The sequence below is a fragment of the Bos javanicus genome, chromosome 28 (assembly GCF_032452875.1).
Source record: "Bos javanicus breed banteng chromosome 28, ARS-OSU_banteng_1.0, whole genome shotgun sequence".
In the NCBI taxonomy this organism is placed as follows: domain Eukaryota; kingdom Metazoa; phylum Chordata; class Mammalia; order Artiodactyla; family Bovidae; genus Bos; species Bos javanicus.
The window spans coordinates 35649447-35793625 of NC_083895.1; the positions used below are offsets into that span (position 1 = coordinate 35649447).

General features: G+C 46.9%; 1 pseudogene; it reads right to left on the reverse strand.

The window, feature by feature from the left end:
- Positions 1–54576: 54576 nt before the first annotated feature.
- On the reverse strand, positions 54577–89663 carry LOC133240261 (small ribosomal subunit protein uS2B-like; annotated as a pseudogene).
- Positions 89664–144179: the final 54516 nt, after the last annotated feature.

The window sequence follows — 144179 nt, forward strand, 5'->3', positions numbered from 1 at the left end:
AATAATCTTTTCCCACCCCCATTGCTTCATTATAAAAGAAAACAATGCAAGCTTATCATATATTGCTGAGAAACTATGAAAAGATACAAGAAAAAATAAAACATGCATTGAAATCCCATCACCTAATGATAATCCCCACTAGTGGCTGAATGGCTTTCCTCTGAGTCTTGTCAATATATAGACGTATATAACTGGCAACAATATTCCACAATATTTAATTCCTTATTAAATATTATTTGACATCACCATTTTTTAGGGTATGTGTTCTAATATATGGATAAAGTTTTGCTTCTTGAGATAATCTATAGATGAAGATTTAGGTTCCATCTAACTACTACTATATATAACACTTTAAGAAACATCTTTCCACCTACATATTTACCTGAGTTTCTGATTATTTTCTTTCAGTTCAGTTCAGTTCAGTCACCCAATCATGTCGTACTCTTTGTGACCCCATGGACTGCAGCACGCCAGGCCTCCCTGTTCATTACCAACTCCTGGAGTTTACCCAAACTCATGACCATTGAGTTGGTGATGCCATCCAACCATCTCATCCTCTGTCTTCCCCTTCTCTTCCTGCCTTCAATCTTTCCCAGCATCAGGGTCTTTTCAAATGAGTCAGCTCTTCGCATCAGGTGGCCAAAGTGTTGGAGTTTCAGCTTCAACATCAGTCCCTCCAATGAACACCCAGGACTGATCTCCTTTAGAATGGACTGGTTGAATCTCCTTGCAGTCCAAGGGACTCTCAAGAGTCTTCTCCAACATCACAGTTCAAAAGCACCAATTCTTTGGCACTTAGCTTTCTTTATAGTCCAACTCTCACATCCATACGTAACTACTGGAAAAACCATAGCCTTGACTAGACGGACCTTTGTTGGCAAAGTAACATCTCTGCTTTTGAGTATGCTGTCTAGGTTGGTCATAACTTTCCTTCCAAGGAGTAAGCGTCTTTTAATTTCATGGCTGGGGTCACCATCTGCAGTGATTTTGGAGCCCCCCAAAATAAAGTCAGCCACTGTTTCCAATGTTTCCACATCTATTTGCCATGAAGTGATGGGACTGGATGCCATGATCTTCGTTTTCTGAATGTTGAGTTTTAAGCCAGCTTTTTCACTCTCCTCTTTCACTTTCATCAAGAGGCACTTTAGTTCTTCTTCACTTTCTGCCATAAGGGTGGTGTCATCTGCATATCTGAGGTGATTGATTTTTCTCCCGGCAATCTTGATTCCAGTTTGTGCTTCAGTCAGCCCAGTGTTTCTCATGATGTACTTTGCATATAAGTTAAATACGCAGGGTGACAATACACAGCCTTGACGTACTCCTTTTCCTATTTGGAACCAGTCTGTTGTTCCATGTCCAGTTCTAACTGTTTCTTCCTGACCTGCATATAGGTTTCTCAAGAGGCAGATCAGGTGGTCTGGTATTCCCACCTCTTTCAAAATTTTCCACAGTTTATTGTGATCCACACAGTCACAGGCTTTGGCATAGTCAATAAAGCAGAAATAGATGTTTTTCTGGCACTCTGTTGCTTTTTTGATGATCCAGTGGATGTTGGCAATTTGATCTCTGCCTTTTCTAAAACGAGCTTGAACATTTGGAAGTTCATCATTCATGTATTGCTGAAGCCTGGCTTGGAGAATTTTGAGCATTACTTTATTAGCGTGTGCTGCTGCTGCTGCTAAGTCACTTCAGTTGTGTCCGACTCTGTGCGACCCCATAGACAGCAGCCCACCAGGCTGCCCCGTCCCTGGGATTCTCTAGGCAAGAACACTGGAGTGGGTTGCCATTTCCTTCTCCAATGCATGAAAGTGAAGACTGAAAGTGAAGTCGCTCAGTCATGTCCAAGTCTTAGCAACCCCATGGACTGCAGCCTACCAGGCTCCTGCATCCATGGGCTTTTCCAGGCAAGGGTACTGGAGTGGGGTGCCATTGGCTTTGTGTGAGATGAATACAATTGTGCGGTAGTTTGAGCATTCTTTGGCATTGACTTTCTTTGGGATTGGAATGAAAACTGACCTTTTCCAGTCCTGTGACCACTGCTGAGTTTTCCAAATTTGCTGGCATATTGAGTGCAGCACTTTCACACCACCATCTTTCAGGATTTGAAAGAGCTCCACTGGAATTCCATCACCTCCACAAGCTTTATTCATAGTGATGCTTCCTAAGGCCCACTTGACTTTGCATTCCAGGATGTCTGGCTCTAGGTGAGTGATCACACCATTGTGATTATGTGGGTCATGGAGATCTTTTTTGTACAGTTCTTCTGCGTATTCTTGCTGCCTCTTCTTAATATCTTCTGCTTCTGTTAGGTCCATACCATTTCTGTCCTTTATTGAGGTCATGGTTGCATGAAATGTTCCCTTGGTATCTCTAATTTTCTTGAAGAGATCTCTAGTCTTTCCCATTCTATTGTTTTCCTCTATTTCTCTGCATTGATTACTGAGGAAGGCTTTCTTATCTCTCCTTGCTATTCTTTGGAACTCTACATTCAAATGGGCATATTGTTCCTTTTCTCCTTTGCTTTTTGCTTCTTTTCACAGCTATTTGTAAGGCCTCCTCAGACAGCCATTTTGCTTTTTTGCATTTCTTTTTCTTGGGGATGGTCTTGATCCCTGTCTCCTGTACAATGTCACGAACCTCCGTCCATAGTTCATCAGGCACTTTATCAGATCTAGCCTCTGAAATCTATTTCTCACTTCCACTGTATAATTGTTAAGGGATTTGATTTAGGTCATGCGTGAATAGTCTAGTGGTTTTCCCTGCCTTTCTTCAATTTAAATCTGAATTTGGTAATCTTTAGGTATATTTAAATAAGAAGACTGACTGAGTCAAAGGCCTTGAATGCATATATAGGAGACAATATACAGTAAAGAAGTAAATACATAGATGAATAAATATATTTGTCTATCTCCAAATCGCCCCCAAGAAGACTGTACAATCGACTTCTGGTGTAGTGCAGACTCAGCTGCTGATCACGAGGCATCATCTGACAGCTGGTAGTCTTTGTCGTTTGTAAGTTCCCATAAGTGGAAGACAAGTCTAATTATCTCCTTTTTCTCAGGAAGAAACAGGCTCAAAGAGGTTGAGCAACTTGCCCAAGACCTTAAACTGAATCTAACTTCACTCCTGGCTCCCCATACTAATCATAGCATCAGCACCCAGGATCTAGCTTGGATCCCCCTGGAACCACCTGTCCAGTGTGGCAGCCACTAGCTATATATATGGATATTTACATTTTCTAAAATAAAGCAATCAGCACCTCAGTCACTTCATTTCAAGTGCTTCAGATCTGTGGGTATTTATCATATTGGACATCAGGGCCTAGAGCATTTCTACCACAACAGAAAGTTCTACTGGACAATGTTGCTCAAGAGTGCCGGTATCCCCACCTCTGGGGTGGACCTCCCCACTCCCCATTCCCACAGCTCTTGCTCATCCTGTACACAGAGGTTGAATCAAATCTCCTGGAGACTCAAATTTATCACATTAGTCTAAAACCTTTCCTGATTCTCTCTTACCTATTATCTGCTACATAAAGAATAAGCAGAAATCTAAAACCATGTTTTCTCTTTATCTGCATCCAATTTCTCCTCAATTATTACATGACATCTCTGTCTGGATTGAGGCCCTATAGATATGGAGGTGAGCAAACTTTACCCTTAGTGAGTCTATGGTTTGATGGGTTAAATAATACACAGTCCCTGCCCACCTGTCCTGCTTTTATTTTCTTTATGGTACTGACCACGACCAGTATTTCATTGTTATAAACAGTTACCTTTACTAGAATGTAAGCCTCACAAGAGCAGTGGCTTTCTTTGTCTTGTTGACTTCTGTATCCACAAAAGACTGCCATCCCTTAGCAGTTGAATAACAAATATTTATGGTTGAATGTAGTTATTTAACTCTATTCTGTTATATTGTACTTCCAGTTCTTTCTGATGAGCTAGAAAAATTAAAAACGAAGCAATCCTTAACCACAGCTAAGGTTGAAAGAAATGAAATAAGCAATTTTCTGCAACTCTTCTGTGGTATTGATTTTTGGAAAGTTTTTAATAACCGTGAGCCTTTTGTTTAAGTTGTCAGAGTTCTTTCCTGGTTCCTTGTTCACTTTTGACACTGGTAGCAGCAGTAGGGCGAGGAACTAGTGAAGAAATGGTACTGGCACAGTTAGCGATGGGTTTTTAGGTCCCTGAATGTGCCATGGAAAATCCCCTCACCTTTGTCCTGTTTTTCTTCATTTTTACCTTTATCCAAAATCTTCCCAGCATATAGAAAGCTTTTTCATTTCTTGTTTAAAAAAACAACTGGAGGTCCCTATCTTTTAACAGAAAGATTTTGTCCATTCACGCTTAGTACAGCAACATTCTTACATAATTTTATTCCTTCAGTTGGCTTTTATATTTACCACTTATTTTGTTTCTTCTTTTTCTTAAGTTTTTTTTTCAGTTTCCATTATTCTTCATTCTTCTTATCCCTTTGCAATTTTCCCTCAATTTTTATGTCCTACTAATGGTTTCCTTTTGTTTCCTCACACTCAAAATTAAATACTCACTTCTCTATTCTATGAAAACAAAATGACAAATATTTCCCCTGCTGCTTTTCTCTTCACTCCAATACTTTATGGCCTTTAAGACTCTGTTAATTCCCTACTCTTCCTACAGATGAGAGCTTCAGAACTCTTTTCCTTGTACCTTCTTTTCCTTTGCCTCCCTCAGGTCCTAGTTTTTCCCAAGATAGTTTCATTATAATTGGTTCCAGATCATTATTAGGTTTTCCTCTAATATTGTGTCATTTGTGTTTCAAGGTCTCTATTTAGCACGTTCATTACACATTCCACAAAACTCTATAATTATCCATTTAAATTTAACTATGTATAGGTTAATTACTCACTGCTGTTTCTCTCTCTCTCTCTCTTGCAGTCTTCCACAATCTCTGTTTTGATTCATTTTTACGGTCTGACTCGTTCCCTAATTGTTGCCCTTAGATGATGTGGTAGTTTTAAAATAAATCCATGAGGCGGAGCTTCGTTGCCTCCCTTTGTGTAGGGCTGGACTTCCTTCTAATGAGAAGAATGTAAGAAGCGACACTGTGTGGCTTCTGAGACTAGGTCATGAAAAGCACTGTGGCTTCCTTCTTGCTGTCTCTTTTGGATTACTAGCTTGGAAGAACCCAGATGCCATATTTTGAGGACTCTCAAGCAGTCCTATGGAGACACTGCATGGTGAGAAATGGAGTTGTCTTGCCATAAGCCATGGGAGTGAGTCATATTGGAAGCATGCCCCCCATCAGCCCAGTAAAGTCTTCAGATGACTGCAGCTGCCAAGTTGCAGACTGCATGTAGAGGCACCCAGGGGAATTGTCTTCATTTTCTCATTATCTCCTTAGCCACAGAAATGGTGAGGTCCCAGCCCACCTGTTCAGCCCACCTATTCAGGTGGCCGGGAAGACCAGCAGATATTCTCAGAAACACTAGAGCTAGCTTAAGACATTCTGACATCTCCAAAGCTTGGGGTTTCCCCAGGACCTTCTATTGCTCTGATCTCCTCCTCAGTGCTCTTAGCTGCTGAGACCCAAACTGTTGCCTGGACCAGAGAGGAAATGAAATTCTACGCTCATTGTTAGACCTTGGGAATGTGCTCCCAGTGTGCAGATCCTGCTGCTTCCTGACTCCAGCAGTCACTACCTCTGGAGAAGGAGTTGTGGTTGGATTAGGTGGGAAGGGAAGCCACTTCCTTCTCAGAATACCATCTGCCTTTTGACTTAGCTCCTTGATCCCTGGTGAGAGATGACTCCCTACCCTCCAAATGCTCTTTGTCTCTGGCTGCAGCCTACCTTGGCATGGATTATCTGGGCCTTGGGAAGCCTCCTGCACCACACTGTATTCTCCACAGCGCCAAGAATAGCATAAATCTTCCTTGGAGACTTGAGAAATAGAGCTCATCCTTTCTTACTGGTGTTTTGAGTAAAACAGGCCTTCCTCTTTCACAGAGAATGTATTTGTGTGCTAAACTTGGATCCTGAAGGATCCTTTGCACTTGGAGTAAACGGAAGTTGAGATGGAGTTGTACCTAAACATCTCTACTCTCTTGCCTGGATTCCCCTCAAGTTAGAGTATTTGTTTCAGAGATTTGCAAAAGGTATAAGTGTGATCCGCTGGGCTGGAGAAGAGGGGTAGAGTCTTTGTCTTGTGTAATCCACGTTGATTCTGATCCACTTCTAGGAGTCTGGAGACCATCTCAGTAGGCCTCAGTCTGCTTGGACTCTAGGCCTCCCACAGAAGGCCTCCAAGGCCTCCCCTGTTGGAGCTGGTGAGCAACAGTCTGGGTCAGCATTTTCCCAATGCTGTTCTGGTGAGCACTGTTACCACGAACTACTTGGTGCAAAGAAAACACCAAAGCTCAAATATGTTTAGACAACTTGCCCAACTCTGTCAGTGTTCATTCAGATGCTGCATAAAAAAACACAAAGCAGAAAGCCAGCAAAGAAACCTTTTTAAATCTATTGAACCTAAATTTCTCAGACATACTTGACTATGGGTCTCATGCCCCCTTTTACCATATAATATTGATCGGCAACCTGTGGGAGAACTTCCTGTGAATAACACTTCAGAAAGGACTAGGATCCGGGAGCTGCCAGTGACCTTGGGGCTCTCATGGAATTCAGTTTCCCTTGGATTCTAAAGCAGCACAGCCTAAAGCAGCAGCTCTCAGAGTGTGGCCCCCAGACCAGCATCATCTGGGAATTTTTTGGAATCACAAGTTCTCAGTTCCTACATAGCCCTGTGAGGTTGGCATTCAACACTGTATTTCAACAACCCCCTTCCCCAGGTGATTCTAATGCACAAGTGTGTTTGAGAACCACTGACCTGTTGGGTAAGAAACAAACTCAAGCCATAGTCCCTGGATTTAAATTCCACCTCTGCTACTTGACACCTTGGTGGCCTTGATGTGTTTCATACTCTCTCTGTGAAATAGTACCTATTTCACAAGGCTGTCATAAGCGTTAAGTGAATTTTTTTAAATTTATTTTTTAATTGGAGGAAAATCGCTTTACAGTGTTATGTTGGTTTCTGCCATACAACTAGGTGAATCAGTCATAATTATATATATATTCCCTCCATCTTGAGCCTCCCTCCCTTCCCCCTATCCCATCTCTCTAGGTCATCACGGAGTGCCACGCTGGGCTCCCTGTGTTATATAATGACTTCCCACTGTCTGTCTGCTTTACACATGATAGTGTGTATATGTTAATGCTACTTTCTCAATTCATCCCACCCTCTCCCTCCCCCCACATTAAGTGAATTTGAATATATAAAGCTCTTGGAACAGTAACACAATGTGTTAGTTGTCAGTGAGAGTTTGCTATTATTACCATTGCTGAGTAGTTTCTCTGAATTTCCACTGAAAGGGCAAAGTAGGATCACACAGTTGGCAGGGGTGGGTATGAGTTGGTGTCACAAAATTTTGCCATCTGATCATGACCTTATAGAACACAAGACGTTCCCGTGGGAGGAGATGTTTTGCACTGTGTCATTCCCGGAAACATCATTTCATTACTGTTCATAGTGATTAATTAAGAACCACCAGTCTTGTGAAGTGAGCAGCTCAGAGGAAGTAGAATCATTCCAGCTGGATTTTTCTGCATTGACTTTAGGTAGTGGATGAAATCTCAGCTTCATCCTCAGCAAATGCCCTCTAATTCTACAGACCGGGCCCTCCTCTGACCCTGGCAGCAATAATCTCGTTCTGTTTGTGTCACAACAATGACATAGGAGCCTCAGCAAGTTGCCAAGTTGCCCTGTGGCAGACTTGGGATTCGAACCCAAAGGCTAGTCCTCCTAGCACATCATTAGCATGTGTTCCATTTGGAGGGCCTTTAGAGAGCATCAAGCCCAACCCCCTCAATTTACAGAAAGGGAGACTGCCGTCCTGGGACCCTGTGGCTGACTTAAGATTGCCCAGCATTGGCGTGACTGAGCTATAGCCGGAGGCTGGGTCTCCTCTAAGTTCAGTGCTCCTTCCTTCAAGATGAGGCTGGCCTCCAGCCTGTCTCTTTCTGGTGCTAGATGTAGCACCGGGGTCAGATCTCAAGGGTCTTTCTCTGTTCTTTCCTGAGCATAATGCCGCCATGAGCCAGGCAGACCCATCATCCGTGGTGTGGTGGGTGGCTGTGCTGCCAGACATGTCCCGTCCTACCCAGAGGTCCCATCTGAGGCTCTGGGAAAGCCAAACAAAGGTAACTAGAATGTGTCTCAGGGGGCCCATTAGCTTCCTGGAGCCTCCCGGAGCATTCCCAGAAGGAATCTTTGCTGGGAGTGTGTGATCAGCAGCAGACACCGTCACAGGCAGCTGCTGGCATATTAATATTCCAGACAAATGGCTTTTGGCTCAGGCAAAAGATCCTGCTTGGGAGCAGGTTTCTCTTTGAAGCTCCTAAGAGGGGCAGCTTGCAGAAAAAGACAGTTTTGCAACATGATTCCATTGGAAACCCTCTGCTCCAATCCGTCTTGGTTTATTTTGTTGTGCTATCTCTTCCACTTCATAGCAGGCTCAGCTGTTCTTGTCCTCAGGGAGAAACTATCCATGATTAGCTGGGACACCAAAGCAGCCGTGCTGGCTCAAGGCAGGAGGAGCAGCCCATCACTGCTCTGGGTGCGAATCTTAGCTCTGCCACTTCCCAGCTGTGTCACCTTGGATAGATCACTTCACCTTGCTGAGCCTCAGTTTTCTGGGCTATAAAATGGGAGTATACTACCTTTCCCACATGGTGGTTGAGGATTAAATACAACCACGTGTATAAAGTGCTTAACACCGTGCCTGAGGACAGTTGAAGACAGATGCCACTAGTATTGAGTGGGAGGCTCAGAACAAGCAGAGACGCTGAAGAGTCCTGAGCAGTGCCGGCAACATTAATGTCTCCCAGCAACCCCTCCTTTTCAGGCTAGGGGAATGGGGAATATGTCCAGATATTTCCACCTTAAAGAAACTCTAGCCTATGGCCCTTCAAAACCAAATTTTATAGGTGGGAAAACTGAGGCTCAGAGAGGGGAAGGAACTTGTTGAACTTTACACAGCAGATTAGATGCTGGAGTGGAGCAAAGCCTTCTTTTCTCCCCCGTCTTCCTGAGCACCTAAGATGCATTCCCATGAGCCACACCACTCAGGGCCTTGCTATCTTTGCCTCAAGTGCTTTGCTTCAGAAGGAGCATGTCTGGCATTGCATGTCCACCCCCAGTGGACCAAGCCAGGTTCGACTGGCAGAGGGGCTGTGTGGTGTTACCTGGTGGGTAGGTCTACATGGGGGTCTAGGCATTTGAGTGGCTCCCAGGCTCCCCTGTATGTTCTATAAGTGAACAGGCTGGAGGCCTCCTGACCTAGGGGACTGCACCCCTGGAAGGAGCATTGATTGTTGACCCCTGGGTGACCTTCTCTGAGTCTCAGTTTTCTCATCTGCGTAATGGAGAACAACTCTCCTCTTTTCAGGGATTAGGGTTAGGATACTAGGGGCCAAGCTGAAAATACAGCAGTATGCCTACCCCATCCCTCACTGTAAGGACTGCTCGGAAGTCTCAGTGCAACCCCCAGACCAGTGTGGCTGGGTACAGGCTCACCCAGGGAAGGACATCGCCGCATCACCCGTGGAGACCAGAGACCAGCCTGACGTGCACATCCAGGCTGTGGTTGGGAGCCGCGGGCAGGCAGTGGCCTGAGGGCCACACCCACCATCATGCTGCGGTGCAACAACCAGTCCCAGTCACTCTGCGGGCTCCCACCTGCAGCGGAGGAGGGACGGGCTGCCTGGCTGATTGAGAGGATGCCTCCCAATGTGGAGGCTGGCTTCTGGGCCACGGGCTCACTCAAGGCTTGGTGCCAGTCCAGGGTTTGAGTCAGGAAGTCTCACACCCTCCCAGCCATAACTGTCTTCTTGACCAGGAGAGGATTATGTTCACAAGTCCTTCAGGAGGATGTGAACTTGTCAGGCCTTGGGAAATGCCAAAGCCATTTTCAGTGGTAAGAAAGATCATGATGGTGATACAGGAAGAGAGGAGGAGAGAGCCACATTGCCCCAAGTTCAAGAAAATGAGCATTGTAAACCCCCAACCCTGAACTCTTCTACAAGCGCGACCAGTCCATTCCCTAACAATACCTCTCCTCCCTTATCTTCCCCACTTACCCTCAAACACATGCACGGTCCAGCCACTGTCCTTCAGTCCGGGGCCAGTCCAGTGCCTCATGCATTGTGGCACCACCGCTCCCTGGCCATCAGGGGCCACGATGTAGCCGAAGGACCTCTCCCTGTTTTCTGGGTGCAGCTCAAATGGCATGTCCTGGCTCCTGGGTGCAGAAGGTTGATGCCTTGTTTCTGTGAGGCCTGCAGGAAATATTAAGGGGCTGGAGTATTAACCACAGTCTAAGCCTCCTGGAATTGTCAGGGAGGATGGAGCCTCCAAAGGACCAAAGTGAGGTCAGGCGAGAGCAAGTGCTATGCCATCTTTCGTGGTTCCATTCATGAGGTCATATTCCTCTGCTGCTGAGTTTGCTAAACCTCCTTCAATTCTGAGAGTGTGTGATCCTCAGGCATTCTGTCTCCACATCTATCCCATGCTCACCATCATCTGGAGCATCCTTGGGAAGCAGACATGAGCCCTATTTGCGCACATTTTATGAGGGAAGACCACTATCTCTCATGTCCGCTATCCCCTCTCCCCACGGCTCTGACCTTGTTAGAAAGTGTTCCTCATGTGAACTACAAACTCAGCCTCCCTGGGGTTGCACCCACTCTCCTCGCCTCATAGACCCATTTAAAGGACCCCTTGGAGGTGAAGGGTTTCTTGCTGTCCGAGTCCTTGTGAGAAACACGAGGACAGCTGGCTTGAGATATGCTATCTTCCTCACACATCCCTGGGGTCCATAAAGCAAGCTGCTGTTTACTCTTTTCCATGGGAATTTCCCATCTCTTGGGGAAGGAAGGAAGGTCTGGTGCTATTGATTAAAAGTACAGAGTGGAGAACTGACTGTCAAAAACCCACATGAGTGACTAGTTGAGGAGGCTGAGCTGAGATGTGAGTGATCACCCTCTGGTCCAAGGCTCTCTGATGCTGTGTAGGGCTCAAGGGTCAGATGTAGGGGGTTCTGGGATGATCCACGTCCCAACATGGAACTTGGCCCCATCCCACCTTTTCCAAACAGCACTCAGCCTCCACCCTGTGTGACCTTTGGATGAGGGGACATTTTATTTCTCAGAATAGGGCCAGACAGGCTGCTGGCTTTCCTCCAGCAAGTCTTGGGGCTGCTTCAAGAAGAAACGTCTGGAAATGTGTGGAGTTCGTGAGCAAATGGCTTCATGGAAGCGCCTATTAAAATTTCCTCTGCTGAGGCTGAAGTAGACAGCATGAAAACCAGCGGGCCTCCCACCTCCCCCACACCCCTCCTGGGTCTCATTCTCCCGCCACTCCCACCCAGCCCTGGAAAACACATACCCTTGTCTAAACACCAGCACCAAGCAGACCCATGCCGAGGCCATATGTGTTAGATTATATTATTGTTTAAAATATTCACTGGTCTTTTCCATGGAAGATTATCCCTCCTTACCCCATTAGGCTTGGCCATTTGATTTGATTTAGCTGATGGAATGTGAACAGAAGTGGATTGTGCCACTTCTGAACAGAAGTGTATTGAGTTCTACTCTGTACTCCCCTAGACCTGAGGTTAACAATACCCTGGGCACGGGCTGCTCTCTTAGCCTGGTACTAGAAGGAAAATGGCATAGAACTTAGCTGCAACTGATCTTAAAGGACATATAATGTGAGTGAGAAGCAAACCTTTGTTGCTGTAGGCCACTGAGAGCTGGGGGATATTTGTTGTTGCAGCGTAACTTAGCCTACGCTGACTAATACACCAGGCATGGCAGGAGATGGTATGTTGCTTTGAGATCAAATATCCCAGGATATATGGGAAAAGAGAGAAAGTACCTGCAGGTAAATCCAGAGATGGGGCGCTTTATTCCCCCGTCTTCCCTCTGCAGTCTTAACTGACTTAAAGAGGGAAGGTAAAGTCAGAATTTGCCTCAAATTCTCCATATCTCCCCCAGCCATAAGTTTAGAGTCTCTTATAGGGATGGTATAAGGCCTAATTTTTACTCAAATGTGGATTTTCAGCCTCAGGAGAAAATAATTTGTGCTGTTTAAATAGGAAAGGGAAACAGCTTTGGAAATGATTGCTTTGTGATTTAATCACCTTTTGTTCAGACTCTTCAAAGCTAACTCAAGGAGTATCTATGTATTGGCTCATATACTAAATTTCCAGCAATATCTGAAGACAGAAGAGACATAGCTTTATTGCCACTCCCCCGTCCCATCTTTGGAGAAGCATGAGACAGAGCTGCTTCTGGACCACAACACCTTCCACATGACCCCAGACAATAGAGTGGGAAGATCACTGATGCCAACCCATGCCTATGAATATGTGAGGAAAACTGATGCTCAGAAAAAGCACATACAAAAAATATCTTGAAGTGCTGGAGCACTTTATGTTTTATAAAGCATGCTCATATCTTTTATTTTAATGAATTTCCTCACCCACATAAAGAAAACAGTCATCATCCGGCTGGAGGTCAGGAGAGTGGCGTCTGAGTACTCCTGCCACCATCAAATTGTAGAGATGTCTTGTACAAGCCATGTCGTGTCTTGGAGTCTCAGCTTTGCTGTCAGAAGGCCAGTTTCAACTACTCATTCTTTCTTTCATTCAGTAACAGCTTATTAAATACCTACCACACAGTAGCCACAGTATGTAGATGAACAATGCTAATGAAAGGAAAATAAAGTATGCTACTGCTGCTAAGTCATTTCAGTCTGACTCTGTGTGACCCCAGAGATGGCAGCCCACCAGGCTCCCCCGTCCCTGGGATTCTCCAGGTAAGAACACTGGAGTGGCTTGCCATTTCCTTCTCCAATGCATGAAAGTGAAAAGTGAAAGTGAAGTTGCTCAGTCATGCCTGACTCTTCGCGACCCCATGGACTGCAGCACACCAGGCTCCTCCGTCCATGGGATTTTCCAGGCAAGAGTACTGGAGTGGGGTGCCATTGTCTTCTCCAAAAATAAAGTATAGGAGACTGGAAAAATGACCACAGATTCTTTCCATCTCTGAGTAGATTTCCTTTACATCAAGAAGTCCAGTGTTTCTATGTTTGGTCATGTGACTTTGGCCAATGGGATAGTAATAACTATGACATAAGCATTGACTTGTAGAGCACTTGCACATTGGGACTTTTACTGTCTTTCTATGATTGGATCCCTGACACCAGCATGTGTATAAGCTCAGCATATCATGCTGCAGGGTGAGATTCATGTGGCCCAGTTACCCCTCCAATCCACACTGACAGCCTGTCAATCACCAATATGTGTGGACCATCCAGCCATCAACCAAGCCATCAACTGACCAGAGTTACATGATAAAGCCCAGAGGAGATGAGCTGTGTCAAACCAGAAAAAGTACCCAGCGGACCCATCTAATCATGAGCTACATAAAATAATTGTTATAGTAAGCCATTAATTTGGGGGATGATTTGTTACACAGCAAAAGCTAACCAATGCAGAAAAGAAGACATTCATTGAGCCTCTATGAAAGGTATGACACAAGACCTTCTGTGTAGATTTCCTTATTACATTATTACTCCATTATTACATGACTCCATGAGGTCGATGATATGCTTCCCCACTTTACTGTGGAGGAAACTGAGGCTCGGAGTAGTTCATCCACTGGCACTTCGGAGAAGTAGTGGAGTCAGGAATCGAATCTGAAGCTAAGATGGATCTAACCTGCTAAGAGGGTGTAAAAGTCGCTCAGTCATGTCTGACTCTTTGCAACCCCATGGACTATACAGTCCATGGAATTATCCAGGCCAGAATACAGGAGTGGGTAGCCTTTCTCTTCTCTAGGGGGTCTTCCCAACCCAGGGATCAAACCCAGGTCTCCCGCATTGTGGGCAGATTCTTTACCAACTGAGCCACCAGGAAAACCAAGAATTCTGGAGTGGGTAGCCTATCCTTTCTCCAGTGGATCTTCCTGACCCAGGAATTTAACCAGGGTCTCGTGCATTGCAGATGGATTCTTTACCAGCTGAGCTACCAGGGAAGCCCTAAGCTAAGAGGGTACCTGCCAAGAAAAGGGTTGGTAGAGCATGAGTGAATTCTGTCCTTTGAAGGCTCAATATTTTTGGTCTGTAGGCTGCACAACCCACCTCGATGCTTCGCTTCTGGGAGCCCTAGTGAACTGTGTACCACATGGGGAAAGGAGTGTGCTGAGTCCAGAAAGCCTTAAAGAAGATGGGGTCATGATGAAAGGTATGAGAAGAAGGGGTCAAGGCAGTGCCTTCCAACTGAAACGCCTCAGAAGACCAGCTTCTGGGAGCCCGCTTCTAAATGATCAATTCCAATCTCATTATGACCGCAGCTGCCATTAACTCAGGAGCTAATTGCTATTAGCTTATAGAAACTCAAGAGGGTTTAGCTTCAAAAATTCCACGACACGGGGCCATCTCACTGCTTAAATGGCCACATTGCTGTTATTAATTCCTTTTGACTATTAGCTTATTACTGTTAAGTTATTATAACTTTGTATGAAGTCCTTGAACCAGATGCATGTCCTCCACACACATTTCATCACAGGGAGCAGAGTGCACCCAGAGGTTCAATATTTTAATTTCCATTTTTCTTTAAGGTATAGGCTTATTAAGAGACATCAGGAAGCTCCTTGATTTTGAAGACAGGTTCCGTAGCAAAGGCTGTAACAAAAACCGGACTGTTCCACATTTTTATGCAGTTAAGGTCTTGGCAAATGTAGAGCGAATCTGGGTAACAGCAAAGCTTCGCCCTGGAAGGGCCTTGGAGACTTGAGTTCATTCTCATGTTACGTTGGGGGAAACTGAGGATAGGAGATGGGTTCAGGACTCAGGTAAGGTAAAATGCCAGGTCTGCACTGGCCAAATGACAGCATCTGAAATAGCCAGGTCTTTGTTTCAGAGAAGTTAAAAGTCTGCTGAGGATGCCAAATTTGCAAGATTACCAATACTAGACAATTACAGCAGGGTCCCTCATATTCCCTGCGAAAGATACCTACGTGCTAAGAAATGGGCCAAGACGCAATCCTTTACTCCTTTTTAGCAGAGAGCCAGCTGGCTGGAGAGCTACATGACAGTGTGTGAAATTAGACATATTTAACGGGTGACGACAAGGTTCTTTCTGTCTATGTTCAGAAGCCTCCCTTAACGAGATCCAGTCGGTCTGTTAAGAAAATAAGAGTGTGTGCAATTACCAAGTTCATCGTTTGTTTTTGTTTAACTTTGTAGCTTCTTCCCAGGATGCCTTGAGGCATGTCTGGAAAAATGTCAGCACTTGTTGCTAAGCAGATTCTGGTCCTGGGAGATGTTCTCTTTAATGCTCTCTGGGGTCCCTCTGTGGCCAGGTCCAGGGGGGAGGTTGATGGGCGTGGTGCTTGGGGAGCCAGGGTTCTGACGCTAGCTCTGTCTCTAACTGCCTACGTGACTTGGAGTGTCGTGGTCTCTCTCGGAGCCTCAGTTTTCTCCTCAATACAGCTGAGGAAGAGAAGGTGGGACGCCGTTGCTCCTCCAGATGTCAATTCTAAATCTCTTTTATTGGATTTTTTGCTCTTAAAGGCGTGGAAGAGGGAGGTGATAAGATGGAGCACTCTGCAGATTGAGTGCAGGGTTTTCTCCGAGGTCAGGGTTTCTGAAAGGATCCTAATTAAAGCCAAGTGAGCTCTTTTGAGTGAGAATCTCCGCAGAGTTGCTTGTTGACCTTGGGAGGACTGCTGAATGAGAGAGAAGTGAAAAAAAGAGACGAGAGAGAAAAGAGGAGAAAGAAGAGTCAGAAAAGGGTGCAAAAGCCACAAAGAAAAAGGGAGAGGAAGGAAAGGAGATGGAGTGGGGGCGGTGAGGAGGAGGAGACAGGCAGACCCAGGACAAGAAGAGAGATTTCAAGCAAAGAAGACAAATTGGTAGAAATTAGAAGGGAGGAAGGGTGAGCAAGAGAGAATAAAAGTAAGGAGCGACATCAAAGAAGATGGGATAATGGATGTGCATGCATCTATTGGTTAATTTCTAGAGCATACAGAGTAGAAATTAGCTTCCCTTGCAGCATGGATGGGAGAGTGAAATGTTAAAGCAGAAAAAATATGTACAAGCAGGAAGCGCTTTATTTTTTTGATGTCGACACCTGGACAAGGTTCTGATACACCGCACACGCAGTAGCAGGCAATTTTTGTCTGGGCATTGTGACATTGTGAACCCTGGCGTGGGATCTCCCGCTCACAGTGGTCGGTGGTCAGCACTTCCTCAAACTTGTGCCTGTTTCCACCCTCAGATTGTAACTGACATCATAAGTCACTAGCTTTATGGAATCCCTGTAAATCCCTTCCCTCTTCCTGCCACCCTGAAGAGACACAGTCGTGTTTTACCTCGAAACAAAGCAGCCGTGCCCCCAGGGTAGGCTTGTGAGGAGAGAGCTGGGAGATAATCTCTCTCTGAGCCCTTTTGCTGGTGACCCACCTCCCAGCTGGAGCACAGCCTGCAGCTCTCGGTGGCTTAACTGGCGCAGGGTTCCCCTCTGTCTCCGATGCAGGAGGACCGGAGCTCTGGGAGGCTGGGGGAGGCAATTTGACACTGCAGCTTTATCCCTTCCAGTTCTCTTGCTTCTGGGTCAGGTAATTTGGCCCCAAACACCACACAAAGATGAAACATGTTGTTCTCTCACTGCTCAGTGGCTCATCCCCCAGGCTCCAGAGGTCTCTAAGCTATGAAAACAAAGCAAAACAGAGCCCATCTCCGGGCTTTCAACCTCTTAGTTTGCCTTGATTTTGTCAGTTCCACCCAGAGGACAGCAACCAGAGGTGATTGTCCAAGTTGGAAAGGCTCGACGTAGTCTGTTTCTGAAGAAAAAGGCTGGGAGCTGAGATGAAAGCCAGAGTTGGTGAAGTTCTGGAGGGATTTGAACGGAGAACCCCAGCTTGTCAGTAAGTCCTGTGTGTTCTGCAGTGCATCCATCTTTCATCCCCAGCACCTGGGAGATACGGATAAATAGGGACCCCGAGGAAGAAAGCTCTGCATGTGTTGTTCACCAGCTTCCACGGTGTAAATCCTCCCACTGTGGCCTTTTCGGGGTGTCAGTGGTAATGTCCCCGGAGGAGCTGGTGAGAGATGTTCAGCTCTGTCAGCTCTGATAGGAAAGGGCTGCAGACACCACTGAGGAGCGTTTCCTTGGACCTCTCTTCCCTTGCTCTTAACCCTTCTCTGTTCCTGAGAGTTCTGAAATACAGGAATGACTATAGTGCTTTCCTGGTTATAAACCATCAGCGGCTCCCCACTGTTTATAAAATTCAAAGTCTGTGGTGCAGCATTCAAGGCCTTTTAAATTTGGCCTCGCTCTATTTGTTTCAATCAGATGCATGACCCATAGAATATAATTCATGCCTCCACCTGACCATCCGTCTCTGCTGGTCTCCCCTCACTGGGCTGCAAGTTCCTTATAGAGGGCGAGTCTGTGCGCCTTGTCTTTGCACCACCATACATGCTATTCACACATGGAAGGAAGAAGGAGTGGACCGACACTGGACCTTCTGCCTTTCCCAACAGGTCATCTCACCACTTCTTCTGTGGTTTCTTGCTCTTGCCCTCCTAACACTTTCTCCACCTGTCAAACTTCAGACCCATTTCTCCTTGATGCAGAGTCGGCTGTGTGTGGGATCTCTTCGCGTTTCCACCCAACAGCAGACGTTAGCTGAGTTCCTACTATCTCCATATACTGTTCCGTGTGCTGAGGATACAGCTTTGGAAAAGACAGGCAGCATCCCATTCCTCCTGCATCTGATGTCTGGTGGAAAGCAATCATCAAATGAATATAAGTGCAAATGCTATAGAGCAAAAGTGGGAAAAACTAAAGCACAGAGGTGGTGATAGCGGTTAAGTGTTAGTCACTCAGTCATGTCTGACTCCTTGAGATCTCATGAACTGTAGCCTGTTAAGCTCCTCTGTCCATGGGATTCTCCAGGCCAGAACACTAGAGTTGCTATTTCTTACTCTAGGGGATCTTCCCTACCCAGGGATCAAGTCTGTATCTCTTATGTCTTCTGCATTGGCAGGCGGGGTTTTTACCACTCATGCCACCTGGGAAGCCTTGGTGATAGGCTTTCCAGCTTGATAAGTATGGCCAGGCAGGCATATCCAGGGAGGTGCTCTGAGAGGGGGAGGTACCCATTTTTTTTTTCCTCCTGTGGAGTCTGGCCTCTCCTATCTCCTCCACACTTTGTCTTGTTGATTATCTGTCTGTCCTACATATAATCAACCTGTCCCTTATGTGGGCTTCTTCCTGTTAACCCAATGGACATGCCAATCAACAACCCTGTTCTGAGAAAAACAGCCCCTCCTTGACTTCATGCCCCTCTTCAGGTACTCTCTTTTCAGCCTCCCCACAATGGTGAGGAAGTACTTGCAATGTGGCTCTCTACTTACCTGCCTTCTGTATCTGCTGTCTTCCCTGCTCTGACACCTGCTCCCAACCTCCAGTAAATCTATTTTTGGCCTCAATCCAGGGACTCTGTGGTGCCGAGTCCAGGGGACACGTCCTGGTCCTTACCTTGCAGGATCTCTGCAGAATCAGCCTGCTGCCGTCCTCTCCTCATCTCTCTCCTCCAGTCTAGCCCTCTTCCTGGGTTCTTTTTTTACATACTTCCTCTTAAAAGCTCACCTTCCTCAGGGTCTTCCCTTTCCTCTGGCTCCTCTTGTTGTTCAGCAACACACCCAAGACCACAGCCTCTGTCTACAAGCTAGTGAACCCACAGTCCACACCTACAACCAACTCCTGTCCCCAGAACCAGTGCCCCCAGACATCTCCAACCTTGGGCGGCTCCAGACCTCCAGGGTCAGTGAGTCTGAAACTCACCACCTTATTGTCCAGATCAGCAGCTCTCCTTGGGTCCCAGCTCACAAATGTTCTACCAGGACCCCCAGCAAGGAAGCTGGACACCATCCTAGAGTTGTCTCCTTCCCTGGCTTTCCTTCCTTAATCCAGCAGTTCCTGCTCACCTTCACCTCCTCACTAACTTCCAAGCTCACTCCTCATTTCCATCACTGCACCCAGATTCCCCTCCTCTGTCAGGTCTCCCAGATCCAGGATGGTCTCTGATCCACACAGAACTGCCAGAATAATCCCTTGGAGATGCAACTTGGACCACATCGCTCTCTACTTTAAACCTTTGTTTCATCCCTTTTTGCCTGCAGCGCGTAGTGGACACCCTCAGACTGTGCTACAGCCCCTCCATCACCAGCGCCCGCCTGCATCTCCATCCACTCCACCCTCCGTCTCTGCCTGGCACTCAGTATTCAGGGCATACCTAGCTCCTTGTCATTCTGTGCACTCAGCAGGCTGTTTAATGGCTCAGTTCCTTTGCTTACTCAGGGCCCTCTGCCTGGAATATCCTAACTTTGTCTGCCAAGCCTATCACCCAGCTCATCTCTCCTGGTTCTTCTTCTCTCAAATCAGGATTAGCAGCTCCAGGCACCTCCTCCCACTGCTGCATGCGACCCACTAATGTGGAGACAGCGCTCCCTCTTCTGTGCTCACCCCCTCATGCCCACCCTTCCCCCCATATATCCTACACAGGATTGTAATATCCATTCGTGCCTATCCCCTTCTCTGTCAGGGGAATATGCAGCCATGTCATGTTCATTTTCGCATCCTCTGTACTTGACCCAGACTGTGAACATGAAAAATGGTTTATGCTCAAAAGGACAGTGCTAGGCACCTGGTTAAGAGGAAAGCAAGAAATGTATATTGAGAAGGGAGGCAAGATAGCATTATGGTTCCTTCCTTGCTACTTAAGGGCTGCACATGCTCGGACAAGTCCCGGACCTCTCTGTGCCTCTGTTTCATCACCTGTAAAATGGGGTGTTAGCAAAGCACCTCGTCAGAGGGTCACTGGAGGATTAACTGGGATAGTGTGTGCAGAGTGCTTCCAGGGTCAGCTGGTTTGTAACTCGCGCACACAGTAGGACCTGTCCATTTACATACATTATTCCATTTACTTGTCATAACACTCTTGAGAAGTAGGTGTTATTTTCCTGTTGTTCCCTGTTAAGGACACTGTTGAAAGAAGCTGAGTGGTCTCCCCAGGGGCACCCAGACAGTCAGAGATGGAGCCATGCTGCTCAGGGCGTGTCTCTGCTGCTCCTCGACTGACCTGACTCCAGGGAGCTCACTCGCTTCCTAGAGAGCAAGGGAGGACCTTCATGGAGTCTGAAAGAGACAGCTTCTAGCAAACCAGAGAAAACCCTGTGGAGGGAGCAGGCTGGGGAAGGACCAGCACTCACTGTCCCATGGGCAAATTTTCTTGTGTTTGCAGAGCAGATGGGGGACTTTGCTGGGTCATAATGGGTCAGAAAGGAAAGCTGTAGTGGATGTATATGGGGGATCTTTTCTCCCTATGGGGGTGATGTCTGAGCTGGTGACCTAGCCAGTGCCTCTGGAACAGACCCGCTTCTTCCCATCAGAAGGTCTCCTGGGTGGGCAGGGGGTGGGAAGAGGGTGGGGTTGTCTGAGTGGGTTCACCTAGGGTTCTAACCTGCTTCTGTCTTATCCTTGCCTGCATTTCTGCTCCCTAGGCTTCTCGTCTGTGAAATGCTCACTATTTGCCGAGCTCGTGTGCAGTGAAGAAAGTCCTTCTCTTTGAGATTTAGAGGCACGTAGTGGAGATTCAACTCCTGTGAGGAGTTGTGAGGAGCTCCTATCCTTCCAGGAGCTTTTCCCATTGGAAACTCTGGCCTCCACAATACTGGCCTCCTAGCTTGCTAGTCTAGGCACAGCCTGAACCCTAGAACCTATTCCTAGACTCTGGATCTGGGGAACCCAAAGACTTTCAGGAAATCCACCAACTGGGGAAACACTCCTTCACAAACAGTCAAGGACCAATGAGCATGTGTTTCTGATTTGGGAGGAGTGAGCACATGAAGTGGGGGAGGGGGGAGATCAAAGGGTCAGGGATGTGGGAGGAAGCCTTTTGACAGGAGGCGGAGATGAAGATCTTTTTCATTCCCTAAGCAATGGGGACAAGATATTTTCTAAGGGTGGCTCTGCTGCCAGCTGGGGCACAGTAGTTGGTGCCAAGGAAAGAGTTCCGGACCAAGGTCCTGGTAACATATTTCCAGCTCTGCCGTCATTCATTCCATGGCCTTAGGCCCATATTATTCCTTGCCATGAAGCTCTGTTCCTCTCATCAGTATAGGGGGGGAGACAATACCCAATTCATCCATTCGTTGTTTATGTGTGTCCTTGGGTCAAGCCAGGAGCCAGGTGCTGGAGATGCAGAAAGGAAGGTCTCTGCCTGCAGGACAGCTCACAGCTGCCTGGGAACTAAGCCACAAACACATACCCAAGTGAGGTGAAAGCCTGGTAGGAGTCTTGCTCAGGTATGAGGGGAGTGCAGAGGAAGGGACCTATAGAGGAAGGGACCTATAATGGGTTGAACGTGCCCTTGCTCAGCTGCTGAGTCATGTCTGACTCTTTGAGACCCCATGGACTGTAGTCTGCCAGGCTCCTCTGTCCATGGGATTTCCCAGGCAAGATTACTGGAGTTGATTGCCATTTCCTTCTCCAGGGGATCTTCCTGACCCAGGGATTGAACTTATGTTTTCTGCATTGGCAGGCAGATTCTTTACCACTGAACCACCAGGGAAGCCCAGTGAGTTGAATAGGGGCCCCCAAAAGACATGAGCAGATCCTAACCCCTGTACTATAAATGTGATCTTATTTGAAAAGAGGGTGTTTGCAAATGTAATTAACTTCAAAGCCTTGAGATTAGAGCACCCTGGATTATCTGGGTACACCCTAAATCTCATGACACATGTCATGAAGGAAGACACAGGCACAGAGAAGGAGGCCATGTGATGACAGAGGCAGAGACTGGAGTGATGAGCCTACAAGTCGAGGAATGCCACGGATTGCTGGCAGCCACTAGAAGAGACTAGAAGAGAGGCAAGGGACAGATGCTTCTTCAGAGCCTCCAGCAGGATCCAGTCCTGTCCATACTTTGATACTGAGCTTCTGGCCTCCTGGAGTGTGAAAGAAGACATTTCTGTTGTGTTAAGCCACCTGGTTTGTGGCACTTTGTTACAGCAGCCCCAGGAAACTAACACAGGCACGTGACCATCTGCAGGAAGGTTATCTGAGAAGACTTCCAAAGGGGGTGGTTTGGAAATGAGTCCTGAAGTCTGAGTAGAAGGTGGCTAGCTGGGGAGGAGGAGAGAAGAGAGACATTCAGGATGAAGGCCTAACACAGCACAGGCACAGAGGTGAGAAGAGGTGAGGCAGGGTCAGAGATCCCAAATGATCCAGAAGGCCAGGAGCTGAAGAACCAGCAAGAGCCCTTGCCAGAGGTGGGTCTGCTCGTCAGAAGTTTGCTTGGACTCACCTCAAGAGCTTGGACGTTGTCCTGTGGGTCACAAGGGTTCATCTAAGGATTTTAGCAGGGGAGTGACCTGGTCAGTACTTTGAAAAGACCACCTAGGGACCCAAAAGGAAGGGCCAACCAGGAGCTGAGCATCCAAGCCAGGGGGCCTGTGTGGCAGCAATGCCAGCCTGGCGTGGTGGGAGCTGGACCAGGGCAGAGGCAGGGCAGGTGTGGAGCCCAGAAATGGGAAGACCCATTGGGAGGAGGCATCATCTCCAAAGCCTGGGCTGCCTAGGTAGGAGGACACCCTGTTAGGGGTCTTGGTGATGCTGTCATTCTGAGAGATGGAGTAAGACTGGCCTCCGGAGGCTGTGATGTTTGGATTGGAGACATGTTGCAACCCTGCAGGGTTGCTCAGAGGATCGATTGAGTGTAACACATGTAGAGCACCCAGTGCAGTGCCTGGCTGGGCGAAGACTGGAGACAGGGCCCCCAGGGAAGGAAACTGAGGCCATTTTCCTTACATCCCTGGCATCATGTGCTGAGCTGGGCACAGTAGGTGTTCAGTGAGTGCTCGTCGAGAAGAACTGTGGGCTGGACCCCAGTCACCGGGTTCGCGGACATCGCAAACGCAGCACGCTTCACAGCACGGGGTTCATCCTGCAGACCTCATCAACCATGCAGTCATGGGGAGATCAATTGGTCCGGCTCCAGCTGTTGAAACTAGCAGCAGAGAGGAACCATGGACAAATAGTCCTCAGCTCAGCACTTTCTCCATCTGGGAAGAAAACCAGGTGTGGGGGGAGAGCACCAGGCCATCAGGAGGTTATGAGGCCATAAATAAGAGATTTGTGGTAAATAAGCTGGCAAACATATCCGCTCGCTGCTCTTTTTTATCACTCACCTAGAGAGCAAAATTCCCCCGCATCTTTTCTGCAGGCCAATAAATATCTTTCAAGGAGCCGGTATTTACATAGAGAGTAAGGGGGGCTCCACGGCTCCCCAGGCCCCGTGTCAAGAAGGAACAATGTATAGCCCTAAAGAGAATGGCTGTGCAGAGAATCGATGCAAATGCAGTTTCTTTTCCCAGGATGATGCTCCCGAGCAGGGTTCAGCCCGAGTTCAAGGATTGTGCTCTGGCGGTGGTGCGGGCCCTTCTCTAAGCCACGGGGGATGACTCTTTCCCCTAGGCTGGGGGTCACATGGCCCTTCCTGCTCTAGGGCCCTGTGCATGAAACTCTCTCTCCCAAATGAAGCAGACCCTAAGGAGATAATAAGGGACCTCTAGATCAACCACTTTCCCTGGTGGCTCAGTGGTAAAGAATCTACCTGCAATGCAGATGAAACGGCCTCGATCATCTGTAGTATAGGGAGGATCCCCTGGAGGAGGAAATGACATCCCACTCCAGTATTCTTGCCTGGAGAATCCCATAGACAGAGGAGCCTGGCAGCTACAGTCCACGGGGTTGCGAAGAGCTGGACATGACTTACCAACTAAACAGCAGTAACAGATCAACCACCAGGTGTCATTCCATGAAAGGTTGCATGAGGACCAGTGGGTATGTGCCAGGCATGATGGGGACGTGGAGGCAGGCAGGACAGACGCTGCTCCTCTCCCACTGGTGTGCAAACTCTGGAGTCAGCTGCTCTCCAAGTAGAGGAGAAGGCCTGATATATAAGCTGCCAGAAGAGGAATGGCCAGCACGAAGAGCCCAAAATGCAGGCACAGAGAAGCATGGCACCAGAAGAGGTCCTCATGGGACACTGGTGAGCAAAACCCTGGCTCAAGGCAGAAGTGAGAGAGGAAGCAGGTGGCTTCCTGGAACTGGTTCCTGTCTCCATCTCTAGTCCTTGGGCAGTGGGAAGCCACTTCAGGATCTTAGGCAGAAGAATGACATTCCCAGAGAGACTTTATTTCTGGAAAAAGAAACAAGTAACTTTTCTCATGACCATGATTCTTGGATGATGTCCCCTTCATCTTAGAGTAATGCCCACTGAAAATAAGTGCTTGATAAGTGCTTGTTGAACCACTGAAGCAAGGTATGGAATCTCCCACTGATGAGTAGACCTTTGGAATATGATGTCCTTGGAATGACCTGGAAAGCCAGTACTGTGGACAGACAGCATTTTGCTTTTTACTTTGGAAATGAAGGAGAATCTAATGGTGGCCAGTACTTGTCCAGGGTCACCCAGCTGCTTGATGGCTGAGCTGAGACTGAAATCTTTGTTGAAAGATTACTTGAACATTTCATTACTTGAAATCAAGTAATCTTTGTTGAAAGATTTCATGTAATGCAGCTTGGGAAGACAGGCAGAGACAATATGGAGACCAAGATGGGAAAGGGAGGAGGGGAAAAGAAGAGAGAAAGGAGAAAAAGCGAAGTGCTGGGTGGGGAGTGCAAGTCCTCTTCCACCCTTTACTGCTTTGGACTTTGTTAATGGTCCTGAGTGTAATCGTATAGGACGTAACATCTTTTCCACTTTTATGGAACCAACAGCATAAGCTTTTAAACACACACAAATTCACCTCTGACCACAGTATATAGTTTTACTTTATAAAGAACGAGGAAAACTTCTTTCTGAACATCTGGCTGTTATTTCTCCAAACCCAGATGTGATAAACAAGAAGGACAAGTCAATAGGCTGTACCTGCCAGGAACAATTGACCAGAACTTTATAACCTTCGTGCTCCATATTCCTTTGGACTCGGCTAATGATACTAGCTCCTGCCCCAGGAAGCCTTAGGTTCTCTCGATAACTGGTAGGTTCCGTCCATGTTTAATTGTATGTACTCTGGTGTCTCAGCTGTTGGAGAGGGGAACTTCTGCATTCACTTTCTCCTTCAAGAGTCTCACGGGTGGTGAGGGAGGCGGAATGATGATGGATGGGAGGGTTGTTCTGACCACTGGCTACAGTCCGCAACTGGCACTGGGTTGTTTCCTAATGGGAAGGGTCATGTGTATTAGCAGTTTGCGCCTTGTGGGGAATGCCATCTTTTTCTCTCTTGCCCCACAGAGTAGCTACTTTGCTCACTGACACGGTGTCAGCACAGAGCAGTCCCAGTACCTAGCCTTATTCTCTGTTCTTGCTTTCCAGCCCATGGCTGGATGCCAGGAGGTCAGATGGGATGATGAGCTGCAGATGTATCCATCTTTGGTTCGGGGGGAAGGAGGTGGGATGCCTCACGCTGGCCCTCTGGTCTAAGCAGCATAGTCCAGCCAAGTTGTTAGAGAAAAGTAGCACGGAAGGTGGCTAGCGGAGTGGGGCAGGCTTGCCTGGCCACATAAAGACTTCCCCCCAGGCCTGCTGCTGTCCCTCCTATATCCTACATATGTAGCCTGTCGGAGCCCCTAGGAAGGGGAGTGGGAGGAAGGATGGTAAGATAAGGCATATATCATATCAGAAAGCAGGAAGCCTCATTACCAGCTTCTGTCCTCTCTCCTGGTGATCACAGGTAGTTAGTTACATTCCAAAGTAAACGCTTGCTGGATAAAGGGGCGGGCAGGAAGGCAACTGGCCAAATCCAAATGTGACCAGCAGGGGATTCCAGGGAAGACCTGGCTATTTGGCTATTTGCACCCTGACTATCTGTGACTTGCCCCAGTGGGAATTAGAATCCCTACACTGCTGCCTTCCCAAGGTAATTGTGCAGCTCCATAAAGATCACACAGGTAATATTTGAAACACTAGGAAGCACACTGTACTTGTGTATGAAAGATAACTGGGGTGATATTAGACAGTTGGCAGACTCTGACTTGTGCAAGAAGTCTGCAAACCTTTTCTGTCAGAGATAGACCTCCCAAAGGGGACAGCATCAGTCAGCACCCGCCCCTCTCCCCACCAAGCCCAACCCAGGCTCTAGGTGGGGCAGGGAGTCTGAGCAAGGCAAGACGGCACAGGACCACTCACTGGTGCTAGGAGATGTGAGGGGCGCTCATCTCCGGTGGTCCTCAGCACTTCCAGGACCTGGAAGGCAGGGCCAGGCTGGACACAATCACCCTCATCCCTCCACACATCCCCTGGAACTGTCCTGTTGCAGCTTGACTCTCAACGTCATTTATCACTGGAGAGACTTCCAGTAGAAAGACAATTTGCAAAAGAAGTCCTGGATGTTCAAGTTCTATTATTTCTTCCAGTTACTATGTGACTTTCAACATGTCACTTCTCTTTCTGCACTGCTGTTTTCTCATCCTGTTGGTATTAAAACCCATGCTCTGATTAACACACAGGTTGCCTTCAGAAACAAAAGAGAGCATGGATAGGAAAATGGCTTGTAGGCTTGAAATCTCCTAACACATATAAGGGATGGTAATATAATGTTTAGCCCTAACCCATCAGAGTTCTTTAAATACGGATCTGGGCCAAAACATTAGAGGTGGTTTAACTTGGTTCCCAGACCCAACACATGCCTTGTTAAATATCAGCCAAGGTGGTATGTAATAAAAAATTTCACGCTGAACCCAATATAGGTTGATAGATAAACATTGACCCTCCAACCCAAAGCTGAGTTCCCGTTCCTCCAGACGCTGATGCCAAAATCAATCTGCTCAGGTTCGTAAAGAAACCAACAGCCTCTCAGCAGGGCAGAGACCTCTGTAGGTGGCCATACAAGTTTGCTCTGGCTTTTCCAAATTGAGGTTGGGATTTTTTAATAGGCACAGAGGTCTGAGTAGTCCTCCATCCGCTGGCCCATTCATTCTGTAAGACAAGTGCGTCCCAGCCTGCTCCATGGTTTCTCTTCTCTGGAGGATATTCCCAGGTTCTTTCAGTGGGCTACACTGAAGCGGTCTTCAGCCGCTCATGGTGAAAAGGGATGTCTCCTGTGAGGGGAGTCGTGTCATAACACTGTCACTGGGTGGTTGGCCCAATCACACCTCCCTGGTAGGGCTGATCGTTGTATATGCATTTGAGATTTGCTGCAGCAGCGCTGTTTGTGAGGAGAAAGGGTGTTAATGAGGCTGTCACAAAATCTCCCTCTGGTAACATGCAGGCAGTTGGAAAACGCAAACTATCCCCCTTGGGAACCTGCGTCTCCTTGCGTAGTCCTTCTTCAGGGTCCTGGGTTCCGGGTCCAGGGCTTGATGCTCTAGGGTAACAGAGCACATGGGGGGCTGTGTGAGCAGCGGGCTGAGGGCTTTGGTCCTACTGCTGCTTCTCCCCGTGGCCTTGGACAAGTTGCTTCCGTTTAGGTGACCCGGCTTCAGTATCACACAGATGTCATTCTCACAAACTGAGATGACGATAACAAAGTTAACGGATGGGAAAGTCCTGCGAGACTCTGCATCAGCGGGGGTCATGATGAACGCTGCTGCTGGAGTCTGTGCAGGACGTGGCCCTGAGCACTAGCCTGGGCTGATGAATGCCATCCTTAGGAGAGCTCCTCAAGGGGGTCGTCCTGTGTCCCTGTGTCCTAGATGAAGAACCGACTCTAACAGAACAGCATGGTCCTCCTCGATCAGCAATGCAGGGTGTGCCATGGGACTCTGTGCCGGGATACCCCCTTAGATCTAATGTGAGGGGGTTGCAACGGATGAGAAAGACGCCATCTGTCTGAGAAAGGGGAGGGCGCATGGTGGAAGCAGCATCACATTCAAAGGCACAGAGTGGCAGGGTGGGTGAGTGCAAAGTTGGAGCCCAGGAGGGGTGGGTGTGTGTCCACGTTGGGGAGGAGGGCAGTAGGGAGGCCAGAAGGGCATTCTGCACCTGCATATGGGCACTTTGTTTTGGGAGCCAGTATCCTTAGTGTTCTACAAAGGATCCAAAGCAGTTTTATTGTACTGTCTCATGTTGGTTGGAAAGAGTGGCAGGAAATGTACACCACATCCGGGCTGCTCTTCACTTTTGGTTGCTCGGAGCCCTACATCCACATGAGAGGTAGCAGTTTTCTCATCAGGAAAATCCACCCAGGACCTGGAGGCAGCCTCATCCCTTTCTCTGGTGAGGATATCAGGAATCACTGCTGAGTAATATTCCACGGTGTAAATATACATACATATACACATACACACACATATATATACACATACGCACACTATATATGAATATACACTCATATATGTGTGTATATGTGTGTATGTGTGTGTGTGTGTCTATACACACACATATATATGGCTTCCCTGGTGGCTCAGACAGTAAAGAATCCACCTACAATTCAGGAGACTTGGATTCCACCGCTGGGTTAGGAAGATTCCCTGGAGAAAGGAAAGGAAACCCACTCCAGTATTCTTGCCTGAAGAATTCCATGGACAGAGAAGCCTGGTGGACTACAGTCCATGGAGTTGAAAGAGCTGGACATGACTTAGTAACTGAACAACAACAACAATATATGTACCACATACAGTGGAATATAACTCAGCGACATAAAAGAACAAAATAATGCCATTTGCAGCAACACGGATGGCCATAGAGATTGTCACACTGCTTGAAGTAAGTCAGACAGAGAAGGACAAATATTATATGGTGTCACTTATATGTAGAAAGTAAAAAATGATACAAATGAACTTATTTACAAAACAGAAATAGAGTCACAGATGTATAAAACAGTCTTATGGTTACCAGGGGGGAAGGGGGGTGAGGAAAAACTGGAAGATTGGGAATTACATATACACACTACTGTATATAAAATAGATGACTAATAAGGACCTACTGTATCCACAGGGAACTCTACTCAACACTTCGTAATGACCTGTATGGGAAGACAATCTAGAAAAGAGTGGATATATGTATGTGTATAACTGATTCCTTTTGTTACACAGCAGAAAGTAACATAACATTATAAATCAACTATAATCCAAACAAATTTAAAAAGAGGAAAAAGAAGTCACTGCTGCTAGAAAGGCCCTGGTGACCCTAGGGCGTGGCTCTCGGGGCCGAGGCCCTTGACCATGAGGTATAGTCTTGCTCCGAAAGAGGCTTTGCCTTGCTTCCTGGTGCCAGCAGCTGGTGAGAACCGCCCATCACTGCTTCCTGAGAACGCAGGTGCATCATGTGCCTGACCTGACTCCCTGAGAAGTGGTAGAAGAAGGCGTCTAAACTACTTCCCTATTTAGACCTAAACTATTTGGATTGTCCTTCAATCAACAATAGAAGCTATCCACACTCCAGCCTCTTGCCAAGATCAGCCAGGAGCCAACTCCTGGCTCTGAGCCCAGCTGAAACAATGGAGAACAATAGCCTGCACTTCTAATTGCTGTGGGGCTGAAAGGCTGTTTTCACACATGGTATCTCCAGGGCAGTCTCTCACCCACTCTTCTAAGTGATTCTTGTCTCTACTTCATAGATGCCTAGAGGGTTAATAGAGAGATCTAGCAGATCTGTGAACCAGCCCGCAGCTGGGTACAGGTACTTTTTGCTAGTGAGAGAGCCTTAGTTGTGTGTGTGTGTGTGTTTTTTTAATCATATTCTTTAAGAGGTATAAGAGTCTAAGAATGCTTAATTTTGATTCTTGTGTGAAGATGGCCAAAGAAGCTGCCTCCCAACCTTACTTATTTAGGTCTTGTTCCAACATATACTTTAATATTGTGGTTCAGCTGTCAGCCAAGGTCAGATAAAGGACATTTCTGTATCCTTTGGTCAACTGTGATGGAAGTCTTGATCTATTAGAGTGCTTGGCAGCCCTTAACCCAAGACCTATTCAATACATCCTCTTTAAAAATCGGTACTAGGAAAGAGCTAATATTCACTGAAGATGAAGTGTGGGTCTCTCCTCTTCTCAGTAAGTGGGAATTATGTGACTCAGGATGTTTGCCTCCTTGCTCTGGCTGCCAGGAAGTTCTGAGTCACATGTGATGTTCATGTATTCCTTGGTTTTGATTCAGCACCTGTATTTTAACCATGCTGGGGATAGAGACTGAGCCAGACAGATGTGGTTCCTGCTATAACAAAACGGCTTTATGACCCCCAGGTGTGCCTGTGTGTTAATTTTTTTTTTATTATTCTACTGCAGATTTTAAGCAGTGATGATAGCAAACACATATACATGGGTGATAAGTCATTTCAATGATGTCTGACTCTTTGCAACCCTATGAACCGTAGCCTGCCAGGCCCCTCTGTCCATGGGATTCTCCAGGCAAGAATACTGAGGTGGGTTGCCATGCCCTCCTCCAGGGGATCTTCCTGACCCAAGGATTGAACCCACATCTCTTGCATCTCCTGCATCGGCAGGTGGATTCTTTACCACTAGTGCCACCTGGGAAGCCCCAAACACTTACATAGAGCTTGCCATGTCTAGGCATCATCTACCTGGCTTAGGTATTTCACTGATTTAATGGCCCTCATAAACTTAAGAGCTGGTACTATTATTATCTCAGTCTATATATGAAAAAAATGAGTGAAATAACTGGCTCAAGGTCAAAGTGCCAACAAGGGACAGAGTTAACAGCCAAAGCTCAGCCCTCTGACTCCAGGTGCCGTGCTGAAACCTGGACCCACACTGCTCGCCTCTGGGTGGAACAATACCTTATGTTTATATGGCATGTTCTACTCTATGGAGTACTTTACACCCATTGCTGCCATCACCTTGGTTAGTAAATACTCTTATTCCCATTACTGAGATGACAACACTGATCCTCAGAAAGGCGATGGGATTCTGTGCATCAGCAGCCAAGCTGGTGCCCAACTCAAGTCATCTGAGCCCAAATCTTAAAGGGCATCTTCCCTTATGACCTGACTCCTTCCTTCCCTCTTAGCACATGTTTGCCTGTCATTGTAAATGGCTCCAGGCCTGAGAGGGGAGTGGACAGAATCAGTACTTGGTATCTTTCATTTGATGACTAACTGGCCAAATGTCCAATTGACCTTTTTTGGATATGTAAGTGGAGATCCTCTAGGGCTGGTTAAATATAAGATCAGACCTTGTTAATGCTGGGAAGAACCTTGAAGATTGTTGATCCAGGAATTTCTGACAGTTTGAGGGGAGGCATCAGAATCTCTTCCGAGAATATGATGTGTGTTATGGACACTGTCTTCCAAACCCAGGTCACTCTGATCCCCAGCCTTGTTCTTATCTGACCACCAAGCCATTTTTATGATAATTTCTCATTGTTTCCAGAAGGGGCTCTCAAAAAGAGGCTCATTGCTTGCTTTCTGCAGATCTAAATACCTTTCTCCTAGTTGTTGAATTGAGGGACATTTTTTATTTTCATATATATTTTTTTCTGCAACGGAGAAGAAAGGGAAGTGTTATTTTCAACTCTGAGCATAACATGCCTTTGATTAATGTATATTGTAGTCATCACAGAATCCATGGCTGACTATTAGTGATGGAACCAAATGAGTTGAATAGATTATCAAAGACCAGCAGCCCCAGTCCCACTCTGAGATACACGCTTGTCTTTAGAACATTAATCTCGTTACAGGTTAGAGTATGATTCCAATTTCCCTGATGGTAGGTGGGAGGGGAGGAAGACTCATCAAATCCGCCAGGGGCGAGGACTGCTCAGATCTCAACGGGACTAAAGAAAGCAGTGTGGTTTTCTTAAAATGATTATTCTGACGGGATGGGGAAGGCAGAAAAGGCGTGCGAGGTATTTTGAGAGGGAGAAGCAGGTTCCCAGGGTGAGCAGGCAAGGGAACTGGAAAGCGGTTTCCAGGCTAAGCAGAGGGGCTGTGTGTCTGCAGGGGTGAGGTTCTCTGTGGGAGCTGCTGACAGGAGATGTCAGGCTGATAGGAAGTGGGTGAAGGATGTGGGGGAATGTAGCAAAGTAACCAGAGCCTGACCTTTGAGGCTCATTGAGCCCCCAAAGGCGCTGACCTGCAGGGGGGAATGGAGCTCTGAACTTGAATTAGTGGTGACTCAATCCCACCCCAAGAGAACCCTCAGGCCCTGCCTTGTAGCTGGCCCAGGCCTCTGGCGATCTCAGACCTGGGGGAAATTCTTACCCTAATCCCCTTGAGAGTGAGCCTGAGGACTTTGGACTCTTGGTCCCATTGAGCGAATTTTCACCCAAGCCACGCCGGCAGAAGAACCCCCTGGACTCCTCTGTGCAGCCCACTGCTCCCTTTCCACACAGTACCCCACCTAGTTCTTCAGACAGTCAGACTCTCTTTACTGCCCCAGCAACCTCCCCACCGTGTGCTCAGATACCCCCACGTATACACAGCCACTGCCGAGTGTAAATTTTAAAGGAGGACATCGCACAGTCCTTTATCTAATTCATCAGCTCCTCCTTCATCTCTCTTCACCTCCTCCCCTAAACAGCCCATCTTTCAGTGAAGCCTGCCTCCTCTCTGTTCCTCCAGGTCGACACAAAGCTTTCATGTCCACACCCTTTGGCGTGTGTTGGTCCCTACCTGCGACTGTTTCTACTTATCTGAAAACCTCCCCCTTAAAGTTCAACCTCCAGCTCAGCAGTCATTCGGCGGGGGAATGGCCTCAATCAAGCCTTCTTATGACAATTCACCCCCTTTTCCAGCAGGACCCCACCCTCTCCCTCTCTGCCGGCTACGTACACATCTTGAAGCCCCCATTACGTAGGGTGAGAGCGACGTTCTGCCCACCTGCCTGCCCTTCTTGGGGACCCCTTGGAGGATGAAGACTCTGGCTTCCTAATATTTGGCCCACCAAGGCCGGTCACAGCTCCTGGCTCCTGTCAAAGGTCATATGCCAAAGGTCATATGCCACAGTAAAACCTTTCTAAGTCCCCCTCTCACACAGGGCGTGTTCACTCACTTGTCCTCCCTGGGAAGGGAAGATAAGTTTATATGCCATTGAACAGAGAGAGAGCCAAGCTCAGAAGGATAATCATTCTGTCCAAACCCCAGAGTTCCAGCAGAGTTTTGAGCTTGGTCTTCCTGAACCCAGACTCTCCCACAGTCCTGCAGCTCTTAGGAGTGAGTCCAAGTTCATGGACTAGAGGGTAGAAATTTCGAGCTTTGTCTTAGACAACAGACCCGGGACTAGAGGGAGGTGGGAGAGGCTCAAAATTTAATCAGGCACTTATTCTCAGGTACTGCACTGATCCCCAAAGATGAGAGACTCCCTAAGTTTTGTGCCCTCGGCAGGCACCTTGCTCACCTCCCCCTGCTCTCTGCCCTGCCCAGGACTCCCGTCAGCTGTATCAGATTTCAGGATTGGCTGTGGGTTTGCTGATTTGTGCAATGAGGCTCTCTGAGCGCCAGCTCTGTGCCAGGCACTGGAGGCAGAGGGGAGGAGGGAGCTGCAGAGAAACGGACATGAAGTCTGCTCCTGATGGGGAGGTCGGTCGGGAGGAGGGAGGGGGCTCCTGACATAGGAACTAGCTTCCTAGATGGGAAGGCACAACAGCCAGACTGCAAGGGCTGTTCTGGGAGCCCGGTTCTGGTGAGATGGCTGGAAACAGATCAGAAGGTAGCCTGGCACCTGCAGTGTGGCCAGGCCCACGCATCGGCATTGCATCCAGAGGACACAGTTGGTACCTCTGAAGCCACGAGGCTGGATGTCCCGGATGGAGGGCTCTGGCTAAGGGCAGACGGTGCCAGCAAGTCATGTCTCAAGCACCAGCTATTTTCAAAACCGTCACCCTCACCTTAGTCGGGCTCCGTCCTTCAGAGTGAGAAGCGGCCTTGGAGGGCCTGTGCTCATCCCCTCTAGTTTTTTAAACAAGTTCAGTCAGCCATGTACCTTGTTCTCCTGCTGAGATTCCGTGGAACATGCCAGGAGGTGGCAGAGGTTCCTGCCCAGCACTACTGCTTGTACTGGAGCAGGGCACGATCGGGCTTTGTAAGGCCACGGCTGGAAAAACCATCACGATGGGGTCAGGGGGGACAGGTTTGGCTGAGATTTCCCCCTTCACATACTTCTGCTCCATCCTCTGCTGTGACCCATAAATTCATCGAGATGAAGTCATTCCCCAGTTGTGGCTGTAAAAAGTCAGCCTCATAGCTAGAGAGTTTGCAGCCGAGTTAGATTATAAAATAAAACCAGGGATTCTGGAGGAGGAGGGTCAAACCCACAGGGCCCTGGGGGAAGGGAGAATGCTGTTCTGTTCTTTTTAACAAGGACCAGCAGGTTTTCAACTTTGAAAGATTCCTCGCCCCACTGCCCCATGTGCCCCCAACTCCGTTTTGTACGGGGTCATTCCTGCAACCGTCACGGTGCTTCCAAATGAAACTGAAATAAAGAATTTAAAAACCAGCCTGAAAGTTCTCTCTGGCCTGCTGCATTTGAAACAGGCCTCGTTGCTCTCAAGTCGTCTGAAATGTGACCAGAATCTGAGGTCTAAGAGATGCCCTAGACCCAGCCATCAGCTAGGGAGAGTCAGAGCAGAATTTGAACCCAGATCTATGTTAATCCAAAGACAGGTTTCTCACTTGCATCCAAGTTCTGAAGTTTCTGTAGCACTGTGGAATATAGAGGTAGAAGGAACTTAGAGAGACCTCGTTGCCTGCAGCCCATGTCCCAAGCTGTCTTCATCAAGTTGAAAAGATTATTTTGAGTTCCCTTGGAATTCTTAGAACGATAAGCTCAAAGGGTTGACTTCAGTGGTGTGCTGGTATATGTTTAACATTGCTTTCAAAAGAAAACAAGAAAAAAACAGCAGTCAAACAAACAATCCCTCCCGCCCCACCAGCAATGTCTTGATTTGTAGCATTTGCTGATTTCTGTCGGAGAAGGCAATGGTGTCATCCTCTAACCATAGCTGATTTCAGGTTATTGTGAAAGCAGAGTTAGACAGTCTTTCTCCTGTACAGAATCAACAGATGTTATAGCGTTATATAGCATTTCTGCCCTATAGATAAAATAGGTGCTGAACAATCATGTTTTCCCACCATATGGATACAGTAAATGTTGTAGAGTTACACAGTATTTCTGCCTTACAGACATAAGGGTGAAGACATAGCCTTGCCTTTCAGGCGCCCTGCCTTTGCACACAGTGGGAGCTCTGTGGGCGCTTCCTTACTGATCGGCCACAGTTCTCACGGGGTGTCCACAGATGTCTTAGAAATAAGCTCAGTTTTAGACTTGCTTCAGACAGCCTTTGTGTCAGAGCTGTAAGGAGCTTGCATTTAGGTACCCACTGCTGTGTCATAAATTATCCCAAACTGAGTGGCTTAAAACAATAAACTAGGCTGTCCCACAGCTTCTGTGGGTTTGGAATCCAGACATGGCTTCACCGTGTCCTCTACTCAGGGCTCCTCACCGGAGGCTAGGGTCTCCACCATCTCAAGGCTTGATTGAGGAGGCCCCACTGGAAACACTCCCGTGGTTGTTGGCAAGGTCCATCTCCTTGGGGATTGTTGGGTGGGAGGGCTCAGTATCTTCACTGGCCCTGGGCTCAAGGCTGCCCTCAACGTCTTGCTGCATGGGCTTCGCCACAGAGAGGCCCTTCAGAGGGAGTGAGTGAGAGAGCAAGAAAAGATGTGCGAGATGGAAAATGTAGTCTTTATAACCTTGTCTTGGGTGTGACATCCCTTTACTTCTGCTGTCTTCTCTCCATTAAGAAAAATTTGTGAAATCCAGCCCATACTCAAGGGGCTAGCATTACATAAGGGTGTGAACACCAAGAGGTGAGAATCACTGGGGTCCATTTTAGAGGCTCCCTACCACAGAAGCTAAGTGAGAATAAATACAACTACTATGGGATTTCCCTGGTGGCCCAGTGCTTAGGACTTTGTGCAGGGGCGCTGGTTTAATCCCTGGTTGGGGAACTAAGATCCCTGCAAGCCACTTGGCATGGCCAAAAAAGTAAATGCTAAAAATAATAATAACTACTAATATTTTTTGAGCTTTTATTGTGCTCTGGGGACTGTCTTGCATCCTTTCCATAAAAGTCTTATTTGATCTACAGACAACTCAGGAGGTTCGTTCTATGCACCCCATCTTACAGATGAAAAAACTGAGCCCTAATTCCCCCAAACCACCCAGCTAGGAGCCGGGAGACCTATGGACCTGGCAGTCTGCCTCCCTAAAGCTCACACTTGGTGATCTGGACCATCTTTCCCAAAAGACTTTTCAGGGATCCGGGCACACTTCCCTTTTTGTAGATGAAAAGCCTGAGATCCAAAGAGTTTTAATGACCCACTAAGGTCCCTCAGCAAATTAGGAGCAGGGTTAAAATTCAAGTCTTGCTGTCTCTTGAGTGTCCTGGTTGCTGAAGAAAGACAAGATGTGGGCGAAGGTAATGTTAAACAGTCTTCTCTCCCTTCTGGATCCCTAGAAGGTGCCTGACACAGGCTCGACTGAGTATCAGCTGGCAGTCAAGCTCCCCTGCACCCCAGGTTCTGACATGAAGGTGATGGCCCTCACTTGTAGCTATGGTTAATCGGTGTCCCTTTTCTCGCTTTGGCTGGGGAAAAATACCAACCAGACCCGTCCCAGACGTCAGAGTAATGGACTGGTTTTAAGTTCTCCTGGAGGTTTAATAAAAGGTGGTGGTTTGGGTAGCGTTTCTGTGATTGGCCCTTCTGTTAATACTTATCTAGCTAATGTATCTTCCAAATGGCCCCAGCACAGCGTTCAGGGCATTACAGAGCTTTCGTGATGTTGTTCTACATGTGGTATTTCTGCACCGGATTTTTTTTTCCCCTTTCTACTTGCATAAATTATTTTACGATGAAGGTGGTGATGCTGAGGGAATAGAGGTGGGAGGAAAGGTTAAGATTTCACAGGACCCAGCCTGAGGCATTTTTGAAGCCCAGAGGGAGCCAGGCCTCACATTCTTGAGCATGGAGTGGGGAGGAGGGGAGAGGGGAGGGTTGAAGTTGAGTGAGACCAAGAGGCCTGTGGCTGACAAACACCAGCTGTGCTGAGTACATATCACATCCTGGCAGACGTCTTCTCCTTCAAAACGACACAGGCCATTAGCAGACTTGCCCCCAGAAGGATACACCCGGAGTGGCACGTGAAGTTCCTGCCGATATCCAGGAATCCCCGGATTGAAGCAGTCCTCCCCACCCTTATCAGAAGAGCCGAGATAACTGTACTCAGGGTGGAATCTGAACACCAGGATGGAGTTCTGCCTTACAAATACCGGGAACCAGATCCAGGCCCTGTGTTTTATGAATTTCCTCATTCCGCCCAGCTGAATGCTTACTCTGTGCCAGGAATAGTGCTAGGTGCTGTAGACACAGGGTGAATAAAATACAGTTGGTACTGTTGAGGGAACTCCCAGCCTAATGGAAGATGCAGATGGCACCTGTGTCTGACTCTTTTCAACCCCAGGACTATAGCTTGCCAGGTTCCTCTGTCCATGGAATTCTCCAGGCAAGAATACTGGAGTGGGTTGCCATTCTTTTTTCCAGGGGATCTTCCCAACCCAGGGATCAAACCCAGGTCTCCCAGTGGGAAATTCTTTGCCATCTGAGCCACCAGGGAAGCCCACATTGCAAATATACAGTGTGGTGAGCATGTAGACAGAAAGCAGCCAAGAGTGGGGTGGAATCATGGGGGAAAGGAGCAGGAGCCATCATGGTAGTGGAGAAAGCTTTGAGGGGATCAGGCTTGAGCTGCATCTTACGATTAGTGAGAGGAAGGCAAGCAGGGAGGGGTGACATGTGACGTTGCAGGACATGTTTCTTTGTGGACATGTATGTGGCTTTCTCTGAGATCTATACCCAGGAGCAGGATCGCAGGATCACAGGGTGTAAATACCTGAATTTTGCTCAGTATATCTATATTACTCTCCAAACAGCAAAATTCCTACAGCTGTGCACAAGGGTATACGTTCCTCTACATTTGCACAGAACTTTCTCATGTTTTCCAACTTTCTCGTGTTTGCCAGGTATAAAGTGGTACCTCACTCCAGTGGACATTTCTGTGCTTTCTTGGCATTTTCAGCATCTCTCCATAAATTCATTAGCCTTTTGGGTTTCTCTGGTGAATCCCCTATTCATAGCCTTTGCTCATTTTCTAGTTTATTTTCCTTTCTTTTTCTGGCTAATTTACAGGAATTACTTGAACAATCTACTTATTAATCATTTGCTGGTTTTAGATTTTGCCAAAGTCTTTCGCCCCAAATTGTTATGCATCTGCTAAGGATCTTAATGGTACACTTTGATGAACACAATCCTGATATAAATCCATTTGTTTCTCCCCTTATGGTTTGGGCTTCTGGGGTCTTACTTAAGAAATAATTTATGATGCCAAAGTAAAACAAAAATGAAAACAAAAACCTACCTTTCTTTCTATTAGTTTTTAGCCTGAATTTTCACACTTAGGTCTTTAAACCACTGGAATTTATTTTTACAGAAAGATGAAGTAAGAACTCTATTTTTTTTTTCTGCACAGGAAGTTACTATTCCTAACATAATTTGCTAAATAATTTGTCCTGTTCTCCAATAATTTGTAATCCTGACTACCATAAACTGTTGGTAGATAGTTCTTCATGTGGCTCTTGCGGTTCTTCATATCTTGTTATCAGAGGCTATGATGATTTTGTTTGCAATTATCTTTTTGAGGATATCTGAATAGCATTCATCAGAAATCAAGATGGTAACTCAATGCAGAGCAAAGAATAGATTTGTTTTATACACACACACACACATGTGTGTGTGTGTGTGTGTGTGTGTTTGCTTAGTCACTCAGTCATGTCTGACTCTTTTCTACCCCATGGACTGCAGCCCACCAGGCTCCTCTCTGCATGGGGATTCTCCAGGCAAGAATACTAGAGTGGGTTGCCATGCCTTCCTCTAGGGGATCTTCCCAACCCGGGGATCGAACCCAAGTCTCCCACATTGCAGGCAGATTCTTTACCATCTGAGCCACCAGGGAAGCTCATATATATATATATACTACCCAGTATAATAAAGATATCTCCCTCTGGGGCAAAGGACAGTAGGCTTATTGACCATTATGAAGCTCTGGGTTTCTTAAGCTAGGAGTTCCTCTCTTGTCCCTTAACTCACTGTGTGTGTGCAGGCGTAACCCAGATTTCTACATGTCAGCCTATAGGAATTGGGACCCAGGAAACCAGCACAGATGCGGATTATCTGGCTATTGCTATCAGTACGAGCAATCAAGTGTGCTTTATCTCTGACCAGGGATCTCAAGTTCTGCCAGCAACTCTGCAGCTGTGGAAGGCTAACTGTGAACTTGCAAGTAGCCTAAAACCTCAGACTTTTTTTAACAGTTCTCAACAATACCAGGTTCTCATGCATTTGGAACTCTGTACTTATAAAACTAGTGTATTTGTCTTTTTTTCCTTTTTATATCAGTAGCAACTATTTTAACTACCGTGACTTTGTAGTGAGTCTTGATGTCTGGTAAGCCAAGCCACTTACTTAATCATAATGTATTTTTTAATCCATATACCATTACATTCAGTTTCCTAAAAATATATTTAGGAGATTTGCATCCATTTGGACCACTGTGCAGGTTTTGGTGTTTACTCTGAGTGAGATGAAGAATCACCATAGGTTTTTCAGTGGAGGAATGACAAGATCTGATTAATGTTTTTAGAAGGGTCATTCTGTCTGCAGTTTTGAAACTTAAGGATAACGCACAAGGATGGAAGCAGGGAGAAAGTTAACTAGCCTATTGTTTTTTCGAATCTGAATACGAAATGATGGTTTGGAGAAGGTGGCAACACCTCAGGAGTCCAGGAGGTTGGGTGCTGGGTCTGTTTTAGAGGTCAGACCTTTACACAGGATGTTCTGCTAGACTGAGCATTACATCTGAGAGGAGTAAAAGGAGTCAGTTTGTTGACCTGAACAACTCAAAGGACAGAGTCGCCATTAAATGAGGTGGAGAACAAGGCACGCAGAAGGTGGGGTGAAGAGGAGCGGGGGGTGGTGTGCTCTGTGCTCTGTGGCTCAGTCATGTCTGACTTCTGTAGCCCACCAGGCTCCTCTGTCCATGGGGATTCTCCAGGCAAGAATACTATAGTGCGTTGCCATTCTCTTTTCCAGGGCATCTTCCCAACCCAGGGATCGAACTCAGGTCTCCCGCATTGCAGGCGGATTCTTTACCATCTGAGCCACCAGGGAAGCCCAAGAATACTGCAGTGGGTAGCCTCTCCTTTCTCCAGGTAGCCTATCTCTTAGCATACTGGGGAGCTAATGGACTTATTGTAAGGACTTGAGGACCTGTCTCGAGAGGTTAAGCTTCTATAAACACTGTCTGAAACCTGACTCCAGAAATGGTCTGATGAGGGAGGGACCTGCCATGCCACTGCTGCCGCATCATCACTATATCCTAGCTATGACAGGATTTCCTATTTGCTACTTGCTATTTGCTGTTTCCTATCACAGTTGCTATCAGCTCCATGCCACTTCCTTATCCAAGTGCAACTGTGTAGTCAGTGCTGCTGAGACCTCTTAGCCTCCACCCTCACCAGCAAACACAGATTCTGTGCTGAGTTCCTTTCCTCCAGTTGCTCACCTCTAAATCCAACTCTCCAGCAGGTGTCTCTGATTGGAGGGGTCAGACAGTTGTGCTAGCTGCTAAAGAGGCTGGGTAAACAAGTATTCAGGGGTTTCCCCTGTGGATCAGTGGTAAAGAATCCGCCTACAATGCAGGGGACACAGGTTCAATTCCTGGGTTGGGAAGATCCCCTAGAGGAGGGCATGGCCACCCACTCCAATATTCTTGCCTGGAGAATCCCATGGACAGAGAAGCCTGGCAGGCTATAGTCCAGAGGATTGCATAGAGTACCACACAACTAAAGCAGCCTAGCACACACACACAAGCGAGTATTCTGACTTCTCCCTTGAGAAGACAGAACTCATAACGCAGTATACTTATGAGACATAGCAAGGGTATTCAGAAGCTTCTGAGTGGCTAGAAAACACAACAAGTAGCTGTTAGAACTTTTCAATCACCTTTATTTCTCAGTTTTGCTGCTTTCATCTCTTCCTTTTGGTTTCATTTACTCAAATGATGGGTTTCTTAAATTCATCCATATTTTGTATGTATCTGTGGATTAATTTTTATTGGTGAGCATAATTTCATTATATGAATATACCATAATTGTTTTGGGGTTTGTTTGGGGGTTTTTGTTTGTTTTTTCTAGGCTGATGGGCCCTGGGTTTTTCCAGTTTGAGGACAATGATGAATAAAACTGCTTTGAACATCCTTGTACAAAGATTTGTACAAACATGTTTTTATTTCTCTTAGGTAAACGTCTAAGAGTGGAAATACTGGGTTATGGGACAGGGGTGTGTTTGGTTTTATAAGAAACTGCCAGATCTTTTTTCCGAGCTGGCTGGACCGTTTTATATGAGAGTCCCAGTTGCACTGCCTCTCACAAACACTTGATATTCCCAGGATTCAAACCCGAGTCTGTTCCATTCCAGAACACATCTGCCTGGAGCTCTTCCCTGCCCTTTGGCAGCAGGTCTGTGTGCCCTTTACCGTCAGAACACCTGTTTCTTTCCAAATGAGAGGAAGTTTACCGTAATACTTATTCTTGGACTGACCTCGGTCAAGTCCCTTCCCTTCCCTGGACTTCAGTTTCCTTTTAATGACTAGAAGCTTTGGAGAAGGTGATTGTTTATCTTCCTTCCAGTGGTGACATTTTCCTGTGAACGTTTCCAATGTCTGTTCTTTCTTGGTTTCCTTTTCCATCTGTCACTTGACACCGTACGATTGATTACGTTTCTTTAACTGCCTTTGAAAACAGCTTGTTTTTTTTTTTTAAAGGCTTTAAATAAAATAAAGCTTCATTTTGCTAACAAATTTGAGAAGAAAAGTGGAAGGAAATGTGACAGTTTGTGAACACCTACCCTGAATCACACCCTTATGGAGCCAGTCACTCGTGTAGCTGTTGAGAACATCCTGGCGCGCAGCTCTTCTGAATGACGTTCTGACCTAAGCCCTGTGTTCCCATCCAACTGGACCATTCTTAGCTCAGCCAGCCCTGTGGCTGTCTCCCTTGCCTCAGTCCTGTCTTACTTTGTCACTACCTTCCCAGGGATGCCCAGCCCAGCCTATTTAAAGCAGAAACTCCTCCTCCTCCCCCCACTCATGGTTCTCTTTGGCATCCTCTCCTGCCTCGCTTTTTCCCCATATTATCACCATCTAAATACCATCAATGTTTCTAAGACGTTTTTCCATCCCTCCCCCACTCCCAACTGGAGTTTAAGCTCCATGTGATCAGGAATTTTTGTCCCTTTTGGTCACTGCTGTAGCTCCTCTCTTAGACACATAGTAAGTAATCAATCCATATCGAGTGCATGAATGAATGAATGAGAAGAAGAAAACAGAACTTCTGAGAGGGATTACCTTGTCCAAGGTGACCTTGGTGGTTAAGCCACAGGCCTGGGGACACAAGGGTGAATAAGGCCTGATCACTGGCCGTCTAAGCTGACAGAACAAGGCGAGGGCAAGGCGATGCCCAGCTGTGATGACATCTGAAGGCTTCTGGTCTCTCTGTCTGACTCAAGCCATGCCAGCACCTGGATTACTTCAGTACCCAGGGGAATTCACACGCACACAATTTCTGTTGAAAGTACGAGTCACAGCATGCTACCCTTAAGATGTTTCGAGGGGTGCAGTGTAGTGAGGTGCCGTTGCTGGACTCAGAGACCCCAGTGACCAGCCCTTCCCCCAATGACCAGCCTGACTCACTCTCCCAGGCACTCGCAGTGCAGCCCCAGGGGGCAGGATGAGCCTCAACACTACGTTGGAGACTCAGCTGAAGGGCTCAGAAAGGGCCACCTGACCCAGCCACTAAGCCCACAGCCCCATTCACTGCCCCGCTGCCTCCCCCTTCAGTCCCTGCTATGTGACGAGCAAGAAGATGCTTTGTGGGCCTGGAAAAGCCTTTTCTCTGACCTCCTCCTGCCCCTAGCAGCTTCTTCCCATCTCTGGACCTCAGTTTTCCCATCTGTAGAATTAAGGACTGCACTGTTTCTTTGATTCCCTAAAGGATTTGTGCTTTAGGAGAGAGACCCGTGATTTCCGAGCCCTATACAGTTGTTCTTGAATTTTCTTTCTTTCTCTCTGGCTATAGCATCATGGGTAAGTTATTTTCATTTTCTCTCGGTTTCACGTTGCCCATTCATAAAATCAGAGGTGAATGCCAAGTAATCCTACCTCAGCACCTAGGTGGGCTGCCCTGGGAACACAGGGTGACGCACGTGAAGGACACAGAGGTGAGAGCAGCCTGCAGACCTGAGGTGTTTGTTGCGGGCAAGGCTCAGTCCACAGGAACTCCATCTGCTGGGCAGCTGCACAGAGCCCAGTCTGCACATCTGCCTGGGGTGTGTACTGGCCCTGTGATTCTAGAAGCAGAGCTGATTGTGTGGGTCTGGGGTCTGCGGCAGGGTCCCCACGGCTGGCCTCCCTAAACCTAAAGACTGCACTCCACTGCTCCACTCCTGTCTCTAGCTGCCAGGGTCCATCGTGGTCACTGCAGGACCAGAGACTGATGGCATGGCCAAGACAGCAGAAAGGAGGGGGAGAAGATCCCAGAGACGCGAGCTTACTGTCAATTAAGGCACATCCCTGCCACAGGGACCAGCCCACCCAAGAGGGACGTGCCTTGTGTTCCTGGTACGGGAAGTGAGCCGCCCGGGGCCATCTGGGATGTGTTTTCAAGGAAATCTTGAAAACAGCAGCTCCAGCCAGAGGTAAACAGGATTTCATTAAATCACGCCTGGCCCGAGGGACAGGGAGCGGGTGTCTGATTTCGCAAAAGCAGCCGTGTCCCTGTGCGATGCTCCTGGCAGCCATTTTGGTCAAAGACGTGCCTCCTCGGAGAAAATAAACAGACACAGCCCGTGTGCCTCCCACCTCCGGACACCCACCATTTGTCCAGGTGGCATTTCCCAAAGCCTTCTGGCCAGTTGCACTTTCACCAGCTGGTTGGGAGTTAATCTCAGAATGTCTCTTGGGTGGATATTAACACACCCTTGTTTGTTCTTTTGAAAATCAGGAAACCCAAACCGTGGGCGATTCAGCGTGTTGCCTAGTGTGGTGCAGCTGGGAGGCGGCCAGGGTGAGGTGCGCACCCAGGTCTTGTCACCTGCTGTCTAGTCCCTGAGTCAGCCCCTTAGGACCTGAATCTTCTGGTTGTTCCCCCAATTCTCTCATTCTGCCCGTTTGAAATGAAGGTTCATGACATGACGGCTTGGCTCTCATGATGGCCCTGGGAGATCCCCAGAACCGGGATCGCACCCATCTCAGATGGAGAAACAGGGGTCAGCAAAGCTGGTTACTAGCCCGGGTCACTTTGCCAGTTTGGGACCCATCTGGTTGCTGATCTGAGAACTTTTTCTGGTCCTGGACAGTGTCAGGCAAAGAGAGCCACACATTTGCCAGGGAAAAGCTCCAACTAATTTTCTAGACACTGGTTCCTGGGTAAAGCTTTCATGAACAGATTTGTTGGCAAACCCTTGGAACGAGTTTTCTCTTTCAGCCCTTCCTTTTGTAGCTGGGCCTGTGTGCCCTCTAGGTGGGGTTCAGATAAGTTTCCTGTGGCTCCTCTGGTCCATGGAGCTATGAACTTGGATCAGAGCACCTGAACTGTGAGCATTGTTATTCCTCACTAGCCACCCGATAGTAAGTGATTCTCCGTACTGCCTGAGGGCAGCGCCCGCACCAGGCATTTCTGCAGGGTTCTGCCTGCTTGCAGCGTTGCTACCTGGGTGAAGCACGCCCAGGCTAGCCTCAAAGCCCACAGAAACCCAAAGCCTGTAGAATGGGCAACGCTTCCTATCCAGAAAGGGAAGCACCCTCTGTGTGGTCCTTTGGGCTTGGCACATCATGTGACATGCACTGCCTTGCTCACCCTCAAATAACCACAGGACGAAGATGCTAGTTTCGCTATTTCAGAGACAGAAGCTGTACTTAAGTGACTTGGTCAGGGTCAGGTGACTTGGAAGGGGCACAGATGGATGTTGAACTCAGGGCATGGTATCAGTATCCACCAGTGCTCCCCTGCTCCAGTGGCCATTGGAGAGAAGTGATCCGGCTTTCTATTCTGTAAACACAGAGCCAGGGGAGGGGCCCAGGAGCCATGTCTTCAGCCCTAGGAACTCCGTGCTGGGAGGCTTGGGTGTGGTTGTTGAGTTCCAATGTCTTCTCTAGGGGATGGGAGAACTGAAGCCAAGTACTGGGGAAGGACTGTTCGATATCACAGCCAAGTTGGCTCTCTAAGGGCCCACACGCCCTCTATAAGCACTTTGGAAGTTGAGTCCTCTCCAAGGCACAGCTGGGGCAGTCTGTGGACAGCAGGAAGCCTGTGCCCTGCCCTCCAGGGCCCCAAAGAAGCTGATCCACAGGAGAACAGGGGTGGGTCTGTGCCTGGGGCCATTCGCTCCCACGCCTGTGCAGTTCCCCCGCCCGACCTTGCCTGTGGGTCCTCATCTTGCAGCTGTGTGTCAAAGCTCCCTGAACCATTCCTCCCTGTCTTTCCAGTGATATATGGTCGATCCTCACTCTCTCTTCTTTACATGCCATAAAGAGAGAAGTGGTTTAAGAAGTCCCAGGGGAGACAAGTTAGCTGATGATTGAAAGAGGCATCTCACTAAAACACTGAGAGCTCGGCCTCAGCTCTGCCACTTAAGTGCTGGTGGGTCTTTCCCAGCCAACCCATCCCCACTCCAGGCCCCTTCCTTGTCCACCCCAGTCCTCATTCAGGGATTCAGTTCAAATAGGAACATTGACCTCCAGAAAGAGCTTCATGTGCTTGCATGTCTGAGCATTTGGAGAGTCCTCAAAGCATAGAATTCTCCTGCTAAATACCAGCAAGACTCCTCTAGCACTAGGATAAAGCACTGGGACCCCCCAAGCACATTTCCAGTCTCTTTCTCCACTGATTTCTTCCCACCACCTTGGGAAGCTCAGAGACTCACCCTGGGCATCATGTGAGTCTATGATGAAAAGGTCAATCAAAAGCATTGTGAGCAATGGCTGCTTCTAAGGGATGTGTGTGTGTATGAGCCTGAGTACAAATGTGATATCTTGAAACTAGTTGGGGATAATAACCAGAGGTATTTTGGTAGTTACCCAGGAGCACTGGTAGCATACAGGAAAAGCTGCCTTCTCTGGCAGGGAGTGGGGAAGGGAGTCATTCATTCATTCAGTAACATCTTCACTGACTTCCTGCCATGTTCCAGTCTGTGCTAGGGGCTGGAATAAATGATGAGCAAAGGAGAAACATCCTTGCTCTCTCAACTCTTAAAGCCTGATTAGTAGGCAGACATCTACATACGTGACTATATAAGAATAAGATGAGAAAATACTAGAAAGGACAATACAGGCTGATGTGAGACAAATGTGAAGAAACAAAACTGAACTAACCTGGAGAAGAGGACGCCATGAGAAAGTGAACTCTGAACCAAGCCCTAGAGGATGAGAGATAAATAGGAGAAGAGGAGACAGAGGAAGAAATGCCTTTGGCAGAGGATGTGGCTTGTCCAAAGGCGCTGTGGCAGGGAGAAGCATAGCACAGTGGGCAGGCCGAAGAAGACCCAGGTCACTGAAGCTCAGAGTGGGGGGACGAGCGCTCAGAGCATGGAGGGGATGGGGGACACCGTAGGGCGGGCTAGGGCTGGTTCTTCCTCGTAAAAGGAATGCAAAGCCACCAGATAATGTGAAGCTGAGCACGCTCCGCAGACGTGTATTTAGGAAGGTCCTTCGGACAGCTTTGGTGGATGAGGGGTAGGGAACAGGGACAGGCAGATAAGAAAAAACAACTGTTTAAGAGGAGTTCCGGTTATCCATACAGATGGGATACAGATTAATATTATCATGTTAAGAGAAGTATGTATGGATACTTCACCACTGAAGAGCCTCCTGGTTGTCTCAGCAAGCCCCGAACTCACAGCACCCTGGGAGTCCCCAACACTGGGTCCCAGAAAACCCCATTCCCTGAGCCCCACCGCTCCGTGGTCCACATGGACCTCATTCCCAGCCCAAGATCCACACAGACTGGAGCCCTGGGCATGCGTGATCCCCGCTTGGAGTGTTGGTTTGGTCCTAGCACCTCCTCTCTCTAAACTTTAGTTCCCAGACTAGAGACATCATGACTTTTGCCTAGAGAAATAGCAAAGGTCCTCTCCAGCTCTAAAATTCTGTGCCTCTATTGGGAAAATGACCAGAAAAATAGCACAGGACATCTCATTCCAAATAAATCAAGGACGCTATGGACGCTCTCTAACTCCTAACCATACCTTTTCAACAAATTCCTTGTTCCCTCGGAACAATAGTTCAATGAAAATGTCCCGGGGATGGAAACTTTCATCTGTTTGGGTTCCTCCTCTATCTGCAGTGCCCCGGCCACTGCCTGACACGTCGTTCAATAAATTTACTGGCCAACTGGATTCAGTAGTTTATTAAGGATGCTTAATAACAAAGGACAACAAACTAGCTGGCTTTGAAATCATAAGAAGTCACTCTGACAGTTCTGGAGGGGAGACATCTGAAATCCAGATGCCGACAGGACCGTGCTCCTTCTGACACCTGCAGGGGAGAATCCTTCCTTGCTTCTTGCTAACTTCCAGGGATGGTGGCCGTCAATCCTTGGAGTTCCTTGGATCATAGATGCATCACTTCAGTTTCCACCTCTGCCCTCAAGTGGTCATCTCCCTCCTGTGTCTCTGTCTTTCCTTCCTATAAGGACACCAACCACACTGGACTTGGGCCCACCCCAATAACCTTAACTTGATTCCCTCTGCAAAGACCCTTTTTCCAAATAAGATTCTAGGAGTTGGTTCTCCATTACATCTTTTGGGGGACGTGATTCTGCTGTAACACTGAATAGATACTCAAACACGTCCTGGGATGTTCCATTCCTGACTTCTGTTTCGGAAGGGCTCCTGCTGGAGTGGGCTCCTTGCCACTTCCCGGCGGAGCCAGTGTTTCCTTTTCAGGAGCCAACACAGCCTGGTGGTGGTGATGGTGGGGGTTGGGGCATCTTCTATTTCTAGATCCCTAAGGCTGGAAGGAATTTGGGGCCCATCTGGGCTTCCCCGTCATGTTCCAGCAGAGGAAAACTGAACCAAGGAAGGGACACAGGGCTGGCTCTGGGTCCCAGAGGAGGTAGGTTAAGCCTGCCCCATTTCTCCTTGGTCACTGTTTACAATCTGCCTGCATTCTAGAAGGGACTTACAGGAGGCTAATAGGGAGCTTGTATGGTTGCCTCAATTTGAAGCCCTGAACCATCTGGGGTGGGCTTGTGAAGGAGGAGTTAGAATGCATTTGCTCAAATTAAATAATTCTTGGGCTCTGTGAGGGTTCCTTTGTGGCTGATTATGGGACGCATCTGCCAGCTCCTGCTGCCCCTGCCCTTTTGCCGGGGACAAGGCTGCTGAACCAGGAGATGAAACATACAGAAGAGACAGCAGACATTCCAGAGGGGCCCCAGGTTGACTCCAGAGTGGGGGTTCAGTCATGTCTGGGTGTGTTGGAAGGGCCCGCTGGGAGTTTATTTGCATGATGACTGCAGCTGTTTTCTATCGCTGTCATAAAAACAATTGCAAGCTTAGGGGCTCAAAAACAACTTGAGTTTATCAGTTCATAGTTCTGTGTGTCAGAAGTCTGGGTGAGCTGGGCAGGTTTCTCCAATCCAGGTCTCACAAAGCCAAGGTCAGTGGGTGGGCCAGGACTCTTCTCTGGAGGTGCTGGGGGAGACTCTGGTCCCAGCCTCACCCAGTTCTGTCCTTTGTGATTTCCCCACTGAGCTTCTGTTCCCTCCTGGGTGTTGTGGGAGATCTCCGTCAGCCTGGTAAGACCCCCTACTTTCCTCACCCCATTGCCTGCTCTGTCTTCAAAGCCAGCAATGACACAGCAAATTCTTTTCATGATCCGATCTCTTCGGCTTCTTCTGCCTCAGTTCTTCTGTCTCCACTTGAGAAAGTTCTCTGCTTTTTAAGCTCACACGATTAGAGCAGGCCCACCCAACTAATTCAGATACTCTCCATGTTTTAAGCCCATAACCTTAATTATGCCTGCTAAGTCACAAAGAGTCAGACACAACTGAGCGACTGAACTGAACTGAAGTCATTTTTGCCGTGTAACATAACCCATTCTAAGGTTCCAGTGATTAGGGTATGCATGCCTTTGGGAGATCCTCTGTTTCCTGGGACCCCAGTGATCCTAAAGGAAGAGGAAGCCTCAGGGGTTGGAGGGAGATCTGAGCCTGAGTTACAATTTGGCATCTTCCACTCATCTCAGCCCAGCGTCTTGGGGCAGAGAATGAAAAAAATGGGGGTAAGGGCTCAGCTGTTACTGGAAGTAAAAATGAATGAGCTGTTTCTACAAAAATGTTCATAAGTTGGGAGCACTTTGCAACGTCTTTGTGAAGGTGTGATGCAGCAAATGGGACAGATCTCTTTTTCCCTTTAGTGCAAAGTATAGTTTCTCCTGCTGCCCAGGGCTTAGAAGGGGCATCTCCCAGTGCAGCACCTCAGCACTGGCAGACTTGCCTGATGGCTGGGTGCTTGGCGGTGCTGGTGGCAGTGCTGAGGGCCGGAGGTAGTGCCAGACTCTGGGCCAGCCTAGGAAGACCACCTCCTGGGAAGCTTTGCTAGGTGGGCCTTGGGAGCAGTGGCTGTGCTGAGAGGTCTTCATGGAACCTTTGGAACAAGGAGTCCACTGGAAGCAGACCTTCTTGGGAGGGCTGGATAAAAATGGAGCTAACGTGACCATCACAGGCTGGTGGGGAATACTGCTGGGATTGTATGTGCATGTGTGAATATAGTTATACGAGTATAGATTTATGTAATCACCATCACAATTAAGATAGAGAGCAGTTCCATCACTCATCCCCCCACAGAATTCCTTGTGTGCTGCTTTTTGTCACCCCCGTACCTGTATCCCATGCAACCACTGATCTATTCTCCTTCTCCATAGTTTGCCTTTTCCAGAATGTCATAGAAGTGCAATCAGACCACATGTAAACTTATGAGGTAGCTTTTTGCTCGGCCTAATGCCTTTGAGATGAGCTCATGTTGCGACGTGCATTAAAACCCCTTCTTTGTTATTGCTGAGTACTTAGTATTCCAGTGTTTAAATGGATCACAGTGTGTTTATCCATTCACCCACGGAAGGACATTTAGGCTGTTTCCATTTGGGGCAATTATAAATGGAGTGCTATTTGCATGAACACGTTTTTATTTCTCTTGAGTAAATGCCCAGTAATGAATCACTAGGTCATGTGGTATGTGTATGTTTAACTTTAAAAGAAACTACTGAACTGTTTTCCAGAACGGCTGTTCATTTTTGCATTCTCTCCAGCAATATATAGCGTTCCAGTTGCTCCATATATTCACCAGCATTTGTGGGATTTTGTTTGTTTTTTGTTTTTGCCATTCTGATAGATTCTGATGGTATCTTGGATGTTCATTTTATTTTGAATTTCATGAACTTATTGGCCATCTGTGTGTCTTCTTTGGGGAAATGTCTCAATTGCTTGCCCAATTTTTTTATTGGGTCGTTTATGTTCCTTCTGTTGAGCTTTGAGAGTTATTTGTGTATTCTGGATACAAGTCCTTTGTCAGGTATGTGGTTTACAAATATTGTCTCTCAGTCTGTAGTTCATCTTTTCATTTTCTTAACAGTGTCTTTCATGGGAAAAAAGCTTTAATGAAGGCCCATTCATCAACTCGTTTCTTTAATGAATGATGCTTTTAATGTCACTTCTAAGAACTCTGCCTGACTCAAGGTCATGAAGATGTTCCCTGATGTTTTCTTCTAAAGGTTTAATCATTTTAATTTAGATCTATAATCCGTTTTGTGTAAAGAATGTGTGAACTTGTTTTCTTTTTTTGTTTCATTTTGTATTTTGCAATGGATATTGAATTGTTCCATTGCTACTTCTTACAGAGATAATCTCATCTCTATTGAATTTATCAAAAATCAGTTGGTCATATTTGTATCTATTTCTGGGTTATTTATTATGTTTTATCAATTTACTTGTTACCAAGGCCCAGCAGTCTTGATTTTGTTGTTGTTCAGTCTCTAAGTCGTGTTCGACTCTCTGTGACCCCTTGGACACCAGACTTCCCTGTGCTTCACTATGTCCCAGAGTTTGCTCAAACTCATGTCCATTGAGTCAGCGATGCTATCTAACCATCTCATCCTGTCACCCGCTTCCCTTCCTGCCCTCAATCTTTCCCAGCATCAGGGTCTTTTCCAGTGAGTCAGGTCTTTGCATCCGGTGGCCATGGTATTGAGCTTCATCTTCGGCATCAGTCCCTCCAATGAATATTCAAGGTTAATTTCCTTTAGGATTAACTGCTTTAATCTCCCTGAAGTCCAAGGGACTTTAAAGAGTCTTCACTTGATTACTGGAGCTTTAAAATGGGGTAGTGTCACTTCTCTAAATCTTTTTTTTTTTTTTTCAAATTTGTTATGGCTATTCTAGTTCCTTTTTCTATAAATTTTAGAATCAGCTTGTCCATATCTACAAAACATTCTGCTGGGATTTTGATTGGGAGTGCCTTAAATCTATAGAACAATTTGAGGGAAAACTGACTTCTTAACCATATTGAGTCTTTCAATCCAGAAACACAGTATGTCTCTCCACTTATTTAGATGTTATTCCTTTAATAAGCATTTTGTAGTGTTTATCATGCAAGTCCTGAAGATGTTTTCTTAGATTTATTTAATTTGGGGGAACTTTGTACATAAGTAATTAAATGTTGTACATGGTATCGATTTTTAAAATTCTGGCTTCCAATTGCTTATTACCAGCATATAAAAATATGATAGATTTTTTCATGTTGACCTTATATCGTGCAACCTTGCTAAACTCAATAATAAGTATTTTTGTTTTGTTTTTTTGTAGATTCTTTGTGATTTTTTTTTTCCTTTGGTCATGTTGCCTGTGAATAGGGATAGTTTTAGTTCTTCCTTTAAAATCTGTATGCATTTTATCTGTTTTTCTTGCCTTATTGCGCTAGGGCTTCCAGTATAATACTGCATAGCAGCTGCGAGAATGAACAACTTTGCCTTGTTCTCTGTTTTGGGAAGGCAAGCATTCAATCCTTCATTATTGAATTTTATGTTAGCCATGAAATTTTTGTAGATACTCTAAATCAAGTTAAGGAAGTTCTCCTCTAATCATTGTTTGCTGAAACTTTTGTCACAAATGTATGTTGAATTTTGTTAAATTTTTTCTGCACCGATTGATATAATTGTGTGGCTTTTATTATTTAACCTATTAATATTATAGCTTGTGTTCATTAGTTTTAAAACATTTAACTAATCTCCATTCCTGAAATAAATCCAATTCTGTGGTCATATATTATGTTTTAATATATTTTGCTAATATTTCCTTGAATATATTTGCATGTTCATGTGGGGTACTGGTGTATAGCTTTTTCTTCTAGTGCTGTTTTTGTATGATTTTGACTTTGGGGTAGTGATGGCCTTATCAAATGAGTCAAGAGGTTATTCCTTCTATTTTTTGGAAATTATTATATACAGTCAGTATAATTTTTCTTTAAATATCTGGCAGAATATGGCAATAAAATTATCTTGGCCTGGAGTTTGAATGACAAACTCTTCTTATTTAATAAATATAGGACTATTCTCATTATCTATTTCTTCCTAGGTGACTTTTAGTCATTTATTGCTTTCAAGTAATAAGTCCATTTCTTTTAAGTTATTGAATTTATGTGCATAAACTCATTTATAGTGTTCTCTTTTTACCCTTTCAGTATCTATGGGATCTATGACTTTGGAAGTTTGAGGGGACTTAAAAATAACACCCCCTGTCTTCCCCCATTGCTCAGGAAGGGATCAGGCAGTAGCCGTTGATCCTGATAAAGCCAACTTGGTGAACATTAATTTGCTTTAGATGGGAGGCTCGCTAACACACCTGGTATGGTACTCAACCATCTAATCATAGTAGTTTTGAAAAACACAGGCTCTGTTACACTAGCCAGCCTCTGCAAAACCTGTGGCTTGTAGGGATGTGCTCTCTTCAGGTGATAGATTTCAAAGTAGCAAGAAGAAAAGAAGTCCCTGTTGCTAGAGACTGAATGTTTGTGTCTCCCCGAAATGCACTTGTTGAAACCTAATTCCCAATGTGATGTTGTTCGGAAGTGAGGCCTTTGAGAGGTGATTGGGTCATGAGGATGGAGTCATCATGAATGGGGATTAGTGCCCTTGTAAAGGAGACCCCTTTCTACCATGTGAGGACACAGTAAGAAGATGGCCTTCTATGAACTGGGAAGCAGGTTCTCACCAGGCTCTGAATCTGCTGGTAGCTTGATCTTGGGCTTTCCAGGCTTCAGAACTGTGATAAATAATGTTTGATGTTAAGCCAGCCAGTTTTAGGTGTCTTTGTTATAGCAGCCTGAATGGACTAAGATGCCCTGCATGTCCATTTCCTTCTCAAACACTCGCCAGACAAGGTGGGTGTAGAGTGTTAGGCTAGTAGAGGTTGCTCAGCACTGAAGCAGGAGCTAGGGGGAAGGAAATTCCCCTTAAATAACTCACAATAACTGTACTCTAATCACAGTGGAAATAACTGGAGAAGTTGGGGAGGGGAGGTGACCTCATGTCCCACAGTAACTGGTGAGAACAAGAGCCAAATAAATCTCCCTGGTTAGACTAATGTCATATGCAGGTTCATGTCTAACACAGGTTACAAAAATCACAATGGGATACATTAAATTTTAGATCAGACCTTTGTGACAGTGTTGTGACAATATGGAGGAAGTGATGACCAAGTGTAGAGTCCAGAATGAGAGTAGAGTCAGGCCAGACTTCATGGAAGGAGTGTGACTTACGTAAGTAATGGACGGGAAGGGGCTAGAACTCAGGGGGATGGTGAATGGGGAGGAGTGAGGGGGATAAGGTGGGAGAAGTGGGTTGGAATGGGATGGAAAAGGGTTTGAAATGTCATGCTAAGAGTCAGGGGTACTCTTTTAGGGAGAGGAGCTAGGGAGGTGTTCATTAAGAACAGTGCTAGGGGAGACACATCTTGGAAAGTAGTGAAATATCTCCAAAGCATTAGCAAAAGTCACTGCTCAAGGCCCCAAGTTAGTGCCCATCTTCCCTCACTCTTCCCCCAACTCCACCTCTCTGATGCCCTCCCCTGGGGCCCTTGGACCCCATCACAAGCCAGCAAGCAGAAATTAATGCCTGGCTCTGCAGGCCACTGCTTTGGTCTGTGGCTGAGGTCTATCCCGATGTTCTTGGGGGTTGGTGCCCATGTATCCTGGCTCTTAGGTGATTTTTTTCAAAAAAAAACTATTTGCCATCAACCCATTTCCATTTTGAGAGTTTGAGGAAGAACAGTTTAAGACCACTCAGTGGTTGTTCCTACCCATTCGGTGGTCTGAGCAGTTTTCAGCAGCAGGCTGAGTACTCCAGTCTTCACAGGGGAGTTGAATAGTCTCAGAGGGCACCTGCATGCCTTCAGACCCCCAGCTCAGGTTGCAGAGCTGGAGCAGTGAAAATTCCTCCTTGGTCACAGTCTTGTCAGTTGCTGCCTGCTCTTCCTTTGTAGTCTTTTCAGAATCTCTGAAGAAGCAGAGATGAGGCATGACCTTCCATGGGGATTCACTGGAGATGCCATGCATATGCAGAACTTCCTGGGCAAACAGCCACCACATCAGATCCACTGAGTGAGCTCTCTCATCGTTGCACGGGATGGCGGCAGCCACAGAGCACAGAGGAGTGTTTGTATTATACAGAGCAGTGGTTGGCAGGTTAGTGTAAGGGGCTTCTGTGAGACTCTGGTGGTCAGCCCAGGGATCAGTAACCACCAGAAGGCTGCCCTGATCAGGTTAGTGAAAGTTCCAGGAATGAAGCGGCCAGCAGTAGGAGGGGCTCGCGGGGCAGCAGCAAATTTGTTGGCCAGTATTCCCAGAGGATATGACACTGGGTTATCAGTTGAGTTTTCAGTGACATCTTGATAACTCAACTCCCAGTTGAGTTATCAGTGGCATAAGCCATGTGCATAAGCTTCGGCCAGGTCTCCTTCAGATTTATGATGGAGGCACCATCCTTCTTCCTTTTGTAGATGTACTACTCCACCTGGAAGTCAAGGTTGGTGCTACCTCACTGGGTTCCTGATGCAAGGAGTTTGAGGAACTCCTTCTCCTTCATTTGCAGGACACTGAGAGCTCTGGATATTGTGAAAGTTTCCTTTTAAGTTCCAGCGAGAATCCAGAACTATGTCATATGGACCATTTTCTGGGTAGTGCAGAAAGGTGATTCTTTGGTATTTTGTCTCTCTACCTTCAGCAGCCATGAGGACGTGATGGGGAAGCAAGAATTCATGCTGCCCAGGGATCTTGCCCTTCCATTCTGAGCTCTCAAGTCCTTCATCTGAACGTGGCAGGCACAAGACCGCAGATCTTGGAGAACTCCTCATGTTTGGATTTAAAAACAAAACCATAGAATTTCATAGAATTATTTTCCCTCAATAGAATAAAAGTTCCAGGAGAGAAAAGTAGTTCCTTTGGACCCTGCTCTCCCTTTAAGTCAAGTAAACATCTGTCAAGGAGGAACAAGACAGAATTCCTTGTGATCAGATGCTCCTGGTTCTACAGCAATTTATCAAAGCCCTTCTCATCAATTAGAGAAATATTTGAAAAATCATCACAGCTCCTGCAAGCGCCTCATGTATAATTCAAAGCGGTGGCTCCGGATGGAGTGAGGAAGCTGCAGAAGTGAGCACTGCCTTTTGAAGGTAAACCTGCCTATTGTTCCTTTCATCCCAAACCTAGGAACAAACTCCGGGGCCCTTGAAAATTGTATTTCTACTGAAGTGTAGACATCTTAAGCCTGACGTGTAGACACTTTACCTCCCAGTGAGCCCCCTATAGGGACACCGTTCCTCAGTTCTTGGAAACTAGGTGTCCCTATGAGATTAAGACAATGAGAAGGGACCCCTCTCATGTGGGCAGTATTCTGCTTTTTAATCCCAGGCTCCAATACCGAGTGATTCAAAGAAGGCAACCAATAAAAAAAAAACAAACAAGTGGTCAAATGATAACCATGTAAACGCACCCTCACTTTTCTGTTTTCACTTGCTAGTCCCACAAGTCAGGTATTATCTTGATTTTATAGATGGGGAGACTAACACGGAGAGTTGAAATGACTTGCTCAGGGTTGCACAGCAGATTTATAGCGAATAGTGTTTGTACTTCGACCACCAGACACTTTCTCTGTGGGTACAAACCCAAATTTTAATTTTGATTCTGTTGCTTGACTTGAACAATAGGGAAACCCAAGAGTGAGAAATTGATCTTTTTTTTTTTTTCATTGAAATTTGGTTTGGAATAAAAAGACTTATATAAAAAATATTAAATACTTTTTGCTAAATACAGTGGCTATATTGCTTATGCTATTTAAACCTCCATGTACCTGAATTACATTTAACAGTTTCAATTAATTTTACTTTTGAATTGCACTAATGGGCGACTCAGTAGTGAAGAATCCACCAGCTAAGGCAGGAGACACAGGAGACTCGGGTTGGATCCCTGGGTGGAGAAGATCTCCTGGGGGAGGAAATGGCAACCCACTCCACCATCCTTGCCTGGAAAATCCCATGGACAGAGGAGCCTGCTGGGCTACAGTCCATGGGGTCACAAAGAGCTGGTTAAGACTGAGCGACTGAACACACATGCACGCAATAGCATGTAGAAGCCACAAGATTTAAGACCCCAGCACCACCAGCTCAGGGCACAGAGCTGACACAGGGAGGCATAGGAAACATGTATCTGTACAGTGGAGGAACTGCTTCCTTTGGATTCGATCTAGAAGTCACTCTTCTTGTGTTCACACGTGGTTTCCTCCTGCCCTTGCAATATGAGCAACAGAGGTGGCTCTGAGTGGGACAGGGTGGGCTCTCTAGGATTCCTTGTGCAGGGGTGAGCAGGCCAGACCCTCTGCAGGGCATGTGCAGTAGCAGGCAGACAGTCCTCAGCTCTGTGCTCGAGGAGGTAGGGGAACACCGGAAATCTGGTAGGTGAAGACCAGAACTCTAAGTAGTTCTGAGGGCAGAAAATGAGCATCCTCTTCCATGAATGAGAAGGCTTTTTGAAGGTAAATGAGACAGTCCATTGCAGATCAAATAGGCCAGACAGGCAAACCGTGGGTGTAGGGAAGAGGGCCCAGAAGCTATACAGCACAGGCAGAAATATCCACTGGGACTGGGTGATGAAGGCTGGCCCCCTAGGAGGAGAGGTGCACATGGGAAGGGTCTGGCCTGGCCTCACTACTCTGGGCCCAGCCCCCAGCACAGTGTCTAGAACTCAGCAGATGCTCAGCAAAGTGAAAGAAGGTGCTCCGGCTTCACTTCCTGCAGAAGCTGACTAAGATGCTCCAGAATGCCAACAAGGACCTACTGTGGAGCACATTTAACTCTGCTCAATCTGATGCGCTAGCCTGGAGGGGAGCGGTGCCTCGGGGGAGAACGGATAATGTGTATGGATGGCCGAGTCCCTTCTCTGTTCACCTGAAACAACCACAACATTGTTGATCGGCTGTAACCCAATACAAAATTAAAAATTTGAAGTTTGAAAAAAATATGTATATACTAAAGATGCCCCAGTGTGAGCTAGGGCCCCCTCTTCTGAGCTCCCATGATACCCCAGGCTTGCACATCACCAAAATACAGTCACATTGCCTTATAATGATCTGATGTCCAGTCTGCTTCCTTCCTAGAACCCTGTCTGCATTCCCAGCATCTCCTCTAGCGTATGGTACATATTAAGCCCTAAAGGAAGGAGGGACAGATGGGAGGGAAGAAGGGTTTCATCAGCTACTTGGGGCTAAGGATTTCACCAATAACTGAAAGAAGAGAAGAAATTGGGAGTTAATAGGAGGCCTCACTGTACATCGTCTCAAGGATGCTGGATATAATTATGCTGCTGTAAACTCCATAAGGAATCACACATAGTTCTCCTCCTATAGTGGAAGCTTGGTCATGCTGTTATTCTGCCAGAGTGTGAGTCTCAAGATATCACAGTCTTTCTTGGTTATTATTGTTTCACTCAGTTCAGTTCAGTCACTCGGTTGTCTGACTCTTTGTAACCCCATGGACTGCAGCATGCTAGGCTTCCCTGTCCATCACCAACTCCTGGAGCTTGCTCAGGCTCATCTTCATTGAATTGGTGATGCCATCCAACCATCTCATCCTCTGTCATGCCCTTCTCCTCCTGCTTTCAATCTTTCCCAGAATCAGGGTCTTTTCTAATGAGTCAGCTCTTCGCATCAGGTAGCCAAAGTATTGGAGCTTCAGCTTCAGCATCAGTCCTTCCAATGAACACTCAGGACTGACATCCTTTCAGATTGACTGGATCTCCTTGCAGTCCAAGGGATTCTCAAGAGTCTTTTCCAATACCACAGTTTAAAAGCATCAATTCTTCAGTATTCAGCTTTTTTTATGGTCCAACTCTCACATCCATACATGACTCCTGGAAAAACCATAGACTTGACTAGACAGACCTTTGTTGGCAAAGTAATGTCTCTGCTTTTTAATATGCTGTCTAGGTTGGGCATAGCTATTCTTCCAAGGAGTAAGCATCTCTTAATTTCATGGCTACAGTCACCATCTGCAGTAATTTTGGAGCCCCCCAAAATAAAGTCTGTCACTGTTTCCATTGTTTCCCCATTATTTGCTATGAAGTGATGAGACTGGATGTCATGATCTTAGTTTTCTAAATGTTGAGTTTTAAGTCAACTTTTTCACTTTCCTCTTTTACTTTCATCAAGAGAAGAAGCTCTGTAATTCTTCTTCACTTCCTGCAATAAGGGTGGTGTCATCTGCATATCTGAGGTTATTGATATTTCTCCCGACAATCTTGATTCCAGCTTGTGCTTCATCCAGTCTGGCATTTTGCATGATGTACTCTGCATATAAGTTAAATAAGCAGGGTGATAATATACAGCTCTGATGTACTCCTTTCCCAATTTGGAACCAGTCTGTTGTTCCATATCTGGTTCTAACTGTTGCTTCTTGACCTGCATACAGATTTCTCAGGAGGCAGGTAAAGTGATCTGGTGTTCCCATCTCTTTCAGAATTTTCCACAGTTTGTTGTGATCCACACAGCCAAAGGCTTTGGCATAGTCAATAAAGCAGAAGTAGATGTTTTTCTGGAATTCTCTTGCTTTTTTGATGATCCAACAGATGTTGGCAGTTTGACCTCTGGTTCCTCTGCCTTTTCTAAATCCAGCTTGAACATCTGGAAGTTCTCATTTCATGTACTGTTGAAGCCTGGCTTGGAGAATTTTGAGCATTACTTTGATAGCGTGTGAGATGAGCATAATTGTGTGGTAGTTGAGCATTCTTTGGCCTTGCCTTTCTTTAGGATTGGAATGAAAACTGACCTTTTCCAGTCCTGTGTACACTGCTGAGTTTTCCAAATTTGCTGGCATATTGAATGCAGCACTTTCACAGCATCATCTTTTAGGATTTCAAATAGCTCAACTGGAATTCCATCACCTCCACTAGCTTTGTTCATAGTGATGCTTCCTAAGGCCCACTTGACTTCGTACTCCAGGATGTCTGGTTATAGGTGAGTGATCACAGCATCGTGGTTATCTGGGTCGTGAAGATCTTTTTTGTACAGTTCTTCTGTGTATTCTTGCCACTTCTTCTTAGTATCTTCTGCTTCTGTTAGGCCCATACCATTTCTGTCCTTTATTGAGCTCATCTTTGCATGAAATGTTCCTTTGGTGTCTCTAATTTTCTTGAAGAGATCTCTAGTCTTTCTCATTCTATTGTTTTCCTCTATTTCTTTGCATTGATCACTGAGGAAGGCTTTCTTATCTCTCCTTGCTGTTCTTTGGAATTCTGCATTCAGATGGGCATATCTTTCTTTTTCTCCTTTACCTTTCACTTTTCTTCTTTTCTCAGGCAACCATTTTGCCTTTTTACATTTATTTTTCTTGGGGATAGTCTTAATCACTGCCTCCTGTACAATGTCACGAACCTCTGTCCTCTGTCCATAGTTCTTCAGGCACTCTATCAAATCTAATCCCTTGAATCTATTTGTCACTTCCACTGTATAATCGTAAGGGATTTGATTTCTTCATTAGTACCTGGTATATAACAACTTAATACAAATTGGTTGAATGCATGAATGAACAGTGAGTGAACTGGGCCTTTTATGTTCTTTATAAAGTCCTGGTTTACTGAGCCTATCTGTGTGTGGTTCTCATGGTTCTCAGGGTCAGCTGTACCCATGATGATGAGAGCTCATAGCCTGAGGCCCACAGGAGATGCTCAAGCCAGCGGCTCGTTGCTGCACACAGGCTCCTCCCTCAAAATGTTCAACCTCACAGTTAAACCATGTGGGGCCTCCAGGTGGAGGAGGGACCTCTGCTGAATCCAGTGGCCCTACCTTTAGAACAGGTGTGAATGTGAGAATGGTCCTTCCCTTTACTGGGCTCATCTTCCCCTCTATGAAATGAGAAGGCTACCCAAGATGATCCCAAAGCTTTCCCAGCATTTCAGGCAGCGATGAGGAGGGAGGCGGAAATGGCAGTGGCATCCTAGTATTTTCTCTTGGCAGTTCCACCCCAAGTTCCCAGGATTCTTGGGATCAGGGTGGTTGTGTGGGATGAGCTTCGAGGAGATGTGAGTAAGCATGAGTTAGCACCCCTGCTCGGGGCATAGGAAAACGTGTCAGAGACATGGAGGGGGACCTGCCTTCTCTATGGAGACAGCAGACTTCCAGACTAAAGATGGGGTCTGCCTCCCAGTGGGGAAGGGGCTGCAGGGGCTCCCTGCCTCCAGGTGGAGGGATGGAAACAAGCTGAACTCAGCAATGAGTGCCTGCTGTTAGTTTGTTTTTCTTAAAACATTTTGGGGCAAGAAGATACAAACTATCTAGAAATCCAACAAATGCTGTGGATGTCCTCTCTTCAGAAAAATGCACAGACATCTGACTTTCTGCATCTGGTGCAAGAAAGGGGGATGGACTCCTTAAAGTACACGTCTGAGCTCTGGGACCCCAATAACAAAGCCATCCATGGCAGAAAGAAAGGGCAGGAGGAGTCCTGGGTCCTACCTCTCATCCAGGCTCTGCTCCGTCTGGCTGTACATTTGCTGCCTTGGATGGCCTCAGTCTTGCCATCTGTAAAATGGATGACATGGAAGAGGAATCCTTCGTGGATTCTATCCTAGGATTTGGTTATCACAAGCATACCCTCTAAGAGCAGCTGTAGGGTGTTGAGGCTGCTCTCCTACTGGCTGAGCTGAGAAGCAAGTAGTGTGGAAGCTGGGGTGGGGTGGGGGCAACTCATAGGCCTTCGGAACCACTTTTTCTCTAGCATTAAATCCAGATTCTTTCTAACAGAAGACTCACTAGTTGGGTGGAGACTGAAACGGCTCTCCTACCTGGAGACAAGAAGTATTCAGACCCCCTCTGTCTCTTCCCCCAGCTCTGTCTAAACCGGCTGGATAATGAGAGCTGGGGTTTCCCTTGGCCATGGAGGCCCTGCTACTGGCTTCCTTTCCGGCCCCCTTTTTAGGTGGGCTTGACAGAAAGCTGGGAGAGGGTCACAACCAAATTTTCAAGAGGAGGAACTGAAGCCTAGACAAGCTCTGACCTGGCTCAGTCCCACTTGGCCAGGCCTGGGGCAGATGCCCTGTACCTGGTCTGGAGAGCTTGGGGTACCCGCTGCTACATCTGAGCAAGAACAAGGAGGTTTCACCCCCAAGTCTGGGGTTCCTTCCCTCTCTACCCCACCCTCTGCCCCCGTCTTCTTCTCCTAGTAACTTCTAGGCTAAGGGAAAGGGGCCTTTGCCCAGGGGGCTTGTGTGCCTGAGTGGGCTGCCCAAGACAGGATGGCCATCTAGTCCATGTATCATCCTGTGGTCAGCCCACCCAGGGCCTCACCTTTCCCCCACTCTCTCAGCTCCACTCAGAGCTCCCAACCTTGGTGCTTCATGGCTAGAAACCTTCTGGTAGCTTCCACTGGGGTTTGCTTCTTGAGTCAGATGATACGAATCTGGCCTCTTTAGATAGAAGCAATTACTCTCGCTCCAAATTGCGATGATTCTGGAGGATGATCAGCAAAACCCTGGAGCAACTGGCTGTCACATTGCCCATCCCTGCTGCCTGGCGTTTCTTTCTGGGGCCCCATTCACCCTCCCTTCCTCCTGCCTCTGTTCCCTCAGCCTTCTCCACCTCTCAAAGCCCCTCTTACCCATCAAGACAGCTCCCCACTGCCTCCTCTATGAAGCTTTTCCAGACCACTCTGACCAGAGTGAGGGTTCCCTCCCTCCGTAAGCCCGGCTGTGTGTTGGGAAGGGGGAGACTACAGTGCTGAGACCTGTGCAACTGCTTCAACAGGACAGGACCTGTCAGTCCCCACAGCAAGGCTTTGGAATAAATATTAGCATCCCCATGCAACAGATCAGGAACTGTGTGGATATGGGCAGGGTGGGTGGGTTCACTGACATGCCCAAGATCTCAGCTGGGAAATTAAAGGGTCTGCACTCAGAGCCTGTGTTCCATCTCACCAGCCTGGTCAGCCTCCTGCCTTGCACTCAGCCTTTCTTTCTTCCTGACTTTCTGTCCCAGCTTGTTTCTGTGACTCTCCCCGTGCTCTGAGTCCCCCTGCGAACACAGGCTGCTGTGTTCTTCCCTGCTCCCGCCCAGCGCCATGCAGAAGGCCTACTCCATCAACATGTGAAGGACTGGACGAAACCTCTCCGCGAGTGCTTGGCATTCTCCCTGCACCTGGAGCTGTGGTCATGAAATTTCCGTCATGTGCTGTAAAGGATTGGAGTGTCAAAAACGTCACAACCCGAAGGAGACCAGAGTACTTGAAATTTACAAGTAAAACCATGGCTTCTGTTTATGGAGCATCTGCTCTGGGACCCCTTGCGAGCATTTCTCTCTGATTGTTGATAATCAGTTCAGGCGACTGCAGGGTAACAGTGTTGGTATTCATGACTGGCACCAGGTCTGATTGATTAGTGCCCCTGTGTACTCCTTGTTAGATATTATAATACCACACTGGCCATAAGTCTTGTGCTGTTACAGATGCCCATTTTACAGATGAGGAAACCAAGGCTCAGAGGGGAGAAATAAATTACCCAAAGCCACAGAAATAGGCCTCGGCAGAGCTGGGCATTGAAGCCTGGAGTGTTTGTGGCACACACAGCCCAACCAGTACACTGTTCAGCTTCAAAGCCCAGCTCCCTCCCTTTCCTAGGTCAAGGCGTCTCCACTCTCGACAGGCCTGGGGTCTGTGTCTGCAGGGGGTGGGGGTGAGGCCAATTCACCTGCAGTGCTGACCTCCAGGCAGCTCAGCCCATCTATTCAAGAGAAAAACGCTCCTCCTGGACCGTGGCACTCGGAGGACAGATACCTGCATCAGCGCGGGTGGACAGGAGGGCGCAGGGCCTCCCCGAATGCCACATCAGTGCTCCCTCCTTTCACACAGAAGAGGAGTGAAGGAGAGACCAACCACTTGTTTGCAAATGCTAATCTTTAGTCAGTGGTATTCTGTTAAATCCACAGGGACAAACCATGGATTTGGGGCCAAAAGGCCCTGCTCCCCATCACTGCGTGATACTGGCCAGGGTGCTTGCTCTGCCCAACCTGACCTCCCCAGCTGTCAGGTCGCCTGGGCTGGGTGCAGCCTAAGGCCCCTCCAGCTCCTCCTTGGCAAGGATTGGAAGTGGGCCCTGGGGCCTGATTGCCTGTGTCCAGATGGCAGCTATGGGATGGGGGTAGGGAGTAGAAATGGTCCACCTAACTTTTCTGTGCCTTGGTATTCACATCTGTCAAATGGGGATAAAAATAGCTGTAGCTGCCTCAATTGGACATTACGCATAAAGTGCTTAGAACATTCCAAGTCACACAGTGCTTGCTCAGTAACCCTTCTAAGGCTAAAGAGGTCATTTTGGCTCTGAGCCTTACTTATCCAGTAAGTATTATCTCTCTGATGCAAACGAGAAATGGAAGCTCAGAGATTTTAAGTAACTTGCTGAAGGTCACACAGCTAAAAGAAAGACTGGGGCGGTTCTCAGTCTCCCCCTTGTTGCTGAGCTGCACTTCCCTCCTCCAGTACCCCAACCTGTCCTAGGAAGGGGACTGCAGGCAGTTCAGATAGCAAGTGAGAGCAGTGTCTGTCCAAAGTGGAAGAAGGATCTGCCTCTGTTTTTCTCCATCACTCCATCTAACCGTCCAGCACTGGCAGCTGTGAAGGAGTGGGAAGAATCTGGAGCTTGTGTTCAGTGGTCTCAGTCATTGGCCCTGCTTCCTTTGCTTGCAAGCTGTGTGACTTTGGGAAGGGTGGGCAACCTCTCTGGGCCTTGATATCTTCATCAGAAAGATATCAGGTGAAAGATATCACTTCCAATCTTTGCCCCAATGGCAAAGGCCTACCTAGAGCTTGGTGTCCACCAGGGTCCCCGTAGGAGACAGGTGGCTCACTCTGACAGGCGACTGAGAAGGAGTTGATAAGGGGCTGTTGACAAGAGTGGGGCCAGAATGGAGGAGAAGCGTGGACACAGCTCAGCGGGGCCAGAATGGAGGAGAAGCGTGGACACAGCTCAGCACACAGCACAGCGCACCGCAGCTCGCAGGACCAGGAGTGCTCTAAGCACGCCAGCTCTGAGCACCAGGAGGAGGGAGCAGTTAGGGTAATCAGGAGGCTGCGAGAGCCCGGACAGGAGTCCCTCAGACCCCAAAGGGAGGAAACCAGATGTCCAGCACTCCAACTTGTCTTTTTTCCCTCCCTGGGGTCTCCTGCTGGGTGTAGCTGCCCACTGGCTGAACTCACTGGGGAGCCAGAGAACACGTGGTCCCTCCAGGCAGCCTCAGTGCAGAGGGGAGGGCCAAACGGGAGATGTGTGGGGCCTCTCTGAGGTTGGTCCGCTCCTCCCCGACTCTGCCTCCACATCCCAAGAGCTGACTAGACTATAACGGGATCCACACTGGAGACAGCGCCATATTCACATGTCGGGGGTTTATTGTCAAAGGAGATTTAGTCTCTCTCTCTCTTTTTTTTTTTGGTGAGTAAAACAATGAAACCTCCATAATTGTTCCAGGAGAAATAAACATGCCAAAATATTTAAGTACTAATAAAACTTAAGAATTATCCCAGCATATTTAAATATAGATGTATTTTTACGGCAGGCAGTGAAGGCAATTGCCAGCAGAATGCATTTCATCCAGGCCATTTAATACTAAACTGCCTGCCCCTCCTTTGAGGCTTGGTTGGGGAGGGGGCACCGAGGAAGGGGGCGGTGGAGCCTTCCCAGTGATGGGAAGAGGGTCTCCTTTCCCATGGGCAAGCCCCGCCAGGCTCTGTGCTCCACCCTTTCCACTGCCCACTGCTCCCTGGTCCTCACTGCAACCCCAGGCGATGCTAGTGTTATCTGTTAGCCAGAAGAAGAATCTAAGGCAGAGAAAGATGAAATAAGTGCCCCGGGCTGCACAGCTGGTGGTTATTGGAGCTGGGATAAGGCAGCCTGACTCAGGAACCCACCCTCCCATCTGGACCATCTCTCAAGGCTGCCTGGTCCTGTGCTGGGAACCTGGGATGCAGGCTCACAGCAGGCTGAGCCCTCGACCAGCTGAGCTCTTGCCAAGACTATTCCACAAGGGTTCCAGACTCTATTCCCGTATGGCCGCCCATCACTACCCCATCCTCAGTGCTGGAGTTGGCGTCTTCTCCCAGTCTGAGCATGTGCAAGAGTGCGGGTGCAAACCTGACCCTGGATCGCCTGGCTTTTTTTAACCTTTCCATGGCTCCCTAACACCCACAGGATGCAGCCAAGCCCTTGGGCCATATCCAAGGCTCTGCCTGTTTCTTCAACTCTATTTTCTGTCCCTCCTTGAGCTCCAAGCTTTAGATGGACCAGTCATTTTCTATTTCTCTAAACATGGCATGCTGTTCCACCCTTCCATGTGGTTGCTCATGCGTGGACCTCTGTCTGGAACGCCTTTCTACCCTTCCTCCCCTGGCCAACTCTCAGGCACACTTCACAGCCTTAGCTCGTATACAAGTCTTCCAGAAATCCCTCCTCTAACCTCTAAATTCAGGTACACACTCCTTGCTCTGGGCACCCGAATGCTCAGCACTCACCAAAGTACACTGGCATTATTTACTGATCAGACTCACTCCCCCGAATGCAGGACCGTATCTTCTTCATCTGCGCATGCAGCACCCAGCATCCATTACTGGCCTGAAGCCGTCTCGAGGAAGAGCATGTGACTCAGTGACTCTGAAGGAGGCCAACCTGCCTTAGCATCTTGGTTCCATGGTTCTGTACCTCTGTGACCTGAGCTCATTTCTTAACCCCTCCAAGGTTTACCTGGATAACAGGGCCAGCCATGCGCCCTCTTACCACGCTGGGTGAGAAGTAAGCAGAATATCCCTTATAAACATATTTGCCAGGTAGCCAGGCATGTGTTCCATAAATGCTAGTTGAATGTGAATTTTTAATTGTGCTCATGACACTGTCCAACTTTGGACCCTTCCTTCCTTCGGTAAGTGGGGCGGCACCCCTCACATTCACAGGCTTAGTCGCTCACACAGCCCTTTTCATCCACTCCCAGTCTTCGAGAACAACCTCCTGAGAGGTACAAGTGCAGAGAGAAGCTGGTGGCCCAGAGAAGTTAATGCTGTATCCCAGGTCACACAGAAAGATATAGATGGAGATAAGACCGGAACCCAGGTCTGGGGCGCCCAGGCCACTGCTATTTCCCAGATTCCCTAGTTCACTTAGGAACAATCCTCTGTAAAGAACTGATGACTCCCTTGAGGGAAACTGCACCCCCTCCACACCCCTCCTTGGCTCATGTCTGATAGAGGACTGGGCTGGCAGAGGTCAAGTGTTTCTGGTTGGAGCTCCTCCAGTCTACTAGAAGCCGCCTGACTTCAGGCCTCATGCAGAGCCTGCACAATCCCTCCATAAAGGAGATTGCCTTGAGTGGACAAGACTCTTCCTGCTCCCCTGCTCTGCCCAGATCAGATCAGATCAGATCAGTTGCTCAGTCGTATCCGACTCTTTGCGACCCCATGAATCGCAGCACACCAGGCCTCCCTGTCCATCACCAACTCCCGGAGTTCACTCAGACTCACGTCCACCGAGTCAGTGATGCCATCCAGCCATCTCATCCTTATGTCGTCCCCTTCTCCTCTTACCCCAATCCCTCCCAGCATCAGAGTCTTTTCCAATAAGTCAACTCTTCGCATGAGGTGGCCAAAGTACTGGAGTTTCAGCTTTAGCATCATTCCTTCCAAAGAAATCCCAGGGCTGATCTCCTTCAGAATGGACTGGTTGGATCTCCTTGCAGTCCAAGGGACTCTCAAGAGTCTTCTCCAACACCACAGTTCAAAAGCATCAATTCTTTGGTGCTCAGCCTTCTTCACAGTCCAACTCTCACATCCATATATGACCACAGGAAAAACCATAGCCTTGACTAGACGAAATTTTGTTGGCAAAGTAATGTCTCTGCTTTTGAATATGCTATCTAGGTTGGTCATAACTTTCCTTCCAAGGAGTAAGCGTCTTTTAATTTCATGGCTGCAGTCACCATCTGCAGTGATTTTGGAGCCCCAAAAAATAAAGTCTGACACTGTTTCCACTGTTTCCCCATCTATCTCCAATGAAGTGATGGGACCGGATGGCATGATCTTCGTTTTCTGAATGTTGAGCTTGAAGCCAACTTTTTCACTCTCCACTTTCACTTTCATCAAGAGGCTTTTGAGTTCCTCTTCACTTTCTGCCATAAGGGTGGTGTCATCTGCATATCTGAGGTGATTGATATTTCTCCTGGCAATCTTGATTCCAGCTTGTGTTTCTTCCAGTCCAGTGTTTCTCATGATGTACTCTGCATATAAGTTAAATAAACAGGGTGACAATATACAGCCTTGACATACTCCTTTTCCTATTTGGAATCAGTCTGTTGTTTCATGTCCAGTTGTAACTGTTGCTTCCTGACCTGTATACAAATTTCTCAAGAGGCAGATCAGATGGTCTGATTCCCATCTCTGAGAATTTTCCACAGTTTATTGTGATCCACACAGTCAAAGGCTTTGGCATAGTCAATAAAGCAGACATAGATGCTTTTCTGGAACTCTCTTGCTTTTTTGATGATCCAGTGGATGTTGGCAATTTGATCTCTGGTTCCTCTGCCTTTTCTAAAACCAGCTTGAACATCTGGAAGTTCACGGTTCACATATTGCTGAAGCCTGGCTTGGAGAATTTTGAGCATTACTTTACTAGCGTGTGAGATGAGTGCAATTGTGCGTTAGTTTGAGCATTCTTTGGCATTGCCTTTCTTTGGGATTAGAATGGAAACTGACCTTTTCCAGTCCTGTGGCCACTGCTGAGTTTTCCAAATTTGCTGGCACATTGAGTGCAGCACTTTCACAGCATCATCTTTCAGGATTTGGAATAGCTCAACTGGAATTCTATCACCTCCACTAGCTTTGTTCATAGTGATGCTTTCTAAGGCCCACTTGACTTCACATTCCAGGATGTCTGGCTCTAGGTCAGTGATCACACCATCATGATTATCTGGGTCGTGAAGATCTTTTTTGTACAGTTCTTCTGTGTATTCTTGCCATCTCTTCTTAATATCTTCTGCTTCTGTTAGGTCCATACCATTTCTGTCCTTTATTGAGCCCATCTTTGCCTGAAATGTTTCTTTGGTATCTCTGATTTTCTTGAAGAGATCCCTAGTCTTTCCCATTCTGTTGTTTTCCTCTCTTTCTTTGCATAGATCGCTGAAGAAGGCTTTCTTATCTCTTCTTGCTATTCTTTGGAACTCTACATTCAGATGTTTATATCTTTCCTTTTTTCCTTTGCTTTTCACTTCTCTTCTTTTCACAGCTATTTGTAAGGCCTCCCCAGGGAGCCATTTTGCTTTTTTGCATTTCTTTTCTATGGGGATGGTCTTGATCCCTATCTCCTGTACAATGTCGTGAACCTCATTCCATAGTTCATCAGGCACTCTACCTATCAGATCTAGGCCCTTAAATCTATTTCTCACTTCCACTGTATAATCATAAGGGATTTGATTTAGGTCATACCTGAATGGTCTAGTGGTTTTCCCTACTTTCTTCAATTTAAATCTGGATTTGGCAATAAGGAGTTCATGGTCTGAGCCACAGTCAGCTCCTGGTCTTGTTTTTGCTGACTGTACAGAGATTCTCCATCTTTGGCTGCAAAGAATATAATCAATCTGATTTCGGTGTTGACCATCTGGTGATGTCCATGTATAGAGTCTTCTCTTGTGTTGTTGGAAGAGGGTGTTTGTTATGACCAGTGCATTTTCTTGGCAAAACTCTATTAGTCTTTGCCCTGCTTCATTTCGTATTCCAAGGCCAAATTTGCCTGTTACTCCAGGTGTTTCTTGACTTCCTACTTGCGACGGGCGCGCTAAAGTGCTGGCGGCTGCGACGGGCATGCTAAGCGTGGCCGAGAGGAGCCACCCCACGTCCGAGGTCAGGGGCAGAAGCTGGGAGGACCTCATGCCCGAAGGGCGGCGGCCAAGAGGTGTTACCCCACGTCCGAGGTCAGGGGCAGTGGCTGAGAGTACTAGACTGGGACGGCGCAGGAACGGCAGAGAGGAGCTACCACATCCGAGGCCAGGGGCGGTGGCCGGGAGGACCAAGCCCACATCCAAGGAGCCCTGGGTGCGCGGGCGCAGGAGGCCTAGAGGATCGATCCCAGGTTGAAGCTCAGGAAGGGTGGGGGTGAGGAGATACCCCTCCTCCAAGGTAAGGAGCAATGGCTGCGCTTTGCTGGAGCAGCCGTGAAGAGATACCCCAGGGCCAAGGTAAGAGAAACCCAAGTAAGACAGTAGGTGTTGCAAGAGGGCATCAGAGGGCAAACACACTGAAACCATACTCACAGAAAACTAGTCAATCTAATCACACTAGGACCACAGCCTTGTCTAACTCAAAGAAACTAAGCCATGCCCGTGGGGCAACCCAAGATGGGCGGGTCATGGTGGAGAGATCTGACAGAATGTGGTCCACTGGAGAAGGGAATGGCAAACCACTTCAGTATTCTGAAGCCTTGAGAACCCCATGAACAGTATGAAAAGGCAAAATGATAGGATACTGAAAGAGAAACTCCCCAGGTCAGTAGGTGCCCAATATGCTACTGGAGATCAGTGGAGAAATAACTCCAGAAAGAATGAAGGGATGGAGCCAAAGCAAAAAGAATACCCAGCTGTGGATGGTGATAGAAACAAGGTCTGATGCTGTAAAGAGCAATATTGCATAGAAACCTGGAATGTCAGGTCCATGAATCAAGGCAAATTGGAAGTGGTCAAACAAGAGATGGCAAGAGTGAATGTAGACATTCTAGGAATCAGCGAACTGAAATGGGCTGGAATGGGTGAACTTAACTCAAATGACCATTATATCTACTACTGCGGGCAGGAATCCCTCAGAAGAAATGCAGTAGCCATCATGGTGAACAAAAGAGTCTGAAATGCAGTACTTGGATGCAATCTCAAAAACGACAGAATGATCTCTGTTCATTTCCAAGGCAAACCATTCAGTATCACAGTAATCCAAGTCTATGCCTCAACCAGTAATGCTGAAGAAGCTGAAGTTGAACGGTTCTATGAAGACCTACAAGACCTTTTAGAACTAACACCCAAAAAAGATGTCCTTTTCATTATAGGGGACTGGAATGCTCTGCCCATGTACATGGCTATTAGCCTGCATCCCTCCAGCGGGGCTCCTGGTTCTGGCTCTGCCAAGCAACCAGCTGGGTGACCCTGAGGTCCTAACTCTGGAGTGAGCCCTTTCCAAGGCTTGAGTTCCTGATCCATTAAAAATAAGGGTGTTTCCATTGTGAGCAAGAAATGAGGTTGGATCTAATGGTTCAAAAAAAAACTAAAAATTGTTATGGTTAATATCATCACCATTCATCACAGATAATGAAGATAATTCAGAGAATGTTGGGAGTCTCGTTGGAAATTAAAACCCCCGAGGAAGTTAATTTCTGTGCTAGAAATAACATCATAACCCATGTCTTATTTGTTTTAGAACTTTTCTATCATGGTAGAATATTTCTAACCTAAAACTTAGCATTTTAATGATTTTTAAGAGTGCAGTTCAGTTCCGGCATTAAGCACATTCATACTGTCGTGCACCCATCACTACCATCCACTTTCCGAACTTTTTCATCTTCCCAAACTGAAACTCTGTCCCCATTAAACACTAATGCTGTATTTCTCCCTTCCCCTGACCTCTGACAATCGCTACTGTACTTTCCAGCTTTATGAAGTTGACTTCTCTGAGTACTTCCTATAAGCGGGATCATGCAGCATCCTTTTCTTACCAGTTTGTTTCACTGAACACAATGTCTTTAGGTTGTACCCCTGTGCTGGCATGTCTCAGGATTTTCTTTTTTATAAAACCTGAATGATATGCCAGTATATGTGTGTACTGCATTTTTTTTAATCCATTCATCTGTCAATGAACACTTGGATTACTTCTACCTTTTAGCTCTTTTTCATAATGCTGCTTTGAACATAGGTGTATGAATAGCAATTAGAATCTCTGCTTTTACTTATTTTGGGTGGATAGGTCTGCATAGTCAAAGCTGCGGTTTTTCCAGTGATCATGTATGGATTTGAAGGTTGGACCATAAAGAAGGCTAAGTCCAAAGAACTGGTGCTTTTGAACTGTGGTACTGGAGAAGATTATTGAGAGGCCCATCGACAGCAAAGAGACCAAACCAGGCAATTCTAAAGAAAATCAACCCAGAATATTCATTGGAAGGACGAGTCCTGAAACTGTAACTCCAATACTTTGGCTAACCGATGTGAAGAACCAGCTCATTGGAAAAGCCCCTGATCCTGAGAAAGATTGAAGGTGAAAGGAGAAGGGGGTGGCAGAGGATGAGATGGTTACATAGTATCACTGATTCAATGGACATGAATCTGAGCAAACTCCCAGAGATAGTGAAGGATGGGGAGGCCATTCATGGGGTCGCAAATAGTTGGACATGACTTGGTGACGGAGCAACAACAATACCCATAAATGGACTTGCTGGATCATAGGGTAATTCTGTTAATATTTTTTTTTTGAAGAACCAACATATTCAAAGCAGCTGCACCATATTACATTCCCATAAGCAGTCCATTAGGGTTCCCATCTCTTCACATCCTCACCCACACTTATTATTTCTATTCTGTTTGGTTTTTCATTATCACCATCCTAATGGGTATGAAGTGGTATCTCACTGTGCTTTTGATTTGCATTTCCCTAAAGAGTAGTGATGGCAAGTGTTTGGTTTTTTAATATACTTATTGTCCATTTGTATGTACATCTTCTTTGGAGAAATGTCTATTCAATTCCTTTGTCTATCCTGTAATGGGTTTGTTTAGAACTCAACTCTGTTGTTGAGTTCTAATTTATGTTCTATTTCAACATCAAATGAACTGCTGAATTGTCTTTCCATTGGAAGCAGAAATTTGTGTGAGTGAATGTGAGTATCGGTGGACAGAACACCAACATTTATGAAAACACTTCTTTTGCTTAGCCCTCACTGTAATAGTGTGAAGTAGACGATATGCCCTTTAGGTATGAGGAGACTAAGGTTTCAGAGAGGTTAGGGGATGCAGCTGGTACATGACAGATAGATAGGGATTGAGGGTTTAGAGCTCATCTTGGCACTCATGCCAGTCTATCCTCAAAGGGATGCCCATTCTGCCTCCCGGCAAGGCTGAGGCTCCTAAAACAGCAAGAGGACGACCACAGTGAAGAACAATCCATGATTGTTATCTGCACCGAAGAGACAGCCCCAGGTGAATGATGTAACCAGAAGGTTCAGAGCAAGGCCCGCCATTAATCTTGTGGTTACAACAATATACACAGATTATGCTGGCCTCCAGCCCAGTTAAGTGGACATTTGGATATTTTCCAAAACAAACGTGGATACTGCAAATACAGGTCAGCTGGTTTGCAGGAAATCAACATCCAGATAAAGCCGCATCTAGAGAGATTTTTCCAAAAGTCCTACTGCAGAGAACCCGGGGGTGGCCCATTTAGAGCACATCTCCCATTTGTAAAATGTTTTTCATTCATTCAGGACCACCCTGCTGAGGCACTCTGGGTGCCCAGCTGCCTACTGGGCTTGGCCTTGTGTGTGAGATGTTGGAGGTGGAAAGGGTCAGCGAATTATGACTCCGGCAACCATCTGCCTTCTAGTCTCCATAACAGACTGGACTCGATGACCAGAGATGGGTGGAGACTGGCCCATGGTCACACAGTAGGCTCTTAAGTAGTAAAACTGGATAAACATGTCCTCAGTCATCATTAAGTCACTCAACTTTCCTAAATACCCCAAATTTTGGCATTTAGACTACTGAATTTTTCAGATTGTTTCCCAGCAAGGAAATTCCCAGAAGGGGTGCAATAATCATTTGCCAGAACTTGTGCCCTAATTTTGGTTTCAAAACAAAGTGAGTATAGATAAGTCTCTATATCTTTCCCCTGGCAGCAGGTATGTAGAGGCTAAAACTTCTTCCTAAGAAAAGTTTGAGAACGACACGAGAAGGAAAGGCAAGTGAGTATCAGGGCACTGGGTGATTCAGTGCCATAGGAATGGAACAGACAGTGAGTCCTTTTAATCTACTGCTTATCCAGGGTGTGTGTGAGCACAGATGGTTTTCCTTCGTTAACCGAACATCCTGATGGACTGAGACTTCACACCAGGCACTTTACAGGAGATGGATCCAATAGCCATGGTGTGGTTCCCCAAGTTTTCTCTTCTGTTTGGGGTGGGGTGATGTTGCTACACTAGGCTGGCCCTAAGGCTACATGCATGCTAAGTTGCTTCAGTCGTGTCCAACTCTATGGATTGTAACCCGCCAGGCTCCTGTGTCCATGGAATTCTCCAGGCAAGAATACTGGATTGGGGTGCTCCTCTCCAAATTAAGCTCTGTCTGGTGATGGAGTCCGTGTCTACGTGCTGGGTTCCCTTAGCAGAGTTGAGACAGGATCCATTTGTTTGAACATCAAGGGGGAGGACACACGCAGGGGCAAATATAAACTGAGTGGGATGTGTGAACTCAGCCCGAGGCTCCGACCCACCGCTGTTGGGTCACCCCCAAGGCTCTGTCCAAATCTCATGCTGGAATAGCCAGCTGCTGGCAGGACCAAGGGCTCCTTGACTGGGCTTTGGGTCATCTCTTGGTAGGGGTCCCATGTTGTCACTATGAGCATATAAGTTCCTTGGTCCTTCAGCATAGAAACTGAATCTTAAGTATGTGTTAAGTATAACTGGGACATTTTTTGTGGAAGGAAGGAAGGAGTGAAGGATAAATAAAAATTGTTCCTTTTAACAAAAATCCATGAGATGCATCTGGTCAAACTACATTTGTTGGGAGAGGCAGATGTTTTTGTCAGCACAGTCTGGAAAATCGATAGACAAAATAAATGATCACTTAATATTTGTCGAGTAAATGAATGATTGAATAAATGAATATTGTGGAAATTTGTGATTTGCTTACTGAAAGGGAGATTTCCTTGTGAAACGGTGTTGGCCACTATTAGTAAGATTGAGGGGGATATGTAGACCAAGGCTTTGGTTTTAAGTCACAGGAAATATACAAGCCCATGACGACATTTCCGCAATAGGAGGCTGGTTTGAATTACATGTAGTGAAGTTATTCACGATGCATGATTTCTAAGTCCCAGCCTGCCCAACATCATCTCTCCCAGACAAGCCTTTAAATTTCCAGTGAAAGGGCTCTTGTCTGAACACAGTCCATGAGTCCCCTCAATTCTCAAGCCAGGAGCACTGAGGGTCTCTTTCCTGTAAGTGGCAGATCCACCACTTCCTGCAAAGTGCCCCTTCCAGAAAATATAGCCCCTCCACCTGCCCTTCACCTCCCAGTTCCTGATTCTGAAAAGGAAGCTTGAACAAGATGCCTACAAACTGGAGTGAGTAGCTCTGCCAGGTGAGTCCCAACATCTCGCCACATTAACCCTGTGAACTTGGGCCAGGAACCGAGGCTGGAGCCATTAATGCCTAATGATGTTGCATTGTCTTCCAATAACAAACCACCTCACCAGTTGGTTTTATAGGGGACCAGCTGTTGTTAATTGGGCAAGATGAGCATGAAATGGCAGCTTTCACACCTGACCAAGAGAGAGCTGCCATGTCCTAGGGCAAAACGGGAACCACCTGCTACAAGCAGGAGGGTCCCTGAGCTCTGCCCTGGAGAAGGAGAGGCCCTGGGACGGCCTCGGGCACCCATTCCTCTCACATCCTTAGCAAACAAAAACATAGAAAAGAGCATTGGGTTCGTTGAACATCCCACGCCTCCCCCTGCAGCCCAACAGCGTCAGCTTGCAGTGCTGTGTCACCTGCATTTGCTCAGCCTGTGTCTCTAAAGCAAGGTGGGGAGGCCCAGGGCTGCACAGTCAAGCATCTGGCATATTCCAGGCTCTGCAGAGGGGGCATGGCCAGGTCCTCTGCCACCGATCCTAGCTGTTGCTCTCCGGCCACAGGACCAGGCTGCCAGCAGCTAGTGACGCAAGTGCTCAATCGCATTTTCTCCCTTGGCATTTCATCAGAGAGACCCAGAAAGTGCTTGTCATCCAGTAGTGGGTACAAAGCAAAGGGAAAGGGAGAAGAGCTGCGACATAGAGACTTAAGGCAACTGTTTGGTTCAGGAGCAAAGCAACACAGGGAGGGAGCTGATGCACGGGGATGGGAGACTGGTGCTGGAGCGCACGGGGAAATCTTCTGCATGTAATACCTCCCGTGTGAATTTTAATTTAACCATCAAAAACTTCTGATGGTTCTTCCAGGGCACCTGGAGACATGTTGCATTATCCCCATTTCAGAGATGGGAAACTGACGCTTCCTGATGTCAGGCAACCTGCTGATCTTTAGTGATCAAAAGCAGGGGCTTGAATCCAGTCCAAGTTGAGCGCCTCGCAGTGCCCGGCCGCTGTTGGCACTTGAGCACCACCGCAGGTTCTCCGTGGGCAAGCAGAGACGGAGAGCTCCGTCTCAGGGTGCTCAGTCTGGCTGCCTCGACTCCCGCAGACTGCAAAAAGCACAGACCTCTCTCTCTGCCTATATTTGCCTTTATTTGCAGCGTCGCTGCAAAAGACGGGAATGCGGAGCACTAAAACATGTACTGTAAATAAACCAAATTAAAGTAAAATTGACTCATTTAGCAACCAGCCTCCGATCTTGCATTAGAGGCAATTGAAGAGATTTCACAGATTTTAGTAACCAGATAAGATTATTATATAAACAGACTTCTGCATTGAATGATGAGCCATATCTTGAAGAGAATATTTGAAATCAATAGCAATACGGGCTGAGAATTAAGTAATGTGGTTAAGCACCTTTGAATGATGCCATTTTTAAGAGCTGATTAGGAATAAATATGCCAATTGCCGCAGAGCTGATAGCTGAAATAAAGTGATGATTAATCAATTTGGGCCTGAGAGCTGCGGAGGCCATCTTGGTGTTGAGAAAGCTCGGGAGCCTGATGGTGGCCCTGAAAAGAGAAAAGAAAGGATGTATGAGAGTCCTCAAGCAGAAGCACAGCTCTGCCCACCCAGGGGCTGACTGTGGTGGTGCGGTGAGGAAGGGCCGGGCCAACAGAGGATTAGCTGTAAGCTGCTTAAGCTACTCACGCAGGGCAAGCCAGCCTCGCAGGGCGGAAATTATGGTGGGGGACACTGACACCCCTGGGATTGTGTTTGGAATGCCCAATTACCATTCAGCTGGGAACTGATGGGTCTTTTGGCTGCTCTGTAATGATCTCTCACCTGGACAACCGCACTGGCTTCCCGATGGGTCCTCATGTGAGCCAGGGGATGTGTCCCCTGAAGTCAGTCACTGGCGTGATCTTTCCAAAGCACTGGTTCTATGCTGGCCCTGCCCTCGGAGAAACCACCGCTGCCTCCCTTTCACCTCAGGGCCAAGTCCAGGTCCCTTCACTTAGGGTTCAAGGTCCTTCAAGGTCCAGCTGTCCATATTTGCCCCAGTTCTTCCGACTCCCCATTCCTGCCCTATGATGGCTCCATGAGAAGGTTTAACGGGACCAGATATAGCCTGTTCTTTGCAGTACTCTACAGAGATGTTCCTGCTGGCCCCTCCCCACGTCCCCTGTCTGCTGAAGCGCCATCCTTTCTCTGGCCTCATGCCAAGCCCACCTTGACGGTTCCTTCCCCCAACACAAGCAGAACTGGATTCTCTCTGTTACCATCATACCCTGAACAGACCTTTTCCTGTTTCATATCAGTGTCATCCGCCCTTTCTTTTCTATTCCATAAATGCTTATTGACCCCTTGCAGTGCTTCTCACTGTGATTGGCCCCAGAGATCCAGGGAGAGAACACATAGTTGTCCCGCCCTCCTGGAACTCAGCGTTTTATACCAAGCATTTAATGCTCTCTGCAGCTGTCCCCTGTTCTGGTGGGCAAGTCATACTTGTTTAATTCACCTGGCATAAGACAAGTGATCAGGAAGTGTTTGAATGAATGGATGAGAGATCAAACAAATGAATGAGTGGCAAAGGTGGATCAATGGGAGGAGGTTACAGTGAAACAGATTTTTTCCGGGTAGAAGAAATGCAGGGCTGAGCTCCCAGGAACTAGAGGCATCCATGCAGAGGAAGACCATCTGTCAAGGAGGTTCCAGAAAAGACTCAGAAATGGCTGTGAGATTGAACTTTCAGGGATAGGGTTCCAAGGCCAGCCCCACCACTGACTCACTATGCGACCTCAGGTAGACCACCATCTCTCTTTGAGCCTCAGTGTCTCCAACTGTAAAATGAGGCTGTTGGACAATGGTGAGCCTTTGCTAACATGGGGAAAACAGGATTCTTCTTAAATGTTGGTGGCTTTCAACCAACCCCATTGATAGTGGACTATAATTAGTGTTGGGTTATAGCCCATGTGAGGTGCAGAGAAAATCAGAACAAGTGTAAGATGATGAGAGAAAAATTAAGTGCAAGATTTGGTAACAGGAGTATGGTGAGTGTCAGGGACACTCCTGTGAGTTAGTGTAGACAAGGAAGGCTTCCTGGAGGAGGTGCAACATTGACCTAAAGGATGAATAGGACTTAAATATTGAGGAATCAGATCAGATCAGATCAGTCGCTCAGTCACGTCCGACTCTTTGCGACCCCATGAATCTCAGCACGCCAGGCCTCCCTGTCCATCACCAAAAGGAGTGGTAAATTCAAGCTGATATGAGAGTAGCTCCGAGTCAGCAAGGCAGCATCCTAAAGACCCCCTGTGGGTGCATTCCCATATCACACCCTCCTCCCTAACTAGAAAGAGGCTGGGAAGGAGACCCTATTTAGAAAGCTGAGCTTCTTGGTCAAAGGGTGAATGATTCTTTGCTGTGTTTTAATACTGTTGTCTGCCTTCAGCAGGCCTTCATCCTCCAAACTCTTGAGGTACTGGGCAGCGACCCTGCCATGGGCAGGCTGAATGAGGGGCTGAAGCTGGGCTCTACAGGAATGCCCCTGACTCTGGCTCTCATGACTCTGCAGGCCATGGGGCGCTGCTGCTCAGGAGAAAGGGGCTCTAAATGCTCTAGAAGAGGGGCTGCTATAACCAGGTTAGCCAGGAACAGGCTCAGAACCCCACTCCCCAGGTCATCAAGCAGGACCTGAGTTTCCCTGGGGGGAGCTGGGGGCTGGGGGCTGACAACCATCAACTTGAGCTGCTCATCTCGGGAGGTCATCTGTTTGCCAGCCTGCTCCTCACCCTTCTGCCTGACCGTTCATCCCCAGTGTTCACAGCTCTGCAAGCCTGGGGCTCTGTGGTGGCTCTGGTGATGGGACCCCTGCAGGGGCCTTCCAGTCATCTGCCAGCCTGGATCAAAGGTTAGAGAAGGAGGCAAGGTGTGCTGGTGTGGGGCTCTCAGCTTCTCACAACTCGCTTCCCTGCTCTGTTTCCTTCCTTCCTCCAGAAGGCATCCTAAAGATTCCTAAGAGCATATCATAGATGGGGAAACTGAGGCTCAGAAAAGACAGGAGACTTACCAAAGATCCCAGGGCAAATAGCCCTAACAGCCCATCTTGTTTTCTGTCCAGCATGGCACGGTGCCCTGGCCTTTCTCCCTGGGGCATGGTGAAGTCTCAGGGCAGGGTCCGCATGCCCCACGGTGTCACGCCTTTCTCTTCCTGCCCGTTCCCCCTCCGCCCTCCATGTGCCACGTGTTCTGGGCCCTCTGAAGTACTCCTGTCCAGTCTGGCCCAACTCTCCCTGTCCATCTCATTCAGCATCTGCAGTCCTGAAGCTCTGGACTCTTGGCCAAGGGTTGTGTTGTCACCAAGTCATAAACTTGGATACGTACTTCTCTCTGGTTCTCTTCTGGTGGAGCCAAGACACAACCCACGCCCAAGTGTCCGAGGGAAACACCCGTGCTTCCCTGTTCCCTCCCACCACCCCTTGGCACAGAGAGTGCAGGGAGGAGGCCAGGGCACGCCCGATCGCACCCACCCCGCCAGGCCTGCAGAGGCAGCAGGGGGCAGGCCTGCCCTCGGCTGGAAGTACCCGGCAGCTGCTTCTGGTCCACGGAGAGCACAGTCTCTACAGCAGAGCCGGCAGGCTTCCCATGTGCCCAGGAGAGGAGACAGGAGGGTCTTCTTTTTCTGAGCTAACCAGGCTGAAAGTAGCTGCAGTGTCTATCAGCCACAGCCAAATATACCCGGTGGCTTCTCTCTCACTTCTTCCCAAAGAATCGTCCTTAATCAACTTCAAGCCAAGAAGGCTGTTACCGTAACACAAAGTTATTCGAGTAATAGACCTAGAAAGTTCTACAAATAATCCTGATAGTAAGTGGGCATCAGAAGGGATTCCTGATTCCTTGGTGACACACAAGCTTGCAATCCCTGACCGGATCAGGTGAGCCCCAGGCACTTCCCCCACTGACCACCATCCAAAGGTCAACTCCTGCACCAGGGCTTGGCTCTGATGTACTATTAAAAATGGTGTTTGAACATTCCTTGCAGAGCAGTGTACTAGGAAGGTATAATACTTGGTGTCTCCTTTTTGTTGGTGGTGATTACAGTCTTGCTAGGGAGTCTTCTTTTCTCTGTTCTCATCTAGGCGGAAACAGCAGCAGGGTGTTCCTCAAAGTCTGGCATCCTTTGTCCTTAGGGGATTCTTTTTCTTCTTCTTCTTTTTTTTTTTTTTTTTTGATGTTTTAGAGCATGATGGTGGAATTTTCCAGTCCCTGGAGGAGGCTTTTTTGAGTTTGAAGAGGGAGGGCTATAAGAATATGTAGTCTGGTGATCTGAGAGGAGATGAAATGTGGAGCCTTTGTAGTTCAAGAGAGGGGACCGTGGTCCTGGGCCTGGGAGGAGCCTCTGATAGGGCAACTGGAGGGGCATTGCCCCAGTAGTACCAGCATCTGAGGTTGACACACCCCATGCTCTGCAGACACTGCTACACACACACGCATGCCTTGTGAGAGAGCATGTTTACTTAGAGGTCAAAGGAGTGTCAGTGTTTCTGATCTGGATTGACACTGATGGCACAGGAATGGTAACCATGGGATGGGGTGGACAGCAGGGGACTGAACTCAGCAGAAGCAGGGAGCAAGCTGCAGGTCCCTGGGCACCATGGCTCTGGCCCCTGGTTGCCCTGCTGATGTCCACACAAAGCTGGGTGAGCTGCCCTGCAGGTTGAACATTCTATTCAGGGCTCTCTGGCTCTTTGACTTTTTTTTTTTTAATTCAACAAACTGTTACGGACCATAGACTCTGTTTCAGGCCCTGTGCTTGGCACCCGAGGTAAAGATGTGAATCAGATGTGGACCTAATTACAGGCCCTAAAAGCTGGTGTCCTAGGAGAAGTATTCCAAAAACTAAAGTAAGATACAAGGATGATAATGCCCACCAAGTGAGCCTAGGACCTTGTGGGAACGCACACGGGCCCCTCTGAGGTGATGGAAAGGGTTTCAGAAAAGGCGTCCCACCAAATGATGGGTGTCTCTCACCAGCCCAGCGAGGTCGGTAATAGACACATCCCGCATTCCCCGTACTTGGTTTAATGGAGTTTCCCGTCTACTTTCCCAAGAGAGTCTCTCAACAGTTGTGGTTTCTGATCTTCCTTTCTGACGCTCTCATCTTCCCCAGCTGTATAAACATTCAGGTGGAGTGACTGCGTGTGAGTAGTTATTCTGGGAACCTAGCAGGCCCACAGAGGGGCATGTGTCCCTTTGAGCGACGTCTCCCACCTCTAGGGAGAATGGCCCCAACCAGTAGCTCGGGAAAGTGCTGCAGTCCTCTGGGTGCATGGCTCAGTAACAGCATCCACCGAGCCAGTAAACAGAAGCCCCCTACGTGACTCCTCCAGACCCCCCATCTCAATGCAGTGGCACCATAAATAACCACGCCCAGGCTGGGGGGGACAGGCTGGGGGTGGATTAACAGGAAAGAAGGCTGTTCGGAAGAGAGATGGCAGGAGGAGAAGGAGACGATAGACGATGAGATGATGCTTGGATTCCTTCCTTCCTTCCTTTGGGAAGCAGCTTTCACCTCCTGTTGGTCCCCCTGAGGTCTCTGGTCCAGGACTGCAGGGAGTGGGCTGTGGGTGGGGGTGGGGGGCGGCAGTCAGGACTGAGATGGCAGACTGAGAGCTCCTGGGGGCTGGTTCAAACCCCCTAGACCCTGTGCCTCCTTTCGGGACCTCAGGCATGGGCTGTTGATGGTCTCTTGTTACTGGAAAGTGGGAATGGGGACCTTAGTGAAGGGAAACTGTTCCTGGAGCGCATATGTCAGGCCTGTTTGTCAGTGCACTGGAGTTGGATTTATTACTGTCCATCTGTAGAAGAGGAAGCTGAAGCTCAGGGAGGAGAGGCCCCTGATGCCACCAGCTGGGAGGAACCAGAGTTGGAAATTGAGCCTGGGTGTGTTTGAACCTTCAGCTAGGCTTCCTTCCATGGATATACATGTCCTGATGTCACTCATGAGTTTGGTCAGAGGTGAGGCAGGGGTGGTGGCCTGAGGGTGCAGACCTGAAGGAGACCCTCCCCCAGGGGGTCATGCAAGCATGGGTTGTTGTTCGGTTGCTCAGTCGTGTCCCCCATAGACTGCAGCAATCCAGGCCTCCCTGTCCTTCACTATCTCTTTGCTCAAACTCATGTCCATTGAGACAGTGGTGCCATCCAAGCATCGTCTCATCCTCTATCATCTCCTTCTCCTCCTGCCATCTTTCCCAGCATCAGGGTCTTTTCCAGTGAGTCAGCTCTTCGCATCAGGTGGCCAAAGTATGAGAGCTTCAGCTTTAGCATCAGTCCTTCCAATGAATATTCAGGATTGATTTCCTCTAGGATTGACTGGTTGGATCTCCTGGCAGTCCAAGGGATTCTCGAGTCTTCTCCAGCAGGGGCATCCCTCAGAGTGGGGGTTGTGTCATGGGGTGCCCTCAGGCTCCACTGCCTCGGCCTGGGGATCAGCTCCAGGCCTCCCTCTGCTCACGCTTTACCTTCTCAGGTTTTCTGGACCCTTTCCCTGGGATGTGAAAAGGGATTATGGGCGTGGCCATGACACTGAGGACACAGGACAGTGTGTCTGTTTTTTTTCTCCATCACATGAATCCAGGTGGAGTCTGCACTCCCTCACGGGGCCGTTGAGAAGTCTGGTGTCTTCTATTCGGTAGAGGCCTTTCCCCAGTCTGCTGATTCCTGTTAGATCCTCACACCCATGCAAATAAAAATAGACAGGCACAGTTTCAGCTCCTGGGCCATGTGAGTTTATTGTTATCTCTGTGATGGATGCTACCACACCCACATAGTCCTCTCAGAAAGGCTAGACCTGCTGGCAGCCCCCTCCCCACACACCCTCTGTTTCCTGACTTCCGGTGAAACAGATATCCTAGGGCCTTCCCTTCCATCTCTGATTCTGTATTCCTAGGCCAGGTCCCTGAAACTGGGCCCCTGGTTAGCAAGGAAGAATACAGCCTATGGTTTTCATGAAGGTGACATGATTCCCTCCTTGGTCACTGAAGACATCACATCACTGATGATGGCCCAGGATAATGACTTCCCCCAACTCAGTGCACACTAGCTGCTGACCCTGCGTGGACACTATTCCTCCTACAGAGGCAGTGCCAGAGCTCAGGACTGGCAAGGGAGTCCACAGTGGACAGCCTCCTCCCTCTAAGTACCCACCCACCTGCACTGCTTGAATGATGGTCCTCGGTTCTTCACAATTCCAGAAGACAGCTGTGGCTGACTCTTACCAAGTTCCCTATTCCACCAATGAGTGAGAAAAGCAAGTAGCAAGGAGTATACAAATTAGAATGTGATATTAAATACACATGCAATCACACTACATTTTTTCTGGTTCCATATGGGAAGACATAAGGAAAAGCCTAGAAGGACACACCCCACCAATAATAACTTCCCTGATGGTCCAGTGATTAAGAATCTGCCTTCCAATGCAGGGGATGTGGGTTAGATCCCTGGTCGGGGAAGTAAGATCTCACATGAGGGGGTGCGGATGGGATGGGGGGTGCAAATAAACTTGCACAACACAGCAAAAATCCTACAACTAAGACCTGAGGCAGCCAGAAAGAAAGGAAGGAAAAAAGGAAGAAACTCAGTGACCTCTCTGCATAGGAGGGGTGATGTCAAGTGCTATTTTAATCTTCTCTATCATATTTTTAATTTCCTACAAGGAACAAGGAGTCTGATATCATTTACATAATGAAAATTAATTTTAAAATGAAGGAGCTACAAAAAATAAAATGGGTTCTGTGGCAATATGAGGGACAGCAAGTCTGCAAGTAAAACCTCTCCCTGCTGGCTTGTGAGCAGCCTTTCTTACCACTGAGGCACAGGGAAATTAAGTGGTAGTTTTGGTAGTAATTTCTCTGGAAGGCTGAGGTTCCCTGGCATGAGAATTAGATGACTTTTTGAAAGTATGTATTTGTTTTCTACTGACAAAAGGAACATCTATTCACCAGTGTTCTTGCCTAGAGAATCCCAGGGACAGCAGAGCCTGGTGGGCTGCTGTCTATGGGGTCGCACAGTGTCGGACACGACGGAAGTGACTTAGCAGCATTCACCATGGACAATTTGCAAACTATAGAAAAGTATAAAAAGAAAAATGGAAATCCCTCGTAATCTGCCCACAGAGTCATAATCGTGGTTAACATTTCAACACGGGAGCTGGTGTGGATTTAGACATGCCTGGCGTCACACCCCGACTCTGCCACTCTCTTCCTCAGTCTGTGTGGAACTTACTTCTTGAGCTGTGGAAAGGGGAAGATAATACCTACATCACAGGATGAGGCCTGATGAACCGAGAGGGCTCTGTTGCCCAAGCCAGGGAGTGCTCAGTAAGTACAGATATTCACTTCTTGGTAGTTGGCAGCATAATGCCTGTATATATATGTATATATATGTATATATATATACAGGTCCACCAAATTGGGATCATACCATATATACAGTGTTGTATTTTTTTTCCTTTATAATTGACACACTTTAAGATATGCACTTTTCACACAAGCATTCTTGCATCCCCGGGGACTTGCTACAGGAACTCTTGCGATGCCAGGTAGATTTGCAGAGCTGGTGGTAAGAGTAAGCCCTGCCCCTGCTCTAAAGCTGCCTATGGCTCCCTGCTGCCACCAGAGTAAATCTCATCCCCTATCTGATGTCTGGGTCCTATCCTGCCTTTTCCTGTCAATCTTGTCCACTCTGCCTCTGCGGGGTTCCCAAGCCATCCTACCCAGAATACCCGTCTTTCTCCTGCAGTCATCCATCCGCTCTCTCTCCACAGGGGCCCTTGTCCTCACTGTCTGGTCACGGTGACTCGCACCCCCTCCCTCACGCTCTCATTTCCCAGAGGACTGTGTACATCAAATACCCGAGACCTTCATTTACTGTTCTATGTTAAATTTTGTCTACATTGCATGTCTCTAATGCCTGGATCACACAATCTACCTCTTTTTGCTGTAAAAGTTTCCTAGCATGGTGCTGAGCCCACAGTCACCCACATGTATGCTGGTGTTTTTCTACCCGCTAGTGAGTTACGGGATTGTTTTTGTTTTGTTTTGTTTTTGCTGATTGGTTTTCCTAGCCTCAGGAATGTGTCCTGGCTGGGTCAGTTGTCAACTATAAACACAGAGACCTTGATCTATGGCATGATGCATACCTGTTGCTTTTGTCTGTCCAGCATCCATTTCCCCTCTTTTCATAACCTTTCCCATTATCTTGCCATGTACTTAGAAGTGGGGGTCAACCTGGTTTAGGACTGGGGCCCCATCCCCGGTCACAGTGATTGAGTCAAGGATGGACCCAGGACCTGAGCCAGCTAATGAAATACAATCCTAGAACTTCTGCTAGAAGGAAGAAAGGGGAAACAGCTGTGTTTCTGTGCTGATCTTTTGTTTCTAAGGGATGAGGGATTCTGAATGGACAACAGCTACCACATGGAGGAATCCCGCCTGAAGTGGAGCCATTATAGGAAACAACAGGCTTAAGACATTCAGGGAGTGTTGGATGTGTTAGTATTAGATGGTGGTGCAAGAACCTTGAACCCAACCAAGCCTACAATCAAATCCTACCCCTGTGCTTTTAGTTATTTGAGCAAAATGCCTTTTTCCCGTAAGCTAGCTTGGCTTAGGTTTTTTTGGTCACTTATTATTCAAAGACTCTAGACTCAAACCTTCCAGTCTCCTAAAACTTCTCCCTTTTCTATAGAAACTGAGTATCTACCTACCTATCTATCTATAGAGGCTGTAAGGGGTCCTGGAGTCCAAGTGCACCCTCCTGGCTCTTACCTCTGTTGCACAATTGCAATCTAGAGATGAGCATCCTGAGACTTTGAGGCCTGACAATTCTCATGAGACCGCACAGGGAGCTGTGGATGGAGCTGGGTCTTGGTGTCTCCCATGACAGGGCTGTGCATGCCTCCCATGCCCTTGTGTGTGTGTGTGTGTGTGTGTGTGTGTGTGTGTATGTATGCTAAGTCACTTCAGTCACATCCGACTCTGCAATCCCACACCCGCCAGGCTCCTCTGTCTATGGTTTTCCAGGCAAGGATACTGGAGTGGGTTGCCATGCCCTCCCGCAGGGATCTTCCCAACCCATGGATTGAATCCATGTCTCTCACGTCTCCTGCATTGGCAGGAGGGTTCTTTACCACTAGTGCCACCTGGGAAGCCCATGCACCCATGTTACATCACGGTAACAGGGCTCAGGAAGGCACAGCAGTCAATGGTAGCAGGGGGCTCCGTGGGCAGCCACAGGAGACCAGATGTGAGCCCTGTACACAGCCTGTTTCCTCCATGTCTTCAAGAAGCTCAAGGAAGCACATTCTTTTTGCTTCAAAGTATCAGAGGATCTGCTCCTGGGCAGCAGACACACTGGTGCAGCCTGGCAGAAAGCTCTCAGTGCCAGGAACATCCAACAGCTTCTGCTCTGATTCCACAGGCCTACCTGTCAAACAGGCAGCCCATAAGCATCTTTGTTACATACCACTGTATACACCTCTCCTGGATTGGAGCAGGTACCTCAGCAGTGGCAAATCATTAAGTCATCACTTCCTAACTTCCATGGTGTCAACCATGGAACGCTTTCTTGCTAAACTTGGGTACAATCTAAGTTTCTTTCTCAAAGAAGCTCTAGGCAGCCCCTACCAATGCCTTGAGCATTTGAAGTGAGACCAAACTTTGTGACCTGCTGTTGGAAAGGAATTCTGATTGGGAATATTACACTACCTAGCATGTATGCTTGATACACTCTAGACTCTGATATTAGAACTGGACACAGAGTTAAACCAAGAGATGTTTGTGTGACCACCACATTTTATAGGTTTTGAAATGAAGAGAGGGGACATCATCAGTCAAAGGTCACTCGGAGAATTAGTGGCGGATGTGGGTCTACCCAGAGCTTCCCAGGTGGCTCTAGTGCTAAAGACCCCGCCTCCAATGCAGGAGACACAAGACAGGTTCTGTCCCTGGGTCGGGAAGATCCCCTGGAGGAGGGCATGGCAACCCACTCCAGTATTCTTGCCTGGAGAATCCCCATGAACAGAGGAGCCTGGCGGGCTACAGTCCATAGGGTTGCAAAGAGTCGGACATTACTGAAGCAACTTAGCATGCACGCATGGGTATACACTCCTTCTTTGCCCGCTGATTCAGAGGCATGAGGAACCCAAAATGGCTGGGATCTCGCCATCTTCGCTCCCAGTTCAATGTAATCATTGCTGTGTCTCTTTCTTTTATTTTTAAAGATTTATTATTATTTATTTGGGGCTGTGCTGAGTCTTTGTTGCTGGGCATGGGCTTTCTCTAGTGCGAGTAGAGGCTACTCTTCATTGCAGTCTATGGGCTTCTCATTGCAGTGGCTTCTCTGGTTGCAAAGCACAGGTTCCAGGGCGCTCAGGCTTCACTAGTTGTGGCACTCGGGGTTAGTTTCTTCAAGACATGTGGGATCTTCCCAGACAAGGGATCAAACCCACGTGCCCTGCATTGACAGGCAGATTCTTATCCTCTGGACCACCAGGGAAGCCCTATTATTTTGTCTTTTGATGGAAGTATTCTTCCTTTTGGAAATAAGACCTCTAAGTCAATGGAGATAATACCACGGCATCAGGAAGCAAAATTTTTGCTAGAAAATCACTAGCTGTGGTGGTGAGTGGTCCCCTTCCCATTCCTTGCCTCAACTGCTGGACTAGAATCCCAGCAGTGAGATAAACAGCAGTGCCTATTGGATGCTGATTTAGAACAGAGACAGCACCCAGAGGGCACTGCCCCACCCTGCAAGATATTGTTTCCAAACTATTCTGCAGCTCTTTCAAGGCAGCAGCTTTCAGATAGATGAGGAATACCACGAGACCAGTGAATTCCGAGAGCACAGACCCTCTGCTGCACTTTACTTGGCCTGGAGGTGAGTTTCTTGCTGGAAACAACCCTGTAGAATGCCATGATGGAGGACAAGGCCTTCTGTAAGTCGTTGAAGGGGAATTTTGGCAGAAGCAATGTAGGCAGGGGAGGCAAATCCTATTCAGAGTAACTGACTATCATAGATTCTAATCCAATCCATCCTTCAGGGCCCAGTTCCCATTCATCTCCACCAATAAGACTTTAATAACCTCTCAGACTAATCTGACACTCATTCATTCCATCAGCACTTATTTTGCACCATCTGGATGCCAGACAGTCTTCTAGGTACTAGAGAAAGACAGGGTCCCTGCTAGGACAGAACTTAGGAAACAGGGAGATGGAATCAATGGGCCCATTTTCTGTGTCTTCACAGCCCAGTGGGCATTGGTTTGACTTCATTGCTGGCAGTTTTCTCTCTGTCACACGGCATCTCTACCTCTCTATCCCCATGGCAGCTTGTGTAATTCTAAGGACATGAGATGTGCTGGGGAATCACTGGAAAAGCTTGGGAAACATGAAGTGAGCAAGCAAGTGGTTTTGCAGCAGCCACTTCTCCAGATGTGGCCCCTGGGGGTTTAGCTTCTCTAGGGAGGGAGCAGCGGTGAGCAGGGCCATGGAGAGGGCCTTCCTTGCCAGCAGGTCTCTCTGTCAAGCAACCTAGCAACACTCAGCTGGCAGTCCTTGCACCTGGAAAGGATCTGCCTCCTTTTCTCCAGCACCATGTTGTTCTGGCCAGTGCATCCAACTTGGGCGAGTCTGAAAGAGGTCAGAAGAAACTGCGTGCCCTCCTGGCTACCACCAGCCCACATCTCAGCTCCTGGAAAAAGCCTTTCTAACTTCAGTCTCCCTGGCAAGCCTCCCCTCCTGCCTCCGAATGCCTAAGGCACATTATTGATTAATATTGCCATCTGATTGAATTCTCTGAGCAGTTGTAGTGGTGGGTCCGCACTGGATTTGTGCTCACATTTGGGCCCCTGCAGCTCCTCTTCAGAGCACAGCAAGTTCACCCGAGCCCTGGCAAAGCAGGGGAAGAGGAGGAAAGCTACACCCAGAGCTGGCTCTGAGTGGGACGAGTTAGGCAAGTCACTTCCCCTTTCTGGCTCTGGGATTTCCGGTCTGAGAAGTAAGATGTTTGGGCTAGATGATTCCTGGGTCTCCTTCCATTGCAGGTCATAGATTTTTAAGTGCAGCATCAAAGCCAAAGGCCTGACTCTCTGCCCACAAGGCTTGGCATGACCAAGAAGTTTTGCATTCTGCCTAGAGCACCGATTTCCTTGTGAATCTGCTTTTGGAACAACTCTTCAAGCTAGGAAGCCTCTCACTGATTTACTTAATATCTGCACACCTACTTTGTCTCCACCCAAACCAACACAATGCCCTCTGCAGTAGGCTGCACTATGGGCCCCAATTCTTCTCTGCTCCCTGTTTCCACAGACAGGATATACTCATACTCATCATCTTCATTGACTTGCTTTGGGCGGCAGAGTGATGGCAGCTGGACCTGGGCTTCCAGAGGCCTTGCATTCTTCTGCTTGCATTTTGGTCCCTCTGCCATCTCAGTGAGACAAATAAGCCCAAGTGGCCCACTGGCCCCAGGAGATGATGAGGATCCAGTGACAATAAGCTCCTCCCAACCAACCCCTCCTGGATCACCTGCTTCCAGCTACTCTGCAGACACAGGAGCTGAATCAGAATTTTGTTATCAGCTGCTGAGACCCTCTGACTGTGTGTTACTCTGCATTTATTGTGGCCACAGTTAACTGAAGCAGACTCTCAGAAAGAAACAGACCTCATCTCTGGATGGGTTGGTGGTGATCTTGCCAATACTTCACCCACCATCCCCAATCCAACATGTGACCTCTCATCTCTTGCATTTTACACACTAGTGAGGACGGGGGACTCGGTCTATCCTGTGGCAGCCCGTGTCACACTTAGAAATATGCTGAATGTCTCTATCATGAGTCAGAGTCCCTCTTTTAACTTCCACCTGTTGACGCTCAGGACCACACAGGATAGATCCATCTTCTTTCTTCCCAACAGCTGCTCAGAGGTGTGAACTGTACTCTCACGTCCTCCTCAGTCTGCTTCTTCTTGTTTAACTTCCTAGCCCCACTGCCTCCGGCTGCTTCTTGCCCCCGTTCAACATTCCAGCCAGCCTTCTGTCATTCCTGCAGCTTCACTGACCTGGGGCAGCTCTGTCTTCCTCCCTTGCTCCATGTACTCAGAGCAACACACACACTGGCAGCTCTGATCAAAGAAGAGAAGCCCAGGGCCATCACCGCCCTCCTCCTGACATTGCTGATGTTCCTGAAGTGAGAGAAGTGGCAGCCACAGACACGGATGTGGCCCCAGCCCCACCCAGCCACGGACAAGCCCAAGCCATTTTCACATGTACAGGGCCACACCAGGCCCCTGCCCTCCTGAAACCGTGGATTTTCAAGTGTTTCAAGGCATTTGAAAGAAAGGTATCAATGCTCTTTTTACTGTGCTTGCTGCCTGAGTTTCCAGAAGCAGGGAAGTCTTGTAAGCTGGGCCTGCAGCGGGCAGTGAAAACTGAGCCCCCCATTCTTAGGAGCCCCTCGTTCCTGAGAAATGGGAGGCAGACCAGGCTCTCTCAGGTCAGTAACACCCAGTTCATCTCAGAGTCTCTCCACCCCTGGACTGGTGGATAAGCACCCTCTTAGGACCCGCTGGGGCCAGGGAGGTAGGCTGAGATGAGCTGGAACCAATTTCACAAAGATTTTTCAGTGCAATCTCTGACACCCACGACTTCATCATCAAGTACTCGGGCACTTGGCTGGAGTCTGGCAGCACTGTGAGCACGTGCAGACCCTGGGCGCCTGGAGGTTGGTGCGTTGCAGAGCACAGACCATTGGGACCACAATTGGAGCACAGCCTTGTTTACAGAAAATGATTTTCAGTGTCCTGGGCGCGTCCAAGGCCCTGTTCCAGGGGTCTGGTAAAGCAAGGAACCTGAGTGACTGCCCTGGCTGAAGCAGGCCTGCCTGCCCTAGAAACACATCTTGACTTCATGCCTCTTTTGTGGTGGCTGTTTTGTTATCCACTATCCAGCTTAGGGGGTGATACTGGGGCAGTGGCCTCTTTTCATGCCTGGGCTGAGTCTTGTTAGATGTTACAAAATTCAGGGCTGGAAAGGATGTGAAAGATCATTCCATGCAATATAGGCTGAATATTTTGTCTACAGCCTATCTCTCTTACAGTCCTCCAATCAAAGGAAGTTCATTACCTGCCCCAAACAGCTTACAACGATTTGATATTGCCTCCCTGCGGCCTCCACCCACTGATCCCCACTCTGGCTCCTACAATCACATAAATCAAGTCCTGCTTCCATAACGAGCTCATCGGTGAAGACACAAACCACAGCCCTCCTGTACTCTCTTCTTCAAGGCAAATGGCCCCAGTCCCCCTCTGTACTGTCTGCACAGTCCTTGTACAGCCAGCTTTCTGGCCTGTCACACCCTGGGTTCCCTTCTACAGATGTTTCAAGAGGAAATAACCTCTGGTGTCCAAGAGACTTGGTCCAATAACCAAGAATGGTGTGGCAGCTAGAGCCTTAGACAAAGAAGTGGACCAGCTAGATTGATGCTTACGCTATCTCTTATAACATCTGTTCTCTTAGACCTGTCCACTCTCCTGGAACATGGGATGATCTGGGTGCTGTAAGAGGCATAAATGTGTAAATCCAGTGAGATTACTGACATGGGGGTGGGTGTAGACCCTCACTGTGACCCTCAATGCTGGTGCATTGATACCAGTGTTCCATCACTGCTGTTGACAAAGAAGGGCCATCCTTGGGCTGGGAGGAATCAGTCTTGATATCTGCTCCTTCTAAGGGTTAGCTGTGATTCATCCTGTAGATAGATACAATTGAGTGAGCCAAGATCCACAGGAAGGGCCTTTGCCAAGTGTCATAGTCAGGGTTCTCCAGAGAAACAGAACCAATAGGAGACAGATGTATATAAAAACAGATATAGATAGAGAGAAGATTAGATAGACAAGTAGATAGATAAAGATTTTTGTTTAGTTGCTAAGTTATGTGTGACTCTTTTGTGACTCCATGGACTGTAGCCCTCCAGAACTCTCTGTCCATGGGATTTTCTAGGCAAGAGTGCTGGAGTGGGTTAACATTTCCTCCTCTAGAGGATCTTCCCAACCCAGAGATTGGACCTTGGTCTCTTATATTAGCAGGCAGAGTTTTTATCACTGAGCCACCAGGGAAACTTAGATAGAAGATAAGTAGATAGATAGATATGTAGATAGATGTTAATAAAGATAGATTTATTATAAGGAGTTGGCCCATATGATTGTAGGGAATTGGCAAGTCCAAAATCTGATGGGGGAGGCTTGCCGACATAGGAGAGAGTTGTAGTTTGGATCCAAAGGCAGTCTTTTGAAGAACTAGGAAGAGCTAGTATTGCAGATGAAGTCCAAAGGCAGCCCACCGGAGAATTCCTTCTTACATAGAGGAGACGGATTTTTAGTTCTATTGAGGCCTTCCCCTGATTGGACAAGGCCCATCCACATGATGAGGGGAATCTACTGTACTCAATGTCTGCCTTTTTCAATGTACATCTCACCCAAAAACACCCTCAACCGAAACATCCAGAATAATGTTTGGCCACATAACTGGGTACCCTGGCCCAGCCAAGTTGACACATAAAACTAACCATCCCATCCAGCTAGCCTCCTATCCAAGGACAGGGCACATAGAATGCAAGAGGGACTTGGGATGCAGTCCTACTTGGCTGGGATTTTTTTTTTAAAGGAAAAAAAAATTGTTCCTCAAACCTCAGGGGGTTTCTCACATTTATATGAACTAAAAACAATGCCTGACTCACAGCAGGACTGAAAAATGAAAATGGTTACAAAATGTAGCACAGCCATCCAGCCATCAAAACTGATGTCCTGTATATGAATACTTCGTTGGGAAGATGTTCATAATATACACATTTTTCAAAAGTTATAATGTAGTTTGTATAATGTAATAATGATTTATAGTAAAGATAGAGATTGTATTCGGTAAGGTCCAGATATGCAAATGATACCACCCTTACGGTGAAACCGAAGATGAACTAAAGGGCCTCTTGATTAAAGTGAAAGACAAGAGTGAAAAAGCTGGCTTAAAACTCAACATTCAAAAAACTAAGATCATGGCATCTGGTCCCATCACTTCATGGCAACTAGATGGGGCAATGGAAAGAGTGAGAGACTGTGTTATTGGGCTCCAAAATCACGGAAGAGAGTGACTGCAGCCATGAAATTAAAAGATGCTTGCTCCTTGGAAGAAAAGCTATGACAAACCTAGACAGCATATTGAAAAGCAGAGACATTACTTTGCCAACAAAGGTCTGTAATATCAAAGCTATAGTTTTTTCAGTAGTCCTGTATGGATGTGAGAGTTGAACCAGAAAGAAAGCTGAGTGCTGAAGAATTGATGCTTTTGAACTGTGGTGTTGGAAAAGACTCTTGAGAGTCCCTTGCACTGCAAGGAGATCCAACTAGTCCCTCCTAAGGAAATCAGTCCTGAATATTCATTGGAAGGACTGATCCTGAAGCTGAAGCTCCAGTTACTTTGGCCATCTGATGTGAAGAACTGACTCACTGGAAAAGACCCTGATGCTGCGAAAGATTGAAGGCAGGAGGAGAAGGGGATGACAGAGGATGAGATGGTTGGATGGCATCACCGATTTGATGGACATGAGTTTGAGCAAGCTCCGGGAGTTGATGATGGACAGGGAAGCCTGGTATGCTGCAGTCCATGGGGTCGCCAAGAGTTGGACACGATTTAGTGACTGAAATGAACTGAACTAAAGGGTTAACAGCATACTAGATATTGGAATTACATGTTGTTTGCCTTCCTTTTACTGGCACAGACTATATAATATTGCCATTAAGATCTGGTGCCAATGAAAATCTTGTACCAAAGATTATATGCTAAAAAAGCAATAAACGAATAAAAGATCTTCAGGTAAACACAATTTTTATATAGTCATTTCTATCACGTAAAGATTCAGAAACCTCCAAAATATATATGGCACCAACTCCTTTGTCTGAGTTATGTTCCAGCTAAATTTAACTAAACTTTTACCTGCCAGAGCCTGTGGGTCTTATTGGTGTTGCTATTTTGGTTTAAAAGTGTTTCTGATAAGATTTTAAGCACTTCATAAAAACTAGTAAGTACTGTACACATATTAGTTATTTCTAGAAGATATTCTATTCTTAGACACTGGCCACAATTAATTCCTTCTCAGTCCTGTTTACAAACAGCCTTTTTTTTTTTTTTTTTTGCTCTCAGCTGTCACTTCAGCTAAATCCTCAGGGCTCTTATCTTTTGTTATTTCACAATAATTATGTGTCTGAGGCTCCCTGAAGGAAGAAGCATCTCTTCTCTTCTCTGAGGTCACACAAATGGGCTTTATCACAGCTGTTTCTCACCTTCTGGTAAATGGAGCCTCATTGTATGTCAGGGTTTCTCAGCCTTAGTACTGCTGCCATTCAGGGCTGGAGAATTTCTTGTTGTGGGCACTGCTCTGTGCATGGTATGATGTTTAGCATCATCTCTGGCCTCTACCCACTAGATCCCCGTAGTTAACTCCAAATCATGACAGCCCAAAACATCTCCAGACGTTTATCCCAAATACCCCTCCTGGTTGGAAACTATTGCCATATGTCATTAACTTTCCACATACTCCAGAAAAATAGGGATGAGAGAGGATGATCAGATAAGCATGTGGAGGGACAGAAAAAGGCCTTGGCTCATGTGGTCCCTCCTATGCCTCCTCCCCATGCCAGTCTGATTGGCTCTGATTGACCGTATGTCTCTGGGACCCAGCTAAGTGCTTGCCTGCACAGATCCACACTGCCATGGGCATGACACGTAGCTCCTGGGAGCATCATTCTGAGACAGGCAGCATCAGCACAGAGGCCATGTAGAAGTCTGCAGGAAAGAGGAAGCTACAAGAGAGTGAGGAAAATGTCTATACATTTGCAAGTCATTCAAAGAGCCAGAGGAAAATAAAACCAAACAGGTGATGGGGGAAGGAGGATGCCTCCTGTTGGGCTCAGGCCTTAGCTGCGCTGGGTCTGGCCCCCTCACGGTTATCCCCTTGGACACTCTTATTACCTTTTTTCACACCCATTCCCTGAGAGCTGGGCCTGCTGTCAGGGAGGTCGTTTTAGCAATAGAAGGACTGGGGAAAAAGGAAAGGAAAATGCACTCCTTGAAATAGATGGGGAAACAGTGGAAACAGTGTCAGACTTTATTTTGGGGGGCTCCCAATCACTGAAGATGGTGACTTCAGCCATGAAATTAAAAGACACTTACTCCTTGGAAGAAAAGTTATGACCAACCTAGATAGCATATTGAAAAGCAGAGACATTACTTTGCCAACAAAGGTCCGTCTAGTCAAGGCTATGGTTTTTCCTGTGGTCATGTATGGATGTGAGAGTTGGACTGTGAAAAAAGCTGAGCGCCGAAAAATTGATGCTTTTGAACTGTGGTATTGGAGAAGACTCTTGAGAGTCCCTTGGACTGCAAGGAGATCCAAGCAGTCCATTCTGAAGGAGATCAGCCCTGGGATTTCTTTGGAAGGACTGATGCTAAAGCTGAAACTCCACTACTTTGGCCACCTCATGCAAAGAGTTGACTCATTGGAAAAGACTCTGATGCTGGGAAGGATTAGGGGCAGGAGGAGAAGGGGACGACAGAAGATGAGATGCTTAGATGGCATCACCGACCTAATGGACATTAGTCTGAGTGAACTCCAGGAGATGGTGATGGACAGGGAGGCCTGGTGTGCTGTGATTCATGGGGTTGCAAACTGTCGGACACGGCTGAGCGACTGAACTGAACTGAACTGAAGGCTTCCCTGGCGGCTCAGTGGTAAAGACTCTGCCTGCCGGGGTTCAATCCCTGAGTCAGGAAGATCCCCTGGAGAAGGAAATGGCAACCCATTCCAGTCTTCTTTTCTGGTAAATCCCATGTACAGAGGAGACTGGCAGCCTACAGTCCATGGGATCACAGAGAGTCAGACACAATTTAGTGATTAAACAACAACAAGGCTTACAAAGATGAGCACCTTGCCATGTGCTTATTTTCCATCCATATATCTCCTTTCATAAAGCATCTATTCAGATATTTTGCCCACTTTTTATTGAGTTGTTTTCTTATTACTGATTTCTGAAATTCTTTAAATATCCAGCTACACAAGCTTTACATACTCTCAGTCTGTGGCTTACTTTTCATTCTATTGACAGTGCTTTTTGAAAAGCAGACATTTTTAATTTTGATGAGATCTGGCTTATCAACTTGTTATTTCATAATCATAAAATTATTCATTTAAAACAAGGAAAGTTGGGACTTTTCTGGCAGTTCAATGGTCAAGAATCCATCCTTCCAATTCAGGGAGTGAGGGTTCGATCCCTGGTCAGGGAATTAAGATCTCACATTCTGCATGGTGAGGCCAAAAATAAACAAACAAGGACAGCTGAGTGGTTTACAAGATCCAATCATTTATGTGGCATCTACTATGTGCCAAGAAGTGTTTGGCCCCATGGGTAAGGGTGAAAAACATGATCCCTAGTTTCTGAGTGCTCAGAGCTTAGGAGGGGAGTGGAAATGAGTGCTTGTAATGTTAGGTAAGCGTTATCAGTGCTGCAGAGAGGAACAAAGAAGATAATGGAATTCATAGGAAAAAAGATACAAGAAGGTGGAGTGGGCATTTTGAACTAGGTCATGCCCTGAACTATAATACACAGAGAAAACATTTCTTGCTTTTGTTTCTGAAAAGGCCATCTTGGCCATTTGTCTTTCCTCTGAGCAGAGGATGAAATATTGGGCAACAGACAACTTAAAACAGGAAAGGTTTGTGTCAAATGTGGAGAAGAGCTTGACCAGAGAGGATATCAAGAGGAGGGAAACAAGACAGAGAAAAAAGAGGGAAAAAAAAAAGGTTAGTAGCAAAGAAATATCAAGGGAAGTCTCTACTCATAAAATAGAAATTAATGGATTACAGAGCAAGGACATTAAGAAAGATCTTTAAGAGGTTACAGGAAATGGGAGAATTAGGGCAAAGCTGAGCTGTCATGTGGAACATTTTACATAACAAACTACTGGTTAAAGCTAATATAAGCTTTATATTATAAAGGGTAAGGGACAGCATGTGCTCAAGAGAGATGAAATGAGAGAAGATACAACACTTGGGATCCAAGCCATGACTCAGATCAGCTCACTTCGCTGAGTTCCCTGTGCTGCTCTAGGCCAGGCATCCTCTGGAGCTTACACGTGAACTTGGCATGGAAGCTTCCAGTCCATCCTGATTTGGGTGATGGGGAATGTGCTTTTTCTTCTTTTTTTTTATTGAAACACCTTAGGGAGACCTTTTCATGTCATTATTTACTCTGGAAGTTGCTTCGTTTAAAACATTAGAAATCAGGGGTTTCCAAAATCTTTTCTTCTGCTGTGATGTAGCTCAGAGCCGTGATAGAGTGGGAATGGTGAGAATGGCAAAGCAGATTGGTGCTCAGAGAAAGAAGTCATGCCTTGGATGCTCAGTGGAACTTGCCCCAGCATCTGATGGCCAGCATGCTGACGGGAGGGATGAGGACAGGCAGAGTGAGAGGTGCCAAGCTGGTGGAGAATTTCCACCTCAAGTGTAAACCGTATATGATCACCAATGAAGACGTCCTCTGCATTTGGAATCAAAGCCTGGCCATGACCACTCCAATATGGAGCAACAGGGACTCCAGGACAGCCAGGGGTAGAGAGAAGAGAAAACAATGTCAAAGCAAGATGAGAAGCAGACAATGCCATGGCTGCGTGAGGTCTTTTGTCTTCTGTCTCCGTAGAGTGAGCACCAAAGCTGAGCGGTGTCTCTGTGCTTCGTCTGTGTCATTGAGCGTTAATACATACTTCATCTCAAGCAACAACCTCATTCATGGCAACTATCTTATTTAGGATTAAAACTGCAACTGAAAAAAAAAAAAAAGTAAAGCATAACAGTGACTTACACAAGATAGAAGCTTATTTATTTTTTATATGAAAGTAGGCCATGCCAATATAGCACCCCACTGTGTCAGAGACCCAAGAACCTTCTAGATCTCCACCTTGCCATCCTTGCAGTGTGGCCCTTGCCCTGATAGTCCAAGGTGGCATTTATGTTCCAGGACAGAGAAAATGATGGAGAAGAAGGGATGAAGTATGCACACTGGCTCTCCTCCTTAGCAAAGATCCTGGAAGTTATCACACAACATTGCTGCTGCTGTCCCATTGGTCAGGACTTGGCCACATGGCTGTGCAACGGAGGCTGGGAGGTGTCATCCTGGTTCAGGGCAGCCATGCAAGCCACCCTCTTAAACACTCATTCATATGGGAGAAGGGGACATGGATATGGGGTGACAATATCTGCCATTTGGGGCCTCCCTGGTGGCTCAGATGGTAAAGAATCTGCCTGCAACGCAGGAGACCCGGGTTCAATCCCTGGTCCAGTAGATCTCCTGGAGAATGGAATGGCAACCCACTCCAGGATTCTTGCCTAGAGAATCCCATGGACAGAGGAGCCCAGTGGGCTACAGTCCATGGAGTTGAAAAGAGTCAGACATGACTGAGTGACTAACACGTTCACTTCATCTGCCACATTGGCCAACCCTTTACAAAGCCATAAATTAGGGGGAAAGTAGAGACATTGCAATGGGTAGTTGTGGCTTCTGGTCTCCAGGGAGGGCACACTTTTCTAGGTGGACATAATTCTCCAGTAGAAACATTCCAGGAACGCAAACAGGGAAGTTGTAGGATTTCAGAGAGAGTCATAGGGTGATGTTAGAAAGGGAAAGCAAGTGAAAACTCATGTTCGGGGCACATGTTCTCTCCTGGAGCTCAGGACCTTAATGAGGAAACAGGCAGCCATTTGAGAGTCTGCACTGACAGAAAAAGGAAATAAGAGCAAGGGATGACTGGAGTTGGGGATGGCATTTGAGGAGCCAAGGATCAAATCAAGTTGGGATGTTTTGTCTTTCAGTGGTGGGAAAAGAGCTGCACATGGAACAAGCTTTTCCTGAACACGTGCTGTGTGCAGGTCTCCTCTTGGGACCTTGGGATGAAGGAAGAGAAAGAAAATAGAGCCCCTGCCCTCAGACAGCCTCCAGTCTGGGAACGTAAACTCGCACATCCGTGATGCCTGATAACTCTCTTGAACTCACTGCTGCAAAAATGGCTTCTCGGCATGTAAACAAGGTATCTGAACTCTTTACCAAGCAAGTGTTGAATGTGTTTGGTAGCTCAAGTTCTGGCATCAGAGAGTGGCTTTCAACCCTATGTCTGTCACTTACAGGCTGATCCACTCATCCTGGTTTGCCTGGGACCTCCCCAGTTTAGCACTGAAAAGCCCCCATCCTGGGCACCCCAGCTTCTTATAGATTTTGTGTCCTTGGGCAAATCACTTGATCTCTTTGAACCTCAGTTTCTTTAACTGTAAAATGCAAATAGTAATTCTGATCTATTATGACTGTTGTGATAGTTAAATGGGGATGCATTAAGAGAGTCTAGCAGAGCATGTGGTTCTGCAAGTGTTAATATTATCATTTATTATTACTGCTGTTATAACAGTCATGGATTTGATGGATTCACATTCATTTTACCTCCCTTTTCCTGGACAGCAACTGCATGCTGTCCTGGAAAACGTGAAACTGACTGTGATGGTTCATAATATGTTTCTATGAATGGCAAAGAGCTACTGTTGTTGAGGAATTTTCTTCTCAAATGTAATATAGATTTCTAACTTCCCCTTTTTACTTTCTCTGTATACTAATCTTTTTTTCCTTTTCATTGTCATGGGATCTGAAATGACACTACCCGTGAACAGTCATGTAAAACAACTGTCTGAAACATTATAATAAATTTGTTTTTAAAAGGCAAATTCAGAAAGGAATGATAGGGAATTTTTTCTTAATGTTCCTGTTTCTACGCATTCCTTCTTTCAACAGATATTTAATTGTGCAATTATTAGTAGTCAAGCAACATGCTAGATGCTGGATACACAGACTGAAGAGCCCTAGTCCCAGCCCATAAGGATTTCACCAAGGGAGACGGGCATATAAGAAATGTTCATGTGTGCATGCTCAGTCGCTCAGTCCTGTCAGACTCTTTGTGACCCCATGGGCTCCAGCCTGCCAGCCTCTTCTATCTATGGAATCTTCCAGGCAAGAATACTGGAGTGGGTTGCCATTTCCTACTCCAGGGCATCTTCCCAACACAGGGATTGAACCTGTGTCTCCTGCATTGGCGGGTGGATTCTTTGCCGCTGAGCCACCTGGGAAGCCCCAGGAAATGTCCATCACTGCGCAATAGAGACAGATGGAAGGACTCCTCCTGGGAAGCCCCAGGAAATGTCCATCACTGTGCAATAGAGGCAGAGATGGAAGGACTCCTCCTGGGAAGCCCCAAGAAATGTCCATCACTGTGCAATAGAGGCAGAGATGGAAGGACTCCTCTGGTCAATGAGAAACCTTCCCTGTACCTGGTGGAGTCAGGTAGAGTTTCTAAAAGAAGTGATGGATGAGCTAGGCCCTGCATCCCAGGTGGAAGGAAATGGGGGCAGATCTAGGTAGAGGGCAACATGTGGACAAAGGCACTGAAATAAAAAGCCCCAGAGTCACCCAGGTTCTGTTGGGTTCTGACTTGAAAAGTGATGGAGACCTTATTTGCAAATCCATCCACCAAATATTTGCTAAGCGCCTAATACATGGATGGCATCATTAAATACCATTTATACACAAGACACGGACTGTCCTTGGAAAGCTCAGAGTAGGGCTTAGGAAGGGAAATAAGATACGCACACAAATAACCAAGACGACTTACCTCTGATGGACTGAAAGTTCGTGTCCTCTCAAAATTCATAAATTGCAGTGTTAACCCCAGCATGGCTGTATCTAGAGATGGGGCCTCTAACAAAGTCACTTAGAAGGAGGTCATGACAGGGTCTCTGATCCTCCTGGACTTGTGTCCTTATAAGAAGGGAGGCACAGAGCTCTCGTCCTCACTGTCTCTTAACACACGCCACAAGGAAAGGCCACACGAGGACAGATGAGAACGCAGCAGCTGTAAAGCAGAAGGCAGGCCCTCCTGAGAAACCACGCTGGCCAGAACCTTGATCTTGGGCTTCTAGCCACTCAAACTGGGAGAAAATACATTTCTGTTGTTTAAGTCACCGAAGTCTGTGATATGTTATTATGACAACCCGAACAGACTAAGACCTGTGGTGTGCCATAAGGGGGAGGAAAAAGTGGCCCAGAGCTGGGGAGGAGGGAAGATAAGTACTGGCTGGGGGAGCAGGACTTGCTGGGGGAAGTGACCTTGAACTGAGCCTTAAACACGTGGAAGCACTTAGATTTAGGTGAAATTGATAGTGGAAGGACATTCCTGCTAAAGGAAATGTTTCAGGCTAGGCTAGCAAGAGGAGAACACACTCCTTCCATTTACCTGGAGAGTCTGCTGTGTGTGATATGAAGAGTGTGGGACATGCTGGGTCACGTTGTAAAGGGGCTCTGAAAGCCAGGTGAAGACCGTGGGCTTCCTTAAGGAAGCCCTGAGGACGCGCTGCTGATTTAGGCAAGTGGAGTTCTGTCTTGTACTGTGTCTTCAGCAGAGTAATCTCGAGATCTCAGACCTAGTTAATGAGGGTTCAGCCCAGGGCAGCAGCCTTGGGAGGGAGAGCCAGGAGGTGGCAACAACCACATCTTGCATCTGTTGGATGCGGACGAGAGGAGAGTGAGAAAGAAATAGTCATTATCACAGAAAGTCGAAAACATGTTCATAAAATCATCTTGCTGACTTGTCAGTTTCCAGATTGCTTGCTCCTAGAACATCTTGAGGATGAAAAGACTTAAATGGAATGGTTAACATCAGGACTCAGGACACTGGCTCTTCCTGCCACCACCCAGTTTCAAGCCTGAGTGATGAGGCCACTAAAAGTGACTGCGTGACCAAGACTAGAATGAACTTTGGGGCGGTGTAATTCTTTCCTTCTAGCCACAGGGCCTGAGGTGCACAAGCCACTGGGAAGGCACTACCACAACCTCTCTGAGAAGCGGAAGCTGAGAGAGTGGATTCAGGGGAACATCCTTGTAGGGAGGCAGCAGAAGACATAGCCCTGGGGTCAGCCCACATTTCAAAGGTTAGGGAAGGAAGGAGAAACCCAAGAAAAGGCTTTAGGATAATCAGGAAGCAAACCAGTATGATGTCAGATCAGCAGCCATCTTTCATCATTTCATGAAAGAACTTGATCAATAGCTGTCAATTCTAGAAAACATGAACTTTAAAGTACACATTTATGGGACTTCCCTGGTGCTCCAGTGGTTAAGAATCCATCTTCCAATGCAGGAGACACAGGTTTTATCCCTGGTTGGAGAACTAAGATCTCCTATGCTAAGGAGCAACTAAGCCACAACCACCAAGCCTGCACACCTCAACTACAGAGCCTGCAGGCCACAACGAAGATCTCATGAGCTGCAACTAAGACCCAACCCAGCTGTGTGTGTGTTGTCACTTCAGGCTTGTCTGACTCTTTGCAATGCTATGAACTGTAGCCCACCAGGCTCCTCCCTCCATGGGATTCTCCAGGCAAGAATACTGGAGCAGATTGTCATGCCCTCCTCCAGGGAATCTTCCTGATCCAAGGATCTAACCCATGTCCCTTATGTCGCCTGTATTGGCAGGTGTGTTCTTTACCACTAGCTCCACCTGAGAAACCTATATATATATATATATATATATATATATTTCAAATCCTGAAAAATGATGCTGTGAAAGTGCTGCACTCAATATGCCAGCAAATTTGTAAAGCTCAGCAGTGGCCACAGGACTGGAAAAGGTCAGTTTCATTCCAATCCCAAAGAAAGGCAATGCCAAAGAATGCTCAAACTACCGCACAATTGCACTCATCTCACACGCTAGTAAAGTAATGCTCAAAATTTTCCAAGCCAGGCTTCAGCAATATGTGAACCGTGAACTTCCTGATGTTCAAGCTGGTTTTAGAAAAGGCAGAAGAACTAGAGATCAAATTGCCAACATCCGCTGGATCATCAAAAAAGCAAGAGGGTTCCAGAAAAACATCTATTTCTGCTTTATTGACTATGCCAAAGCCTTTGACTGTGTGGATCACAATAAACTGAGGACAATTCTGAAAGAGATGGGAATACCAGACCACCTGACCTGCCTCTTGAGAAATCTGTATGCAGGTCAGGAAGCAACAGTTAGAACTGGACATGGAACAACAGACTGGTTCCAAATAGGAAAAGGAGTACGTCAAGGCTGTATATTATCACCCTGCTTATTTAATTTATATGCAGAGTACATCATGAGAAACGCTGGACTGGAAGAAACACAAGCTGGAATCAAGATTGCCAGGAGAAATATCAATCACCTCAGATATGCAGATGATACCACCCTTATGGCAGACAGTGAAGAGGAACTAAAAAGCCTCTTGATGAAAGTGAAAGAGGAGAGTGAAAAAGTTGGCTTCAAGCTCAACATTCAGAAAATTAAGATCATGGCATCCGATCCCATCACTTCATGGGAAATAGATGGGGAAACAGTGGAAACAGTGTCAGACTTTATTTTTTGGGGGCTCCAAAATCACTGCAGATGGTGACTGCAGCCATGAAATTAAAAGACGCTTACTCCTTGGAAGGAAAGTTATGACCAACCTAGATAGCATATTCAAAAGCAGAGACATTACTTTGCCAACAAAGGTTCGTCTAGTCAAGGCTATGGTTTTTCTGTGGTCATGTATGGATGTGAGAGTTGGACTGTGAAGAAGGCTGAGTGCCAAAGAATTGATGCTTTTGAACTGTGGTGTTGGAGAAGACTCTTGAGAGTCCCTTGGACTGCAAGGAGATCCAACCAGTCCATTCTGAAGGAGATCAGCCCTGGGATTTCTTTGGAAGGAATGATGATAAAGCTGAAACTCCAGTACTTTGGCCACCTCACGCGAAGCATTGACTCATTGGAAAAGACTCTGATGGCTGGGAGGGATTGGGGGCAGGAGGAGAAGGGGACGACAGAGGATGAGATGGCTGGATGGCATCACTGACTCGATGGACGTGAGTCTGAGTTAACTCCGGGAGTTGGTGATGGACAGGGAGGCCTGGCGTGCTGTGATTCATGGGGTCACAAAGATTCAGACACGACTGAGGAACTAAACTGAACTGAACTGATATATAAACTATATATGTGTGTGTGTATATATATAACCTATATACATATATAACCTATATACATACATACATACATACATACGATGAGATCAAGCCACTCTGCCACTCCATTCCCTTGGGAGGAGAATAGACAGCCAGCTCCCTGGATAGCTTAACTGTTCCCTGCCTGAGGGCGGGCTTTGGACCAGATGCACACAGAGCCCTGAGAATGAGCCCACACACCTCGGTCTCCTGTACTTCTCATAGACCATTCTGCTACTGGGTGAACAAGAGGTGAGGACAATTTGTGCTTGGGGAAGGTGCTGGAGAATGTCCTGGTTACGGAAAGTCAGACAGCCAATTTCAGAGATGTCGAAGATCCTATACATTGGTTCCTAAACTTAATGTACTAATGGATCATGGGTTTATAACGCAGGAGATCTGAGGTAAGGTCTGAAACTATGCTCATTTCCAAGAGCTTCCAAGTAATGCTGATGTGCCTAGTTTGTCGTTACTGTCGCTGTTCAACTGCTAAGCCGTATCCAACTCTTTGTGACCCCCAACATTAATGTGCCTGGTTACTTGACAACATTTGTAGCTGCAGAGGTCTAGAGCAGAAGGTGGTGGCCCTGGAACCACACATTATATGCCCATGTGTCTTCCTTGATGAGCATAAAGTTCTAGAAAGTTAGAATTAATTGACAACAGTGAAAACTCTCAAGGTTTCCTTTTTAAAAAGCCAGGTTCTGTCTTCTCATATAACCCTCAGGAGCTCTGGCAATACGGGGCCTGCGTTCCCACATGGCAGCTAATGTCTTCATCCTCTAGTCTCCTGAGATCTCACCACCAGGCCTGTTTCACACCTTCGTGGTTTTCCATTCCTGATCCAGAGCAAGCCCCTCATTTGACAGCAGGGAAACCCAGACCAGGAAAGGGCAAGAGGTGACCAGAGTTCTCCCAGGAATCAGCAGCATCTTGTTTCTGCACCTTTGAAAATGTGAACACTGAAAGGGACTTGGTTCCTGTTGAAGAATGACCAAACATACTTGCCCAACATCATGCTGGGGTCCGAGAACAGAGGCTGGAATCCCCCGCCATGCTCCTTGCCCAGGATCTCCAGCAGTGTGCTGCCCTTCATTAGCGAACAGTCCAGGAGAGAGAGCATGGGCAGAAATCACTCATCTCTTTGTGCCCTTCTCCAGATCTGTCCTTTTTGTTTCTTGGGGAGAGGCTGGGACGAGTCAACTCACAAAAATGTGCTTCAACCGAACTGAGATCCTGGAGTTTATCTAATAAGCAGGTTGGGAAAAATGAAAACGCTAATTACTTGAGGGAAAGCTTGGAAAATGAGTCAGCTGATTGGGCCACCAGGCAGCCAGTAGGAGCTGATTTTTTTTTTTTTTTTTTAGAGGATAATGACTTATTCTAGGGGATTTCAGCCATGCACACACACTGCACACATGACAAAAATAATTCCAAGTGTCTGCTAGCAAAATCCCATGCTGCCGAAGAACACATCTGAAAATTAATGTGACGAGCTGGAGGCCCAATTTGCCCCAAGATCAGGAGACAGAGAGAGCTTCCTCCCCAGGAAGTTTCTCGGGGTAGAACCAGAAAGCCCCACTGGAGAATCCAAGGGGACAGCCACCCTACCCAGCGACAATGACCAGAAATCTCACCACCCTCTTTTTTCTGGGCAAAAGGGCGCAGCTTCTGAAGTTACTGTTGGAGGCTGGTGGGGCTGCACGGTAATTGCCTTGTTCTTCCCACCATTAAAATGATAGGTCTGGCTGCTGGGAGTGGTGCTCCTTGGCTGTGAATCCCGTGAACCTCCTGGACTGAGACTTCCCGACTGGGCCCCAAACATGGCTCTTTCTAAAGAGCCCAACGGTGGTGTGGGGTTCACGTGAGTATATTCGACTCCAGACTCCAGGAGCTGGGGACCCCAGGGCACTTGTTCCCACTCCCTGGCCAGCGATGGAATTAATGAAGCCCGACAACCCTGTATGCACGGCACACTCTGGTCCTTTACAGCTCTTTGTCTGCAGCCGGGTTCTTGTCTTTCATTGCCGGCTGCCGCCCTGTCTCTGGGGCTGATGCAGTGCCAGATAATGAACAGTATATCAGCGCCGGCGGAGTGGGGAGGGGGTGCGGGGGAGGGGGTGAGCGCCGGAGCTGAGCCGGCCTGACTTATTATTTCTTCACTCTCAAACAAAACAAAATCATTGGCCTGCCAGGGTCATTAAGGACCCCAGGGTTGTCATAGAAACGACCTTTGGGGCCCGGTGGTTGTTAATGCATGAGTGACTGCCTGCATTGTGTGCTCAGGGAGAGGTCAGAGTTTTGTTGGTGGCTTAAGAAAAGAAAGAAAGAGAGTAAAGAAGAAAGAGAGGCAGCGCAAAGCCCAGGACTGGGCGGCTGACGCTCAGAAAGAAGGGCGTACCCGCCCAGAGTGCTGATTAGACGTCTGGGATCCTGAGCGTTCTGTGCCTAGCACATAGTAGGCCCTCAATAAATGTCTGCAAAGGTAAATGGACGTGTTTGTTGGGTTAAAAATCTCCTCCCATCTCCTCTACCAGTTCCATATCCCTGCCCCCTAGGGGCCTCTTGGCCGGTACACTCTGAGAAGTACTGACACAAGTCATCGCTCCAGCCAGGATTAGCCAACTTGTGTGCGAGTTTCAAGGGGAACTCACACGTCCTCATCTCGCATAGGGTTGTTTCCATGGCTCCAAGGGACTCAGGAGTACCAGGTTGGGAGAGGGTGGGCAGGGGCTGTGACGGGGCAGAAGCAGGAGGGCAGGACCTACGCAGGAAGCCCTGGGCTTTACACATGAGCTTCCAATCCACTTCCTAACCAGGTGATGTGTATCTGCTACCAGGGCGTGTTCTCAGTACCACCCGCATGGTGTAGCTCACCCTCCCGGCTGACAGAGCTCAGCCCCAGGGCTCAGCCCCACCCCCACGCCCCGTTTGCTCCCGGGGTCAAGAAGGAGGGTTTCAGAACCAGCCCTGCCCCTAACTCACTGTGTGTCCCCTGGCAAGCCCTCCCTGCCTCAGTTTCCTGATCTGTCACATTAGAGATGGGCCAGGTGACGTCCATCGCCCACCCCAAGCGTGTTCTGTTGCCTTGGCAAGAGTCTCCCCTGGACTGAGGTTTCTATTTTCCAAGTGGGAAGAACACTTTCTAAGAGTGTTCTTCCCGTGACTGGGATTATGTGATATCTGAGAGGAAACTAAGCCTGGTTGCCTTCTCTGGTCCCTTCCAGTTCTGTTTCCAACAAGAACTAGGGCCCTTCCAAGATCCTCTGATCGGCTGGGGTCCATATAGAACAAACGTGTTGGGATTAGTCTGATTTCCCATCTTCTGAGGGCTTGATCCCCCTCACTGGGCACCCTCCTGCCCTGTTCCAAGTTAACTAGGACACTGTGCCTGCTGCCTGGGCCCCATGTTGCACTTGGAGATTGGACCCACAACCTATGAACAGGGAGATACACCCACTGAGCATTAACTGCACAAGAGCCTCCTTTTTAAAATTAATTTCAAGGATCTGTCTGCTCTGCTTCCTATTAATATTTCCAAGGCAGGTTCTCAGATTTTGCCCAGACAGACCAGACTGTCACTCACAGAATCCCTTCATCAGCTCATGGGTTCAAAAACACAATGATTGCAAAAGCTAGGTCTCTAACATGCACCAGGAATAAGCAAACGCAGCATCTTGGTGAATCACTAAGGTCTGCCTTACACTTCCTTGCTGTTTTGTGGGCACACCATGGGGATTCTTTATGAGAGTGTTTGTCACAGAATCTGGGGTGAAAGTGCCCCAGAAGAGGGGTACCCTGGAGGGCAAAAGACAATCTTCGTCCTTCTACAGCACCGAGTGTGATGCCTGCCCTGAAGTAGGCAGTAAGGCATGGGAGTAGATGTTTGATTTCAGTCTTTCACTTCATTCTTATAAAAAGGCAAATAGCTACCATCCCCAGAGGACAGATGAGGGATCAGAAAGGAAGGGGGCGTGCTTCGTCCAAGGTCAGCAGGCAGTGAGTGAAAGGAGCAGAGTTGGAACCCAGACCCACAAGGTCCATGTCGGCATCACCGCCCGAGGCATCAGCTAGGTAAGGACGAGAGCAGGAATCGGTACTTTTGTTACTTACACTGGCATTGCATAGAAATGACGTTCTGGGATATTCAGTTTACCTTTGTTTTAGTTTTTAAAGTCTGCACAACTGATTTGCCTAACTGTTGGGGCTGCAGCCTGGCACCTGCTCCACTGCGTGTACATCAGAAAAGAGGCTTTCCCTTGGGACAGTTTTTTCCAGTTAATTGAAGAAAGAATAGTCTGTGTCCAGCTTGGACGCTAGCTGAAACCCTGCTTAAACCTGCTGAATCCTCTGTTCAGCCCCAAACACTGAACTCTGATGGTGGAAGCTTTTCTCTTTTCAAACTGCATCTTCCCACCTCAGCAAGGAAACAAAAATCCCTCAGTTTCCTGGGTTTACAGAGGTAAAGAGCAATTAGCTCACCTTAAGTTCCGAGAAAATGAATGAGGAGTTGCTGGTTTGGAGTAAAGGCCCCAGGCTAGACAGTACTAGCTCACTGGAGCTAAGATTGCTCCAAAAGCATGCAGTGACCTGGGGCCAGTCACTTCCCTTTTTGGAGTCTATTTCCACTTTACTAAACTGTAAGAGAGTTCAGTTTTTGAAATGCTCTAATTCTGAAGCATAAATTCTGATAACAGTTGATAAACGCCAATGTGTTTGTCTTAAATGAAGTTTCAGTTCAGTTCAGTTCAGTCGCTCAGTCGTGTCCAACTCTTTGCGACCCCGTGAATCGCAGCACGCCAGGCCTCTCTGAAGTTTAGCACCAGGTTATAAAGTAGAAACACTTTGGGGAAGAAAGAGGCAGTGTCTAAACCAACAGAACTGAACAGCATGTTTTACTTTGCGTTAATGTGCTTCTACTTTGGGACCTGGATAAAGCACATTTTTTTTTTAAGCCTTGAATATTTGCATACAGTGTTTATGTAAGCATGATGCTTATTTCTCATGGTGGGAGGTGGGGAGAGCTTATTAAGTACCTCCCTGTGCCAGATACTCTACATACAACATTGCCTTTGCAACAACTCAAGGTTGCATCGTATTCACTGAACACTTACACAAACTGAGGTCCAGAGCGGTTGCTCAAAGTTCCAAGGTAACATGCAGAGATTTCCTCATCCCTTTACAGCACTTTACCCTCCTGAAAGTTAATAGAACGGGCATCCATAGTACAGAAGAAATGCATACAATAATGTCAAAGAAGTGGATTTATCTTTTTATTGGGATGTAGTTGCTCCATAATTGTGTGTTCGTTTCTGCTGTACAGTGAAGTGTATCAGCTATATGTATAAAAGAAGTGGATTTAGAACAGTCGTTTTTACTCAGAGTCCTCTGTAAAGCAGGATGTAAGACCCATTTCACTTTTAAAGCCCAAATTTGAGTTACTTATTTAAATAGCATTTACCAAAATGCATTCTGAATCACAACACCCCTCAAGAAACAGTCCCCAAAAGCACATTTCATGGTCAAATAAGTTTGGAAAATATTACTAATTGTATCCTTAGTTAAAGATTTACAATGTACATTATAAAGGCTCTGATAAGTCCTGCAACAAAAGCCAGAATATTTGTTTAATTTATTTTCCAGACATATTCAATTCTAGGTCCTTTTTACTCCCCATGTTAACATTTGGTGAATCTACTCGGCTATTTAACACACTTTGGCAACACTTGAATACCTGTAAAGTTCATAGATCCTTACTCCCTCCATGTCCTGCCTTCCATCCTTCTCTCCATGGGCTTCAAGAAGGGTCATGGGCAGGGAGTGGGAGTGGAAGGAGAGAGTTCATTTAAGGCTAACTGGGGACCCATGTTCAGCTTCTCCATGGGCGAGTAACTCACTCACAGCTCTTTAAGTGCCCAGAGAGTTCACTCATGAAAAGCAAGAACATGAACTCTAAGCTCTCCCACAAGAAACAGATATTGCTACAGCAGTTTCTGAAGCTTTGACACTCTATATATATGTATATATAAACCCATTTACAGATGAAGATGATGTGATTGCCAATCTGTTTTGATCAGCCCTTCTCAGGAATCTCCCTCTTGTCACACTCTTTAATGTCCATATAAAATGGCATCTCCAAAGCGCCTGTCATTTATGGAAATTGTTCCCTCAACTTCTCCTAGCTAGTTCTTTCATACCACAGTTTAAATGTCACTTCCTCCAGAATGGCTTCCCTGACTGTAGACTTCTCTGGTCTGCTTTTTCTGCCTCTGTGACAACCTGGCTACACTATGAGAGCAGTTCTCAGGGCTGATAATTATATATTTAAGTAATTCTTTTCTTAATGACTGCTTCTCCCACTGGACTGTAAACCTCTTGAGGACAGAGGTCTTGTCTTGCTCTTATGGCACACTCAACATCCAATACAGACTAGCAAGGAGTACGAGCTACAGAAATATTTGTTGGGTGGGTGAGTGAATGAACGGACTTCTATGCTAAAAAGTAGGCCTCGTCTGTCTGGGCTCTACATCAATCCCTTGAGCTCCTTTGCTATCAACTTTGATGTCGTTTTTCTATTTAAACTCCATCTCCCCCTTCAAGTTTGATGCATGCTCTGGCGTCTCTCATCTCCTGACCTCAGCTCCCTGCTGCCACTCTTGACCACCGACAGACCACTAGGTAACGCCCACCCATCACAGCGACCATGACCCATCCTCCATCCACCCCGTTGGGCCTGACCCCAATCATATTTCCCATGGAGGGGAAGACCACCAGAGGGGTTTATGATTTGTTACCTATAAATAAAATCATTGACTTTTAAACATCAAAGCTACCTTTAAGGCCATTTGTTCATCTTTTGTCCTGTGAAGAAAGTAGCAATCAGACAAGATAGGTGAATTGTCCTTGGGCAGAGAGCAGGATGAAAAGATGTCTCTGGGTATGCCTCCAGGAATCCATTCTGTGTCAGCATTAATTTCAAAGCTGTGTCTGCTTTTTTTTTTAAGTGAAAATTCTGATACAGGCCTGACATTTGAAAAGTAAAGATGGATTCTAAATTGCTACCTAGAGTTGTTATAACACTTCAAGTGTGTAGTAATACTTACCCCCATTTTACAGATAAAGAAACTGAGCATTGTAATGATCGTGCAATTAGTAAGTGGTGCTGCTGGGTCTGTCTGCCTCCAAGTCCTTTGTTCTTCCCTCTTTTGAGCCCCAGACTACAGGGAGCAGTTTCAGACTATGCCTTCTCTGTCTTCCACTCAATGGCGAGCTACTTAGAAACAGAGGTCACGTCTTATTTATCTTTGGCAACATCAGTTCCCAGCTCAAAATGTTGGCATATAATAGATCCTAAATAAATGTTTAAAAAATGAATAAACGTTTGAGAAAATGAGTGAATAATTAAAAGCTTGAAACAGCAGTTACTTCAATATTATCTCCATGAAAGATGGATAGGGTAGAGAAAAGAAGGCTATTAACGTTTATCTTAAAAAAAAAAAAAATGGATAGAAGCTGAAGATAGACATTTACCTCCTTATGCTGAATGAATTTCTAGAGTATAATTTATTTTATTGCAACTGATTTGGATATAAAATCTTGACATATCTTATTGAAGCAACCTGAATATGGGTATAATTGCAGTGATATGTTGTTCTCCAAGTTAGAACCTAGAGATGGTGGTAGAATAAAGGTAGGAACCACTGAGGGGGATATGTCCTCTTCTTACTATCAAATGTGACATAACAAACATGCCCACATACATATGTGTGCATACACACATGAACACACATATATATGTATGTGTGTATAACACACATAAATAGTATTAGCTCAATGATTTGAGGTAATTGTATGAAAGCATAGACTGTTGAGAATCCACATGCATGAGTTTGAATATATGGGAAGAAGTGTGATTTTAAAGCTTTTAAATATACACAATAACTCTCTCTTAGTGGTTCTCAAGAAGTAGTTTCAATAAATGTAATTTGACTAGTAATTAATGCATTGAGTGCTTCTGAAGAGCTCTCTTTGTCCTTTTTTTAATAGCTTTAAGCCATCCTTTGTCATGACATTTGTTACTTGCATGAACAAGCCCTTTCTTCCATTTATATCGCAAAGGTGAACCTCACCCAAGCCCCAGCCTGGGAAACCCAGAAAGTCCAGAAGGAGAGGGTATTCCAAGCTAAGGTGTGTAATGTATAAAATGGTAGTCCCAGCCTCCCAGGCTTGTGAAGAATAGAGATGTTGAAGCGTGGTATATGTTAGCACATTGCTTGGCACACAGAACCTGCTCAAAACCCAGCAACTGTTCATTAAAGCCGAGTGGAGTGGGGGTGAGTCTGGACTGCACATGGGGAAGGCAGGGCAGAACGGCCTGTGGACCAGATAATGCTCATTTTCTCCAGGTCTCCTGGGATTGTTTTGGTAATTACTCCAGCTTCTTCAACAGCTTGTGATTTGTCCAGTGCCAGGGAACCTGGATTTGCAGTGCATGATGCATAATTCATATGGCATGGACAGCAATTATGAGCTAATTGAGGGGTGTAATGTTTAAAGAAAGGATCCATTATGAGGAACATAAGGGATGTTGGGAGGGAAGAAGCTCTTGAGTCCGTGGAGGCTCGTTCTGTCTAATTCCGCTTCCTTTAAGATGACTTTAATTGTCTCTTGAAGGGCACGGAAGTTCCCCTCTCCTACAAGAGGTCCTTGGAACTGGACGGCTGGAGCTGATTTTTCTGGAGGAAGAGGTTTCAAGGTGGGCAGGGGTGGATTCCTCTTTCTCGTGCTTTTGTGTGGTTAGCCTTCAAGGTGCATCTTACACACTGACATAGTCATCTGAGTTAATATGATTAGAGGGGTGTGATGTTAACATAACCATGATTTCTAAGTCAAAGTCAGGATCACTTCCTGGCAGGGGAGAGACAGTCTGGGAAATACAGTTGGGTGCAGAATTCTTAGAATTGCCAGTATGAAATCATATTTGAGGGCGAAATTATAGGACATCCCCTGTTTAAATGGGAACTTTCCTAAAAAGCCTCTTTAAAGGGGAACTTCCTGGCCAACTCTGTGGGCTGACCCATGGGCTTCCCTGGTGGCTCAGATGATAAAGAATCTGCCTGCAGTATAGGAAACCAGGGTTCAATCCCTGGGTTGGGGAGATCCCCTGGAGAAGGAGATGGCTACCCACTCCAGTATTCTTGCTTGGAGAATCCCCTGGACAGAGGAACCTGGCAGCCTACAGTCCGTGGTGCTGCAAAGAGTCAGACACAACTGAGCAACTATCATTTCCACTTTCTCACTAAAAAAGTCCAGGAGCTGGGCTATCGAATTATAAGGAGCCCTGGGCTGGGTAGCGATAAGCCAGGACCTGTCCTTGACTAGATTGGCCTCTTCCTGAAAGGACCTTGGGACACCACCACCCCTCTTTGAACCTCATTTTCTCCATCTGTACTAAGAGGAAATTGGAAAAGATGACCTTCTGGGATCCTTCCAACTTGGGTGTGCTGTGTTTCTGTGCACTCCCCATCCTTCTGACCTGAGGCTTTAAGCTGTCTTGACAGATCCACCTTTGGTCTCTGGGGACCAACTGTATGCGCTTAACTCAAAGGATTCTCAGAGTGGGACCGTCACATGCAGTAGAAAACTTTTGGATTGGCTCTGAGGAGATAATGAAATAGATCACTTTTCCATCGGCTTACATTACAAAGTATGTACGCTTTTCCATTGGCTTACATTACAAAATACTGAATCAAGGATGCTTTGCAAAGGAAGAGTTTGGCCTTGTAAAGGAAGAGTTGTGTCCCTCGGGTGTGCAGGAGATCGTGGTGGTTGAATGCCGTTTGTCTTGCACTCCACAAATGGGAGACTCCTTAGCCTAGCTCTCATTTGAGGATCGTTCCATAATCTCCATTTGAACCTATATTCTTCTCAACCAAGAATTTCCACATAAACATTTGATACAGGAAGCACTCCTTAAATATGCGGGCTACCTGTTACAAGGCAATGGCACCCCACTCCAGTACTCTTACCTGGAAAACCCCATGGACGGAGGAGCCTGGTAGGCTGCAGTCCATGGGGTTGCGAAGAGTCGGACACGACTGAAGCGACTTAGCAGCAGCAGCAGCAGCAGCAGCATGACTACTTGAGCTGGGCTGCAATATCACACCTCACCAGTAGAGGCCACTTTCTGCTGCATGGTAGACACACAACCTGAAGATACCCAAAATAATCATGGCATCCTAAAAGTAGAAGAGGTCTTAGAGGTCATTTTGTCCAAACAGCCATCATACATCGTTCCATCCTCTATCATATCTGGAGATTAGATGTTCAGTAGGACTAATCTGCTTAAACTGAAGAGTGTCTGTGGTTGACTCGTGTGCAGCTGGCATACGTGCTGCCTCTTCATTTAAACAGAGCACCTGGCCGGTTCGCATGCCTTTTGAATAATGAGGACATTTAGCATATCCAAGGTGGAGATTGTGTTATTCTCTGCCTGGGGTGCTAATGCAGCTATTTATACCAGAAGCCAAAGCAGATCTTTCACCCGAAAGTGGGACTGTCATGTCTGTTTAAGCATTCAGACCAGCTCTGCAGCTTATTTGAGAAGATTTTCAAATGGATTTTGCCCAGAGTAATTGATCACCTGTGGGCCAAGGGTTTCTTTCTTTTCTCTTTTTTCCCTTCAAATAGCTTTTCCAACAATTTAAGAAATCCTTCCCCAAACCTCAAGAGAATGAGAGAGACGACCTTAAGAAAGGATGTGTCTATTTGCAAAATCTTGTTTCAGGAGAGTCAGTCACCATCAGGATACATGAGACAAAGGAAGCTCTTACTTGCCTTGAAGAACCGGCAGCAAAAAGTACACAGTTGATTTTGATTTTTTTTTTCTCATTTTTTTTCCATTTTTCATTTTTTTCAACTATAACCATCAACAAAGACTCCAGAAGGCAAACCCGTTCCCTTAATGCATCTAATTCTCCACGTTGGATGTGGCAGGAGCAGAAATGTTCTGCTAGCCCCCATTGCTCCTCTGAGCTTAAGGATTAATGACCTCTGCGACTTATATCCTGGTAAGAATAACCACTCACAGACACTCCATATTTAATCTTTATTTTCGGGTCTTCCTAAGTGAGAAGTCACAGCAAAACAAAATTGTCATGTTGCTCCAAGGGTTAATTAGACATGGCCCAGAAAACGCGATTTCCTTCTTCTGCCTTGAATTTGGGGCTTTTCATTCTGAGTGACTGTTGGCTTCTGCCAAATGGAATAAGATAAATGCGAGCTCCTAATTTGAACTCCCCTCATTCTGCTCCCAGCTGCTATTTTTCAGTCTTCCAAAAAAGAGGACGCTCTTTGGATCTGCTGCTATTGACAAACCCAAAACTTGATTCTCTTCCTTCTGGTTCGGGGTCCAGGTATCTTTGCAAGGAGATGATCCAGGCTTCTCTCTCAATGGGTTTCTCTTGCAGATATTAAAATAATTCTCATTTCCATCCCCTCTCTCCCCTCCCTAGTCAGACTGAACATCTTACTTGTGAAGTCTTCCATTACGTTCTGGCTTCTTCACTGAGTCCAAAGCGACACCAAGATCTTTTCCTTTTTTTCTCAAAGGTCACAACTAATTCCAAGTCCATCAGCCGTGCGAACACTCTAAACTGTTCCCTTAAATGAAATTCATGCACTGTCATATTACTCAATTACTTGGTGTTCCAAGATCCTTCCTGGTTTCCTTATAAAATACCCTCCTCTTTGCTATCTTACAGATGTTGAGGCATCAGCACATTTTTGAACTCTGTGCTATTCAGAGATATCGTTAAGACCTCTTATTTGTTTCATTCATTCATTCAGTTGGCATTGAGCATCAGTTATACATAGGGCAGATAATGAAGAGGAGCTAATTCTAATGGTTTCCTTGACTATAAATGCCAGGATGTTGAACAGGTCCCATTCTATGGACCACCCACCAGCAACCGTCTTTGGGATTCAGATAATTTTGCCAGCTTTGCAAACATAAGAGACTTCTCAACAAACTCCCAAAAGGCTCTCCTTAGGAAAACCACCCTGAACGTGGACAGAATAGATGGGTTAGTGTGGCCTTCATAAACTGCCTCGCAGTTGTGCCCCAAAACTTTGAAATATGGTTTAATTTACAAAATAAGACATTCCGTGCTTTACGATTTAAAAAGTGCCTCCCTGTACATTTGAGAAGAAACTGAGTCTTCTCACCACTAACAAAGCCTGACTTCTGGGCAGCCCCTGAGCACATTTTACAAGTTGCTTTCTCTTTTCTTTTTAAACAGCTCCTTTGCCTTTGTCCCTCCACTTTGCACCTGGCAGCCACCTTCCTTCTGTCTCTGTGAATCTGACTACTCTCGGTAGCTCATGTAAGTGTAATCACACCGTATTTGTTACTTTGTGACTGGCTTATTTCAGGAGCACAGGGTCCCCGAGGTTTGTCCAGGTTGTAGTGTGTGTCAGAATAGCATTCCGTTTTAAGGCTGAATTCCATGGTATGTACAGACCACTTTTTGTTTATCCATTTGTCTGTGAATGGACACTGGATTACTTATACATTTTGGCTGCTGTGAACATGGGTGAACATATATCTCTTCAAGATTCTGCTTTTAACTCTTTGGGTATATATCCAGATGTGCATTTTCTAGATCATATGATAATTCTATACTTAATTATTTAATGAACCATAGCATTGGGACCATTTTACATTCCTAAAAACAGTGCACGTGCATCCCAATTCTTATTCCAATTATTCTTATTCCAATTTTTATTTTCTACTTCAAAAACAATAGTATCCATCCTAATGGGTGTGCAGTGGGATCTTTTGAGGTTTTGATTTACATTTCCCTAACAAGATTAGTGATGTTGAGCGTCCAAGTCCTTCTCTGAGATGGACATCATTTCCATAAACTGGGATTCCGAGAGGGGAGTGCTTTACCTGAGCAGGTGGAACAGGAGTGGAGGAAGGATATGAGGCCTGCTTTTGGACCCCCAAGTCCAGGGCGCCAGGTCCATTGCATGGACACTTCTCAATCAGGTTCTCAGATGCATTCTCTGGGACTCATAAGTTCTTAGTGCAAATGCTTTCATTCCATGATAATCCAGAACAAGTGAACATTAAGCTTACTCAGATCAAAGCTGTTGCTTCTTAAAATACAGTCCCCTGACCAGAAGCATCAGGTTCACCTGGGAACAGGTCAGAAATGCTAGTTACTCTGCCCCACCCAACAAATACTGAATTAGAAACTCTAGAGATGGGACCAAGCAACTGGGAGTTTTGCAAGTTTTCCATGTGCAAGTTCACACTCAAGTTTGAGAGCCTGATCTGGATTGTTGGTTCCCAACGTGGCTGCTTATTGGGGTTGCCCAGGGAAGGCAATGGCACCCCACTCCAGTACTCTTGCCTGGAAAATCCCATGGACGAAGGAGCCTGGTGGGCTGCAGTCCATGGGGTCACTAAGAGTCGGACACGACTGAGCGACTTCACTTTCACTTCTCACTTTCACGCATTGGAGAAGGAAATGGCAACCCACTCCAGTGTTCTTGCCTGGAGAATCCCAGGGATGGGGGAGCCTTGTGGACTGACGTCTATGGGGTCACACAGAGTCGGACACGACTGAAGTGACTTAGCAGCAGCAGGGAAATATAAAAAGGTTCCAGTTGGTTTGAGATTCAGCCTGGGCATTACCATGTCTACAGTCTCCCCAGGCAACTCCAATGTGCAGCCAAGGTTGAGAACCTCCAATCTAGAAGACCACCTTACACCAAAGTGCCCCTTAGATTTTCAGACATCCTAAATGTGCTACAGTTGAGATGGCACTGTATTAATCGTTGCGGACTAATGAGGAAAGGTCGAAGGCAACCCCAGGGTACATCTTTCACCCGATGAGGGCCAAGTAGCACCTTGGCCACAGTGTGAGTTACCACTGTACAGAAGTTCCAGTGAAGAAAAGGGGCAGGAGCTTGCCTCATCTCATGTTGCCCAGCAACAGGGCCGTGGAAATCTCACAGGCTTTGGCCCTGCTGGTTCGGTGTCATCAGATAGAGGTCTCAGATGTGAATTCAGGCATAGCGGAGGCAACATGACCTTCCACATTAAATTGACATTGTTAATTCACTTTCGCCGGTTTTATATCTTGCTTTCATCTGTAATGATGTTTTTGTTTACCATCATATATAAACCACAAGCAAAGAAAATTATATCCTAGATTTGGTTTGTACAGATTTAAGTAACTTTCAAATATAATAATCTAATTCAATACTGGGGAGTCAGTGGGAATCTTTCCTGCTTTTCGTAGGGGTCCTAGGCTGTTCTAAGTTTGGGGAATGATAGCTTTCTGCTTTCTGTAGAGGACCCAGACTTGGGCCTACAGAACTCCTCCAGGTACAGAGAGGTTTGAGGGCCCCTGTTGAGGGTTCCTGGAAGGCCCAAGGCTAGGCAGTCTTTCTTGGGGGTATTTGGCTGACTCTAGCCTGTTCTCTGACCCTAGGATTGAAGTAGAAGTTATCTTTGAAGATTTCCAGACAATAATTAACCATAATTTCAGGAGAAGGAGATTTGGTGACTTTCTATGCAGAGCAAATTGGCCTCCCCTATCTGTCGTGGAGGGAGCTCTGTACTGGACTTGGTTATCGGGCTCCTTCCTGGAAACATTGTTTCCCATTTCAATATAATTGCTTCAAAATAATGTGAAGAGATCAATTGCCACTTGTCAGCTATAATTTTCTGCCACTGAAAAAAGTAATGTGGGGAGGAGAGCAAATATGGGATGGCTTATTAGCCAGGATGCAGGGGCGGGGGGGCAAAGCTAGCTGCCTCTGCCGGGAAGGGGGTTTATTTGGGAGGAGGGAGCCTTGTTCATCCCCATCTGTATGCCCCGTACCTTCTCATCCTCATCAAATCCTCCTCATCCTTCCAGCACCAGCTCTAATCTCAGGCCTGGATGATTGTAGGAGCCTCTTCTTCACCTAAAATTATTGGTTTACCCAATCCTGAATACATTTATCCAACAGATATTGACTGGCCAGCTAAGTACATGTAGGAAGGTTTTGTGCTGCAAGGAACCCAAGACCTCACTTTCAGGGGTTTAAACAAGTTGATGTTAATCTTCCTTGTTTAATAACAAAGTACCTCTGGATCAGTTCACATCACCCTCTTAGGAACTCTCTTGGCCTCCCCAGCGTATTGCTCACTCCTGGATATTGGACGGCCAACCTGAGGATCAGGCATCCAATCAGCATTTGAAGCAGGAGGAGGTGAGAGTAGAGGCTTCATCCATGACGATCCTTCTGATTAGGAGCATCAGTCTTTCTCAGAACCCCATGGAGTTTTATTTGTTTGGTTTTTTTATAAAGCAAGATCTTTATTTCGTTAACTCAGCTCTAACACAAATTTAAAATGAAGAATTATATCTTTTTGACAATAGTTGGTTCTATTTCATATCTTTTTAAGTTATTTTTTTTAACTTTTTGTATTGGAGTATAGCCAATTAATAATGCTGTGATAGTTTCAAATGAACAGGTAAGGGAATCAGCTATGCCTATACATGTATCCGTTCTTCCCCAAACTCCCCTGCCATCCAAACTGCCACATCACACTGAACAGATTTCCACGTGCTATACAGTAGGTCCTTGTTGGTTATCAATTCTAAATATAGCAGTGTGTACATGTCCATCCCAAACTCCCTAACTATCCCTTGGCCCCATCCTCCCCCAACCCATCCCCAGCAACCATAAGCTCATTCTTGAAGTCTGTGAGTCCATTTCTGTTTTGTAAGTAAGTTCATTTGTATAATTTTTTTTTAGATTCCACATATAAGGGATGTCATACGGCATTTCCCCTTCTCTGTCTGACTTACTTTACTCAGTATGACACTTTCTAGGTCCATCTATGTCCAGCAGGGTTTTTTAAAACAGCTTTATTGAGGTATGACTAACATACAGCAAGCTCCACATATGTAAAGTATATGGTTTGATCTGTTTTTTTAATGAGATATAATTGACTGTAATATTGTATTAAGTTTTAGGTGTGCAACATAATGATTTGATATATGCATCCATCACTACCCATAGTTACCGTCTTTTTTCTTAATGAGAACTTTCAGGTCAATTTTCTCAGCAATTTTCAAACATACAACACATGTGTGTTAACCATGTATTAACCATGATCGGTTATGATACATGTGTATACATGAAACCATCACAACCATTAAGATGGGGAATGTATCTTTCTACCTCACAAAAGCTTTTCTGGAAGCCTACTCTCCACTCTGAAGAGTTTTAAATTTCTTATTTCTGTGTCGTTGGCCACTCCTAACTCTGAGGGCAAATGGGAAAGTCCCTACTTTTATTTCCAGCAGACCAGGGAGAAGGGGATTGAGTGTGGACGTCAGACCAGCTAAAGAACAGTGTTTGCCTAGCCCACTGCTCAGGATCTGGGGAAAGAGGGTGAGCAGAATCCCCAGTCCCTCTCATCTTGCAGCTGGTGGTTGGCACTCTTGGCCACACAGTTGGCATGCCCTGGTTATGGCAGTGTTCCAGTGCTATCAGTATATAGGTTGGCTGCTCTCTTATTCTCTCCCTGAAGTTGAACTTAGAAGAACTGACTTCCTCCTCTGCCACAGCTGCCTAGATGCTTAGATAAATAAAGGGAACTAAATTCGCATCAATTGTGCATCTCCCCAGTGCTAAGTGCTGGCAGCAACCTTGTGTACACAGTATAGGAAGTGTTCTTTCTTTCTCCTTTTTCTGAATGTGGACACTGGGACCTGGAGGAATGGCAAGTCTTGCCCATGGCGTAGCTTGGAAATCAGCAATCCAGGATCTAATGCCAGCCTGGGGCCATTCCTTGTATTCTTTCTTTTAAAAGAAATGTCTACACCAGGCTTGGAGTCGTGGGTAAGATGAGGATTCATGCTCTGACTCCTGCAGAGGTGAAGTGACCTGCCCGAGGATGGGTAAATCTTGTCTGCCAATCATTGTTTGTTCATTGCATGCAGGCCAGGTTGCACTTGGTATGTGATGGGGGAGAATAGAGAGAAAAGGCAGGAAGAAGTAGAAAATCCTGAGGAAAGAGGACCCCAGGGAAGGATTCTGAGTGACTTGGAGCTATGGACTGGCTGCCAGACCCTGGGGACCCTTCAGCACTCTGACCGCGCAAAGCTGCCCTCAATCTCTGACTCAGGGATCCCTCAGCACCTTTCCAGGGCCCATTGGTGCTGAAATGATTCCTGACACTTCTGCAGTGCAACAGTACGAGATTAGGAATGGGAGTGGATTTCCTGAATTGGGATCCTGACTAGCTGTGTGCCTTTGAGCAAGGCACACAGCCTCTCTGTGCCCACTTTCTCTCTCCGTGAGATGGGGACAGTTTTCCTCCTGCCTCCCAAATCTGCGTCTCACTGAATATAGTAGTGTGTTTGTTCCTGGTGTGCCCCTCACAGTCAGCATAGATGAGCCACTGCAGTGAACACGGAGAGGGGGGATTCTACAGGTGAGCTGAGGAGCAGTTTATTCATGGCTGGGCATTGTTAGAGGGATAAGCTACTGCTCGACTCCACCAAAAGCTAGGTCCAGACTCCCAGGCACTCTCATGGGACCCTCCCAGGGCTCTCCCCATCTTGCAGCTGCAAAACCCAGTGTTTAGCACCTGCCCAGGAAGTCCCACCTCACCTAGGTCTTCTGGTCACCATCAGCCAGCACTGGTGCCCACTCACTTTGGCCTCATTCTGCACAGTGGCACAGCCCCCGGGCCCCGAGGCCTTGGAGCGTTATAATCAGAAGAATGGCAGCATCCCAGGAGCTTGGGAAAGGGGTTTACAGCTGGCGAATATACTCAGCCATGCACTGGGCTGAGTCTTTTTCGTAGAATCCAGGATTCTTGAAGAAGTCGGGGGCCTGTAGGGGAGGCAGTAAGACTCCCAAAACCCTTTAAACAGTCTGTCGAGGGGAGAAATTGTCCACACTGAGCCCAGTCAGGAGACCCCACATGGGGGACATCTTCCAAACTGGTCAATCCTGCATGTCTCACAAATGTACACAGAATGTTAGTTCCTTGGAACGAAAGCAGGTATTGAGAGCGAGAGATTCAAAGTCAAAACCGGTTTGAACAGGTGCGTGCTTCCTCGGAACATGAGCCGTGCTCACTCGCCGTGACTCTCTAACGCCGTGGAAGTAGGGTGACATTAAGTGGGAGCAGCCCCCTCAGGGGGACCATCTGAACTAGAGCCTGGGGGATGCTGATCTCATCAGCTGCGGGTCATCAGCTAGCTGGTTGCTGGGCGAGACTAATCAAGGCGTGTTCGTCCTCTGCCTTCCTGTTCCCCTCTGGATAATGGGGGTGGTCTTCATGGTGGCCAAATTGAGCCCAGGAGCCTGGAGCAGAGCCCTTAATGAGGGCTGCTTGGTGATGAAAGGCCCCGTTAAGCTTCAGCCACCATTATTGCATGATGGAATAAATGCGGCCAGCCTAGGAGACGCGCACGAATAAATTTGAATAGCAAGACACAAATGCAGCCCTTAACTCCGACGAGCAAATAGAGTTTAATAAAGAGGTAAACTGAGACCGCTTTTATTTATTGCTGTGTAAATGTATTTAAAAAGGTATTGGCTTTCTGCAGCTGCAGAGGCCAGTTCCTCCGCAGCCTGGTGCTTTAATGCCTGCCGCTGTTATTAGAGCCGTAATGAATGAGCCGCTGTGAGTGCGCTCTTCAGAAGGACTGCAGAGGTGCAAGATTAATGAGATGAGAGCATTGAAAGGTACAGACGGCCCCTGTTTCCCAGCCGCGTGCAGTGTCTGCAGCGGCACCTCTGGCTTTGTTTGCTCCTCAGTGGCTGAGAAGCTGCGGCAGGGAAATGTCCCCAGGAGCTGGGCTGCAAAAGCATGCACCTCCCACCAGCTCGCTTCCTTGCGCCCTGAGCTGCGTCCCAGCCACCCCCCCCCAACCCCACCCCCAGGCCACCTGTCCCTGAGGCTGCCTCTCTGTCCTTCCCACCCTGGCATTGGTTGGGCTCTGGGCACCCCTCCTTTTTGGATTTTATCCCACACCACCTGCACACCTCTCTTTTGAGGATGCTGGTGGAATCCTCCCTGGGCATTCTGGCATGCAGAGCTGCTTCAAGGGTGGAGAGTGGTGCTGTAAGGCAGCTTCTAGGAAAAGGCATGGTACTCTGTTTTCCTTCTAAGCCCCGTGGGTCTGCAGGACAGGGTGGCTGCCCCCAAAAAGCAAAAGTGATCTGGGGCGATGACACATGGGTCAATTGCTGAGTGGACTTCCCTGAGTCAGGAATTCTCAAGTCACTCACAGAAAGATTACTTGGAGGCTGGAACAAGTCTAAACTTTACTAAGGCCCTTCTAAATACATCAACTGTGCCTTTTCATGACTCCCCGTAGGCAGGTATATACCCACTTAATGCCTAAGGTCGTATGGCCAGGAAGTGCCAGGTAAGAGACCCTCAAAAGGAATCCACTTTTCAGTGGGAACAAATTCTCTCCTTGGGTCTCAGGTGCGATGAAGCTCTCTTGGCTGAAAAACAGGGCCTTCTTGCTGTGGTTCACCCTTCAGACAAGGTCTAGATCGACTATGGAGTGTTGTGCTGTGGGCTTAGTTGCTCGGTTGTGTCCAACTCATTCTGACCCTATGGACTGTAGCCTTCCAGGCTCATCTGTCCTTGGAAATCTCCAGGCAGGATTACTGGAGTGGGTTGCCTTGCCCTCCTTCAAAGGATCTTCCCAACCCAGGGATCGAACCCTCCATTGCAGGTGGATTCTTTACCATCTGAGCCACCAGGGAAGCCAATGAATACTGACGTGGGTAGCCTTTCATTTCACCAAGGGATCTTCCCAACCCAGGAATCGAACTGGGGTCTCCTGCATTGCAAGGAGATTCTTTACCAGCCAAGCTACCAGGGAAGCCTCAATTATGGAGATCTAACCACTAACTAGAAACAGAGCTCACTGCCCATCATGGAGAGAGGTGTAAATAGTCCTGGCGATAGAGTCTAGAAGAAGGAGCACAGGAAGGTAGAAGCTGTGTGACCTGCGCCAGTCACTTTACCTCTCTGAGCCTCAGTTTGCTCATCTGTTAAATGGTATAATAAAACCACATCTGTCATTTGCAGTTTGTGAATAGTAAATCAGGTAATACATGTAAAATACTTTTATAAAACTGACCAACTCACTATATTTTCAATAGGAAAAGTATGGGTCTGTGATCTGGGTCAATGCACAGCAAGAACCCTGAATACAGATTGGGAGCAGAAAGAGAAGTGCAGCACGTTTTGCCAACTTCACATGAACCCCAAATGGGCCATCTTGAAGACGGGCTGGGAAGGCTAGGTGGGCACTGGTGATGGAGTGGGTTTCATCATTATTTTTCTTTTTTCAACAGACCACTGTGGATCAACTAATTACCTGCTCCTGTACTGGGTGCAAAGATACGGCAGTAACCTAAACAGTCAGATTGTGTGGCTTTCAAATGCTCGCTTTCCAGTAACAAGCAGTGTGTCAGGTGGCAAGGGCTGCAGGCGATGGCACGAGTAGAGAAGAGGGTACGGAGGAGCAGAGTGGGTGGAGGTCGCCACTTCAAACAGGGTAACCAGCTGATGTTCCAGGGATGACCTAGCAGGTGAAGCATGAATGGTGTGTGTGCCTGGGTGGACACATTTCAGCAAAAAGAGCTGTGCAAAGGCCTGCAGTAGGGGTGTGCCCCAGCATTTGAGGGCGGCCAGCATGCTGGGACTGAGTAGACAAAAGGGAACGCAACCGGGGGAGCCTGGCTGCTGCGGGGACCAGGCGCTCTTGGCTCTGCAGATCCCTACTTTGCTAGTTGACCTCTTCTTTCACTGTGGTGACAGCTAACAGAGGGAGTGAATCTGGTTGACTGCAAGAGTTGCTCAAGTTGCGGGACCAGGGCAAGTTCAGGGAACCACAGCGATGCTGTCCGGTCACCTAAGGGGCAGGAGTGGAGAACCAGTAGAAAAGGAGCCTAGGCAAGGTGGCTGATCCCAGAGAAGCAGCCTTAAAAGGCTGAGAAAATTGGGCCGAATTCCATAGGCCCTAAGTTGTCCTAAGGGCTTCTGCCCATGGCAGGCTTGGGAGTGACCAAAGGCCGGTGGGCAGTTTGAACTCAACACAGATTCTCAAGAGGGCCTGGACAGGGCCGGGAGAGAGCACGTGAGGGTGGCACTGGGCCAGTCCAGCAGGAGAGGGGGAGTGGGGAAGGGGGAGCCAAGGTTACCAGAGGCAGAAGTGGAAACCGACCCGGGGCGGAGCCCACCCCCAGCCCTCCTGGCCCAGCATTAGTGTTCATTAGCACATCCCCTAATGTACCAAGAAATTCAATTTCCTACAAAATAACCAGCCAAGTCCCAAGGGAGCCAGAAGCCCTATTCATCATCGCGGGACTTTCTGGGGACCACACTGTTGCGCGAGTGGATTTTCTTCTGTGGGATGCTGGCCCGCTGTGCAAAGCACAACTTACTGGCACCTCTATAGGTTGGGGTGTTTTTTCCACCGGATCTGCAATTTCTGGGTAAACAGGCATCAAATCAGCAGTTGGCATAAGCCGAAGGAAAGTTTGCAAACCCGCCAGGCGGCTCAAATTAAGTGAGCGGTGCTGTCACTAAAGCACGTGCACCAAAAAAAAAATATTCCGAATGTTGGGGTGGAAGATGTTTTTTTGTGGCCTTTCAGGGAAGGCAGATGTCCATTGCTTTTAAATTCTAAATAAGAATCTCACTGCAATAGTTTGGATTTCCACTTCACAGTGGTCAGCAGTGGTGTGCGTACTTGTGTGTGTGCAAATCCATATGAGGGTGTGTGTATGTGAGTAAGTAAGAGAATGGAAGATGTACATGGACCCATGTATGGCCATGGGTAAGACTGTGAATTTGTGAAAATGTATACGCCCATTAACATGAGTTTGTGGGCATTTGAGTGTGTGTGATCATGCATGTGAGCCCGTGGGCATTGTGTGCGCACGTGTGCATGTATTGTGTATGACTGTGTGTGTGCGCCTGTCTGGAGGTGTGGATGAGTGAGTGTGTGTACGCCCATGTGTTTGTGTGTGTAGGAATAGGGGTGAATATGGGTATGCATATGTACATATAATGTTTGTGAGTGTGTGTATGCATATAGGTGTATTGTGTGTGGATGGGTGAAGACTTGTGCACACAATTGTGTGTATGTGTGCCGTGCACAGGCTGTGGACACCGTCTCCTAGCAGCCTGCCTGTCAGCTCCCTCCTGCATTCTTCATCAGCGGCCCCAAGGCTGCACCAAAAAAGCAATGAGGCTCCCATTTGTATCTTGCCTGTCGTGTGCGGGCCCCATGGGCAGGCGGGGTGAAGGAGTCCCAGCCCTGGTCCTCCATGCCAAAGCCGCCCCTAAAATAGAGGAGGGCTTGGCTGTCTCCGGGTGGGGGCAGCCCTGGGCTTCCACTGTGCTCCCAATTACTGGCACCTCCCGAGCGGCTCATGGAAAAGGCATTGGTTGCCATGAGGAAGATATTCCACCGGAGCATTCCCGTTCCCCACAAAAAGAACCTTCTGCATATTATACACATTTTTCAATGTAATTATCCCCAGCCCACACACACAGCTTGGAGGATTAAAACATAAAATACAGTCTGCTCCCCACACACGAGACCGACACTGCAACTGGCATCATAATAAATAAACGAAGTGGCCTCTCCTCTCCTTGCTCCCTCTCTTCCCCTCCCTCCCTCCTTCTTCCCCCTCCCTTCCCTCCTCCCCTTTGTCTCTCCCTCCTCCCCTTTGTCTCTCCCTCCTCCCCTTTGTCTCTCCCTCCTCCTGCACCCCAATTCCTCCTCTTCTAATCCCTTCAACCCCTTCTTCCCCCTCCTTGCCCCGTCTCCCTCCCCCTCTGTCTGGAGCTGAGCTTGTTTTGCTCCTGTCTCTGAATCTCATCCATCTCCTCCCACCAGCCCCCCAACCCCCAGTACAGCCCACAGTGGGCAGCATCACCGCCAGGGGGGTCACCCCCACGCTGCTGCCACTCTGGAATGAGGGCTTTGTTCAACAAGCTACCCAGGGCTCCTGTTCACTGCATCTGCCGCAGAGGGTTCACTGGACTAAAAGCCAGTGGAAGGGCGGGGTAGGGGCGGGAGGAGGAGGGAGGGAGATTTTATAAGCAAATGGCTTCGTGGATCATTGAAGGGACATTAGGAAGCGTTCTGGAGCACCAAACACCAAACGCCTCGGTGCAAATGGATGGAAGGGTGTCAGCCATGGAACTGTAGGCTGCGAGTGGCTTGGGTTGCTAGGGAACACCAGGAACGTTTTGTCTTCCGGCTGCAGATCCTGGATCCACCTGGGAGTTCCAGTTCTAGAGCCGCTGCCCGCCGGTGTCAGTGCCAGCACCTCCAACGGGAGATGGGAGGGGCAGGGCTGTGCAGCCCAGGTGTGAAGGCCAAGGCTGGCCCTCTGTGAGACCGACTGTGCCTTGAGAGGTATGTGTGGAGAGTGGCCAGTGCTAGTGATCTGTTTCACAAGAATGCTAGTGCCTGGTTTGGCACACGAGGCTGGGACCATGGGGATTTCAACGTGCTGGTGGCAAGGTTCCAGTTTACAACTGGGAGCTATTTGGTTCTGAGCTCGGCCCTGCCTGCCCAGACCCCACTTTCCTCCTTCTTTGAGCCCCCATCTTTCTCCTGCACGTGCATACTCCTTGGGAAGCAGGGACCGTGTATTTCTCCTCTAAGCCCAGAACAGCACCTTTAATTATACTTAGAAAGTGGAACTGTTAGTTGCTCAGTCGTGTCTGTCTTTGCGACCCTATGCACGGTAGCCCACCAGACTCCTCTGTCCATGGAATTCTCTAGGCAAGAATACTGGAGTGGGTTGCCATTCTCTTCTCTAAGGGATCTTCCTGACCCAGGGATTGAACCCGGGTCTCCTACAATGGCAGGCAGATTCTTTACCATCTGAGTCACCAGGGAAACCCTTTAATTACACTTAGGCTCCAGTTAAATCATAAAGGATGTGGGGTGGTCCTAGTCTGCATATATGAATTAGGTGTTTAAAGTCAGTGACAAGGGAACTGGTTCTCTTCCCCTTAAGTTTTACTATATATGGCTTGTTCTAGATTTTGGCTCAGGGTCCAGTTTCTCTTAAGGTGGTAATGAAATATTCCCCAGTGGTCCAGGTAAATCTTGAGTAGCACAAAGAGTCTCTTTGACTTGCATTCTCATAACATCTCTGTCATTTAAGGTGATGTCACACAAGCCATTAACTTCAGCTCATCCTCAGTTTCCTTATCTGTAAAATGGGCTCATTGAGGATTGGCTAAAATAATATGTAGAAAGTGCTAATCACAGTGCATGTTCTCACTGCTCAAAGACTGAGCCCTAGGGCTGGTTAGAAACCCTACGCATTGGGCTGAATTTTCTCTGACCTGCATCCTTGTTCCCCTACCTTCTGCTCCCCCAGGCCCCGCCCTTAAGCCCTCAAGGCCTGGAGCCCGCTTGAAATTTCCATTCTGAACCTGGGCCAGACCTTAACCTGCTGGTGAAGTGCTGGCTGAGGGTTGGCTTTCAAGGAATCCGCAGCTGTTTTTCCTGCCTTTATTGCTGCCCAGTATCTGGCCCACAGGCCTGCTCACCCATGGCCATTACCATACAGGCTGAGAGCAGAGGCCCAGGTCACCCAAGGGAAGCCCCATTTGCCTAGCAACACAGGCCCTGTGACCCCCAGACCCAGAAACTTCGCCCTGTACACTTGTCCTCAGGGCAGTGGCACCAAAGCTATGCCCTGCACCATGTCCTTCCAGCACAGCCCGGAAGAGGAGAAGATAGGGCCATTGTACCAGTTCCTCCCTGCAGCGTCTGCAGTGCATCTGGACAAAGGGAAAGGATGGTCAGTTAGGCACCTGCTGTGCTTCTGACTAGGGGCCTGGCACATGCAGCGGCCCCCAAGTATCTGCTGAATAAGAGTAGATGGCTTTGACTATAATCTTGTTAAAGACTCTTGGTAAGATTAAGAGATAGATTAGCAATCCCATTTTGAAGACGGGGAAATGAAAGCTCAGGGAGCCTTGAGTATGGTAGGAACTCCCTTTCCAATGAGTGTTTGGGTTCCTACTGGTGCCCATCGTTCACAGGGCCAGTTTCTGCATCACTTCCTCCTGGCCTGTTCACACCACCAGAGACTATAGACATTGATGCTATGGTCCTAATTCCTCCTGGTCACTAGCCTGTTAGCGTCATTAGGTTTAACAGAGGGAAGGTTGTATTTATGGCTTGGCGTGAAGGAAGAACATGCAGATCTCTGTTGCCAGGCTACAAATGACTCCTTTTCCCCCCTAGAAGAGAGTAATAATGATTAAAAAATACTCAGTTGCTTGGCAAGCTTCTGGGTAGCTACACTGTGAATATTTCAGGAACTTTCACAGGCCCTGCTGCCTCTCCAGGCTGCTTTGGTTTTGGTTCTTAACTTCATCCATCTTCTGAAAAAAGAGAAGGTGATGACCTGTAATCAATGGGGGAAAAAAAAAAAGCATCCTTTTTTTCCAGGGAGACACACACCCTTGATTATCTGATTCCTCTCCTTGAATGGAGTGAGCAGAGTTCCCAAAAGAACCAGGGACAGCAGTATTCTAAGGGGCAGGTCTATGAAGGAGTAGAGGGAAGGAAGGGTAAAGTCAAGGTGAGAAAGCAGAGGGTCATCAATGGCTGAGAACAGCCATTGGTCGGGAAGGGAGAGGGGCCAGGCAGCAGGAAGGAAGACACTGCAAACGGCAGACTTTTGCCACCTCCACCACGGGCCCAGGCGTAGTTGTCTCGTACAGAAGCCTGGGGTCTGACTACACACCCCTGGAGACTGTCGGCTGACTCACTTAACATTTGCAAACACAGACCTAAGAGCCGTGACCTCATGCTGGAAGAGTACCAGTCCTTATGGGGAGGGCAGCCCTCTACATCCCGAGTTTCTGAATTTTGGGGGTGATTCTATTATTTTTGGTAAAAATAACGTGTTCAATGTGATTTAATTTGTATACCTCTCTTTAAGACTTTTTCCTGCAAATGTATTTATAAAAAAATCGTCAGACTACGTATTACCTTTTGTTACTGCTATTTTGGTTTGTATGATGTGGAAAGACCCTAGCATTCACTGAAAACCCACCAAGAGATGTAAACTTCTTTCTGTGGTGTGTCAGTCTACAAAACCCTGGGAATTGGGGTAGTTGTTGTTTTCCTCTTTAACAGGTTGCTGCTGCTGCTGCTAAGTCGCTTCAGTCGTGTCTGACTCTGTGCGACCCCATAGACGGCAGCCCCCCAGGCTACCCCACCCCTGGGATTCTCCAGGCAAGAAAACTCTTTAACAGCTTACACAGCTAATAAGTGGTAAAAGACAGTGTCAAACCTGGGTCTAAAAGACCCCAATGATTATACATCTGCCCTACATAAAATTGCCTTGAGTGGAAAAATACAGTGTCCTTTCTATGGCTACCCCAGTTCCTGAGAAATGGAAGTGTTAATCCCTCAGCCTTTCTTTTTCTTCTTTTTTGTGAGCCATTTTCTCACAAAGTTCGTGTCCCAGTGCCAAGAAGCCTGGCTTCCTGAGAGCTGCCTCCACTTTTTGAAGTGCTTTACTTGCATTGGCGTCAGAGTTCAGAATAATTCTATTCAAGGCAGATTTCTCTCCCTGAGAAATTCTGACTCACAGATTGGAACAGCCTGATTAATCAGGAGGCATTCTGTGGCAAATGCTATCAGATGCCCCGTCATCCCCTTGCAGTAGGAGAGGAGCCCTGCTCTGACTGGCATCACCCAGCAATCACGACTATCTGTGAGGATACAAAGGTGAGGCGAGTAATCAGCCTCATCACTTCCTCCCATACAAAAGCTCCCCCATTGGGTTTCAGATCTGCCAGCCCCGTCCACACAAATCTGAGTCAAAACGAATGCAGCACGTTCATGTGCGTTACTCAGAACACCATGCAGATCTCTCTCGTTACCACCTATGAGTTGATGAAAGTGGCCGTTGTTTGGTTAATTTGCTCTCAGCCTTGGAGAACTCGTGTAAATTGATGGTCTTAGCTGTTATTTAAAAATGTGGGTTATTTCATTCTCATGACACCAGGTCTTATGAAAGGATGGTTCAGCCAGACAGGTAGAAGAATTGCTGGGCATGGTGGATTCTTTGTCGGAATGCATTTTCAAAGAGATAAGTTGACTTTGATATTAAAGTTGAGTTTCCCTTGAGTCAAGGGTTTATTCACTCATCCTTTGAACAAATATTTAACGGGTTCCATGTAGTCTGTGAGAGCACTGCTAGACATTGGGGATGCAGCAATGAAGATGTAGCCGCCGCTGCTGTGGAACTGACATTTGAGCTCCATGCTAGGGTAGAAAGAGCCTGTTTACTTCACCCTCAGGAGGAAATCCCCTGCTTAAGAGTTGGTTGACCTTCCCTGTAGAAGAACAGCTCCTGGAATGCATGGCTTGAGCTCATTTCATCTCAGAATTCAGCCCAGGGTGAGTTATTGGAATACTTGGGAGGCCTAGGAAGGGGCAGGTACTGCAAACATGAGGTGAGGTTCAGAAAGTTCAAATCCCCGCTTCCTGGTTTCACCTTCTGAGCCTAAGTTTTCTCAACTTTGGGATGATGCTGTTTTTAGGGTTGTCATGAGAAATCAAAGAGACGCCTTATCAAAATCACTTGGTGTTTAACAAGGCCTCTGTACGTGCTCCTCTTTTATTTTCTCATTTTAAAGTCTGTCCATGGATGAGCAGTTTCACTTATGTTTCCCAGGAAGACAGCTCACATGTCTCCAACCTTCTTCCTGAAGAGCCTGAAAGACTCTGAAGGGGAGCGTCTTCCTTTAGCCTGAGTCACAATATGCATTTACCTCCAGTCTGAGTCACTTTGGAGAGTGAAAGGAGGTACTATTAACAATAACCCCCAAAAGACAGAAATGAACCAGGACTGTCTAAGCCAATGGGAATATATGGTCACCCTTCCATTACAGACTTTTTTTCAGCTATGCTTGGTATAAGACAAACAGCAAAGTGGCTTCTTTATGGACTTCTATCCTCATAGTACAGCCAGACAAGACTGCTTATTAACCCTCTGGTGGGCAGAATTATAAGATGCCCATCCTCCCACCCTCAGTGCACAGATCCTATATAATCTCCTTATTTTGCATCTGGGTGGGACCTGTGAGTATGATGCCATCTCACTCTCATGATTAGGCTACATTTGGCAAAGATGACAGCACTTTGCAGATATGACTGAAGCCCTGTGCCCATCAACTTTGGGCTATCCAAAAGGGAGATTTCCTTGGTGAGTCTGATTTGAAAGCACTTAACTCCTTCCAGAAAAGGAAGTGAGCAAGACGTAAGGAAGAGTCAGCTATGTTATGAAAGGGGCATGTGACTAGACCCTAATGGCAGCTTCAAGGAGCTGAGAGAGACCCCCAGCCAATGGCCAGCAAGAAAATGGCAACAACTTTTCCAGAATTGCAAAGAAAATTCTTCCAACTACCTTCGGGAGTAAATCCTTCCCCATTGTAGCTTTCAGATGAGAACACAGCTTAGGGCACACCTTGGTTTCAGCCTTGTGAGACCCTGAGCAGAGAACTCAGGAAAGTGGTGTGTGAGCTCCTGACCTACAGACAGTGTGAGATAACAAACGGGTGCTGTCTTAACCCACTAAGGTTCTGTTAGCTTGTCTCACAGCAATAGAAAGCTAATGCAAACCCCAACCTCACAGGACTGCTTTCACCTTCCACCCATATCCCAAGAGGCCTCTCCTCCTGCTTTTCCAAAGCCCCGCCCCAGATCCCTCTTCTTTCGGGCATTCTGCTCCCCTCTGCTCTAGATTCCTGATACTTCCTTGAATACACACCAAGTGTTTTGCCAACGCCCATGTCCCCGCCTATATTTCTCTGTTTAACCCGCCTTTACTGGATGTCTCTGTGTGTCCTGCACCCTGTAAAGGCTTTTCTCTACACCTGTAAGGAAAATGCTCATGGCTGCCTTTTATAATTGAGGACGTGAAGGCTGAGAGCAGAGTGCATTACCAAGGATCAGTCAGTTGCTGAGTGGTGGAACCAGAATTTGAACTAGAACCTTCTAACTCCAAGGCCTGTTTTCCTTGTACCATACCTGTTGCATTCACCTGTTGGGGTGGCCCAGATCACAAAGGACCTCATTGCTCTGTTAACTCTTGGCACTTCTAAGCATGTGTTTGTATAGTTCATCTCAGGTAATCTATATAAAGTATTTTTACCCACAATTTACAGATGAGAAAGAACACTGAGACACCAAGAACACCCGCCCATTCATTTACTCGTTCCACACCATTTGTGGAATGTGTTGTGCATTTGAGAGGCACCGTAAGAGTCCAGGGTCCTCAGATACAGGACAACTCTGCAGCCCAGAGTGGGGAGCAGATGTGTAGGTAGAGCCTGGGCCAATTCAGGGTGGAATTTATCATGCTGATGTCAGTGCAGCTCAGAGACAGGAGTTCAGTCCAGGTGTGGAATGGGAGGAGTCAGAGTCAGAAGGCCTCCAGGAGGAAGTAGAGGGCAGAGCAGGTTGAGTAGGAGGTGCCCTTGTTGCCATCAGGAGTCAGCGAACAGGAAGTCTTGCCTGAGATGTCCAGGTTGCTCAGGGCAGACCCAGGCTTCAGTTTGGGTGGACACTCCCTCACTCTCCACTGTTTCTCAAGTAGAATGACGGGACATCTGCACATGGGTCTCTACATCTCCCGAAAATTTAACACTTCAGGACGTCTCAGGGACCTGCACTGAACATCCAATGGAAACAGAAACAAACACGGATATCCACAGAAACACATCAGATAAATGTACTCACACACACACTTGTGCCCTAACCATGATACATCCACACATACACATACCCATCCATTCACACACACAGACAGGTACATAAGTCCCCTGCACACAGACACACACACACAAATATATTCATACACATAAATGTACACACTCACGCTTTCGTACATACAGACCCGCACACAGCCACATACATATATTCTGCCTACATACTCACATACATATACATTCATACACAAAGTCATATGTGTGAACACACGTGCACACACACACACACACACACACACCCCTTTTCAGGAAATGAAACAACACGGAACCAATGAGATGCTCCAAAAATTGGTTTTTATTATGCAGAACAGAAAGGCAGGTGACGCACCGTCAAACGCAGTCTTGTCCCCAGTCGCCTGTTGAGAACCAAGCAGACAGCACTGTGGTTTCCAGGCAAATTCCAGCTGCTTCCCCGGTGCCCTGGGTACATAAACCCGAGAAGCCAAATGATGATTTTCCCCTTCAGAAGAATAACATTGCCATGCCCTCCCTCCCTAGGCTGGAAACGTTTCTGCAGCACTCAGTCCCCGTATAGGCCAGGCAATCCCGTCAGGATGAGGTGCTAGCTAAGGAGCCGGGCAGCTCCATCAATTTCTCCTGGAAAGCCCAGAAGAAATTTGGTCGTAGAAAATCCCTTCCCTCTTTGCTAATAAAACTTATCAGTGCAGGGCAGGAGTCTGGGAGGAGAGGGACCGCAGATACTCGCCTTGCTAAATTACTTGGAGAAATGGCCCTGATCAACCATCCAAAGGGAGAAAGGCAGGAAGTAATATAACATTTATTGAGCCCAATTTTTTTTTTCACCTATATTCTCCCCCTCGGCTCTCTCAGCAGCCCTGTGATATGGCATTAGCTCCATCCCATAGATGAGAAAACTGAGATCCAGCAATGCATCAGAAAGAGCATTTTTTGGAGAAAATCCAGTATGGGTCTGAGCCCCCACCCTGTTCCCTAGCTTGCTCCTTGGCTCAGGCTGGTGACTTCACCTCTTCCCTTGCAGTCTGGATCAAGAACAAATAGATAATTCGGGCAAAGCAATGACAGAGACCCTGAGTTTACAAAGCTGGTTCCTAGTCTTTCTCCTTCCCAGCTTCTCTCTCTGCCCCCAGAGCCTCCAAAGCCCCTCCATTCTCCTCCAGGGTGATGAGTGAGGCCCACCATGGCCCTGGGGGCCAGTTCTCCTGAGCTTACCAAGCAGGCACTCAACACCCTGCCCTTTTTGCAAGGAAAATAGAGCCCTGGCTTCATACCACAAATGAAGGAGCCCAGAAAAGTGAGCCATCCTTCCCAAGGCTGTAACAAGGTCTCCCCCAGTTCTTGACGAGGAGGACCTTGGTTCCTTAGTATCCTTGAATGGGCCGCATTTGCTCTGAGCTTTACAAGACAAGGGGGCTTGGTGTCGACCTTCACCTCAGGAGGGACCTCCTTCCTGAGCCCTTGTCTGTAAAATTTACCGAGTAACAGGGAAGGAGTTATGTGCTTTGAGGCTATGAAACGTGGGAATCCCATGTAGGCGAATCCGTCTGCAATGGCATGATCCTGAGGAAGCAGCAGATGAAAACGAGAAAGGAAATGTGGGCTAAGTAACAGGAGAAATTCCCCGCAGGAAGATCTATTAGACTGTGAAATAGTATTCCACAGGAAATAGGGGAGGGGTGCCCGGAGGTATTTAAAGCCTTTCTGGCCTAAGTAATAGAAGCCGCATGGTGTATGGAGTGGCCGAGGACTGGCCTCCGGGGAGCAGCCGCCTTGCCCTAATAGGCTGTCTCGTGTAGATGTAATTTCCCAGCCAGCCTTCATTCCCTGGAGCTGCACTACTCTTGGCAGGGAAAGATGCATTCACTCTCAGCTTGGGGGGATAAGCCATAGGATTTGAAGTGGGCACAGCCGTCATTTTGTCAATGGAGAGACAACCCCTGTGAACAGATCTGCAGATTCAACGCAATCCCTGCTAAAATCCCCATTGCCTTTTCTGGGGAAATTGACAAGGCAATTCTAAAGTTCATGTGGGGTTGCCAGGGTCTCAAAATAGCCAAAAAGACCTTTCAAAAGAAGAACAAAGTTGGAGAGCTCTTTTTTTTTTTTCCCCACTGAGTTGAAACCCATCCTCTCTTAGAATTTTTTAATGTGTTTTTTTTTTTATTGCAGTAAAAGTCACATAATATAAAACATGCTATGTTAACCATATTTAACTTTACAGTTTAGTGGCCTTAAGTACATTCACATGGTTGTACAACTCTCACCATCATCCATCCCATTTGGGAAATGGAGAACTCTAGCTTCCCAGTTTCAAAGCTTCAATTAAGAAACTGTAATAATCAAGACAGCATGGTCCTAGCATAAGCATAGACATGTAGGTAAATGGGATGGAATTGAAAGTCCAGAAATAAAATTCCTACATCTATAGGTAATTGATTTTTATGTCAAGACAGTTCAATAGAGAAAAAAGAGCTGTTTCAAGAAAAGGTTTAGGACAACTGACGTCCACATGCAAAAGAATAATTCTTACCTCACGACATATACAAATAGACTATAACTCTAAATGCAAGATCTAAAACTGTTAAACTCTTAGAAGAAAACCTACAAGTAAATCTTCATGACCTTGGCTTAGGCGCAAATGACGAAAGGAAAAATAAAGAATTTGGACTTCCTTAAAATTCAAAAATTTTGTGTTGTCAACAATATTATCAAGAAAATGGGAAGACAACTTATAGAATGGGGGAAAGTATTTGCAAACCATATACTTATAAGGGACTATGATTCAGAATATATGCTTACAACTCAAAAACAAAATAACAAAGAACTCAACTTAAAAATTGGCCAAGAGTTTCAATAGGCATTTCTTGAAAGAAGGTATGAACACATTAAAAGATGACCAACATTGTTAGTCATTAGGAAATGTAAATCAAAGCCAAAATTATATACTTCTTTACACCTATTGTATGGTTAAAATTAAAAAGACAGACAACATGCATTTGCAGTGATGTGGAAAAGTTGGAGACTTCAGTGATTGCTAGTGGGAATATAGAATGGTGCAACCATGTTGAAAAACAGTTTGGCAGTTCCTCAAAATGTTAAAAATGGAGTTACCAGCAATTCTACTTCCCAGTACAATCCCAAGAGAATTGAAAGCACGTTGTATATTGCTATTTATATCACCAAAAGTCGTGATAGCCAAAACATGGAAACAATCCAAATATCTACCAAGTTACAAATCAACAAAATGTGATATATGCATATAATGAAATATTATTCAGCCTTGAAAAAGAATTAAGTACCAGTAAAGGCTACAACATGAATGAACCTTGAAAACATTATGCTAACTAACATATGTTAGTTACAAATGATCACATGTGTATGATTCCATTTATAAAAAGTATCCAGAATTGGCAAATGTGTAGAGACAGAAAATGTTCTCTTGTTCAGCAGGGGCTTGGGAAGGTGAGAGTAATGAGAGAGTACAGTTAATGAGTATGGTATGAAATTTTTCTAAAATTAGACAATGGTAATGGTCTGTCTAGTCAAGGCTACGGTTTTTCCAGTAGTCATGTATGGATGTGAGAGTTGGACTGTGAAGAAGGCTGAGTGCCGAAGAATTGATGCTTTTGAACTGTGGTGTTGGAGAAGACTCTTGAGAGTCCCTTGGACTGCAAGGAGATCCAACCAGTCCATTGTGAAGGAGATCAGCCCTGGGATTTCTTTGGAGGGAATGATGCTAAAGCTGAAACTCCAGTACTTTGGCCACCTCAAACGAAAAGTTGACTCATTGGAAAAGACTCTGATGGCTGGGAGGGATTGGGGGCAGGAGGAGAAGGGGACAACAGAGGATGAGATGGCTGGATGGCATCACCGACTTGATGGACGTGAGTCTGAGTGAACTCCGGGAGTTGGTGATGGACAGGGAGGCCTGGCGTGCTATGATTCATGGGGTCGCAAAGAGTCAGACATGACTGAGGGACTGAACTGAACTGAATGGTTGTACTCTGAGAATAAACTAATACCCATATTGAAAGTGAAAGTCGCTCAGTCATGTCCAGCTCTTTGCGACCCCATGGACTATACAGTCCATGGAATTCTCCAGGCCAGAATACTGGAGTGGGTAGCCATTCCCTTCCTTCTCCAGGGGATCTTCCCAACCCAGGAATCGAACCCAGGTCTCCTGCATTGCAGGCAGATTCTTTACCAGCTGAGCCACCAGGGAAGTCCAATACCCATAAATATTACACATATAAAAAGGTGAATTTTTTGGTACATGAATTATATCTCAATTAAGCTGTTATTTAATAAATAAAGTCACCTCTTAAATTACTAAATACAATTTTGGCTTATATTTCTCCATAAATATTATTTTGCCTAAATGAATTCTTACCCTACATATCATTTTGCTTCACTCTTCATTAGGTTTTAAGGCCTTTCCTATTTTATTAAAAATTCTTCATTGAAAATTTTATTTTTCATGGTTGCCTAGTATACTACCATATAGCTATAACCACAACTTTCTTCTCTATTACTGTGTTTTGGGTACTTATGTTCTTTCTCCAGGTTTTACTATCATAAAGAACATCTTTGTTTGTCATATTTGTGCATTAACTCTTATCTGCAGTTTTTGGATTGTCTTTTTTTTTTAAGATAAATTACTGAAATTGAAATTACTGGGTGATAGTCATCAGTTTTAAGATCCTGCATCTGTGAACTCCCCTCTTTTGCACTAAATATTTTGAGATATTTCATGCAGATACACTCAGTTCGCTGATCTGAAGAGTCACTCCATCAGAATAACTTCCTGGTGTGAGGGAGAGAGGGCTTCCCGGGTGGTAAAGAATCCGCTTGCCAATGCAGGAGCTGCAGGAGACATGGATCTGATCCCTGGGTTGGGAAAAGCCTTGTCATTGAGATCAAACTTACCTGGAGTCACACTCCAGCTCTGTCACTTAACACTGAGTGATCCTATCTAACCTTGACTGGCCCTCCACTGAGTCTCAGTTATCTCTCCTATGAGACGGGCACGATAATAAGGGAGTAGACGTCGAGTGTGCAGTGCCTGCCCTCCCCCGCTGAAATTAGACACTTGTTTTATTTCCTTTTCTACATTCTTCTCCTCAGAGCCTGTAATTCTGCCATGAAAATATGTCTTTGGATCCTGAGTGCTGTCTATGTCTGAGCCCTGGGAGATGGCATCACTCATCCAGTAGTGTGACTAGGAATGCCTTGGTGGCTCACAGGGATGAGCTTGAAGCCTGAAGTTTAGGATTCGGGCCTGGGTCCACTGCTCATTAGCCTGTGATTTTAGACAGGTCCTCATCATTGTTTGAATCTGGCTTGTTATTAAAAGTGGAGGCAAGGAGGCTATTGCACATCAGCCTCACCATGGGGTCAGGTAAGAGGCTGGATGGGACAATGTTTTCTGTGTCTCCACAGTCTCTATAAACAGCCATTAAGTCTATCATCACAACTCTCTCTAAATATGCCGGGGCTTGCTTGGGTGAACCAAGCTCAATTCATTTTCTGCCACTAGATTATAGGCCCACAGACTGACTGGGTAAGCACTGCACTGCTACATACTATGGTAATTACTAATTACATGTTTCTGCATTCTGTAGCTTATTAGTAAATTGCATGTAGAGGGATCTAAAAGTAATTGCCCTTCTCCTGCAACTTCAGCAGCCAGCAGAAATCACAAAGAATTACCTTATTTACTTCCTAAGTGATTCCCAGTGGCCATTTGTCAATACAAGAAAGAAAAAAAATTGTACAGTAACCAAATATTCTTCTGCTTGCAAATGATATGTGAGGGTCGCGAGAAATCTTGAGTGGAAAAGGCTGTTAAACAGCTGCCGACTAACTGTATGTAAATATCCCCCTGTGGGTGATAGCTTAATTTTGATCATTGTTCAAAAGAGCAGGCATTTTAAATTATTAATAGGTGTCAGCTACAAAAGAATGTTTAACTGGAAACTTACAAGAAGAGAGCCTGATCTGTACAAATGACACCGTGTCTTTAACCACCCTGGTGTGTGAGAAAGAAAGGAGGGAGGAAAGGAGCGAATAAAAGACACAATGGGCAAAGAGTCAGCCTCATTTTTCCCTCGGACTGGGGTTTTGTGGCTTGTGGGTGGTGTTACTTTACCACCATGGAAGCTGGCCTGGGCTTCATTCATTCCTTACTAACCTTGGTATACGTAGGTTTCTTTTGTTTTTAAAGAAAGTCGATTCCAACCAAGCTGAAAGCTCAAGGCTTTAGGAAGCGCCAGGCTCTAATGCAAGCTTTCTACCTTTGCTGTGATGAAAACTTGTCCACTTCCAAATGCAGGGCCTGGACACCTTTCATTTTGAGCAGCCCTGACATGGTTCTGCTCAAGTAAACTGAAGATCCCGTTTCAAGTGATTCATTTGATAGAAACATCAGGATCGCTGATGCATGCATTGGCCTCTATGATCCCTCTTCCAAAAACACAGACAGCAGATCAGGAGATTGTTGAGTTAACAAGAAAGAAGAAATAGCCAGTTTTTTCAGTTTCCTTTCCTTGGTTTTTCTGGCACTGCTAGCTTCTGGCATTTTTGATAACCCATGAGGTTCCCTGGTGGCTCAGATGGTAAAAGAATCTGCCTGCAATGCAGGAGACCTGGGTTTGATCCCTGGGTCAAGAAGATTCCCTGGAGAAGGAAATGGCAACCCACTCCAGTATTCTTGCCAGGGAAATCCCATGGACAGAGGAGCCTGGTGTTCTACAGTCCATGGGATTTCAAAGAGTCAGACAAGATTGAGCGGCTAACACTTTCGCTTCCTTTGAGTATTAGAGATTGAAATAAGGCAAAAGATAGGATACAAAGGATTATGGAAAAGCTCAGGTGAGTATACTGCTATGATCTGCCAGGAGAAGAACCTCAGTTCTAGTATTTCTGCCTTCTATGTCCCTTCTTCCCTCTCCATATCTGTAGGATGAAGAGTCAATATGCCCAGTAACTAACTGCTACCAAGTGATGAAGGACAAAATCACAAGGAAACTGATAACCAAATATGGCAAAACCTCTGCCCTAGGCTACTCACCTTGTGGACAGCAGGGCCAGGACTTGAAGCCAGTAAACAAATTCCCACGGCGATTTTAACTAGGACTTGGACCCCACCCTCCATCAGTGGAGTCACAGGCTCAGCTGCCCTGAATACCCAGGGGCTGGGACAGAGCCTGGGAGAGCCTCACCAGATGCAGAGGGCTGAGGCCCTCAATGTCCCTGGGGTCGGTCCCCTCCCTCCTACTCCAGGGCTGTCCTCTCTCCCTGACTGTCCTCCCATCCCCTCCTTCTCTATAAATCCATTCATCCTGTGGCTATTTGACTCCTCTGACCACCCAGGCCTCCTCTGTCTTTCACTGAGCATGATGACAGGATTGATGGGCCTTGGGGCCCAGGCTGTCGTCAGCACCACACCACTTAAAGCTCACTGGGTCATCTTGTGGTTCAGTGGAGTCTCCCTCAAAGAGACACAGAGCTCCCAGAGAAGGAGGGAGACCACCCGCTTTGCCCCCACTTTGTGCCAGACCCTGGACTAGGCTCAAGGCACTCCCACACTTGGCTGAGGACACATACACCAGCGACTAAGCATCACACAGTGGGAACGAGGCCAGAGTAGGTGTAAGAACTAGGACAGGCATGACATCGAGGCTGGGTGACCACTCCAGGCATAAGGACAAAGAACACTTGGATTACGTTGAGGGATGGAGAAGAGTTCGCTGCACAGACTGCTAGGTGGGGAGAATGTTCCTGTAGAGCCGTGTCTCCATTTCTGGTGAACTGTCGCCCTCTCTTCCCAGCACACGTGGAGATTGCCCAGCACAAGTTTGGATGCACATAACTTCTTGTTGAATTTGGGTCCAACTGGCTGTGTCAGGCAACTTTAAGAGCTGTAGGTCAAGTTCTATGAGCACCTTACATCCTATGCTGGATTTTCTCCTAGGAACAAGATCACTGAAGCAAACATTAATCAGTCTGATATTTGAATGATTGTCATAAACTAATAGAGAGCGGGCATTTACGTAGCCTCACAGAGCAGCAAGCACAATGCCTGGTGCATTGTGTGCCTCAACTCACGTTACCTTAATAATAATAATTTTGATGCTGTAATAACTCCCATTTTACAGATGAGGACAATGAGGCTTAGCAAGCTCAGATAATTTGTTCAAGGTTGCAGAGCCAGGATAGAGCATTCTGTTGTCTGATGTCTGCACTGGGGCTCTTGGCTTTGTGCTTCCTGGCATGGCATTAGGTGTGGCCTTTTGGTTGCCTTATTGTTTAGCCATTATTTATATACGGCCTTCTGTGCTCAGCAGGGTGAAGGGTGCACAGGTGATAGACAGTATTTTTGCTGGGGAACTTCGTTGATTCAGTTAATCTCCAGGTGGGCCAGCGTGGCGCTGGGCACTGGATTATCAGAAGAAGAGACAGGCATCTGCCCTCCAGAAGCTGAGCAAAAAGCAATGAGACACACTGCGGTCCTGCAGTGATGATTTGTCCATTTAAGGGCTTCATAGGATAAGGAAGGGGAATCGTAGTGGGCTTCTTGAGAGAGATTCGCCTTGGAGGATGATTGGATGAACCATGTGGGCAAGAACTCAAGGAAGAGAATCAGGCCATGAAAGACCATGGTTGCATGTGGTCAGGGACAAGGCTCATGCCAGGAGTGGGGCTGGAGTTGGAAAACAAACTGGCCAAGAAAGTCCTGATCGGGAGGGCTGGATTTTATTTTATAAATGTGGGGGGGGCTTTGGCTGAGCTTTTTCTTTAGTAAAGGCATACCAACACTATCCAATCTGGATTTTTCTGTTTGTTCTTCATTTGATTGTCTTTAACAGCAAAGGTTCTCAGACTTCACTTGCATCCTATACTGGGGTGATTTTGCTAGAACATGGCTCTCAAAACATGGTCCCTGCACTGGCCAGCAACCTGTGTTCGAAGGAGCCCTTGAGGTGTTTCTGATAACAACCTGAAGTTTGAGACTAATTAGTCTAGATCAGTCAGGGATTGTCTCAAACATTATCTTCCCTTAAGGATGGATTCCTTAGCCAGATCAAGTTTGACTCACAAGGGAGAAAGGGAGAATGGTTGCTATGTAGACAACTACAAGGATCAGCTTACCATTGGTAAGGACATCAGAAAAAGATGGGCATGCAAGACTATAGTGGATGCCACAGTTTTTAAAGTCATTTTTTAAAATGTACTGTGCGGGTACTCTGTGCCAAGTACCTTATGAACATGGAAGAACTCTTCTAGGCATTCTTTAAAAAATAATAATAATTCAACATTTATTCCCCTTTCTGTCAACGACAGTACCCAAACTTTCCTCTGAGGACCTGCCTAGACCCAGTTCAAGCAGCAGATGGAACTGTCTCTAACCCCAGCTCCACAGTGGACCTGTGACCAATCAGAGCACAGCAGCATCTTACCATGGTGATTGGTCAGGGTAGGCATGTGACTCAAGCCAAGGTCCAATCACTGCGCATCCAGTGCTTTTAACTACAGTATGAGAAGTACTTTTCTTTTTCTGCTCTGCGGCAGTGAAGATAAAACCTAGAGCTTCTGGGAGGCCAAACATGTCCTTTGAGAATGAAGCCAAGGAGAACTGAGCGACAGAGAGAGTGATTGGCTGATGATGTTGTCTGCAGCCCTGAACAGGACCCTTCCTGAAACATGGCTCATCCTCAGACTTTTCAATTATGTGAGCTGATGTATCACTTGTTTCGCTTTAGCTGGTTTGCATTTGGTTTGTGATCACTGCAAATAAAATAGTCCTAATACACTAGTGTCAGAAGGGCCACAGCCCAGAGGAGACTGAGATCTTGGGGAAATGAGCATTTAAGTTTATACTCAGAGCAAGAAGGATGAGGAAGAAATTAACCTGCTGCTCAGGCCCAATAAGATAACACAGCTGTGATGATGGAAATGCAC